At 39.4% G+C, this 142,903-nt stretch overlaps 1 protein-coding gene across 3 annotated transcripts; it reads left to right on the top strand.

Annotated features, from left to right (window-relative positions):
- The first annotated feature begins 21,497 nt into the window (after positions 1-21,497).
- LOC130911312 (zinc finger protein OZF-like) lies at positions 21,498-97,666 on the top strand. Of its 3 annotated transcripts, none has more exons than XM_057829189.1 (3): positions 21,498-21,820; positions 43,790-44,182; positions 94,440-97,666. In XM_057829189.1, exons 1-3 carry the CDS (start codon positions 21,721-21,723, stop codon positions 95,561-95,563), a joined length of 1,617 nt encoding a protein of 538 aa, XP_057685172.1. In that variant the 5' UTR covers positions 21,498-21,720; the 3' UTR covers positions 95,564-97,666. The 3 variants fall into 3 exon arrangements, with proteins under 3 accessions (XP_057685172.1, XP_057685173.1, XP_057685175.1); XM_057829190.1 differs by having other exon boundaries at positions 21,498-22,551; XM_057829192.1 differs by lacking the exon at positions 21,498-21,820 and adding an exon at positions 22,571-23,329.
- The last annotated feature ends 45,237 nt before the right edge of the window (positions 97,667-142,903 follow it).

Genomic DNA, 142,903 nt, shown 5'->3' with positions numbered 1-142,903 from the left:
ATAGTAAGACATTTTCATTATTTTTTAAATTTGTGGACAACTGGGAACGTTATTTTCCTACATTTTGCTTACAAGAAGTCTCACTACTCACAGCATTTTCCTCATTTAAATATTTTTTTCTTATTTTTCTGAAGGTGTTCATGTGAGTACTGTGCAGTGATGCCCAACGTGGACAAGGGTGTTTGCTGTGGTGAACAGGAGAAAGAGAAGATGGAGGGGCTGGGGTCCAGTGTATCACCCAGCACCCTAGATTTCAGCCCGTCTGCTTGAACACAGACGTTCTTCAGACAGCCTACTATGCCTACAGGCAAAACTATGAGGACCAGTCAGGAAACAAGTATGTGTCATAAATAAATATATACATATATTAGGCCTGAACGATATTGTAAAAAACTATTGCTGCGATTTTTTGGGGGTTGGGATATTATATTGCGATATTAAAAAAATATATATATATAAATATATTTTTTAAAAGAAATTTTCACTAGATGAAAAATAGCTGTTTGAAAAGACTTTGGATGACTCACAATGACCAGTGTACAGTGATCCCTCGTTTTTCGCGGTTAATGGAGACCAGAAACCGCCGCGATAAGTGAAAAACCGTGAAGTTGCGCACCGCGCCTCCCAAATTGTTATTTTTTTGTGTGTGTGCTCAATGTATTTATTCAGATTTAGCATTGGAAAGAGACACATATAAGGCATGTTTTTTTCTCACTTTTTCCCCAAAGTATGATTTTTAAATATATATATTTATATTTATAAATATACAGTGGGGAGAACAAGTATTTGATACACTGCCAATTAATTAATTGTAATTAATTGCAATAAATCGCAATTCAAACCATCTCTAAAATATGCCATATTTATATGTAAATTATTGTTTGAATGGAAAGACACACGACGGATACATACATACAACATACCGTACATCAGTACTGTATTTGTTTATTGTAACAATAAATCCACAAATGGCATTATTAACATTCTTTCTGTTAAAGTGATCCACGGATAGAAAGACTTGTAGTTCTTAAACGATAAATGTTATAGTTACAAGTTATAGTAATTTTATATTAAAACCCTTCATGTTTTCGTTTTAATAAAATTTGTAAAATTTTCAATCAAAAGTAGAGTTAATATAATAATAAGAAGAATAAAAATAACAATAATAAAAATAGAGTGAAAAGTTTTACGTGTATTTTGCATAGCTATTTTGATATGGAATGCCAGTTCATTTTGCATTGTTGTTTAACTGTGTGTCAGAATAGGGCCTCATTACTATAGACTGAAGTGCTTTTCTTTCTGTGAACATTTTTTTTTTTTTTTGAGAGATAGGAATATTATTTTTGTTGTGCTTTCACTAAACGATACTTATGTTTGTTGTGAAGGAGTTGCCGAAGCTTATGCCAATAAACGGCGCGGTCCAAAGAACGCATGTGTCCACTCGCCTTTACTGTATAACATATACAGTGGGGAGAACAAGTATTTGATACACTGGCAGTGTATCAAATACTTGTTCTCCCCACTGTATCTGTACATATCTTACCCAAAATACAACAAGAGACACATAATTGCCACTAAAAGAAAGAAAACTTACCGAAATATGTGTGGAGCACAAATAGCAATTTGCATTGCATTGTGAATACAGCATAAACGTCTCACAACTACTAATTCTCCCACGTTTAGAAGAAATAACATGAGTATGGAACGGCGCTGCCCCCAAGCGGCCGGTGGCATTCTCTTCACTCTTAATGTCTATAAACGGCCTCATTGTAATCTGTTTGAGGCAATATGCCAGCGGGTCATTCATTGCATGCGTTAATTGCGTCAAATATTTTAACGTGATTAATTTAAAAAATTAATTAACGCCCGTTAATGCGATAATTTTGACAGCCCTTATATATATTAATAAATGTTTTTAAGCACTTCAAATGTAATAATTATGATCAGTTTTAAACAAATCATCATCATCACCAAATCATTTTTGAAGAAGAATAAAGTACTGTAGTAGAAAAATGCTTGGCTTTATTAAATACTTCTGTTTATCTACCTTAGCTGTGACTCTTGGTGGACATGTAGAAATGACAAACTCCTCATGATCACTGCTGGCATTTATTTTATATGTCTCAAACGTCTCCACACACACACATTCATTCCAGCACGGCTTCCTTGCAGAAACTGTTGAAAAAGTTAAACGATGATTGACAGCTGCTGAGCTGTGATGTCCGCTTCTTTGGCAAGACCAAAGATAGCAGCATCGTTAACTTTAATAAGCAAGTGCTGCAGTGACTGTGAGGTTCAAAGAGCGTGTGAGGCTCTGCGCAGAGCAGAAAGCAGGGCGTATGTGGATTAAAAAAAAAAAAAACTATCATACGTCCTTGCGATGGGACTATCGCGCACGCACATTTCCTTCTTTTTAAGTATCGTTGTACTGTGCATATTTACAATATAGGCTTTTTATTCTATTTCCACGGCGTGCAACGTGCACATGTTCACCAGTTACACGTGCATGTGGAAAAAAAACGGATAGAATTCCATGTGTTATTTACTTGCTCGGCACACAAATTTTATCCATCTCCCCACAAATTCCCAAAACGTGATGAGACATAATTTATTGCTTGAAATAAGGTACCATAACCACTGGGCTCTGAGGTCAACAACACGAATTATTTGATAGTAAAGCGCGGACAATTCAGCAAATAATTACCGCAGCAACAAATGTGTGATTTTTTTTTGTTTATAATTAAAGCTAATTTATTGGGAGTGCACTGAAATGGGTTTACAGTATTTGACAATATATAAAACACTATGCTTACTTACTTGCACTGCAGCCTTTCTCGTCCGCTTTTCAATGGCAGCGGACTTTCTTTTCAGAGAGTTGTCACCACTTAGTCCACTGGCACTGGCTCAATGTTGAGGACAGTGGAAAATCGTTGGTACAGCTGTGTGAAGTAGGGTTCTGGTGTGCTGCACTGCAAGTCCCATCTCAACTTTCCGCAGAAGAACAGGGTCGAAACAGTCTTCAGTGAAGTGATCCGAACACAACACCCAGGATTCGGATGGTGACCATTTGTCCCTAGTTCGTTGTACTTGTTTTACCCATTCTTCCAGACGAACGGGATCTTTTGGGAACCGAAAAACGCTCACACCACTCCCCGGGACGTTGGAACAAAACCTGCAACGCATCGTCTCGGCATGGTGTGAAAAATAAACGAAAAAGTCCACCAAATCAGATGAATCTGCAGTCCTTCTCAATACAACGGCACGGCTGGATAGCGAAGATGACTTACTCTGGTGACGTCACATCCGCCTTCTTCCTCGATCCAAGACCGGAGCCAGAAGTCTTGCATTTTCGTAGCGCGGGATTCAAAAAATTGAATAAATGTATCGATAGCTTTTGCACACATCCAAGTGGTCCATTTCATTCAGGAGCATAAAATACCGCGTTTAATATGAAATAAACATGCTTTTTGGTGTCACAGGCACTTTAATGGTCTTTTAAAGTAAGAAGGAGGATTTTAAATTTAATTCTAAACTCGACTGGAAGCCAGTGAAGGGCCTGGAGTACAGGGGTGATGTGCTCTCTTCTATTACTTCCTGTTAAGAGTCTTGCTGCTACGTTTTGGACTAGCTGAAGACCTTTTAGAGAACTTTTAGGACTAGCTGAAGACCTTTTAGAGAACTTTCAGAACAAGCTGCAAGTAGGGAGTTACAGTAATCCAATCTAGATGTAACGAACGCGTGAATTAATTTTTCTGCATCGTTTTTATATGAAATATTTCTAATTTTGGCTATATTGTGCAGGTGGAAAAAGGCCGTTCTGCAGGTTTAAACGATAAGTCTGGGTCAAATAGAACTCCTAGGTTTTTAACTGTGGTGCTGGCGGCTACACTTACGTTGTCCAGAGTGACTATCTGGCCAGTTAAAGAGTCTCTCACACTTTTTGGGCCTATTATAAGGACTTCTGTCTTTTCAGGGTTAAGTAGAAGATAGTGCTCATCCAGGTATTTATATCTCGGACGCAGGTGCTTAGTTTATCCACTTGCCTGATCTGCTCAGGTTTAATTGATAAATAAAGCTGTGTGTCGTCAGCGTAACAATGGAAGTTAATGCTATGTTTTCTGATGATATTACCCAGAGGAAGCAAATACAGCGTAAACAGGATGGGCCCGAGGAGCGACCCTTGCGGCACACCATAACTAACTCTAGAGTACGGTGATGATTGCTCGTTTACATTGAAAAACTGGTACCCATTAGATAAATATGATTTAAACCAGCAGAGGGCTGCTCCTCTAATGCCTACGTCACATTCTAGTCTCTGCAATAAGATAATATGGTCGATTGTGTCAAAGGCTACACTCAGGTCCAACAGAACAAGGATCGAGACTAATCCATCGTCAGCAGCTAGTAACAAGTCATTAGTTACTTTGACTAATGCAGTTTCAGTGCTATGATGAGCTCGAAAGCCAGACTGGAAATGTTCAAATAAACTATTGTCCTGTATGTGCTGACAGAGTTGTTTAACTACCACTCTTTCAAGGACTTCGGAGAGAAAGGGTAGATTAGAGATAGGTCTATAATTGGCCAAGATGTTAGGATCTAGAGTAGGTTTTTTCAAGAGCGGTTTAATAACTGCATATTTAAAGGACTAAGGCACGTGGCCAGTAATTAATGAGTTATTTATTATATTTAGGATAATATCAATAGTTAGAGGCAGGGTCTCTTTAAAAAGTTTGGTTGGGATCGGGTCTAGGAGGCACGTTGATGGTTTGGAAGACGTTATAATTGCAATTACATCGGTTTGGTCTACAGTGGTAAAGTTATTTAATATTATAGAGGGGTTTATAGGAGATTCTGAATTTTTTCAGCCTGCACTTTATCAGACCTAGTAGTTGGAAGTAATTCATTTATTTTATTTCTAATAGTTGAGATTTTATTATTAAAAATTTTTAGGAAGTCATCACAGCTAAGGGTGGTTGGGATATAAGGTTCTATTGTGCTGTGACTGTTTGTGACAGTAAAGTGTACGTGCATGTAAAGTGTAATTTATGTCCCGGGGCAAAGCTTTTGTCGAAATCTGTGGTAAGCAATTCAAATCTGTTTATTTTTGTTGCACTTCAAATGTAGGATAAATCTGTTGCTAGTGAGGTGCAATAAATATTACAAGGTTCTATAACACAACTACCTGTCTGTTCTTCTCTATTCAACTGACTCGAATACTGCTCAGAAAATTTCAAATTCTTTGACATACAGCAACATCTTTTTAAAGTAACAGAAATAATTACTGTCCCTGGTAACTAGTTACTTTTACTGTAGAGTAATTCAGTTACTAACTCAGTTACATTTTGGAAGAAGTGGTGAGTAACTATAACTAATTACTTTTTTAAAGGAACGTGCCCAACTCTGGTTACTTTGACTAATGCAATTTTAGTACTATGATGAGCTCGAAAGCCAGACTGGAAATGTTCAAATAAACTATTGTCCTGTAGGTGCTGACATAGTTGTTTAATTACCACTCTTTCAAGGACTTTGGAGAGTAAGGGTAGATTAGAGATAGGTCTGTAAATGGCTAAGATATCAGGATCTAGAGTAGGTTTTGCAAGAGAGGTTTAATAACCGCATATTTAAAGGACTGTGGCACGTGGCCAGTAACTAATGAAGTATTTGTTATATTTAGCATAATATCAATAGTTAGAGGCAGAGTGTCTTTAAAAAGTTTGGTTGGAATTGGGTCTAGGAGGCATGTTGATGTTTTAGACGACATAGTGATTGAGGTTACATCGATTTGGTCTACAGTGGTGAAGTTATTTAGTATTAAAGAGTGGTTTATAGGGAATTCTGAATTTTCAGTCTGCACTTTATCAGATCTAATAGTTGGAAGTAATTCATTTATTTTATTTCTAATAGTTGAGATTTTATTATTAAAAATTTTTAGGAAGTCATCACAGCTAAGGGTGGTTGGGATAAAAGGTTCTATTGAGCTGTGACTATCAGCCTTGCTACAGTGCTGAACAGAAACCTAGGATTATTCTTGTTTTCATCTATTAAGGATGAGTAATATCTGGTTTTAGTCGTACGCAAGGCCTCTCTATGGGTCACTAAACTGTTTTTCCAGGCAGAGAGAGTGTGCTCTGTGTTGGAACGGCGCCAAAGTCTTTCTAATTTACGTGCCGATTGTTTAAGAGAACGTGTTTCAGCATTATACCAGGGAGAAGCTTGTCTCTGCTTGACAAACTTTAATTTGAGGGGAGCGACTGCATCAAGAGCAGTTCGCAGTGTAAACATGACACTATCAACAAACTCATTATTAACAGCAAGGCCAGACATTTTTCCTTCATAATCAGACGACATGGAGGCAAATTGTCAAGTTCAAAATTAGATCCTTAGGTTGACATTGTAAAATTACCCAAAAATAAGGAGAGAAGACACTCAGTTTTCTTGGCCAAGGAGGTCAAACATGTGACTCATGAGCCACCAAGATTGATCTAAAGGACAAAAAACCTCCTTGGTATTTTATTTAGGGGTTTTCCCTAAACAAGATGGATGTCGTCCTGAGGGAAGGGAAAAGCAAGCTGGCGACACCCATGTGGTTTTTGATTGGATATGTGTGTGCATGTAGGTGGAATTAAGTGATACACGTGTGTGTAGCAAGAGCTTATGTAAACAGTACACTTTTAGTTATGCAACGTTAAACAATCAGCAAAATAGTCCAAACACTTCCAGTTATGCACCGCTGTGGCCCTGGAAGATGTCCTCGGATGGCCTCGAAGGGCTAGGCGAAAGTCCAAACCCCAGGTGCTGAGGATGCCTGGAAGGTCTAGTTACGCAACGACGCGGCCATGAAGCCACCCCGACCCTCTTCTACACTTTGTAACATTTAAGCATTATACTACAATCTGGTATAGCAAGCAATAATCATTTACTGGTTATATACGTAAGAAAAATAGGACAATATGTATTATTTATGGTATATATGAGCACAAGCAAATCTAGAAGTAAGAAGCTAATGGCAATATGTATTATTTATGGTATATATGAGCATAAGCAAATATTCAATCAACCAATCAAGCAAACATTTAATAAATCAAACCCCGATAATTATCTCAACACAAATATTGACTGAATTAATTGTTTATACTCTGAGACAGAGCGATCACATAATGTCCTTTTCATCTGAGCTTTAGTCACTAGTGAAGGGTTATCTTGAAATATAAAATGAAAGGTAATTAAAAATTAGATATTAATATAAAATATTAAATTTGGACCTCACAGCACCACTACTTAATTCGCTTATGTTATGTAACATGTTTTTGTATTTGAAGTATATTTTTTGTTCAATTTTCACACAACTTTCTGTAGGCAACAAAACTTTTGTCTTGCCAAAATTTGACCTTTATGTCTTTATTAAATGATAAATCTTTTTTCAGTGAAACAAATATATTTTTGTACATTCAACATCATTTGGAAGGGTTTTAGCTTTCATATGAGCCATTTCTGAAACCAACTGAATAATTAAAAGTCAGGTTAACAGCAAATGTTTCTACAAAATGGATAAGCGACAAGACTTTTGTCAGGGACTGTAGTGATGAAGAGACTAGTCAACTAGATATTAGAATTAGAAAAGAGAAATAAAGTAAACACAAGTGGTAGGTAGAGTGAGAAGCAGGGGATAGGACTCAGTGGCTGTACTTCCCCTGGCATTATAGCTTCTAGTGCAGTTTAGACTGAACTGTGAGTCCAGTCTGTTTTCAACTAGCCCGACCATAAGTTTTGTCAAATAGGAACGTTTGTCGTCTAATCTTAAATGTACAGACTGTGTCGGCCTCTTTTATATTAGCTGGAAGCTGATTCCACAAGACAGGAGCTTGGTAACTAAAGGCTCTAGCTCCTACTGTACTTTTAGAGACCCTGGGAAATACCAGCAGGGCTGCATTCAGAGAACGAAGTGTTCTGTTGGGGCGGTATGGAACCAGAGCATCTGTGAGATAAGATGGCCCCAAACCATTAATGGTCTTAAATGTAACCAGGAGGATTTTAAATTTCAAAAGCCGTAGCAGTTCATACAAAACGTTTTACAGCACAATCCAGCACTAACGAGGCAGAATCACATGACACCACTGGGGTTCCATTCCGCCGCAGATGGGGGGCTGGGTGAACTCTGGATGACCTAAAAACAATGTTTAATAACTGCAAAACGATGGTGGCACAAACGAAACTTTTTGCAGCACAAACAAGCACAATCCTAGCACAAACGATTGACATAATTTAAATATAAATTTGCGTCTGATGGGGGGCCAACTTCACGGAGGTGGAATAGAGGGTTATACTGAGCTGTGACTGTTTGTCAGCCTTGCTACAGTGCTGAACAGAAACCTAGGATTATTCTTGTTTTCTCTATTATGGATGAGTAATATTTGGTTTTAGTCGAATGCAAGGCCTGTTTATAGGTCACTAAACTGTTTTTCCAGGCAAACAACGTGTGCTCTGTGCTGGAACGGCACCAAAGTCTTTCTAATTTACGTGCTGATTGTTTATGAGAACGTGTTTCAGTATTATACCAAGGAGAACCCCGTCTCGACTTGACAGACTTTAATTTGAACATAGAATATGCATGCAAATGAATATTGGACTATTGCTGTGTTTTCCGGTCAGCTTCCTCGACTTGTACAAGTCTGTTCCTCGCCATCTCCTTTCTGCCGGTCCGCCACTCTAAGGCCTTGTACGTCCTTGCTTCGGAAGTCAAATCCATGGAGACGTTCGCACCAAAACAGTTGAAGAGGGACCCCAGGAACTCCAGCAGGTGTTCTTGTGCTTCCTGAACATCAGGGAGTCCCACAGGATCTCCAGGATGTCAGCCCTGTGTGTCCCTGTGTTCCTCCTTGCCCGTGCCCATGATGAGCCCGACGCTCTGCTTCTCGATCGAAGAGCGCGCCAGGACCTTCTGGGCCAACTTGTAGCCGGCCTGAACACTTTTAGTTCTCCCACCTGGCCAGCACCTTCTGGCTCAAGAATTGGGCCGTCCTCATCCTCTCAGGCTCCTGAAAATTACTGTATGTTTGTTTTAGAAAGATACATGTTTTGATTCATCTTTTTTATTAAGTGAATAATGCTGGCCACTTACCCCAGCCCCAGGACACCTGGGCAGCACCATACAGCCGTTGTTGTAGAAGCTGCTCTAGATGTTCTTCCAAAGCTGCACGGGGTCAAAGTAGATGAATATCTGCTTGTTGCCGTCGGTGTCGGGGTTGGTGTAGGACCATGGTGTTTTACTGACAATTATTAGATTGAAATATTACATAAAATAAAACACGTAAAAGCTGATTGTTTTTAAATAGGGACGCAGAAATTTCTAAAATAAAATCTAGAGATACAAAATCCAACATGGCTGCCGTAGCAAAACAAAGAGGTTTTTATGTTGAAATTCTTGTGAATAAATGCTTAAATCCCTGAATTCTTTATAGATATGGACACAAAACAGTCTCGATTCTTGGTTAAAAGCAAAAGAAACCATGCAGGTAGCACGTATTTTACGTAAATATGGCGAAAGTGCGGCCTGGTCTTTAAGTCGCCTCCATGTGTAAACAAAGAAGAAAATTATTGCGAATAAATGCTTCAATCACTGAATTCTTTCTAGATATGGACGTAAAACAGTCTTGATTCATGGTTTAAAGCAGTGGTCTCCAAACTATTCCACATAGGGCCGCAGTGGGTGCAGGATTTCACTCCAACAAAACAAGACCACACCTTTTCACCAATCTGGTGTTTTATAAGTGTAATCAGTTGATTGCAGTCAGGTGCTGCTTATTTTAGTACAAACCACATTAGTTAAAAGGTCTGTGCTTGATCGGTATGAACAAAAACCAGGACCCACAGCAGCCCTCGAGGACCGGTTTGGAGACTCCTGGTTTAAAGCAAAAGAAACGGTGCTTAAATCCCTGGATTCTTCAATTCAATTTAACTATATTCTATATGTATAGCCCAATGTCACAACAAGGTTGTCTCAAAGGGCTTTGCAGAGGCAATATGATACACAGTCAGAAACAGTAGATGAATTAGATAAAGTTCAAGTCCTGGGCATCCCCCATCCTTAGACCCTCCATGTCGGCAAGGAAAAACTCCAAAAACCCTTTGGGAAAAATGAGAAACCTTGGGGAGATTCACAGTCAGACGAGATCCACTCCCAGGACGGACAGGCTATCGATCAGGGGTGGGCAAACTATTCCACAAAGGGCCGCAGTGGGTGCGGGTTTTTGTTGCAACCCATTAAGAGGACACATTTTCACCAATCTGCTGTTTTACAAGTGCAATCAGTCGATTGCAGTCAGGTGCTTCTCATTTCTGCTGAAACCTCAGTGGTTATACTATCTGTGCCGGGTCAGTTGGAACAAAGACCAGGACCCACTGCGGCCCTCGAGGACCGGTTTGCCCACCCCTGCTATAGATGCACCAGGACTGAAGATGGGTATTAGTAGCAGGAGGTCCAGTTTGTAGAGATGCAATGGAATGAAGAAACAAGAGGAGGTCCATCTAGCCGGATGAGACGGGGCTGGGCAACGAGGACGTCCATCCAGCCAGGGGTCAGGATAGTCAGGAGGCTGCGGCTGAAAAATAGCCCCTCCTGAGAGGGAAGGGTGGAAGGAGGACACCTGGTGACTAGTGATGAAGAGACTAGTCAAATAGATATTAGAATTAGAAAAAAGCAATAAAGTAAGACAAGTGGTAGGTAGTGTTCGTGGGGTGATGTTGTCGGGCTAGTTCGTGGTAAGGACAAACTGTAACCACTATGAACTAGGAATAAAGGTGATTAGAATCCACTGCTGATTTAGAATTGCTTTAATTTGCCTTATATTGTCAAAAAATATTCCTTGATGTACAAAAATGAGTCATTCTAACTCCACCAGGCACGAAGTATATAATCAGTTTGAAAATAATACACGAAAAAAAGGAATAAATTCAATGATTATCGTACATTTCAAATTAATCAGAAAAAGCAGTCAAATGCACACATTAACTAAAAATCATGCAATGACTGAATTCGCTGACAATAAGTGGACGAATGAGGTCATCTAGCGGCCATAAATTGAACTACCGTCTAATGACATCACAGTCTTCAATACTAATTTCCCCCCATACTAGTTTACAATACTAATTTAACACAATCGTAATTTAACACAGGAAAAACTCACAGACACTCGAAGGCGAAGGACGCATTTTCCTGAGCTCCGTTATCTGTCTCTGATAACTCACGTGCCAGCTGGAAGGGAAACCTCCCAAATATTCCTAATCCAGCGAAAAGAGGAGACAAGACTGAAGACATGGAAGATTTAAAATCTTCTATGCAAAAATTAGAGCAAATTTTGAAGCAGAATCAATACATCTTGAAGGAATTCCAATTGCTGCGGGCTAAAAACAAGCAACTGAAGAAGACGATGAAAGAGAGAGATAATCGTATCAAAAAACTGGAAGCTTTGGCAGAGGATCTGGTTCAAAGTGGTTGTGCAAACGATCTCCTCATCACCGGTATCAAAGTGAGAACATGCGCATATTCGCAAGTTCTTCAGAATGACCATGAACCAAACTACGCAACAGTGGAAAAACAGGTGAGTGGCAAGTTACAAGAATGAATGAATGAATGAAATATTTATTGTCATCATCATTGGTATCATTGACAATCATTGACAATTACAAAATGTGATATGATTTGCCCGAAGGAACCGAAGAAGAAGACAATGGCAGACGGGAGGAAGCATATGCTTATCAGTTTCCCGTCCCCCATACAACTAAAGATGCACACTCAGACATGGTACATCAGTGACGTGCGGTGAGGTTCATGGTTGGTGAGGCACTGAGTCCTTTAGTGTCAGATTTCCAAATATATAAACCAAAAGGGTATCTTATTCAATTGGCTACTGGTTATTTCTTATCTCATCAGTATTCTTCACAAAACACACACACACAGTACATATTATCAATACGTAAAAGTAAGAAAATATCATGCATTTGCTCTACACCCTCAATGTGTTGGCCGTCGCAATTCTATAATTCATGCAACATAAATGAGAGAAAAGAGTGGTGTACAAAACCACAGAATTCAATTCTGACCTTTAGTGAAATATTCAGTTGTTTTTAAAACTTGGGTTAGGTTAATTCTGATGCTTTAATCAATTTATTACAGATTGATAAACAAAAAGTGTGAAAAGAAAAAGAATATTTTATTTAAGGCCAAAATTTAGTTTTTAAATATTCTATTGTATTTTTCTTAGTCTAAGCTCTTTTTTTTTTTTTTTTTTTTTTAATAAGATTGAAATGAAAACTGTTTGTGGTCTTGCACCTGTCCTTCACCACAAAAACAGGCATTACTTTGGAAGGGCATAGGTTTGGTCTCAACATTCGTAGGGACGATATAACAGCATAACCTGCATGTAGGTACACTTTTTGCTGGGGACGGGACATTAATAAGACCAAACAGATTGGATGAAGGGGGCAAAGGGCCACATTTCTCATGTATATGAACCTAATTAATTAATAGGCAAAATGATCAATGCAAAATAAATCCTTATCAACTGATAATAACTTTTACGTGCATTGGTTCAGATGATACACTGTTCGATTCAAACCTTTGTTTTCAAAAAGTACTAAAGAAACATTTTGAAAACTTCCTGAATAAATGTCTGTTTTTTATTAGCAAACATAAACATAATGAAAATAATTCACTTAATAATGGTAGGGTCAATTCTATCCTTACAACATATGGAACTATTGAAAGATCTAAATTCTCTATATAAATAATATATATAAAAAAGGTAAGGTTGCTTAAAAGTTGGTGGGGACAATTTTAGCATCCTGAAAAGTTGGTAGTGTTATGTCCCTACCGTCCCTAAGCAAACCTACGCCCTTTTTGTAAAAGTCCTCCTTATTTTCCTTTACTTTAAAAAATCTCTCCGCCTCAATGGAGAGGATTGCTTCAATTAGATCGTTCTGTGTTCTATTTGACAAGCCAGAAAACACAGTGGATGTGTCCAAATGTCTAGCTAACCTTTCATCTTTCTCAGCAAAACCATGTAATCGTTCTACATATATGCCACGTTTAGAAGAGCTTACACGCTCATCGTTACCACGAAATGTTAACTCCTGTTTAGCTAGGATACAGGTTGCATTTATGAGGGCTTTCAAACTCTTTCGGTTTTCGTTTACCTTAGCATTGTGGCTGCTACCGTTGAGCTTCCGCTGTTCGTCAAAGCCAAATCGATGCTTGAGCTTCCAAAAGTTTTTAAAGCAATCAGGCTTTGAATGTGAGTGGTCGAGCTCTCATGTTTGCTGAGGCTTCGTGGTAGTTTTTTAATGTCACAATATCTCGTGTTAGTCCAGACATTGGCACAAGTTGAGAAGAAAAGGCAGGGAAAGCAGCAAAGGCGATTTTTCGAAGGACAGCCACATAGCCAGTCTTTTCGGGTGTACCAGTCCGTTTGAAAAGCGCGAGTTATCTTCTGTCCCGCAGTTTGAAGCAAACCTTTTAGCTCCGGTGTGGTGTTAATCGCGTCCACTTTTGACGGAAAGTCCAGTTTCACGTACGCCCTCTTTCAGTGCGGCAGAGTACTATCTGCCGCAACCTGTGCCTTTTCACTGTGGTTTTATTTCCCATCAGCAAAACTAAATATGTCGCTAACAAACATTAAACTTTAAGGGTTAAAGACATTAGCCAGACGGTGGAAAATCAGGTCAAATAAACGTATCTGGAAACATTATAATGGCGACATGCAGATGTACGGCAACCAACACGCTCCAATTCCATGTATCAAAACAGTTTGTCATGGATTGCGCATTCAGAGGTGAGGCTTTACTCGTTGCTGCTGCACCTCTCGTTTCATTTCTTTATTTGAACAGGAAATTGGCAAACTCAGCGATTTTGACTATAAAAAATGTTTGAAATGAGTCATACATAAAGAGCAATGGACAATTATTAATATAAATTTGATGCTATAATTATTTTTTTGTCATGATGACAGGTGAGGCTCTGCCTCACCTGCCTCCCCTCACCGCACGTCACTGTGGTACATACATCAGATGGCCACAAACTGTACAATAACACAATCAACAATCTGGGTTTACAATAACTCAGCGTCCAGTCAAGCAGCTCGATTAATTCCAGGGTGTACAAGGTTATGGCTTTGTCATGTCCCTGACATTTTAGCATCTGTTTGCTGTGGGAACATTTTGTTGTGGCTATGTGTGTGGCAAAAGTGATTATGTGTTATCACAGCTCGTGTGAGTAGAGACTCAAAATGCTTTACTTATAAGTCTCTTAAAAGGATACATTCCTGAGGTGTACATGGTGGCAACAATTGGCGCACACAAAGATCACTGTAACAGTTTCATCAGATATGAATGTATGAGGAAAATCAAACAACATGTTGTACATATTTTATCCCAAGATTAATGTCTCCACAACAAAAAACATGGTTATTATTCGTTTTATACAGCATCTTTTCCATATACTCAGTAAGCTGGACATTTGAATCAGGAGCTCGGTAGACACATCAGTGTTTATGTTTTTACAATTGGGGATAAGGAGCTCAATTGTAATACATTCCAGGAGATTGTCAATCATAATTGCAACACCCCCTCCCCCTTAGATGCCAGATTCATTTCTGCCATGTTATATCTGTGCAAATTAAAGTCAGAGCCTTTGTTATCTTTAGTAGATAATCCTTAATGTGTTCAAAATTCTTGTAGAGACTCCTGCCGTTCACATGTTTCAGCTTACCGTCCACAACCACGAGTTGTTATACTGTGTAGTATTTACAGTTATCCAACTATTGTAGAAGTTGTGGTCCAGAAGTGTGGTTTCAGTTGTCATCATTAATTTTCAAGTGAGGTCAGCTGGTCAAGACTCCTAATAGCTTTAATCTTCATATCTTGCATCTTGACAAGGATCCTGCAATTCGATACCCAGGTGTTGGCTATTTTCCCAGCTTTCTTGAGTTGACGTGCTTTTCTTACAATTTCGGCATTTCGGCAAGTCAAGTTGTCATTCAAAAAAAATCTTCGACCCTTTCAGGTGGCGGCGCTGGTTAAGCAGGTCAGTCTTGGTCTTGTGGTCTGCCAGCTTCATGAGCACCGTCGCCGGTCCTCTTCCCCCAGATGGGAGGAGAAAGCAGCGACGGATGTCCTGCGGTTCCATGTTTATTATTCCATACTCTTTCAGCATAGCAATTGTATGGAGGATTTTATTTCATCCAAGTCTCCAGGTTTCAAATTCTTTGGAGGCATACTGGGAGTCGAGCTTGCTGGCCCTGAGCGCTTATCGGTTGAGATAAGTTGCTCTTGGGAGCTCAGAGGAGTGCATCTGTTCACAGTTTGAGCTGAATCAAGAATTGGAATAAGTGGAACAGCAATTCATTCAACAATGCTTTCCGCTAGCTTCACGAGGGAATAAACCGCAAATGATACTTATGAAGCTTTCTGATCGAAAGAACAAGATTGCTCTGCTTAAACAAGGTCATCTCTTGGAAGGATCCAACATCTTCAATGAGAATCTTACGCGCCGCAATGCTGAAATAGCAAGAAAGGCATGTCAACTGAAGAAAGCTGGAAAGATTGAGAGTACATGGACCGCAGATTGCAGAATTTTCGTCAAAACACAAGACCAGAAAACGAAAGTTATCAAGCAAGTCGAAGATCTGGCAGCTCATGACAACTAATCATGACCCAAGTAGCGGACTCTACGCTCTCATCACAACTACAGTTGGAAGACCAATTTGAAGATTGTTCCAATGAACCAAATCACATATTCGATCCTGATGAATACTTTTACGCCAACAGACCGGAGGAGTGCAAATACTACAGTGATGATCAATTTAACAGCTCCTTTAAATTGGACAGTAAGCTTTCATTAATCCATTTCAACGGCAGAAGTCTCTACAACCACTTTGAACACATTAAGAATTATTTACACAAGTTAGGCAACAAGTTCAATGTTATTGCTGTATCGGAAACTTGGATTAAGGATGTCAAAGGCTCTGACTTTAACCTTCAAGGTTATAATATGGCAAAAATGGATAGGACTGATAAGGGCGGTGGGGGTGTAGCTCTGTTTATTGACTAGAATTACGACGCACAGTACTACCCTATTAGACAATATCTTTACTAATGTCATGCTAAATGAGACCCAAAGTGGTATTTTAATTACTGATATTACCAACCACTTACCAATTTTCACTAATGCTCTCTCTGCACTCAAGTAACACAAATCAAACTCAGGCAACCTATGGGAGACTTAGATCAGAGCAAAATATCGCAGAATTAAAAAAGGACTTGTTAACTCAAAGCTGGGACTGTGTCTATCATACAAGTGGTGGAAATGAAGCGTATGGCTGTTTCATAAAAAAACTAGAACAACTATATGATAAACACTGTCCTATGAAGGTAATTCACAGACAACGCAATTCTCAAAATAAACCTTGGATGACCAAGTCTCTTATAAATGCTTGCAGAAAAAAACAAAAAAAACAATTATACAAAAAATTTCATTACCCAAAAGACAAAACAGGCAGAGGTTAGGTACAAAAAATATATTGAAATAAATTAAACTGTATTTTGAGAGCTTGTAAAAAACAGCATTATACAAAAGTATTAGAAGATAACAGAGACTACACTTGCAGATTATGGAAAATCAGGAATGAAATTATAAAAAAACAAAAAGTCTGAACAAGCGTATCCAAATTATTTTTATGCTAATGACTTGAAGATACTAATACAGATGACATTGCAAATAATGTTAATGAATTTTTTGTTACAATCGCTCCTAGGTTAGCAGAGAACATTCCACTGGTACATTACAATAACACACAGCAAAGGGTTCTGCACTCCTTATTTTTGTATCCAGTGAAGGACACTGAGATAAGGCATCTGGTCGGGACATTGGGAAACAAAGCCTCCACAGACGTGCAAGGCATGGACATGAGGCTTATAAAACTTATAATAGATGACATTCTTCAGCCTTTAACATGTATTTTTAATCTTTCTTTTGAAAGTGGAACATTTCCGAATGAAATGAAAATAGCGAAAGTCGTCCCCATATATAAAGGAGGGGACGCACATGTATTTAACAACTATAGGCCTATCTCCATTCTGCCACAATTATCCAAGATCCTCGAAAAACTTTTTCATAACAGGCTTGACAAGTTCATATCAAAGCATAGCTTACTAAATCATAGCCAGTATGGTTTTAGAAAAGACCACTCAACTGCACAAGCGCTGACGGAGTCAATGGAAATTATTACGGATGCGATTGATCACGGACAGTATTCTGTTGGAATTTTTCTTGGATTTGAAAAAAGCATTTGACACGGTATATCGTAATATATTATTTGACAAATTAGAGCGACTGGGAATCAGAGGAATACCTCTAGACTGGATGCGTAGTTATCTATCTAAAATGCATCAATATGTGACAGTTAGTGGAAAAAGGTCGGAAAAACTTGAGGTTACATGTGGAGTACCTCAAGGCTCCGTCTTGGGACCAACATTGTTTATACTATATATAAATGATATATATACAAGGTATCCAGCATATTAAAAATGGTGCTTTTTGCTGACGACACCAATATCTTCTTCTTAGGTAACGACCTAAACAGAATGACCCAACAAGTGAATGAGGAATAAGGCAAGCTACAAGAATGGTTCAATGCCAATAAACTGTCACTAAACCTTAGAAAAACTAAATATATGCTATTTGGCAAAAAAGGACTGAAAGAACATCTAGACATTCAAGTAAACCAGGTGGCTATTGAACGTGTTAGAGAACACAAGGTATTAGGTATAATACTTGATGATTCATTAACATGGAATGCACATATTAGACAACTGAAAAATAAATTAGCTAGGAGCGTCTCCATCCTTTACAGAGCTCAAAATGTACTAGATCACAGGGCCCTCCAAATAATTTATAGTGCACTGTTTTTGCCCTATTTGACTTACTGCGCCGAAATTTGGGGAAACACCTACAAATCTCGATTACACCCTCTGTTTGTCATCCAAAAAAAAAGCAATACGGATTATTCATAAGGCAAAATACACAGCACATACACACGAGTTATTTATCAAATCCAAGTTATTGAAACTGTATGATTTAATACATTTCAAAACGGGACAGATGATATACAAAGCCTCAACTAATAGCCTCCCGTATAACTTGCAAAGTCGTTTCCAGGCAAGGGAATCGAAATACAATTTGAAGGGAGAAAATGTGTTTCGACTTAACTACGCTAGAACAACACTAATATCATTTTCGGTTCCTTACTCTGGTGTAAAGCTGTGGAACAAACTAGATTCTGCCGTGACCAGCTCAGGGTCATTGGCTGTCTTTAAGAGGAGGTATAAACAAACCGTATTAAATAATTATGTTGCTGACTCAAGCTAACTCTTGGACATAATAAGAACTGTACAAATGTTAAATAATGTCTGGGTGGCTACTCAAACCTGGAAGCAAAACCGAGTGTACCCAAAACAGTGGACTCAAAACCAATGCAAACAGAACTCACAAGGACATATCATCTGTTGGCTGTAAATGCACAGACAAATGACTTCAAGCTCTTCAAATTCTATAACGACATGGAATTGGTCGATTGGCCACTATCCTGCCCAAGACAACGCCTGCCCAGAAAACACCTTAAAGTCTGGATATTGTGGAGGATAGCTGGGGTAGATGGCGGCCGCTGTGTCTGGCCACACTCGAAGTGGAACGATATCGAGGATGTTTCCTTTTGGTGTGCTGCTGGCAGCTACTCCTGATTGTGCCAGGTGGGACAGTGATCGCTGGGACGGTCCTTATGAAGGACCTAGCGACGCCAGTCCCCCAGGCCATGAGTCCACAACCGAAATGGCGATGCAACCTACTACGAAGCTGCGCATCCTTGAGATAAATGTTCGTCGGGAGTCAGAATGAAAACTGCGACGAGGATTAAGTCGACAAAAGGAGGGTGGCGGACACGGCCTACCATCGGTCCTCAGCTATTCCCTATCTTCTGGATCGAATCAACTGAATAAACTAACTACTGAATTATGAACTAATCTACTGGATCTAATCAACATAACGAGCACATTGCCACGATCGACAATGGAATATTGGGAAAATGAACAATCAGAGGGGATGATTACTATTAAAAAAAAAAAAAAAAAAAAGAAAAAAAAAACTTGTAATCACTACGAAATCTGAATGTCAAAAATTGATATTCGATATTTTCTGCGTCCTATATTCGTCCCCCCTACTGAGGACGGGTTTCAATAAGCTTCTGCTTCTGCCATCAGCCCTTTTCTTTTCGGGTTGAATTAATTGTAAACACATATAAATGCTGTATGTTTATTTGGATTTGTCATGCCTGAAGGGAAAAATAAATAAATAATCAAATAATCGAAATAACACAGGTCATGCAACATCCACATCTTATATGCATCGCAATGGTATAAAAACATAAACAATGCACATATAAACCACTCCATTGGCACCTGTTAGCAATAGCGACCGTTAACAATCGATGCTAGAATGCTAACGAATTTTGCCAACATCACAAAGAGAACTAAATAGACAAAATACAACTCTATAACAGTTCACCTACTTCTTATCACTTACTGATGTGCTTGGATGCACATCAAGGAACGAGGAAAAAGAAGGATTACACAGATTAAAATTATTGCTCAATGCTCAGTTGCTCACTAGCCAACACAAGCAAAACAGGCATCGTGAGATAGCGACACCCACAGGAAAAACACGGGAGAGCAATTTAAGAAAATAAAATACACCTTAATCCAATAATAATAGGAAGAGGGCTGAGCCTTTATTACAGGTAGAGTGAGAAAAAGGGGATAGGACTCAGTGGCTGTTCTTCCCCCGCATTATAGCTTTTAGTGCAGCTTAGACTCAACTGTGAGTCTAGTACGATTTCAACTAGCCTGACCATATGCTTTGTCAATTAGGAACGTTTTTAGTCTAATCTTATATGTACAGACTGTGTCGGCTTCTTTAATACTAGCTGGAAGCTGATTCCATAAGACAGGAGCTTGGTAGCTAAAGGCTCTAGCGCCTACTGTACTTTTAGAGACCCTGGGAACTACCTGTAGACCTGCATTCTGAGAACAGAGTGTTCTGCTGGGGCGGTATGGAACCAGAGCATTGGTGAGATAAGATGGCCCCAAACTATTAATGGTCTTAAATGTAAGAAGGCGGATATTAAATTTAATTCTAAACTCAACTGGAAGCCAGTGAAGGGCCTGGAGCACAGGGGTGATATGCTCTCTTCTATTAGTTCCTGTTAAAAGTCTTGCTGCTGTGTTCTGGACTAGCTGAAGACCTTTTAGAGAACTTTTAGGACAAGTTGCAAATAAGGAGTTACAGTAATCCAATCTAGATGTAACGAACGCATGAATTAATTTTTCTGCATCGTTTTTAGACAAAATATTTCTAATTTTGGCTATGTTGCGCAGGTGAAAAAAGGCTGTTCTGCAGGTTTGTTTAATATGAGCTTTAAATGGTAAGTCTGGGTCAAATAGAACTCCTAGGTTTTTAACTGTGGTGCTGGAGGCTACACTTACATTGTCCAGAGTGACTATCTGGGCAGTTGAAGAGTCTCTCACACTTTTCGGGCCTATTATAAGGACTTCTGTCTTTTCAGGGTTAAGTAGAAGATAATTAGTGCTCATCCAGGTATTTATATCTGGGACACAGGTGCTTAGTTTATCCACTTGCCTGATCTGCTCAGGTTTATTGATAAATACAGTTGCGTGTCGTCAGCGTAACAATGAAAGTTAATGCTATGTTTATATGTTTATATATATATATATATATTATATATATATAATATATATATATATATATATATAATATAATATATATATATTTGTATATATTCTTTATAAATATGGGCGTGAAACAGTCTCGATTCTTGGTTAAAAGCAAAACAAACGGGCAGTTTTTGTCTAAGAATGAAGCTAGTGCGTTAGCTTTGTTATGATAAAGGCGCTGCCGCAATGGCGTTTTCCGTTCAAAATTCTTGTGAATAAATGCTTAAATCACTAAATTCTTTATAGATATGGACGTAAAACAGTCTCGATTCTTGGTTAAAAGCAAAAACCGGGCAGTTATTTTACGTAAATTTGTTGAAGAATGACGCCAATGCCTCCCATAGATTTTTTTCACGACGTTTCAAAAACAATCCTAGTTGTTAGTATGCAGTCCAAATTTCGTACATTTTGAATGTAATTTCACCTGAGTGTTCACCCCCCCGCACATGCCTGATATGTGCATAAATATGAGTACTTGTATATATGTATACATTTATACACATATATTGTTTTAACAAAGCAAAAGAAATTATTCCACGGGGATTAAATTGCACTTCTTTCTAATCAGGCACGTGCGCCAGCACCTTTCAGGTTTGATCAGGCACATTTACGATAGCACATGAATTCTCAGCCAATCACATAGCATGAATAGTAGTGTGACACGAAGGCCCCCCGAACTGGCATGAACACCCAAACAGTTTTGGTAGCTACACCGTCACTGTTTTCTTTTCGCCTGTCCTATTTCTCCATCATTTCCCTCGCTTCACTGAGCCGACCCCTCGACGTGTTGAGCACTGTTCAAATATTCAAGTCGTCTTGGCGCTCGTTGAAGCTTTGTGGTTTACTTTAGCCTTGTCTAGCTTAGCCTAGCAGCTAACGAGAACAATGCGTCGGGTATGGAAAATGGACGCGAGAACGACAGCAGCGGCAGAAAAGTTCCCTGAAAAACTTTGTGGCGTAAAAGTTGTTCTTCACAGACTAGAAGGTTGGTTCACGTTTGACGCTTCTTATCACGGGATTTCGGACCGATGGCAGCCATCTTGGATTCTATTCTGGAAATTTGCAAAAACGGCTCAATATTCTTGCTATCAAAGTAGAATCAAAACCCATATCGGTGCAAGGTGACATAACAAACTATTGAAAGAGATATCATTTGACCTATTCTGCCCATTTTAAGAAACTGACGTCACCATTGTTGACTAATATATACGGATTAAAAGGTGACGTCACGAACATTTTGCTTTTTTTTGCGGGCACCCTATTAGGCTCGAGCGTTTACGTCACAGCAGCACGGGATCGTGCGAGATTTGCGACAACGCAGCCATTGCGGGAGCACGTCTGCATCACGGGACATTAAAACTTAACGGCAAATATAATTCAACTACGAGTGCCAAAGATGGAAAAATGTAGGGAAAACTTGCCAGTTCGATACAGAGACACACTTGTTACCACGGCGAAGGACAGATATGTGAGCAATTTTAAGGATGTGAACAATGTTGACCCTCACGAGCAAGCCGAACACAAATGGAATAAAGATGTCGACAAGCTTCCACCACTACGCGAAATGGACATCATGCTGTATTTAGTGTTTGGTGTATGTTACTACACTCATCAGCAATTCCGAAACTACAAAGCTACGAACAGTTTTGCTGCGGATGGGTGCAGGATCTTCACATTACGACCATAGCAAACGGCAACACCATCTTTCTAGCAAAGGTAGGCAATGTCTAGGGGTGTAACGTACACAAAAATCTCGGTTCGGTACGTACCTCGGTTTTGAGGTCACGGTTCGGTTCATTTGCGGTACAGTAAGAAAACAAAATGCAAAATTTAAATGTGCTAGTTGTTTATAACACACTTGTGCTTTCAACAATAGGAACATTAGCCTATACAAAGCTAGAATTCTGCTCAAAAAGTAGCGGGTATTTAAAGATAATAATCCAACAACAATTTGCCTTTCAGACCCCGCGTATTGGTCAGCTTTGTTTCTGAAAGAAAGAAGAAAAAAAAAGTCCTGTGCTAAAAAGAAAAGCAATCCCAATGACAAAGATTTTAACATGTATTTTACAAATGAAATGCCTCAATGAATCATTTTTTTTTTCTTATGAACGGTTTTCAAAAGCTTTATTGGTGGATTTTCTCAAAGTGCCACACAGAAATTAATAAATTGTGTAAGCAGGATCTTATTATTTAATTACAGGTGTTTTTGCTCATTTCAATTAATTTTATTTAAATGGGCTATGATTTATTTTATTATGTGTTTATATTTTACAAATGTGATGTAGTATTCATTGATATATTTCATTTTATGTTGTATAACTTTAGTTCCTATGTGAATATTAGTTCCTACATGTTTTGTTGTGGTGGGAGGGTTTTGTATTGCCCACAGGGCCGTGTTGGTTATTATTATAGCAGAGAAGACAGCAGTAAATCAACAAAGACAAGTCAACTGTGCCCCCATCTACCACTCAAGAGATCTGATGGACTCAAAAAAGTGAGTTACGATTGCATATTAGTTTGAAAATCGACCGGATCCACCGTGTTTTTACACGAGTGACTTCCGGTCTGCCCGATGCTAGCTAGTAGTATGTACTGACGCAGGAGGGCCGCGTCTCGTGTCAAATAATAAACTGCGGTTATTTTCTTGTGCGCTGCGTTGAGCGGCTTCTGACACGCGGCCGCACTGCGACTGGTGTGCATTGGCTGATTGACTTCAACGGCCGCGTTTCACTGCGTTCTCGCGGCGGCCACGTTGTCGCGCCGTTGACGTTTCTTATACTGTCCTACTGTGTTGGTCCTCATTATAGTAGAGAAGATGGAGTAAATATAATCTACACAAAGAAACTGTAACCTGATCTACTCACAGCCTCGAAAAGTAAGGCTTACATTACGTTAGGAACTCGTTCGGTACGCCTCTGTTCCGAACCGACGACCCCGAACCGAAACTGTTCAATACAAATACATGTACCGTTACACCCTTAGTGTTTACATTAGTCTGTGACCACGGATGTACAAATTTTTTGTTGCAGAAAATGTAGCCTGTGTACAAATTCTTTGCCACTCTCTCACATCAAAATATTACAGCTTTTTCATTTAGCAACGACAGGAATTATGTCTTATGAAGACAATGCACATGTATGCATGCTAGTTGTTTAGCTGTAGCTATAGCTAACAACAGGCCGACTTAGGGCGTAAAGTTACCGAAATTTGCGTAAACAAACGAAATTAACTTACCGGAGTGGAAGTGCATAGAGCAAACTCAGTGTGTAACTGGAGAATCAAACGTTATGCCCTTCCTTCTGATCGAGGCCACCCATGCCATTCTTCGACGTTTGGTAAGTTCAGATATGACCTTTCCCTCGCCTTTTCTCCATGTAAGGATCCGGAAGAAACTCAATGGTGTTCCGTCGAGCTGTACATTCTCCTTTCTATTCGATCAGTTGTTGCAATTCTTTACCGCACGATAATTTCCAACCATTTTTAAAGAGCGACCTGTGTTGAAATGCCTTAATGTTTATGTTTCTCGCTTCCACAATGGCGATAGCGGCGGAAACCTCGCGAGTGCCACGTCACACGCTCAAGCCTAATTGCAAAAACGTCGGATCGATAGCGCAGTGAAACGTGTAAAACATGTTTTGCACATTGACCGACATTTTCCGCACATGTATGGATGAGTTCGGTAAAAATAATCTGTTGATGTATGATTCCAAAATGCCTTCAAGAGGTCTTCATTTTAACACTGATGGTGGGGTCGCCCGCCAGGAGATTTTACAACCCGGAAGTAAACCGGAACTTTAGCAATGTAAACAATGACTCGGTTTTTTGCTTTGAGCAATTTTGATACTGCTGTTGAAATGGCTGTTTTTGATGGCGAATCATGCAATTTCATTTAGTAAACATTTTAAGCATATTTTTGAAGTGTCTGGACTATAGTTACAAAGAAGGTTTTTCCCTTTTTTCTTCTGTATCTTTGATGTTTTTCCTTTACAGGATTATTTTCACACATCCTAATTCAGTTCTACTAACATTTATTTTTGTTTGGACACCATCTCCCACTCTAAGTCAAAATGACTTTCCATTCCATTCCACTCCCATTGTTTTCCCCCTAAATTTTTTCACCACCTTTAAGTTGGTCATGAGGAAAGTGAATTGATTGTTGATTTTAGACTCTGCTCATCCCCGAGTCACAACAGTACCTTACCCACGCATTTTTTATACGCCACATATTTTGCAGTGGCACTGTCGTGTTTTACTCTCAAGAAGTTTTCTAAGAACATGGACCTTCTTCCTAAAAGCGTCTCCAGTCTAACCAATGGGTCATTATTTCCAGGTTTCATATGTAGTTTTCTCTCCTGGTTTTCACCTCCACCGTTCACCATGTTGAGTCCACGCAAATATAGTAGCCGGAAGTCAAAGAATTGGAAACTTGGGATTTTGGAATGTGTAGTTCATGTGACGTGCCAACACAAGTTGAGATGTGTTGGCCCATGAAAATAAAACTAAAAAAATGGACGCTTTGATCCTCTAGGTTTTTTAACACCGGCATACGTAGGTTAACATGGGAATTTTGTTATATTCCTGTTGCTGTCACCTGGCACTACAACCAATCAGCAACTGATTTATTGAACGACAAGTACCTTGCGAGCACAGTGGCCAACTTGGAAATTTACATCCCCACGCCACGCTTTGTCAACATGAAGGAGCATACAGTGATCCCTCGCTACTTCGAATTCCGATGAGCTGACCCGAGGCGATCGCAGTCTCACTTTCCCTCCCTTTCTCTCCCTTATTGAAGTTAACGATGATTGACAAACAGTGAAGCTTTGATCTTGCCAGAGACGCTGGTAAGCCAATGCTTCAAAGTGCCGCATGTGTCAACATCGTTTAACTTGTTAAACAGTTGCCGTGGCAACTTATTGTGTGTAATTGAGCAGCTTGAGTGGATTTCAGTGGACTCACTCAATGAAGCATTGAATAAAGACAAGCATTTTTTAACTTTTATTAAATGGATTGGGCGTCTACATTTTTTCTTGTTTAAAAATAATTCAGTGGGACAGTAACATGTTTAAAAAATAATTATTACATTTGAAGTGCTTAAAATCAATTTATTAAAATGAGGGATGTCCCAATCCAGGTTTTTGCACTTCTGATCCGATACCGATATTGTTTTGCACTTCCGATCTGATACTGGCCGATACTGATACCGGCTTATCTGAGCATGTATTAAAGTTATTTAGCCTCCTTACTTTGTTGTCAGACTCATGTTGAAAAGGGTTTTAGTACTCTTGATAACAACTAGCCAGCTGAATTAGGTGAGTTTGAATAACACACAACAGTTGGTAACAAGAAACGGACCGGTTTATTCAGTGACAAACACAAAACATTATAAATAACAAACAGAAATGGCATAGTCAGTCAGTAAAACGTGCAAATAATATTGTAAACTGTCTTAACTGCAAAACACACAAACAACCTCAGTGGATAATCCCACAAACCCCCCAAGCTATTAGATGCTTTTAATGTTTCGTGCATTAATTGCAATAATTTTATAAAAAGCCTCTCAGGTTTAAATAAACGACTATTTCGGTATCAAGTTAACATTTTAAAACAGTAAATAAAATACTCAAGTCCTCATTCTGTATCAGCAGCTTTAAACTACATTCAATTCAAGTCAAGATTTTGCCGATTTAGGAGTATTTTAGATAAAAAGTTAATTAGGTTCGCTTGGAAGGTTCACAACAGCCTACTAGGGAAGTCTCCTGCTTCAAGATGGCGGCTGTTTACTAACACATCTAGTTTTCCATACTTCAATGTAGAGCTGAAACGAATACTCGAGCAACTCGAGTAACTCGAGTTTAAAAACTGATCCGAGTAATTTTATTCACCTCGAGTATTCGTTTATTTTGACAGCTCTAAGCATCACGTTTTGCTCGGACTACTTTTAATGCGGGACAACGCGCTGATGTCACGTGCGTAGAGGAAGAAGCAAAAAAAAAAAAACTTACTGCAGCAGACAGCCGCTACAAACGACTCCGACGTTGCAAAATACTAGCCTGCACATGCTACGTTAGTTGCAGTTAGCTCTGATGTGTCTCATAGAGATCACATGTATGTTGAACTAGATGCACAATGACAGACTAGGCCGCGTCTGGGCAGCGTTAGCAAACAGCCGCCATCTTAAAGCAGTAGAGCGCTAAGCGCTAACAAAGAGCGCTAAGCGCTAATATATAAGATTAACGTTACTGTCACTACTAGCTCACGTAACGTTAGCCCTGCGGAGGGCTAGGTTTCTATTAATTAAGACCACTTTCGATGCGTGGCTAACGTGTCTTACATACAGGCTTTAACATAACATAGCGTTGTGGAGTGATGAGGGTGTCAAATAAAAACTCAATAATGCTAACTATCAATTTTAGCTCAGTAGTCATTGCTGGATAAAACACCAAGTAGCACTAGTCCCTAATGTGCTCCAATACAGCCTGTATCATACATTTATTTTGAACACTGCAAAAATTCAAAATCCTATCAGGACTTACAGTTTAGACTAACTTAAAACTTTACTAGAACTTAAAAATGGCTTGACACAAATAAAAATTCAATTGAAAAACGTGGGAAAAAATCGTAACTTTTAAGCAATGTGTGTTATCAAGCGTAAAGGCATTTTTAGGTGTGTGTATGTATATATATATATATATATATATATATATATATATATATATATATATATATATATATATAGTGAATTAGTCTTTTTTTTAATTCTAGTTACATCTGAGATGCAATTGTTGGCTGTTTTCAACAATACACATAAAAAATAAAGACATTGATTGACTGAAAATGATAAAATGTCTTGTTTTCTCATGTATATCTATAATTGCTCTTCACCTAAAAATATGTTTTATCCGATTACTCGATTAATCGATAGAATTTTCAGTCGATTACTCGATTACTAAAATATTCGATAGCTGCAGCCCTACTTCAATGTTTTCCATACTTCAAAGTTGCTAACGCTGTCGAGTATGTCATTTTGCATCTGCGTCAGATAACACCGGGGCTGCCATGAATTGCTCTATAACTTGCACGACTAATTGAAAACAATGAGAATCGGTCTAAAAAATACGGACAATATGGCGGCCGGATACAGCGACATGTCATTTTGTGACGTAGGTGAGTAGGGTCTATACATATGTTATAGGCCTGAACGATATTGGAAAAAACTAGTGCTGCGATTTTTTTTGGTTTGCGATATATTGCGATATTATATTGCGGTATTAAAAAAAAATGTATATATATTTTTTTCAAGAAATTTTCACAAGATGACTTAAATAGCTGTTTGGAAAGACTTTAGATGACTCACCATCACCACAGTGTACAGTCATCCCTTGTTTTTCGCGGTTAATGGGGACAAGAACCCGCCGCGATAAGTGAAAAACTGCACTTTTCCCCCCAAAGTGATTTAAAAAATGTATATAAATAAATGGTTTTTAAGCACTTCAAATGTCATAATTATGATAAATTTTAAACATAGCTGTCCAACCAAATCATTTTTGAACAAGAATAAAGTACTGTAGCAGATAAATGCTTGGCTTTATTAAATGCTTCTGTTTATCTACTTTAGCTGTGACCGTTGAAGTGACATGTAGAAATTTCAAACTCCTCATGATCACTTCTGGCATTTAAATGTCTCCAACGTCCCCACAGTACACACATTCATTCCAGCGCGGCTTCCTTGCAACTGTTTAACAAGTTAAACGATGATTGACAGATGCCCTTGAGAAGTCTGCTTCTTTGGCCAGATCAAAGCCATCGTTGTGCCGCAGTGACTGAGAGGATCAAAAGGCTGGGAGAGGGAGGGTAGGAGGCTGTGCGCAGACCAGAAAATGAGGCGTATGTGGATCAAAAAAAAGAAAAACTATCGCACGTGCTTGCGATGGGACTATCGCGCACACGCACATCACGATGGCGATGTTTAAACGATATATCATTCAGGCTTAATATGATATCTATTATCTACAGTAAAACGATGTTGACGTAGTTTGTAGCGGCTGTCAGCAGGAGTCAGGTATTCTTGTGTTTTTTATCCAGCCGGATGAGTTGAGCTAAAGCCGTGAGTCGAGCATTGGCATTACCCGGGTCTATGACAAGCATGATGTTTACTCTCGGGATGCAATGCGGTCCGTTTCTCATTGCGTCCCGAAGACCGCGCTGTGTATTAGTTCCGCTTTACTTGACATATTTCAATAATCGGAATTTGGATGTTTGTGAATCGTTCTCGAATCTTCCACGGCCGAATCGCTCAAGGATGTAATGACAGCTGGGCATGTTGTACCGTGGTTCTAAGTCTTTACTCACGAGAGATAATGGCTCGTCATTCAGAATGAATTCTTCGGCAATAACTCATGTTCAGGGTACCCGCGCGTTATTAAAAGTATTAAAAAAACATTGAATTTAGTTTTCCATTATTAAAGGTATTAAAAGTATTAAATTAGCTGTCGTAAGTCTGGAATTTTTTCACCGTGGTTTTGATTTTGAAGAACATCTCTGTGCAACCTAAATTATACCCGTGACGAAGTTTTTTTTTTGTTTTTTTTTTTGTCCATAACGAAGATGACTCGTAGAATTTTTACGATGCACTGCACTACAAATCACAATGCACCTCGTGCGTGCGCGCTGTTAGCATCATTAGCGTCAACATCACAACAGCAGGCAATCGCACAGTACTGTGTGCTAACGTAAGGAACTGCTCAGATGCCTTAGTTGTTATGTTTGACGAAGCCTCAACAAGACAACCAAGTCCAAACAGTTGGACCAGAATGTGAGGTATTGGATCGGCGACCAAGTCGCATTCAGATACTTTGGGTCGCAGTTTATGGGTCATGCGAAGGCAGTGGACCTGCTTAAAAGGGAAGTTCCGAATTTTTGACATCAGGCTTATTCTTCGAGTTAGGGGGGGTTAAATAGTCAGTGGAGTTGATTGAGAAAAATTCCGTATCGTTTGTTAGTCTTTTATTATTTTCAGGGCTCCACAGTGATTATGCTAATGCAAGTCATTATGGCCAGTTAGCATGCTAATAAAAACCGATATTCACAGATCTAACATAGTCAAATAAATTAAAAACGCAGCCCAATGTTCAAGAAACCCCTGCAGCCAAAACAATGTCTCACCAAACTGCCGTAATTCATTTAATTCTGCGGGACTATTTTTTTCTATGCGTAATGGCACCACAATAGAGGGGAGTGCTGTGGCCACTCGTATTCACCTTGGTCTGCTATGCAGCGCGTTCATGGAAGGACGTCAAAATGGTGAAATGTGCTTTTAGAAGTTGTGGAAACATACAGAAGAAATGGACAAAGGAAAGTTTCCACCGCCTGACTATGAAGAACGAGGAACGATATAAAATGTGGTTACTCTGCTGGATATGACATACACACACACACCGGTGGAAAAGTACTGCTTTGGAGTATTTGCAGCGCCCATTTTCATCGGTATCCTCTCCTGTTACCCAATTGCTGTGCCTTCGAGTGTCCAAACGTCTTCAAGAGCTTCCGATAAACAGGTAAAAAAAAAATTATATATATATGAAAATATATCACATATATGTGCTTGCACACCTCGATATTGCAGCTCGCGTTAGTGAGGCTTGTAACAAACGCCATGCATATTTATGGTTCGCGTTTTTAAATTGGAAACAATGGTCAATGTTCTGTCCAATATCTCACGAAGTGCATTTTTCCTTCGTGCTATTATTTTAACAGCCGTTTGACAGGAAGGAAGTACTGTGGCTGCCATTTTTGTAGTATTTTAGTCAGTCCGTCGTTTGGTGAGAGCTGGTTGTGTTGTTTGTACCTTCGAAGGGATCGTCTTTTCACTCCGATTCATTTTTGGATGCGACAGTGCAGCACAATAAAGCACCTGGAGCCCGACTCCCGTATTCATTTTGAATGGAGTTTGGCTGACTGTACACTTGTGTTCACTCACTCACTCACACACACACACACACACACACACACACACACACACACACACACACACACACACACACACACACACACACACACACACACACACACACACACACACACACACACACACACACACAAAGGGGAACAGTACAGTCAATTTCCAGATCACCATCCCGAATGCAGTAAATCCTTCCACTTTGGATTTGGTTTACGAATCGTTCGTAGGTTATGTGCACACTCCCACACACAGACACGTACTCTGACTCTTCCTCATTGGGACTAGTAGTCGGTAGTATGTAAATACCGGTAATCAATATGTCAATCATACAATTTTTTTTTTACCTTTACTATTCGCCCCAGACACCTCAGCCAATCAGTTATTGAAGGGTTATTTATAATAAACTGAACTGGGGGATATTGGAATACTTTATCACTTTCATGAAAAATTGAGAAGAAACCTTTTGAGCGTACAGAGTGATAACTTGGTTTTCTATGTCCTTAGATAAGTGACACCTACCTAGCTTGTAATAAATAAAGGAATAAACCAAGAAGTAATCTCCGATTTGGTCTTTGGGAAAGCGTTGAACAGCGCTCCTAAATACGATTTAAAAAAATAATTCTAAAACTTTTTTGCTGAACATGACATTCCGCGAAATTTTTTTTTTTAGATATTAGGGTTTACCTTATTCCGTGGTGCGGTTGTGTCTACAACACAGGCATATTATCATGACACATCTAACAAACTACTTTTTACTGTGATCTTTAGGTGACCTGGAGATGCTTTATGTACACCCAGAAGAGGCTCCACTTGGTTTTCAACTCCATGAAGGCAAGGGCACCAGCAAGCGAGGAATGCTGATGGTAGGCTTTATCAACTTTTTTTCCCCATTAACAATTGCAGTCTACCCTTCTGGTAGGCTTTATCAACTTTTTTTCCCCATTAACAATTGCAGTCTACCCTTCTTATGTGTACATAAACCAATCAAATTTACTCTATTAGGGACTTCGAGATACAGCTTGGAGTTTCCAACGCAAACAAAAAAGATGGGTTGCCCGGAGGAGTTACGAGCCAACAACGCAGACATTCTGACAGAATTTGGTGGCGCATGTCCTGGAAAGACTGCAGGGTTCATCAGTGAAGTTTGCTGATCCAGACTTTTATTTCAAGCCTCCAACTACAATTCCCCAGGCATCAAAAGGCCTGATAAAGAAAGTCATTTTACATGTCAGTAGATTTAAAAAATAATTAGGCTGACATTTTCCTTTTTTCTTTTTAATGGATATTTTTGAATGTACTATAATAAAAAAAAAACGCACATATTGTCTTATTTGTGAAATGTGAAGGTTTAAAAGATCAAAAGTTTCTGGGTATGTAGGAGTTGTACTTAGAATAATTGCAAAGCATCTTCAGTTTCCCTAAAACCATTGTAGTTCCCAATGACAGAAGTGCACTTGTCACGGATGCAGGAGACGACACATGATGGAAGAACACGTCGCTGGCCTCTTCCCAGATGTTTGCCTTTCAAAAAATAAAGCATGCAGGAATCCACTTACCTCATTGATAGCTGCCTGTTTTTTTCCAGTTGGTCTTGTCTACGAAGAAAAAAGTTTCAAGAACACCTTTGTTGAGAAGTGGGAAAAAGTCTTGGTGTTCACTTGCAACCATTTATTGAGTCCTGAAAACAGTTCAGCCCCAATTCTTCCCTGCATTTTGGGGGCGGGAAGTCGCTTCGTTGCCACAAAAAAGACAACAAAAAAAGCGGTGAAAAGACCAATGTGATATCCCTCTGCGCAGCCAGCTTGTTCTCTTCTCTGCAAGGCAACTGAATTACTAATGTTGCTGTTCTTACTGCAGTTATTGACATACAATGGTAAGTTTTAATAACTTTATCCTGAAAACATAGCCAACACTATTGATTGCATGCGTCATCTGTGATTCTCCTACGTGCATATGTTGTTTTCATGAGCATGCTAATTGGCCATATTGACTTGCATTAGCATAGCCACTCCGGAGCCCTGAAGAATAATAGAAGACTAACAAACGATACGGAATATTTTGAAATCAACTCCACTGACTATTTAACCACCCCCCTAACTCGAAGAATAAGCCTGATGTCAAAAAATCTGAACTTCCCCTTTAACATTTCAAAGTAAGTTGCCAATTTCTCCAATTAAAATGTGTTAGATGCAATAATGTATTTCTGCACGGTTTGCCTTTCGAATTAATGTGAATTTCGTAGTTTTAATTTAAAAGTTAGCCATGTTCAATGGGGTATTGGCAGGTGCACTAGCTTTAGCATGGATAAACCGGAGTCGTAGATCCACCATCACCCTCAGATACACAACACGGTTGACACTATTATTGGGACGAGTGCGGGGTAACGTTGATCTGAATAACATGGCATGGTGATAGGCAAATTATAATGTAGGTAATAGTAAAACACCTCCTGGTATATTTAAATGTTTTTCTTGATTGAATAAGAGTATGGATTTTCTCTATCTGATTAAAAGAAATATCTTCAATAGCTAACAAAGGATTAACGTGATTTGTATACTTGTAATGTGATTAGAAAAAAGCAATTACCAAGGGAAATGGTCATGTGTAGCTTTTTTATTTTGTGGTAATTAATGGTAAACTACTGTCATTTAGTGGCTGTTTTTTAAAACTTTCACTGCCAATTGCTGGATTTTCCCAAGCACTTTGCAGTTAAGGTGACCAACTTGACAATCACCAACCTACCACCTTGACTAGGTCCTCTTAAAAGGGAAACCTGTTGTATTGCAAATGTAATTTCTGAAGTTGCTTTACAAAAATAGTGTAAAATCCATTTTATCCTGGGGGGAAAAAAATCTGAAAGACCTTATATTTAAATGTTTCAATTGTATCTTCAGTAAATGTGCATTCTTTTGTCAAACACACTTAGTAATTGAGGTTAAATTTGATGTTCAGTGCTTTATTTTTTTTAATATGATTCAATATTACTGAAGATGGGTTTATCGAGGATGTCCGTAATATCTGTTGGGATGAAGTGTTGATTAGTAAGAATCCAGATGTTGCAGTTGAAGTTTTCAACAAGCTGTTCTTAGAGGTGAGTGATAAACACGCCCCGATAAAAAAGCGTACAGTGAGCAAAGTAAGAGCTGGTTGGATAGATACCGAACTCAAGGACTGCATGGCACAAAGAGATGAGGCTAAAAGAGTGGCAAATGTTTCTCATTATGAAACAGATTGGCAGATATATCGGAAACTTAGAAACTATGTTACTAAATTAAATAAAAAGAAAAAGAAGGTGTACTATAACAATTTGATTATAAATGGAAAACATGACAACAAAAAATTATGGAGCATTCTGAATAGTATGCTGGGAAGGAACGTTAAATCCACTCCATCATTTATGGAATTAGGGGGTCAGTTTATCACAAAGCCAATGGTTATAGCCAATCACTTAAACAATTATTTTTGTAATAAAATTGGTAGGTTAAGAGAGGACATGGGAGAAACTAATAACTCAAAAGCAGAGCTTCTCATAAGGAATTGTATTATGGAAGGGAAAACTTGCAACTTTGAATTTGTTAATGTTACTATTAGCCAGGTAGAAAAATTATTATTGGAATGTAAAGAAAAGCCATCAGGTGTAGATAATATTGATCCAAAATTGTTGAAACTTGCTGCAAGCCTCATTGCAGTTCCCATTACTCACATTCTAAACCTGACTTTTAATAAGGGAGTTTATCCAAATGCTTGGAAAACAGCTAAAATTGTGCCATTACAAAAAAGTGCAGCCTTACCTTTCTGTGGTCCTAATAGTAGACCGGTCAGTCTGTTGCCTGCTCTGAGTAAAATTATGGAAAGGATTGTCTTTGACCAAACTCAAGAATATTTCTCAGATAATAATCTAAATACAGATTTCCAACATGCGTACAGAGCAGGGCATTCAACCGCTACAGCGTTGGCACAGATGACAAATGATTGGCTAACGGCATTAGATAACAGAAGGCTGGCAGGAGCGGTACTGCTGGATTTTAGCTCAGCTTTTGATCTTATTGATCACAACCTCCTGTTAAAAAAAATGCAATGTTATGGCTTTGGTCAAGCAGCACTACTCTGGCTTAAGAGTTATCTTGAAAACAGGAGGCAAGCTGTCTTTTTTAATGGGAGCTTATCGGACTGGAAAAATGTTCACTGTGGTATACCACAGGGAAGCTGCCTGGGACCACTCCTGTTCTCTATATATACTAATGACCTGCCATTGGTGTTAAAAAAAGCAAAAATAGCCATGTACGCAGATGACTCAACAATTTATTCATCACAAACTACAGTCGAAGAAATTCAAAATGTTTTGATGGAAGAGTTAAAATATGTTTCTGATTGGGTTATGACTAACAAACTAGTACTAAATGTGGACAAGACAAAAAGTATTGTCTTTGGAACCAAACATAGTCTTTTAACTGAACCCAAACTACATCTAGTTGTCAAAAACACTAGTGTTGAGCAGGTACAGGTGACTAAACTTCTTGGTGTGGAGATTGACAATAAACTATCTTGGTCAGAACATATTTGTAAAGTACTTCGCAGAATGGGTCAAAGTCTTTCAATGGTAAGAAGATGTTCCCAGATGCTGCCTCTTAATATGAGAGCAGATGTGACAAAGACACTTGTGTTGTCACACTTAGATTACTGCTCTGATATTTGGTCATGTGCCGCTATAACTCATATAACAACTTTACAAACTGTCCAAAATAGAGCAGCTCGGTGTGTGCTTCGTTGTTCACTCAGAACTAACGTAAACTGGATGCACAACACATTGTCCTGGTTAAAAGTTAAAGACAGATTTACGGCTTCATTGCTTACTTTTACGAGAAATATAGTTACGACTAAAATTCCAAAGGTACTTTTCCAAAAATTATATCGAAGTTCTGATGAACATCAACATGAGACCCGTCATGCCATGGGGGGTAGATTCATTTTGCCTCATGTCAAAACAAACCATGGAAAAAGTTCAGTCATGTATAGAGCGATGTTGGGCTGGAACACTGTGCCAATTGAAATTATTTCTGCAGACAGTAAAAATCAGTTTAAGTTGCTTCTGAAGAGACATTTAATTAGTAATGAATTCTGAAACGAAATAACTAACCGCCATGAGCCAGATAACGTCAATGAACGTCAGGAAAACAAAGACTGGGTCTTTTCTGTACATGTACATGCATGTAGTATATAGATATGTATAGAGATATATGTAATGTGTATGTCTGTACTATATGTGCATTTATATGTAGGGGTGTGTGTGTGAGTGTATGGATAGGGAGGGAGGGGAGGGGGTGGGTGTGGGATTTTTTATTGTTATTTTTTCCGTATGCATTTTGGTTGGTGAGGCAAGCACTGGTGTAAATGTTTGAACGGAGCAGGCTGAATTGACTCCAGGAAGAGTAGATGTACCTGTTACAACTAATGGAGATCAAAATAAATACAAATACAAATACAAATATTATCTAAATAATGGGTGCGAGAAAAGTATTAATTTTCAGTTGAAATGGCATTAAAAAAGGTCTTAAAAGTCTTGAATTTAGATTTATCAATCCTGGGGGGACCCTGTTGTTATTCCCTGGGCTTTGGGACTGTCAAGTGCCAGTTTGTAACGCATAGCAAAAGTTTCTGCCAGTGTTAGTTGCGTAGGACCTTTCTTTTTGTCTTCGGTTTTCTTAACATACTGCTCATATTGTTTGTGGTGGTATTTCGCTAAATGCTTGATTAGGTTGGTTGTATTAAAACTTCTTGCAGCTTTACCACCACGCTTGACTTTATTGTGGCATATGTTGCACTCTGCCTCTTCGTCTTTGTCGTCCTTTAAGGTGAAATGATCCCACACAGCTGACATTTTTACCGATAGTCTCTCGGTAAATTCTGAGACGGTAATGTAGTGTGTTGAAGGTGTGCCATAAAATGCGGACCGGATTTTAGGGAAACCGAAGCAAAAACTGGAATGGATTATGTAAATCGGTGCGCTGGAAAACCGGGACCGGACTATTAAAAAAAAAAAACAGGATCGGAAGTCTGGATTGGAATTTTTCCGTGTCCGCCGATCCGATACCGGTATATTTTTTTGCCCATATCGGCGTCCGATCCGATCCAAATATCGGATCGGGACATCTCTAATTAAATATATTTCCACATAAGTTTTTTTAAAAATTATACTTACCGGGGAAAAAAGTGAAAAAAACTAAGTATCTCTTTCTAATGATAAATCTGAATAAATACATTGATTCAATTCAATTTAATTTTATTTGTATAGGCCTATATCACAACAAGATTGTCTCAGAGGGTTTTACAGAGTCAATTTGTTACACAGTCAGATATAGTAGATGAATGAGATAAGTTCATGTCGTGGGCATCCCCCATCCTTAGACCCTCCATGGCGGCAAGGAAAAACTCCTAAAACCCAGTGGGAAAAGAGAAACGTTGGGGAGAACCACAGTCAGGAGAGATCCACTCCCAGGACGGACAGGCTATAGATGCACTGGGCTGGGCGACATGGCCTTAAGTACGTATCACAATAAATTGAGCAGATTTACCTCGATAACGATAAATGACGATAAATTCGCCTAAGCAGACTGTTATATAATTTGAAAATTTAAATCAATGCATGGAATACAAATTAACTTTCTCATTAAATTTATTTAACCAGCTTTCAATTTAACAATTGCACTTGCAGTCTAAACATTAAGTATAAAAAAAATCTTGTAAACAATAAGAATTCTAGTGTGATTATTTATGACAGCTTGTATGACTTGAAAAATGTACAACCTTATAAAAATCAATATGACGACTGCGCAAACATGTCATTCTAACACAAATGACTTGCAGCTTTAACATTACACTTCAGACAACTTATTGGTAATGTCTGCTGTGACATAATTATTCAACACAAGTGTTTACGTCAAGGTTTCAGTTTTTTTTTTTTCCCGAAACATTTTTTAATACATGCACCCCCCACACAGACACAACCAGATTAAAGCTGTATTGCTCTGATGCCAATGAAACATTTAAGGTTTTATGATGACAGAATAAAGCAAACATATACAGAAAAATAGCTGTGGTCATTAAACTGTCATATATAGGCTTCACTGTTGGATTATACTTTATGCTGAGTACTTTCCCATCATGAAAGCTTTCAGAGAAATCACACAGAGATGCCAAATAAAGCGACATGATGATTGCTACATGAAGTCCGTGCCCAGTCCACTCATTAATTTTAGCCGTTTCGACAAGGTTAGAGGCGCTGTCCGACTCTTTCACGTTCATTTGTAGCCGTTGTTAGCCGCTAGCGTTGGCCTGTGGCTTGGCTACCAGAAGAAAGGACTGAAAGCATCCTCTCCTGATATCGTGAGAACCAGGGAGGACAGCGGGTGAAAGCCCGTCTGGAACCAGCCAAGAGTTTACTTAATGTCGGGTGAAAGTTTGGCGAAACTAACTTAAGCCCGACTCCATCCTGTTAACTTGTAGCGTTAGCCGCTATTGTTAGCCTACCAGGCTTCTGTTTGTTTGGCTTCCTGAAAACCACGTGACTCCATACGTAAGCACACTGTCTGCTTTCTTAAAGGGGAGTGAACATAGCCGAACAACACAGCGTCAAAGCGGGATAGAAAGACTATATTTTCTTGTTTTATTCAATTACCGAATTTACCGACATGGTCAAAATTACGTCGGTCATCGTGAAGAATTTCGGTGACGGTAAATTTTCGGTTTACCGCCCTGCTCTAAGATGCACCACCACTGATGATGGGTATTAGCAGAAGGAGTTCCAGTTTGTTGAGATGCATTGGGGTGAGGGAACATGAGGGGGTCCATCTAGCCAGATTGGGGGGGGGGGGGGGGCAACGAGGACGTCCACCCAGCCGGGGGTCAGGATAGTCAGGCGGCTGATCATACGGGGAAAAAAAAAAAAAAAATTGGGGGGGGGGGGCGCGACTTTGCTGTTTTTCACTTATTGTGGAGGGTTCCGGTCCCCATTAAGCACTAAAAACGAGGGATCACTGTATCATTTTAGCAGTGTGTGACCAGCACATACTTTATGATACCTCTCGGTTGGGCTGTACAATACAGTGGTTCCCCTACATACGAAGTTAATTCGTTCCATGACCTTGTTTGTTAGTCGTATGTCGAGCATGATTTTCCCATAGGAATACATTGTAATTCCATTAAAGCAGAAATGTGAAGTCATTTCATAACATGCCAAATAGGGTCACAATTAAAGTAATTAAAAACATTGTTCAACAAATAAAGCATGAAAAAATAATTTATATGTTGTATATTTGACAAAATAATTGCGTTTCCGAAGTTCGAGCCTGAAAGGGGACGAACCCGGAAGTGATACGTCACACCGGGAACAGTGATGGCAGCTCCATGCATATGGCCGCCATACAAAGCCCTTCAAACAATGATTCAAACAGCGATATAAGCGATAAATCGAGCGCAAGGGAGGAGATCTAAGTTTTTGAAGAGTTAGAGGAAGAAGAGAAGCTTGGAATTTTATGTTGGACCTAACATGTATTAGCCAGACGCTAATCAGGATGCAAACAATGTGCCTAGACTACCTGACATGTAATGGATACAAGACTCATTGGGATTACAAGATTGGTAAGATATAGGCTGTTATTATTTTCATGATTTGAAGATGCAGGCATTTGCACATAATTTTATGTTTTTGTCTATCTGATGACATTGTTAAAAAAATAATAATCAGACTTCATGTTTATTTTGGCAGATCCAGCAGCTCTCGTGCATTTAAAATAATAATATAAAAACGTTGCAGGGAAAGAAGGAGATGAGTCGTTGATGGCTTTCTCCACTTTATTGTGGCAACAATAAGAAAACAAAATAATAGCGGACTGCCGCCACATTCGACCGTGAAGTTTTGCTTCTCGCTGATCTCCTCCTCGCCTCCTACTATTCCAGCGTCTCTTAAATGGATCGTGCATAGTGTCTTGTTATGAGCTTTTTGTTTACAAATGTATCTAACACACGACGTGCTGACAACTTTGTTTCTTGATTAACACATGGAGCTAACAGTACGAACACAGCTCGGGGCTCTCGGCAGGAAGTGGCGTCTAATGGCGTGAGGAAATGTAGTTTTTTCTTTTTGCTCTATTTGAGCAATATTTCAAGATTGCCTACACGGCCAAGAATCGGCGCAAACTGCCCGTATGTGTGTACGACATGCACGGACGGTGCGTGCATGCTATCAATCCATGTGAACTTTGAATATAAGCCAAAACGGGGATTGTTTATGTCTGTTATTTGTGTCCTCTTTTTGGAAATCAAAATATGATCTCACTGGAATGACTGATGACAGCCAGCTTGTGTTGTCATTTGTTTTAATGCTTCTGCGCATGCGGGTCTTTTTGCTCAGCGCGTGTCGGACTGCGAATTAGTGCGCATGCCTAAAACTTAGGCAGTCTGAACGGGCACGCCAAAAAAACAGATATGACAAAAAATTGGATTTGTGCATTAAGACATGCAGTATGAACCTAGCCTAAGTTGTTTATGTGGCTCCACTTGTCGGATGTCATACGATTGATTGGGTGTGACTTTTAGCAACGACCAGTTTACACTACTTGACACCCTGTTGTGCCAGCCCACAATTTGGGTTTGTTGTCAAGTTGGTCTCCAACAACATTAATATGTCTTGAATTTAACCGTCCATGAACATAGATGAACCCAGTCAATATTTTCATTTTCACTCATTTTACTATATTACCGATAAATACAATGCTTTAGCAACTTTTGCATAGCCGCCAACAATTAGGCTTAAGTGTGGGGAAGTTTGTCTACCACAAATAAATTCATGATTTTTTAATAAAATCGGCAAAGTCGTACTTGCCCAGGTGCCAGCTGATTAAAATTTATTTGTACTGTGTCAAATGTAAGGGGTGAAATGCCCCCATTTAGGAGCAGTCTGGAGGCCTGCATACGCAGGTAAATGAGATTGCCGGTGCGAGGATTAGCGATCAAGTAGCATAGAACAGGATGTCGACCTATCAATACTTAAAGATGTTTTTCATGGTACTGGGTTCCCCACCTCGCATTGCTGGAATTGTGTACGTCCCACCCCGCCTAATCACGTTTCCTATCGACTTACCATCCCGTCTCTTTCTCCTCGGTTACCAGCCCCCCACATTGTGTCCTCGGGTAAATATAACTAGACAACGATAGCACCACTATGTTCCCAGGTAACAAAGCAGTTTATCCATGTATTTTTTTGTTTTTGTCTTTTCTTCTTCTGTCTGCTTTCTTTCTTTCACTCCTCCCAAAACCACCTCCTGTTTGCTATTTTGTCTACAAATAATACAGTTGGCTTCACCTCTGATGGAGGCACACTGGATCTAACAACAGACATGACTCAAGAACACATCGTAAATATTATTGATTCAGCAACTTAACCTGAGTGTAGCAGTGAACTCTCACTTTTGCTTTAATCACTGGTGTGAGCGCAGCCTCACAAACAAGGACCCAAACAGGACTGCTCATAGCAGCCGTCAAAAATTGATCATAAAATTCGTTGGCTACTAATTTATTAATCGATTCGTTGTTGCAGCCTTGCAACACAAACGGGGGATTTTCATGGTACTGGGTTCCCCACCTTTGTCGTAATGCCAGAATTGCGTACACCCTGCATTTCCTATTGACTTACTGTTCTTTCTTTTTCTCCTCGGTTACCAGGCCCTGCGCATGGGGTTAATAGGTAAATATAAATAGGCAACGAGCGCACCACTACGTTCACAGGTAGCATAGCTGTTAATCATGTTTTTGTTCCTGGGTTACCAGGCCCTCCGCATGGGGTTAATAGGTAAATATAAATAGGCAACGAGAGCACCACTACGTTCACAGGTAGCATAGCTGTTAATCATGTTTTTGTTGTTGTTGTTTACTTTCCTCTTCTGAGTGCTTTCCCGTCCCTGTAAACCCCCTGCTGTTCACTGTTTTCTCCGAATCAATGAAACATAATGAAGAACCACATTGGGAGTGCAGTGGTACCTCGACATACGATCGCTTCGACACACAATGTTTTTGACATCCGACGTAAAATTTGCCTCGCCATTTGTTTCTACATCCGACGACATGCTCTAAATACGACGATCTATGACAGCACCGCAGTCTCTTTGTTTGCCCGCTAGACGGACGCAAGGCATATTTTCTAGTGAGAGAAATCAACATTGGTTCCAAACATGTTAGTGCAGGTGGTGAAAAAAAGGAAAAAAGTGATGCTTACCATTGACATTAAGATGGATATGAAGGATTTGATAGAAAAATATCAGCGTGGAGTGCGCATCAGTGATATGGCTCAACACAGCCGTAGACGGTCTATGATCTCGGCGGTCCCCCTCCGTTCGTCAGTCTTTATAAGTTAAGGTGGCAATTATTATTGTGGTAACATCGCCAAAGAAATCGCCAGCTTTGTCAGGTTTCTAATCATTTGTTCCATCAACTTGTGCAACACAACAGGCTTCTGTCCCCCGCTGCAAATAAACAAAACGAAAGTAAAAAGGCTTCGTCAAGTCATCCACGTGGTGCGTTCAGGTAGATCAAAAAGCATCAGCCACATTAGAACCCGTTTTTTTTATTATTATTATTATTATTAGAGGTGTGCAAAATTTCCGATTCTTAGATTATTCGCGATTCGGCCGTGGAAGATTCGAGAACGATTCACAAACATCCAAATTCTGATTATTGAAATATGCCAAGTAAAGCGGAAGTACAACACACTCAGCGCGCCGCGCGGTCAATGAGCAACGGAGCGAGAGTAGCTAAACATCATGCTTCTCATTACCCGGCCCCTCGGGTAATGCCAATGCTCAACTCATGCCACGAGATAAAAAAAACCACAACAACATACCTGAAGCTGCTACAAAAGTACGTCATCCACATAATGTTACGGTAGATATCATTTATATAAGACTAGATGCAACACGGTAGCGGTAGCGTTTGCAGCACATCTACAAAAAGCTAGATGCAGACGTAGTAAACGGCCGCCATCTTAAAGCAGTACACTTCTCTGCAAGGCTGTTGTAGCGAACCTTCCAAGCAAACCTAATTAACTTTTTATCTAAAATACTCCTAAATCGGTAAAATATTGACTTGAATCTATCTTTAAAATAGTTTTAAAACTTTCACATGTCGAAAGTTGACAAAAGGGAAATTATGGATTAACGTTCACGGTTGATTCACAACATTAATCGAATGTAGTTTAAAGCTGCTGATACAGAATGGGGACTGGAGTTTTTTATTTACTGTTATTTTTGTATATTTGTTTACTGCTATATGTTAACTTGATACTGAAATAGTAGTTTGGTTTAGCCTGAGAGTATTTTTGAACAATTTTGGAACAAATGTACAAAATATTTAAAAAAAAAAAAAAAAAGGGGGGGGGGGGGTGCATCAATAATCGTTTTAGAATCGAATCGGACCATCTGAATCGTAATCGTAATCGAATTGTTAGGTGCCCAAAGATTCCCAGCTCTAATTATTATTATTATTACTATTATTATTATTCCAATTTTTATTAATAATTTATTTGTTTTGCTCCTTGTAATTGATATTTGCAAAACTAACATCAGTATTTAGGGCTGTGGAACGAATTAATTCAATTATAATGTATTCTTATGGGAAAATCCTGCTCGACATACAACCATTTCGACTTACAAAAAAGGTCGTGGAACGAATTAACTTGGTATGTAGAGGTATCACTGTATATCAAACCCATTCCGATTCTCCGCGTCAAACCAGCTGATAGGTCAAATTAAATACTGTTTATGTTTGTGTCTGTCTTGTTAAAATGTGATGTAATTCAATTTAAATTGCATTGTGTTGTACTGGATGACAACAAGACAGGAATAAATACAAAATCGTCACGGAGGAATATTTTTGTAGCAGTAAATATTTTGGGGACTGAATATGGCAAATGAAGAAATATGATTTGGCTCATGTGTATTGCAGATTTCAGTCCTGAATGCCAGGAGTCTGCTCGCATGGAAGAAGAGGAGGAGGAAGAGTCGCCACGCTTCAAGAAGGTGGAGGAAGAATTCGTCCACATTAAAGAGGAGCAGGAAGAGTATTTCATTAGAGTTGAGAACCCCCACATTGAGAAGCAACAGCAACCTCATCCCTTCAAAAATGAGGAAGAGAACCCTCCGTATGTTAAAGAGGAGGTGGTGGACATGCTCAGCTGGACTGGTGAGCTATTGAAGTGTGAAGATGGATATCCAAGCGAGGGCAGCAAAGGGGCAGAGCCGCCAAGTGGCAGTAGCAGTTCAACAGATGGATCCCTAGCAGACAACCTCATCGCTAAACCATCAGATAGAGTCGACGCCACATCACACTTGCTGTTCTGTGAGTATCAAGTTACTCGTATTGAGGGGGGTGTGGGGCTCTGTCTGACGCGGTGTATGCAGAAAGCTGGAACTATTATTTGGTGGCATTGGTTCAATCCTTTTAGTCTTTTCTGTGATAATGTGTCCAATCCTTGTTGTTGGACCATATGACTGACTAATTTTGACATTGGCACATAAGCACAAGTTTAAAGTGCATATGACACCTGAAAGCTAGTGATGCACGATAATGCATTTTTCAACCGATACCGATAACCGATAATTTCCTCCTCATTCCAACCGATAACCGATAATGTCAAGCCGATAATTCTATGAAAAGATTTATGTAAAATTTTAAAGTATACACAAAAGAAAATATTACTGTGCCAAAATATAATTTATTGCTCTTTTTTTCAACATAAAGTATGAACAAGTCGTCAATTCAAACATCTAAATAATGACAGATTGTCTGACATTGTGTAATGGTAAACCTTTGGCAACAATTACAGAGTAAATACCTAAGTTACACAAAAATGCGTTTAAAAGTAAGCCATTCCTAACATATATAACATTAATCCGCTGCAAAACACACCTCCTTAAAACTAGTCAGTTTTAAGTGTAAATCTATTGCAATAAGTGAAATGATCTACGATCGCTTCAAGTGTATTTCTCTCAGATTTCTTGGAAGAAAAATAGCTAGCTGAAAATAATCTTAACAGCCTTGTTTTAAGCAATACATTATTATACTTAATCCTAAAAAAAAAAACTTGAAGAAGGAAAGATTTTGAATAATATTTGTGGCTACAGAATATTGATTTAAGAATTTGATTATCTACTGTGACTGTAATTGAGCAAAGAAATACGTTAAATAATTTGAAAAGTGATTGCTAATGTTATATGCTTTGTTGCACACTGTGAAAATGATTACCTCAAAAGAGCGAGATGTCATGTACCCATTCTGCAGCGCTTTGTTTACATTTGCGGCTTTCACGACATTTGCGTTACAGCAGCTAAACTGCTACACGGCAGTACTATTTGGACGGAGTTGGAGCTCGCATCCGCGTGCGTGTTGTTTTGTGCCTGAGTTTTATTAAGCTGAAAATAAAGGCAGCGTTACAAAGTCATCTGACCGCTCGTCATTTCACATTCTGAATGCATTATTGACTGGCTGACTTCGTTTTCTCCATGTTTAAATGATCTTATAACCACTATGCCGTCATGATAAGCTTGCTTACCGGACATCACTTTTTCATGAAGAATGGTGGTCGTATAAACTGCATTATTTCTTTTATCCAGGGCTTTGGTTCTCGGGTCATTAAGGTAAAAAAAAAAAAAAAAACACGTGTCTTGTCTCGGCGGCGGCGGCAGCTACATTCGTACCGGATAATCCGCCTGCCCTGGCCGGTTCGCCGCGGCGTATTCGGGTCCTGGCTCTGCTCGCACGCCGTGGGGCAATGCTCGAGAAACCGGGGTGTTCGCCGGAGGTCCAGAGGCCGGGGAACCGGGCTCGGCCCGCCCCGCCTATGGCGAGGTGGCGGCGGCCTGCCGGACTGGCCAGAGCGGCGGGCTCCGTCGGAAGACGGCTACTTGCCGACTATCGGTCTCCAGTAGTGCCGGTGTTTAGCCTTAGATGCGAATTTACCACCCGCCTTGGGCTGCATTCCCAAACAGCCCGACTCTGTATCGTCACAAGCCCTGTAGTTTAACTTAGTGTTTACAATAGCTTTAGCATTCCTGCTAGCAGCAGCCTCGTATTTGTTCCAAAATTCTTTATGATGCATTTTTAAATGGCTGCTGGGTTAGTGGTTTTGAATGAGGACGCGTTCTTTCTGCCTCGTGGAACTTATACGGTACATGTTTCGCAGATGGCGAGAGCGTCGTTTTTTTAGTAACAGCCGCCATAATATTCAACTACTTCTTGTCTTGTAACTCCGCCTCCTCAACCCCTCCTCCCTCAGTGGCTTCAGAGAGGGGAGGGGTTGAGGAGGCGGTGTGCTGAATTCTTTGGTTGCGCACATTTGGAGGCAAAATCAAGTATATAATTATCGGATTGCATTATCGGTTGAATTTTTTTATTATCTGGATTATCTGTGTGACGTCATAATTGCCATTATCGGCCGATAATTATCGGTGACCGATATTATCGTGTATCTTTACTGAAAGCATGTTTATTTCATATTCCACACGGTATTTTATGCTACTGAATGAAATGGACTGCTTGGATGTGTGTGGAAGTGATGGATATATTTAACTTTTTGAATCCCACTCAATGAAAATGAGTGACTTCCGGCCACAGTCTACAGCAGGGGTGCCCAATCCCGGTCCTCGAGAGCCCCTATCCAGCTTGTTTTCCGTGTCTCCCTCCTTTAACACACCTGAATCAAATGATCAGCTCATCAGCAAGCTCTGCAGCAGCCTGATAACGATCCTGATTAGTTGATTCAGGTGTGTTAGAGGAGGGAGACATGAAAAATAAGCTGGATAGGGGCTCTCGAGGACCAGGATTGGGCACCCCTGATTTACAGTACCTGACAAAAGTCTTGTCGCGTCATACACACTGAAGTGTCCCTCTAATATATTTTTAATCAATATTTTTTTACAAGAAATGGATAATTTTAATCCCAACAGGTTTTGGAATAACATTTCGGTGCCAAACAAAACTGTTGAAAAGTGTTCTGATGTTTACAGCTTTGTAAAGCCCATTGCGTCAATTTTTGCAAAGACATAAGTCTTGTCGCCTTGTCAAATGATGCACACAATCCCAGATTAGAGTTTCACCTGTTACCAATAATGGATCAATTAACTCTCAGGTGTGTATAAAAAGAACCCCAGTGCACTAGACCAGGGGTCTCCAACCCAGTCCTCAAGGCCCACTGTGGGTCCTGGTTTTTGTTCCAGCTGATCCAGCAGAGACAGTTGAACCAATGAGGCTTCTGCTAAAACAAGCCACACCTGACTGCAATCAACTGATTGTGTTGAAAGTGTTGTCACCTTGTATTGTAGGAATGAAATCCTGCACCCTCAGTGGGCCTTTGTGGAATAGGTTGGGGACCCCTGCACTAGACTGCCACATCAACCGCAACCTGACCTCTGACAAGATGCCGTAAGGCCGAAAGACACAGAGTCCACCACGCTACGCTCAGAACGTTCCGAACGACGCAACAAATACGTTTGCATTGTAGTCAATACGAGGTGGTGCACATGATCCGCTCAGCTCCGATCCAGATGCGCCTGAGTCCGCCTCTCCGATCCGTCAAAACTAAAACACGTACGAGGTCTATTTTCTGGTCCGTCAACCTGCGGCCGTATCAAGCCCTGCTGTTTAACACGCACCAAACAGGAAATAGAACGGCAGCAATATCCGGTCTTTCAAAGTAAATAATGTTAATAAAAGTATTATGCATCTAATTTTAACCATATTTTATTGAAATTTGCACAAAGCAAAATGTATACAGGTCATTTGCATGGGAAGAATGGTGCTCGTGTATCTCCAAACAATATATTTTAAAATGACTAAAGGAAAAGACATTCTTCCTAATACTAATGTAGCGTCACTATGAAGTGCTGCATTGGTCGTCAGCGCGACTATCTTATTGGTGTTTTTGATGCGGCACCGCGAACAGAGCGCGGAGAAAAATAAACAGTAAAAAGTGAGCTAGACTTCTGTGCTGATTTACAGAAACTTCAGCTGGCAGTTCTTGGAAGTGCAATATTTGTGTATATGCACGCGTTAGATGTAAGATCTTAAGCCCGAACCTGACCCGACTCGAATTTCAGGAAGGGTCTGGCCTAAAATGTCAATTATGACGTTTGGGTCGGGCCGACGGGGGAGTCTGCGGGTTATTTTGTGCTTTTGTGTGTGTTGAACTTAATTTAACTGCAGCTAAACTGTACTTTTGGCCTTTGAGCATTTTTGGCGTGTTTTTTCCCCCGCTGAAAATATTGTCACAATAATAATTTTTGTGTTGATCTGATCATGTAGCCTCTCCCATTTTGCGATTGCGCGTCTAGAGTCCGCGGGTGTACGGACCGCATGAGAGTCTTATGCTGTCGGCATTGGGCATGGCAGGGGATCTCTATCGCATTTGTTACGTCATTCGGAACGGAGCTGACCGTAGCGCGGCGGACTCTGTGTGTTTCGGAGGGTAAGATTCCTCCTGAGACCAAAGTGTTAATTAGTGTTCTTACCAAATGCGCTACTGACCTCCAGTGGCCAGTTTTATTGCTTTAAAATGGGTTTTGAGCTTTGTGCATTGGATCTTAGATACATCGGAACCTATAGATGCCTCTTGTCAAAAAAAAACGCAAAAGACATATAAATGCGTTTTTGGGACACTGAAACAATTAAAAATAGGCCTGCAAGCAGGACTGAACGGGCCCTCGCAATCTAGCGCAACTCGGACGTCACGCAACTCGGACTGTGTGCAGGTCAGGGTGGTGGCAGATGCTCCTCTCTAATCATCTCATTAGAACATAACATGCTCGAAAGTCGCCTATTTACATTCCCACACCCAAGAGATAAAAACCCCTATTGGAGAGAGTACTACAAAAAAGGAGCCACTACTGAGCTGTGCAGCCAAGCCCTTATTCAAAACCAAAATTAATCTTCTAACTGGGCCAATTCGACGAAGTGTGCCAAATATTGTGGCTATATAAGCTGCCTGAGTCTTTGAAAAAAAATATTTCCTTTAAATGGCGAATAAAGGGTCGTCACGGCAACATACAGAGACACGTGGACATGGGCCGTAAATAAGTATTACAATAGGTCTTCAAATTACAATGACCAACCTGAAAAGAACTGGACATGTATTGGAAAAACGAGTGACTTTCTATTGCCACTAGTTGGCGCTGTAGGGTTGATGCAAATGATCTCTACAAGGCCCTTCAGGGTATGACTCTCAACAAGCACGGGAAGTTTGGCGCAGATATGTTGTATATCTGCCGAGTTATGACTGTTCAAAGTTTTTGGAGAGAAAAATTGTTGACAGTCATTTTCACTTTCCTGTTTGGACCCCTCCGCTTCAACGAAACTTCAATATTTTTCATCAGGCACCTGAAGACAGGTCTTAAGGCTTCCCTTATGCAGGTTTGAGGTAGATTGATTTTTTCCCTTTAGAGGAGGAGTGTGTCCCGTAAAAAAGGGCATTTCCTGTTCCCACTAGGAGGCGCCAGGCACAAATGGTAAATTTCCAATCCAGTCCTGCTCAGGCTGGTATACCTCACACACCTGCCAGATTTAAAATAGATTGAACGTTGTATGAGGGAGTTATCAGTCATTTTCCGAATTTGGTGTTTTGGCGAAAAAATGGCCGACTTTGGCACCCCGCCCAGGTCAGGCCCGTGAATGAAAACACACCATTTTGATAACTTAAGATTTCATATGCCTCATGAACAGTCTCGCCAATTTTGAGAATGATCAAACTAATTCCCTAGGTGCCAAGGTGTAAAATGTGCACACTGTAAATCGATAAAAATTTCACATTCAATCCAAAATACCCGATTTCCTGTTGGGTTTGGAATACGCATGCAAGAGACTTTTTGGAGCAGTTTTGTACAAGGTATCGACTCTCCGAATTTCATCCCTCTACGTTGAAAAAACCTAAATGGAGAGGCCTTTTTAAAAATTTCAAGGGGGCGCCACTGAGCCATTTTGTTACATGTTTTCGTAACGTTGCAAGATTATTGAACGTTATGCAAAGCCACATGTATGTCCAAATTTTTGTGAGTTTTCGTGCATGTTCAAGCCTCCAAATGTAAACTCCTACTGTGAACCGATAAAAATTTCACATTCGATCCAAAATACCCGATTTCCTGTTGGATTTGGAATACGGGTGCAAGAGACTTTTTGGAGCAGTTTTGCACAAGGTATCGACTCCCCAAATTTCATCACTCTATGTTAAAAAAACCTAATAGGAAACGCCTTTTTGAAAAATTCAAGGGGGCGCCACTGAGCCATTTTGTTACATTTTTTCGTAACATTGCAAGATTATCGAACGTTATCCAAAGCCGCATGTATGTGCAAATTTTTACGAGTTTTTGTGCATATTCAAGCCTCCAAATGTAAACTCCTACTGTGAACCCATGAAAATTTCACATTCGATCCAAAATACCCGATTTCCTGTTGGATTTGGAATACGGGTGCAAGAGACTTTTTGGAGCAGTTTTGCATAAGGTATCTACTCCCCAAACTTCCTTGCTCTATGTTGAAAAAACCCAATAGGAAAGGCCTTTTTTAAAACTTCTTTCTGTCGCCACTAGTTGGCACTGTAGAGTTGATGCAAATGACCCCTACAAGAACCTTCAGGGTATGACTCTCAACAAACACGGGAAGTTTGGCGCAGATATGTTGTATATCTGCCGAGTTATGACTGTTCAAAGTTTTTTGCGTGACAAATTGTTGACGTTCATTTTCACTTTCCTGTTTTGACCCCTCCGCCTCAACGAAACCTCAATATTTTTCATCAGGCACCTGAACACAGGTCTTAAGGCTCCCCTGATGCAGGTTTGAGGTCAACAGATTTTTTTCCCTTGGAGGAGGAACCTGTCTCGTTAAAAAAGGCATTTCCTGTTCTCACTAGGGGGCGCTAGACCTAATGGGTAATATTTCAATGCACTCGTGTTAAGGGTGGGATACCACACATACATGCCAAATATGAAAAAGATTGAACGTTGTGTCAAGGAACTATAAGTCATTTACTGAATTTGTCATTTTGCCGAAAAAATGGTCGACTTTGGCACCACGCCCAGGTCAGACCCGTGAATGAAAACGCACCATTTTCAAAACTTAAGATTTCATATGTCTCCTGAACAGTCTCACCAATTTTGAAGATGATCCAACTAACTCCCTCGGCGAAAAGGTCTCAAATGTGCACCCTGTAAATCGATAAAAATTTCATATTTGATCCAAAATAACCAATTTCCTGTTTGGTTTGGTATATGCGTGTAAATGCTTTTTTGGAGCGGTTTTGGACAAGGTATAGACCCCCCAAATTTCATTGCTCTACGCCGACAGACCCTAATGTTATAGGCCAATTTTAAAATTTCAAGGGGGCGCCACTGAGCCATTTTGTTATATTTTTTTGCAACGTTGCAAAATTATCGAAATTTACAATTTTCCGGACGTATGTGCAAATTTTGGTGACTTTTCGTGCATGTTCAGGCCTCCAAATTGGCCGTTTTCATTTGCCCTGAAAAAAAAAAAAATAAATAAAAAAAATAAAAATAATCCTTTGCAAAACAATAGGGCCTTCGCACGCTTAGTGCTCGGGCCCTAAATAGAACGTATTCATACGTTTTTGGGAGCAAGTGAGTTAAATGATGAATCTTTTTTTCAGTGAAACAATTATATTTTTGTACATTCAGCATCATTTGGGGGGATCTTAGCTTTCATCTGAGCCATTTCTGAAACCAATTGAACAATTAAAAGTCAGGTTATTAGGGCCCGAGCACTAAGCGTGCGAAGGCCCTATTGTTTTGCAAAGGATTATTATTTTTAGGGCCCGAGCACTAAGCGTGCGAAGGCCCTATTGTTTTGCAAAGGATTGTTAGGGCCCGCGCACTAGGCGTGCGAAGGCCCTATTGTTTTGCAAAGGATTATTATTATTTATTTATTTTTTTTCAGGGCAAATGAAAACGGCCAATTTGGAGGCCTGAACATGCGCGAAAAGTCACCAAAATTTGCACATACGTGCGGAAAATTGTAAATTTCGATAATTTAACAACGTTGCAAAAAAATTTAACAAAATGGCTCAGTGGCGCCCCCTTGAAATTTTAAAATTGGCCTATAACATTAGGGTTTGTCAGCGTAGAGCAATGAAATTTGGGGAGTCTATACCTTGTCTAAAACCGCTTCAAAAAAGCATTGGCACCCATATTCCAAACCCAACAGGAAATTGGTTATTTTGGATCGAATATGAAATTTTTATCGATTTACAGGGTGCACATTTGAGACCTTTTCGCCGAGGGAGTTAGTTGGATCGTCTTCAAAATTGGTGAGACTGTTCAGGAGACATATGAGATCTTAAGTTTCTAAAATGGTGTGTTTTCATTCACGGGTCTGACCTGGGCGTGGTGCCAAAGTCGGCCTTTTTTTCGGAAAAACACCGAATTCAGTAAATGGCTAATAATTCCTTGACACAACTTTCAATCTTTTTCATATCTGCCATGTATATGCGGTATCCCAGCCTGAACACGACTGCATTGAAATATTACCCATTAGGCCTAGCGCCCCCTAGTGAGAACAGGAAATGCCTTTTTTTACGAGACAGGTTCCTCCTCCAAGGGAAAAAAATCTGTTGACCTCAAACCTGCATCAGGGGAGCCTTAAGACCTGTGTTCAGGTGCCTGATGAAAAATATTGAGGTTTCGTTGAAGCGGAGGGGTCCAAACATGAAAGTGAAAATGATCGTCAACAATTTGTCTCGCAAAATACTTTGAACAGTCATAACTCAGCAGATATACAACATATCTGCGCCAAACTTCCCATGCTTGTTGAGAGTCATACCCTGAAGGGTCCTGTAGGGGTCATTTGCATCAACTCTACAGTGCCAACTAGTGGCGACAGAAAGGAGTTTTAAAAAAGGCCTTTCCTATTGGGTTTTTTCAACGTAGAGCAATGAAATTTGGGGAGTAGATACCTTATGCCTAACTGCTCAAAAAAGCTTCTTGCACCCATATTCCAAATCCAACAGAAAATCAGGTATTTTGGATCGAATGTGAAATTTCTGTCCATTTCTAGTACAGTTTACATTTGGAGGCCTGGACATGCAGGAAAACTCACCAAATTTTGCACATACATGCGGCTTTGTGTGGATTTCGATAATCTTGCAACGTTACAAAAAAATGTAACAAAATGGCTCAGTGGCGCCCCCTTGAATTTTTCAAAAAGGCGTTTCCTATTAGGTTTTTTTAACGTAGAGCAATGAAATTTGGGGAGTCGATACCTTGTGCAAAACTGCTCCAAAAAGTCTCTTGCACCCATATTCCAAACCCAACAGGAAATCGGGTATTTTGGATCGAATGTGAAATTTTTATCAATTAACAGGGTGCACATTTGAGACCTTGTCACAGAGGGAATCAGTTGGATCATCTTCAAAATTGGTTAGACAATTCAGGAGACATATGAAATCTAAACTTTTAAAATGGTGCGTTTTCATTCATGGGTCTGACCTGGGCGTGGTGCCAAAGTCGGCCATTTTTTCGGCAAAATGACAAATTCAGTAAAGGACTAATAGCTCCTTGAAACAACGTTCAATCTTTTTCACATCTGGCATGTATATGCGGCATCCCACCCTTGACACGAGTGCATTGAAATATTACTCATTAGGCCTAGCGCCCCCTAGTGGGAACAGGAAATGCCTTTTTTACGAAACAGGCTCCTCCTCCAAGGAAAAAAAATCTATTCACCTCAAACCTGCATCAGGGGAGCCTTAAGACATGTGTTCAGGTGCCTGATGAAAAATACAGAGGTTTGGTTGAAGCAAAAGGGTCCAACAGGAGAAGTAAAAATGACTGAAGCCATTTTGTCTCACCACAAGTTTTGAACAGTCATAACTTCTACAACATATCTGCGCCAAACATATCGTGCTTGTTGAGTCATAGTCTGAAGGGTCCTGTAGGGGTCATTTGCATCAACCCTACAGCGCCAACTAGTGGCAATAGAAAGTCACTCATTTTTTAAAATATATGTCCAGTTCTTTTCAGGTTGGTCATTGTTTCAAGACCTTTTAAAATACTTATTTTACGGCCCATGTCCACATGTCTCTGTCTGTTGCTGTGATGACCCTTTATTCGCTCCTTTTTTGTAGTCCTCTGTCCAATAGGGGTTTTTATCTCTTAGGTGTGTGAATGTAAAGAGGCAACTTTCGCGCATGTTAGGTTCTAATGAGATGATTAGAGAGGACGATCTGCCACCACCCTGACCTGCATACTGTCCGAGTTGCGCTAGATTGCGAGGGCCCGTTCAGTCCTGCTTGCAGGTCTAGTTATTAGGGCCCGAGCACTAAGCGTGCGAAGGCCCTATTGTTTTGCAAAGGATTATTATTAGGGCCCGAGCACTAGACGTGCGAAGGCCCTATTGTTTTGCAAAGGATTATTATTATTATTATTATTATTAGGGCCCGAGCACTAAGCGTGCGAAGGCCCTATTGTTTTGCAAAGGATTATTATTATTATTATTAGGGCCCGAGCACTAGGCGTGCGAAGGCCCTATTGTAATGCAAAGGATTATTATTATTATTATTATTATTATTAGGGCCCGAGCACTAGGCGTGCGAAGGCCCTATTGTAATGCAAAGGATTATTAGGGCCCGAGCACTAGGCGTGCGAAGGCCCTATTGTAATGCAAAGGATTATTATTATTATTATTATTATTATTCTTCTTTCTTCATGGCAAATGAAAATGGCCAATTTGGAGGCCTGAACATGCACGAAAAGTCACCAAAATTTGCACATACGTGCAGATTCGCGTAAAATTTGATAATCTAGCGTCGTTTTGAAAAAATTTCAAAAAATGGCTCAGTGGCGCCCCCTTGACCCTTAAAATTTTCAAAAAGGCCTTTCCTCTCAGGTTTTCAACGTAGAGCGATGAAATTTGGGGAGTAGATACCTTATGCCTAACTGTTCAAAAAAGCCTCTTGCACCCATATTCCAAATCTGACAGGAAATCGGATATTTTGGATCAAATGTGAAATTTTTTCGGTTCACAGTTGGAGTTTACGTTTGGAGGCCTGAACATGCACGAAAACTCACCAAAATTTGCACATACATGCAACTTTGCGTAAATTTTGATAATCTACAAAAAAATTTAACAAAATCGCTCAGTGGCGCCCCCTTGAAATTTTCAAAAAGGCCTGTCCTATTAGGTTTTTTCAACGTAGAATGATGAAATTTGGTGAGTCGATACATTGTGTAAAACTGCTCCAAAAAGTCTCTTGCACCAATATTCCAAACCCAACAGGAAGCCGGAAATTTTGGATCAAATGTGAAATTTTATCGATTTACATTTGAGACCTTGTCGCTGAAGAAAATAGTTGGATCGTCTTCAAAATTGGTCAGACTATTCAGGAGACATATGAGATCTTAAGTTTTCAAAATGGTGAGTTTTCACTCAAGGGTCTGACCTGGGCGTGGTCCCAAAGTCGGCCATTTTTGGGCAAAATACCAAATTCAGAATATGATTAAAAACTCGGTGATACAACGTTCAATCTTTTTCATTTCTAGCATGTATATGAGATATCCCAGCCTGAACACGACTGCATTGAAATATTACCCATTAGGCCTGGCGCCCCCTAGTGGAAACAGGAAATGGCCTTCTTTACGAGACAGGCTCCTCCTCCAAGGGAAAAAAATCTATTGACCTCAAACCTGTTTCAGGGGAGCCTCAAGACATGTGTTCAGGTCCCTGATGAAAAATATTGAGGTTTCGTTGAAGCGGAGAGGTCCAAACTGGAAGTGAAAATGACCGTCAACAATTTGTCTCGCCAAAAACTTTGAACAGTCATAACTCGGCAGATATGCAACATATCTGCGCCAAACTTTCCGTGTTTGTTGAGAGTCATACCCTGAAGGTTCTTGTAGGGGTCATTTGCATCAACTCTACAGTGCCAACTAGTGGCGACAGAAAGAAGTTTTAAAAAAGGCCTTTCCTATTGGGTTTTTTCAACATAGAGCAAGGAAATTTGGGGAGTAGATACCTTATGCAAAACTGCTCCAAAAAGTCTCTTGCACCCATATTCCAAATCCAACAGGAAATCGGGTATTTTGGATCGAATGTGAAATTTTCATGGGTTCACAGTAAGAGTTTACATTTGGAGGCTTGAATATGCATAAAAACTCACCAAAATTTGCACATACATGCGGCTTTGGATAACGTTCGATAATCTTGCAATGTTACAAAAAAATGTAACAAAATGGCTCACTGGCGCCCCCTTGAAATTTTCAAAAAGGCCTCTCCATTTAGGTTTTTTCAACGTAGAGGGATGAAATTCGGAGAGTCAATACCTTGTACAAAACTGCTCCAAAAAGTCTCTTGCATGCATATTCCAAACCCAACAGGAAATCGGGTATTTTTGATTGAATGTGAAATTTTTATCGATTTACAGTGTGCACATTTTACACCTTGGCACCTAGGGAATTAGTTTGATCATTCTCAAAATTGGCGAGCCTGTTCATGAGGCATATGAAATCTTAATTTATCAAAATGGTGTGTTTTCATTCACGGGCCTGACCTGGGCGGGGTGCCAAAGTCGGCCATTTTTTCGCCAAAACACCGAATTCGGAAAATGACTGATAACTCCCTCATACAACGTTCAATCTATTTTAAATCTGGCATGTGTGTGAGGTATACTAGCCTGAGCAGGACTGGATTGAAAATTTACCATTTGTGCCTGGCGCCTCCTAGTGGGAACAGGAAATGCCCTTTTTTACGGGACACACTCCTCCTCTAAAGGGAAAAAATCAATCTACCTCAAACCTGCAAAAGGGAAGCCTTAAGACCTGTCTTCAGGTGCCTGATGAAAAATATTGAAGTTTCGTTGAAGCGGAGGGGTCCAAACAGGAAAGTGAAAATGACTGTCAACAATTTTTCTCTCCAAAAACTTTGAACAGTCATAACTCGGCAGATATACAACATATCTGCGCCAAACTTCCCGTGCTTGTTGAGAGTCATACCCTGAAGGGCGTTGTAGGGGTCATTTGCATCAACCCTACAGCGCCAACTAGTGGCAATAGAAAGTCACTCGTTTTTCCAATACATGTCCAGTTCTTTTCAGGTTGGTCATTGTAGTTTCAAGACCTATTAAAATACTTATTTACGGCCCATGTCCACGTGTCTCTGTCTGTTGCCGTGACGACCCTTTGTTCGCCATTTAAAGGAAATATTTTTTTTCAGAGACTCAGGCAGCTTATAGAGCCACAATAGTTGGCACACTTGGTCGAATTGGCCCAGTTAGAAGATTAATTTTAGTTTTGAATAAGGGCTTGGCTGCACAGCTCAGTAGTGGCTCCTTTTTTGTAGTACTCTCTCCAATAGGGGTTTTTATCTCTTGGGTGTGGGAATGTAAATAGGCGACTTTCGAGCATGTTAGGTTCTAATGAGATGATTAGAGAGGAGGATCTGCCACCGCCCTGACCTGCACACAGTCCGAGTTGCGTGACGTCCGAGTTGCGCTAGATCGCGAGGGCCCGTTCAGTCCTGCTTGCAGGCCTAGTTATTATTATTATTATTATTATTATTATTCTTTCTTCATGGCAAATGAAAATGGCCAATTTGGAGGCCTGAACATGCACGAAAAGTCACCAAAATTTGCACATACGTGCAGATTCGCGTAAATTTCGATAATCTTGCGTCGTTTTGAAAAAATGTCAAAAAATGGCTCAGTGGCGCCCCCTTGACCCTTAAAATTTTCAAAAAGGCCTCTCCTCTCAGGTTTTCAACGTAGAGCAATGAAATTTGGGGAGTAGATACCTTATACCTAACTGTTCAAAAAAGCCTCTTGCACCCATATTCCAAATCCAACAGGAAATCGGTTATTTTGGATCGAATCTGAAATTTTTTCGGTTCACAGTTGGAGTTCACATTTGGAGGCTTGAACATGCACGAAAACTCACCAAAATGTGCACATATGTTCAACTTTGCGTAAATTTTGATAATCTACAAAAAAATTTAACAAAATGGCTCAGTGGCGCCCCCTTGAAATTTTCAAAAAGGCCTTTCCTATTTGGTTTTTTCAACGTAGAACGATGAAATTTGGTGAGTCGATACATTGTGCAAAACTGCTCCAAAAAGTCTCTTGCACCCATATTCCAAACCCAACAGGAAGCCGGAAATTTTGGATCAAATGTGAAATTTTATCGATTTACATTTGAGACCTTGTCGCTGAAGAAAATAGTTGGATCGTCTTCAAAATTGGTCAGACTATTCAGGAGACATATGAGATCTTAAGTTTTCAAAATGGTGAGTTTTCACTCAAGGGTCTGACCTGGGCGTGGTCCCAAAGTCGGCCATTTTTGGGCAAAATACCAAATTCAGAAAATGATTAAAAACTCCGTGATACAACGTTCAATCTTTTTCATTTCTAGCATGTATATGAGATATCCCAGCCTGAACACGACTGCATTGAAATATTACCCATTAGGCCTGGCGCCCCCTAGTGGGAACAGGAAATGGCCTTCTTTACGAGACAGGCTCCTCCTCCAAGGGAAAAAAATCTATTGACCTCAAACCTGTTTCAGGGGAGCCTCAAGACATGTGTTCAGGTCCCTGATGAAAAATATTGAGGTTTCGTTGAAGCGGAGAGGTCCAAACTGGAAGTGAAAATGACCGTCAACAATTTGTCTCGCTAAAAATTTTGAACAGTCATAACTCGGCAGATATGCAACATATCTGCGCCAAACTTTCCGTGTTTGTTGAGAGTCATACCCTGAAGGTTCTTGTAGGGGTCATTTGCATCAACTCTACAGTGCCAACTAGTGGCGACAGAAAGAAGTTTTAAAAAAGGCCTTTCCTATTGGGTTTTTTCAACATAGAGCGAGGAAATTTGGGGAGTAGATACCTTATGCAAAACTGCTCCAAAAAGTCTCTTGCACCCGTATTCCAAATCCAACAGGAAATCGGGTATTTTGGATCGAATGTGAAATTTTCATGGGTTCACAGTAAGAGTTTACATTTGGAGGCTTGAATATGCATAAAAACTCACCAAAATTTGCACATACATGCGGCTTTGGATAACGTTCGATAATCTTGCAACGTTACGAAAACATGTAACAAAATGGCTCAGTGGCGCCCCCTTGAAATTTTCAAAAAGGCCTCTCCATTTAGGTTTTTTCAACGTAGAGTGATGAAATTTGGAGAGTCGATACTTTGTGCAAAACTGCTCCAAAAAGTCTCTTGCACACACATTCCAAATCCTACAGGAAATCGGGTATTTTGGATTGAATGTGAACTTTTTATCGATTTACAGTGTGCACATTTTACACCTTGGCACCTAGGGAATTAGTTTGATCATTCTCAAAATTGGCGAGACTGTTCATGAGGCATATGAAATCTTAAGTTATAAAAATGGTGTGTTTTCATTCACGGGCCTGACCTGGGCGGGGCGCCAAATTCTTCCATTTTTTCGCCAAAACACCAAATTCGGAAAATGACTGATAACTCCCTCATACAACGTTCAATCTATTTTAAATCTGGCATGTGTGTGAGGTATACCAGCCTGAGCAGGACTGGATTGAAAATTTACCATTTGTGCCTGGCGCCTCCTAGTGGGAACAGGAAATGCCCTTTTTTACGGGACACACTCCTCCTCTAAAGGGAAAAAATCAATCTACCTCAAACCTGCATAAGGGAAACCTTAAGACCTGTCTTCAGGTGCCTGATGAAAAATATTGAAGTTTCGTTGAAGCGGAGGGGTCCAAACAGGAAAGTGAAAATGACTGTCAACAATTTTTCTCTCCAAAAACTTTGAACAGTCATAACTCGGCAGATATACAAGATATCTGCGCCAAACTTCCCGTGCTTGTTGAGAGTCATACCCTGAAGGAACTTGTAGGGGTCATTTGCATCAACCCTACAGCGCCAACTAGTGGCGATAGAAAGTCACTCGTTTTTCCAAAACATGTCCAGTTCTTTTCATGTTGGTCATTGTAGTTTCAAGACCTATTAAAATACTTTTTTACGGCCCATGTCCACGTGTCTCTGTCTGTTGCCGTGACGACCCTTTGTTGGCCATTTAAAGGAAATATTTTTTTTCAGAGACTCAGGCAGCTTATAGAGCCACAATATTTGGCACACTTTGTCGAATTGGCCAAGTTAGAAGATTAATTTTGGTTTTGAATAAGGGCTTGGCTGCACAGCTCAGTAGTGGCTCCTTTTTTGTAGTACTCTCTCCAATAGGGGTTTTTATCTCTTGGGTGTGGGAATGTAAATAGGCGACTTTCGAGCATGTTAGGTTCTAATGAGATGATTAGAGAGGAGGATCTGCCACCACCCTGACCTGCACACAGTCCGAGTTGCGTGACGTCCGAGTTGCGCTAGATTGCGAGGGCCCGTTCAGTCCTGCTTGCAGGCCTAGTTATTAGGGCCCGAGCACTAGGCGTGCGAAGGCCCTATTGTAATGCAAAGGATTATTATTATTATTATTATTATTATTATTCTTCTTTCTTCATGGCAAATGAAAATGGCCAATTTGGAGGCCTGAACATGCACGAAAAGTCACCAAAATTTGCACATACGTGCAGATTCGCGTAAATTTCGATAATCTTGCGTCGTTTTGAAAAAATGTCAAAAAATGGCTCAGTGGCGCCCCCTTGACCCTTAAAATTTTCAAAAAGGCCTCTCCTCTCAGGTTTTCAACGTAGAGCAATGAAATTTGGGGAGTAGATACCTTATGCCTAACTGCTCAAAAAAGCCTCTTGCACCCATATTCCAAATCCAACAGGAAATCGGTTATTTTGGATCGAATCTGAAATTTTTTCGGTTCACAGTTGGAGTTCACATTTGGAGGCCTGAACATGCACGAAAACTCACCAAAATGTGCACATATGTTCAACTTTGCGTAAATTTTGATAATCTTTGAAAAAAATTAACAAAAAGGCTCAGTGGCGCCCCCTTGAAATTTTCAAAAAGGCCTGTCCTATTAGGTTTTTTCAATGTAGAATGATGAAATTTGGTGAGTCGATACATTGTGTAAAACTGCTCCAAAAAGTCTCTTGCACCTATATTCCAAATCCAACAGGAAGTCGGAAATTTTGGATCAAATGCGAAATTTTATTGATTTACATTTGAGACCTTGTCGCTGAAGAAAATAGTTGGATCGTCTTCAAAATTGGTCAGACTATTCAGGAGACATATGAGATCTTAAGTTTTCAAAATGGTGAGTTTTCATCCAAGGGTCTGGCCTGGGCGTAGTCCCAAAGTTGGCCATTTTTAGGCAAAATACCAAATTCAGAAAATGATTAAAAACTCCGTGATACAACGTTCAATCTTTTTCATTTCTAGCATGTATATGAGATATCCCAGCCTGAACACGACTGCATTGAAATATTACTCATTAGGCCTGGCGCCCCCTAGTGGGAACAGGAAATGGCATTCTTTACGAGAGAGGATCCTCCTCCAAGGGAAAAAAATCTATTGACCTCAAACCTGTTTCAGGGGAGCCTCAAGACATGTGTTCAGGTGCCTGATGAAAAATATTTAGGTTTCGTTGAAGCGGAGAGGTCCAAACTGGAAGTGAAAATGACCGTCAACAATTTGTCTCGCCAAAAACTTTGAACAGTCATAACTCGGCAGATATGCAACATATCTGCGCCAAACTTTCCGTGTTTGTTGAGAGTCATACCCTGAAGGTTCTTGTAGGGGTCATTTGCATCAACTCTACAGTGCCAACTAGTGGCGACAGAAAGAAGTTTTAAAAAAGGCCTTTCCTATTGGGTTTTTTCAACATAGAGCGAGGAAATTTGGGGAGTAGATACCTTATGCAAAACTGCTCCAAAAAGTCTCTTGCACCCATATTCCAAATCCAACAGGAAATCGGGTATTTTGGATCAAATGTGAAATTTTTATCGGTTCACAGTAGGAGTTTACATTTGGAGGCTTGAACATGCACGAAAACTCACAAAAATTTCGACATACATGCGGCTTTGCATAACGTTCAATAATCTTGCAACGTTACGAAAACATGTAACAAAATGGCTCACTGGCGCCCCCTTGAAATTTTCAAAAAGGCCTCTCCATTTAGGTTTTTCTAACATAGAGTGATGAAATTTGGAGAGTCAAAACTTTGTGCAAAACTGCTCCAAAAAGTCTCTTGCACACACATTCCAAATCCTACAGGAAATCGGGTATTTTGGATTGAATGTGAACTTTTTATCGATTTACAGTGTGCACATTTTACACCTTGGCACCTAGGGAATTAGTTTGATCATTCTCAAAATTGGTGAGACTGTTCATGAGGCATATGAAATCTTAAGTTATAAAAATGGTGTGTTTTCATTCACGGGCCTGACCTGGGCGGGCGGCCAAAGTCGGCCATTTTTTCGCCAAAACACCGAATTCGGAAAATGACTGATAACTCCCTCATACAACCTTCAATCTATTTTAAATCTGCCATGTGTGTGAGGTATACCAGCCTGAGCAGGACTGGATTGAAAATTTACCATTTGTGCCTGGCGCCTCCTAGTGGGAACAGGAAATGCCCTTTTTTACGGGACACACTCCTCCTCTAAAGGGAAAAAATCAATCTACCTCAAACCTGCATAAGGGAAACCTTAAGACCTGTCTTCAGGTGCCTGATGAAAAATATTGAAGTTTCGTTGAAGCGGAGGGGTCCAAACAGGAAAGTGAAAATGACTGTCAACAATTTTTCTCTCCAAAAACTTTGAACAGTCATAACTCGGCAGATATACAAGATATCTGCGCCAAACTTCCCGTGCTTGTTGAGAGTCATACCCTGAAGGGCCTTGTAGGGGTCATTTGCATCAACCCTACAGCGCCAACTAGTGGCGATAGAAAGTCACTCGTTTTTCCAAAACATGTCCAGTTCTTTTCATGTTGGTCATTGTAGTTTCAAGACCTATTAAAATACTTTTTTACGGCCCATGTCCACGTGTCTCTGTCTGTTGCCGTGACGACCCTTTGTTCGCCATTTAAAGGAAATATTTTTTTTCAGAGACTCAGGGAGCTTATAGAGCCACAATAGTTGGCACACTTGGTCGAATTGGCCCAGTTAGAAGATTAATTTTGGTTTTGAATAAGGGCTTGGCTGCACAGCTCAGTAGTGGCTCCTTTTTTGTAGTACTCTCTCCAATAGGGGTTTTTATCTCTTGGGTGTGGGAATGTAAATAGGCGACATTCGAGCATGTTAGGTTCTAATGAGATGATTAGAGAGGAGGATCTGCCACCACCCTGACCTGCACACAGTCCGAGTTGCGTGACGTCCGAGTTGCGCTAGATTGCGAGGGCCCGTTCAGTCCTGCTTGCAGGCCTAGTTATTATTATTCTTTCTTCATGGCAAATGAAAATGGCCAATTTGGAGGCCTGAACATGCACGAAAAGTCACCAAAATTTGCACATACGTGCAGATTCGCGTAAAATTTGATAATCTTGCGTCGTTTTGAAAAAATTTTTAAAAATGGCTCAGTGGCGCCCCCTTGACCCTTAAAATTTTCAAAAAGGCCTCTCCTCTCAGGTTTTCAACGTAGAGCGATGAAATTTGGGGAGTAGATACCTTATGCCTAACTGTTCAAAAAAGCCTCTTGCACCCATATTCCAAATCCGACAGGAAATCGGATATTTTGGATCAAATGTGAAATTTTTTCGGTTCACAGTTGGAGTTTACGTTTGGAGGCCTGAACATGCACGAAAACTCACCAAAATTTGCACATACACGCAACTTTGCGTAAATTTTGATAATCTACAAAAAAATTTAACAAAATCGCTCAGTGGCGCCCCCTTGAAATTTTCAAAAAGGCCTTTCCTATTAGGTTTTTTCAACGTAGAATGATGAAATTTGGTGAGTCGATACATTGCGTAAAACTGCTCCAAAAAGTCTCTTGCACCTATATTCCAAATCCAACAGGAAGTCGGAAATTTTGGATCAAATGCGAAATTTTATCGATTTACATTTGAGACCTTGTCGCTGAAGAAAATAGTTGGATCGTCTTCAAAATTGGTCAGACTATACAGGAGACATATGAGATCTTAAGTTTTCAAAATGGTGAGTTTTCATCCAAGGGTCTGGCCTGGGCGTAGTCCCAAAGTTGGCCATTTTTGGGCAAAACACCAAATTCAGAAAATGATTAAAAACTCCGTGATACAACGTTCAATCTTTTTCATTTCTAGCAAGTATATGAGATATCCCAGCCTGAACACGACTGCATTTAAATTTTACCCATTAGGCTTGGCGCCCCCTAGTGGGAACAGGAAATGGCCTTATTTACGAGACAGGCTCCTCCTCCAAGGGAAAAAAATCTATTGACCTCAAACCTGTTTCAGGGGAGCCTCAAGACATGTGTTCAGGTGCCTAATGAAAAATATTGAGGTTTTGTAGAAGCGGAGAGGTACAAACTGGAAGTGAAAATGACCGTCAACAATTTGTCTCGCCAAAAACTTTGAACAGTCATAACTCGGCAGATATACAACATATCTGCGCCAAACTTCCCGTGTTTGTTGAGAGTCATACCCTGAAGGTTCGTGTAGGGGTCATTTGCATCAACTCTACAGTGCCAACTAGTGGCGACAGAAAGAAGTTTTAAAAAAGGCCTTTCCTATTGGGTTTTTCCAACATAGAGTGAGGAAATTTGGGGAGTTGATACCTTGTGCAAAACTGCTCCAAAAAGTCTCTTGCACCCATTTTCCAAATCCAACAGGAAATCGGGTATTTTGGATCAAATGTGAAATTTTTATCGGTTAACAGTAGGAGTTTACATTTGGAGGCTTGAACATGCACGAAAACTCACAAAAATTTCGACATACATGCGGCTTTGCATAACGTTCAATAATCTTGCAACGTTACGAAAAAATGTAACAAAATGGCTCAGTGGCGCCCCCTTGAAATTTTCAAAAAGGCCTCTCCATTTAGGTTTTTTCAACGTAGATGGATGAAATTCGGAGAGTCAATACCTTGTACAAAACTGCTCCAAAAAGTCTCTTGCATGCGTATTCCAAACCCAACAGGAAATCGGGTATTTTGGATTGAATGTGAATTTTTTATCGATTTACAGTGTGCACATTTTACACCTTGGCACCTAGGGAATTAGTTTGATCATTCTCAAAATTGGCGAGACTGTTCATGAGGCATATGAAATCTTAAGTTATCAAAATGGTGTGTTTTCATTCACGGGCCTGACCTGGGCGGGGTGCCAAAGTCGGCCATTTTTTCGCCAAAACACCGAATTCGGAAAATGACTGATAACTCCCTCATACAACGTTCAATCTATTTTAAATCTGCCATGTGTGTGAGGTATACCAGCCTGAGCACGACTGGATTGAAAATTTACCATTTGTGCCTGGCGCCTCCTAGTGGGAACAGGAAATGCCCTTTTTTACGGTGACACACTCCTCCTCCAAGGGAAAAAATTAATCGACCTCAAACCTGCATAAGGGAAGCCTTAAGACCTGTCTTCAGGTGCCTGATGAAAAATATTGAAGTTTCGTTGAAGCGGAGGGGTCCAAACAGGAAAGTGAAAATGACTGTCAATAATTTTTCTCTCCAAAAATTTTGAACAGTCATAACTCGGCAGATATACAACATATCTGCGGCAAACTTCCCGTGCTTGTTGAGAGTCATACCCTGAAGGGCCTTGTAGGGGTCATTTGCATCAAACCTACAGCGCCAACTAGTGGCAATAGAAAGTCACTCGTTTTTCCAATACATGTTCAGTTCTTTTCAGGTTGGTCATTGTAGTTTCAAGACCTATTAAAATACTTATTTACGGCCCATGTCCACGTGTCTCTGTCTGTTGCCGTGACGACCCTTTGTTCGCCATTTAAAGGAAATATTTTTTTTCAGAGACTCAGGCAGCTTATAGAGCCACAGTATTTGGCACACTTGGTCGAATTGGCCGAGTTAGAAGATTAATTTTGGGTTTTGAATAAGGGCTTGGCTGCACAGCTCAGTAGTGGCTCCTTTTTTGTAGTACTCTCTCCAATAGGGGTTTTTATCTCTTTGGTGTGGGAATGTAAATAGGCGACTTTCGAGCATGTTAGGTTCTAATGAGATGATTAGAGAGGAGGATCTGCCACCACCCTGACCTGCACACAGTCCGAGTTGCGTGACGTCCGAGTTGCGCTAGATTGCGAGGGCCCGTTCAGTCCTGCTTGCAGGCCTAGTTATTATTATTATTATTATTCTTCTTTTTTCAGGGCAAATGAAAATGGCCAATTTGGAGGCCTGAACATGCACGAAAAGTCACCAAAATTTGCACATACGTGCGGCTTTGCGTAAAATTCGATAATCTTGCGTCGTTTTGAAAAAATGTCAAAAAATGGCTCAGTGGCGCCCCCTTGACCCTTAAAATTTTCAAAAAGGCCTCTCCTCTCAGGTTTTCAACGTAGAGCAATGAAATTTGGGGAGTAGATACCTTATGCCTAACTGTTCAAAAAAGCCTCTTGCACCCATATTCCAAATCCAACAGGAAATCGGATATTTTGGATCAAATGTGAAATTTTTATCGGTTCACAGTTGGAGTTTACATTTGGAGGCCTGAACATGCACGAAAACTCACCAAAATTTGCACATACATGCAACTTTGCGTAAATTTTGATAATCTACAAAAAAATTTAACAAAATGGCTCAGTGGCGCCCCCTTGAAATTTTCAAAAAGGCCTTTCCTATTTGGTTTTTTCAACGTAGAACGATAAAATTTGGCGAGTCGATACATTGTGCAAAACTGCTCCAAAAAGTCTCTTGCACCCATATTCCAAACCCAACAGGAAGCCGGAAATTTTGGATCAAATGTGAAATTTTATCGATTTACATTTGAGACCTTGTCGCTGAAGAAAATAGTTGGATCGTCTTCAAAATTGGTCAGACTATTCAGGAGACATATGAGATCTTAAGTTTTCAAAATGGTGTGTTTTCATTCAAGGGTCTGGCCTGGGCGTGGTCCCAAAGTCGGCCATTTTTAGGCAAAATACCAAATTCAGAAAATGATTAAAAACTCCGTGATACAACGTTCAATCTTTTTCATTTCTAGCATGTATATGACATATCCCAGCCTGAACACGACTGCATTGAAATATTACCCATTAGGCCTGGCGCCCCCTAGTGGGAACAGGAAATGGCCTTCTTTACGAGACAGGCTCCTCCTCCAAGGGAAAAAAATCTATTGACCTCAAACCTGTTTCAGGGGAGCCTCAAGACATGTGTTCAGGTCCCTGATGAAAAATATTGAGGTTTCGTTGAAGCGGAGAGGTCCAAACTGGAAGTGAAAATGACCGTCAACAATTGGTCTCGCCCAAAATTTTGAACAGTCATAACTCGGCAGATATGCAACATATCTGCGCCAAACTTTCCGTGTTTGTTGAGAGTCATACCCTGAAGGTTCTTGTAGGGGTCATTTGCATCAACTCTACAGTGCCAACTAGTGGCGACAGAAAGAAGTTTTAAAAAAGGCCTTTCCTATTGGGTTTTTTCAACATAGAGCAAGGAAATTTGGGGAGTAGATACCTTATGCAAAACTGCTCCAAAAAGTCTCTTGCACCCATATTCCAAATCCAACAGGAAATCGGGTATTTTGGATCGAATGTGAAAATTTCATGGGTTCACAGTAAGAGTTAACATTTGGAGGCTTGAATATGCATAAAAACTCACCAAAATTTGCACATACATGCGGCTTTGGATAACGTTCGATAATCTTGCAACGTTACGAAACAATTTAACAAAATGGCTCAGTGGCGCCCCCTTGAAATTTTCAAAAAGGCCTCTCCATTTAGGTTTTTCTAACATAGAGTGATGAAATTTGGAGAGTCAAAACTTTGTGCAAAACTGCTCCAAAAAGTCTCTTGCACACATATTCCAAATCCTACAGGAAATCGGGTATTTTGGATTGAATGTGAACTTTTTATCGGTTTACAGTGTACACATTTTACACCTTGGCACCTAGGGAATTAGTTTGATCATTCTCAAAATTGGTGAGACTGTTCATGAGGCATATGAAATCTTAAGTTATAAAAATGGTGTGTTTTCATTCACGGGCCTGACCTGGGCGGGGCGCCAAATTCTTCCATTTTTTCGCCAAAACACCGAATTCGGAAAATGACTGATAACTCCCTCATACAACGTTCAATCTATTTTAAATCTGGCATGTGTGTGAGGTATACCAGCCTGAGCAGGACTGGATTGAAAATTTACCATTTGTGCCTGGCGCCTCCTAGTGGGAACAGGAAATGCCCTTTTTTACGGGACACACTCCTCCTATAAAGGAAAAAATCAATCTACCTCAAACCTGCATAAGGGAAACCTTAAGACCTGTCTTCAGGTGCCTGATGAAAAATATTGAAGTTTCGTTGAAGCGGAGGGGTCCAAACAGGAAAGTGAAAATGACTGTCAACAATTTTTCTCTCCAAAAACTTTGAACAGTCATAACTCGGCAGATATACAAGATATCTGCGCCAAACTTCCCGTGCTTGTTGAGAGTCATACCCTGAAGGGCCTTGTAGGGGTCATTTGCATCAACCCTACAGCGCCAACTAGTGGCGATAGAAAGTCACTCGTTTTTCCAAAACATGTCCAGTTCTTTTCATGTTGGTCATTGTAGTTTCAAGACCTATTAAAATACTTTTTTACGGCCCATGTCCACGTGTCTCTGTCTGTTGCCGTGACGACCCTTTGTTCGCCATTTAAAGGAAATATTTTTTTTCAGAGACTCAGGGAGCTTATAGAGCCACAATAGTTGGCACACTTGGTCGAATTGGCCCAGTTAGAAGATTAATTTTGGTTTTGAATAAGGGCTTGGCTGCACAGCTCAGAAGTGGCTCCTTTTTTGTAGTACTCTCTCCAATAGAGGTTTTTATCTCTTGGGTGTGGGAATGTAAATAGGCGACTTTCGAGCATGTTAGGTTCTAATGAGATGATTAGAGAGGAGGATCTGCCACCACCCTGACCTGCACATAGTCCGAGTTGCGCTAGATTGCGAGGGCCCGTTCAGTCCTGCTTGCAGGCCTAGTTATTATTATTTTTTATTATTATTATTTTTTTTTAAGGGCAAATGAAAACGGCCAATTTGGAGGCTTGAACATGCACGAAAAGTCACCAAAATTTGCACATATGTCCGGAAAATTGTAAATTTCGATAATTTAGCAACGTTGCAAAAAAATATAACAAAATGGCTCAGTGGCGCCCCCTTGAAATTTTAAAATTGGCCTATAACATTAGGGTCTGTCAGCGTAGAGCAATGAAATTTGGGGGGTCTATACCTTGTCCAAAACCGCTCAAAAAAAGCATTTACACGCATATTCCAAACCCAACAGGAAATCGGTTATTTTGGATCAAATATGAAATTTTTATCGATTTACAGGGTGCACATTTGAGACCTTTTCGCCGAGGGAGTTAGTTGGATCATCTTCAAAATTGGTGAGACTGTTCAGGAGACATATGAAATCTTAAGTTTTGAAAATGGTGCGTTTTCATTCACGGGTCTGACCTGGGCGTGGTGCCAAAGTCGACCATTTTTTCGGCAAAATGAAAAATTCAGTAAAGGACTAATAGCTCCTTGACACAACGTTCAATCTTTTTCATATTTGGCATGTATGTGTGGTATCCCACCCTTAACACGAGTGCATTGAAATATTACCCATTAGGTCTAGCGCCCCCTAGTGAGAACAGGAAATGCCTTTTTTTACGAGACAGGTTCCTCCTCCAAGGGAAAAAAATCTGTTGACCTCAAACCTGCATCAGGGGAGCCTTAAGACCTGTGTTCAGGTGCCTGATGAAAAATATTGAGGTTTCGTTGAGGCGGAGGGGTCCAAACAGGAAAGTGAAAATGAACGTCAACAATTTGTCACGCAAAAAACTTTGAACAGTCATAACTCGGCAGATATACAACATATCTGCGCCAAACTTCCCGTGTTTGTTGAGAGTCATACCCTGAAGGTTCTTGTAGGGGTCATTTGCATCAACTCTACAGTGCCAACTAGTGGCGACAGAAAGAAGTTTTAAAAAAGGCCTTTCCTATTGGGTTTTTTCAACATAGAGCAAGGAAATTTGGGGAGTAGATACCTTATGCAAAACTGCTCCAAAAAGTCTCTTGCACACGTATTCCAAATCCAACAGGAAATCGGGTATTTTGGATCGAATGTGAAATTTTCATGGGTTCACAGCAGTTTACATTTGGAGGCTTGAATTTGCGCAAAAACTCGTAAAAATTTGCACATACATGCGGCTTTGGATAACGTTCGATAATCTTGCAATGTTACGAAAAAATGTAACAAAATGCCTCAGTGGCGCCCCCTTGAATTTTTCAAAAAGGAGTTTCCTATTAGGTTTTTTTAACATAGAGTGATGAAATTTGGGGAGTCGATACCTTGTGCAAAACTGCTCCAAAAAGTCTCTTGCACCCGTATTCCAAATCCAACAGGAAATCGGGTATTTTGGATCGAATGTGAAATTTTTATCGGTTCACAGTAGGAGTTTACATTTGGAGGCTTGAACATGCACGAAAACTCACAAAAATTTGGACATACATGTGGCTTTGCATAACGTCCAATAATCTTGCAACGTTACGAAAACATGTAACAAAATGGCTCAGTGGCGCCCCTTTGAAATTTTCAAAAAGGCCTCTCCATTTAGGTTTTTTCAACGTAGAGGGATGAAATTCGGAGAGTCGATACCTTGTACAAAACTGCTCCAAAAAGTCTCTTGCATGCGTATTCCAAACCCAACAGGAAATCGGGTATTTTGGATTGAATGTGAAATTTTTATCGATTTACAGTGTGCACATTTTACACCTTGGCACCTAGGGAATTAGTTTGATCATTCTCAAAATTGGCGAGACTGTTCATGAGGCATATGAAATCTTAAGTTATCAAAATGGTGTGTTTTCATTCACGGGCCTGACCTGGGCGGGGTGCCAAAGTCGGCCATTTTTTCGTCAAAACACCGAATTCGGAAAATGACTGATAACTCCCTCATACAACGTTCAATCTATTTAAAATCTGGCATGTGTGTGAGGTATACCAGCCTGAGCAGGACTGGATTGAAAATTAACCATTTGTGCCTGGCGCCTCCTAGTGGGAACAGGAAATGCCCTTTTTTACGGTACACACTCCTCCTCTAAAGGGAAAAAATCAATCTACCTCAAAGCTGCATAAGGGAAGCCTTAAGACCTGTCTTCAGGTGCCTGATGAAAAATATTGAAGTTTCGTTGAAGCGGAGGGGTCCAAACAGGAAAGTGAAAATGACTGTCAACAATTTTTCTCTCCAAAAACTTTGAACAGTCATAACTCGGCAGATATACAACATATCTGCGCCAAACTTCCCGTGTTTGTTGAGAGTCATACCCTGAAGGGCCTTGTAGGGGTCATTTGCATCAACCCTACAGCGCCAACTAGTGGCAATAGAAAGTCACTCGTTTTTCCAATACATGTCCAGTTCTTTTCAGGTTGGTCATTGTAGTTTCAAGACCTATTAAAATACTTATTTACGGCCCATGTCCACGTGTCTCTGTCTGTTGCCGTGACGACCCTTTATTCGCCATTTAAAGGAAATACTTTTTTTCAGAGACTCAGGCAGCTTATAGAGCCACAATATTTGGCACACTTGGTCGAATTGGCCCAGTTAGAATATTAATTTTGGTTTTGAATAAGGGCTTGGCTGCACAGCTCAGTAGTACCTCCTTTTTTGTAGTACTCTCTCCAATAGGTTTTTTTTTTATCTGTTAGGTGTGTGAATGTAAAGAGGCGACTTTCGAGCTTGTTAGGTTCTAATGAGATGATTAGAGAGGAGGATCTGCCACCACCCTGACCTGCACACAGTCCGAGTTGCGCTAGATTGCGAGGGCCCGTTCAGTCCTGCTTGCAGGCCTAGTTAGGGCCCGAGCACTAGACGTGCGAAGGCCCTATTGTTTTGCAAAGGATTATTATTAGGGCCCGAGCACTAGGCGTGCGAAGGCCCTATTGTAATGCAAAGGATTATTATTATTATTATTATTATTATTATTATTAGGGCCCGAGCACTAGACGTGCGAAGGCCCTATTGTTTTGCAAAGGATTATTTTTATTATTATTATTATTATTTTTTTTTTTCAGGGCAAATGAAAACGGCCAATTTGGAGGCCTGAACATGCACGAAAAGTCACCAAAATTTGCACATACGTCCGGAAAATTGTAAATTTCGATAATTTTGCAACGTTGCAAAAAAATATAACAAAATGGCTCAGTGGCGCCCCCTTGAAATTTTAAAATTGGCCTATAACATTAGGGTATGTCATTGTAGAGCAATGAAATTTGGGGGGTCTATACCTTGTCCAAAACCGCTCCAAAAAAGCATTTACACGCATATTCCAAACCCAACAGGAAATCGGTTATTTTGGATCAAATATGAAATTTTTATCGATTCACAGGGTGCACATTTGAGACCTTTTCGCCGAGGGAGTTAGTTGGATCATCTTCAAAATTGGTGAGACTGTTCAGGAGACATATGAAATCTTAAGTTTTGAAAATGGTGCGTTTTCATTCACGGGTCTGACCTGGGCGTGGTGCCAAAGTCGACCATTTTTTCGGCAAAATGACAAATTCAGTAAATGACTAATAGTTCCTTGACACAACGTTCAATCTTTTTCATATTTGGCATGTATGTGTGGTATCCCACCCTTAACACGAGTGCATTGAAATATTACCCATTAGGTCTAGCGCCCCCTAGTGAGAACAGGAAATGCCTTTTTTTACGAGACAGGTTCCTCCTCCAAGGGAAAAAAATCTGTTGACCTCAAACCTGCATCAGGGGAGCCTTTAGACCTGTGTTCAGGTGCCTGATGAAAAATATTGAGGTTTCGTTGAGGCGGAGGGGTCCAAACAGGAAAGTGAAAATGAACGTCAACAATTTGTCACGCAAAAAACTTTGAACAGTCATAACTCTGCAGATATACAACATATCTGCGCCAAACTTCCCGTGTTTGTTGAGAGTCATACCCTGAAGGTTCTTGTAGGGGTCATTTGCATCAACTCTACAGTGCCAACTAGTGGCGACAGAAAGAAGTTTTAAAAAAGGCCTTTCCTATTGGGTTTTTTCAACATAGAGCAAGGAAATTTGGGGAGTAGATACCTTATGCAAAACTGCTCCAAAAAGTCTCTTGCACCCGTATTCCAAATCCAACAGGAAATCGGGTATTTTGGATCGAATGTGAAATTTTTATCGGTTCACAGTAGGAGTTTACATTTGGAGGCTTCAACATGCACGAAAACTCACAAAAATTTGGACATACATGCAGCTTTGCATAACGTTCAATAATCTTGCAACGTTACGAAAGCATGTAACAAAATGGCTCAGTGGCGCCCCCTTGAATTTTTCAAAAAGGCCTCTCCATTTAGGTTTTTTCAACGTAGAGGGATGAAATTCGGAGAGTCGATACCTTGCACAAAACTGCTCCAAAAAGTCTCTTGCATGCGTATTCCAAACCCAACAGGAAATCGGGTATTTTGGATTGAATGTGAAATTTTTATCGATTTACAGTGTGCATATTTTACACCTTGGCACCTAGGGAATTAGTTTGATCATTCTCAAAATTGGCGAGACTGTTCATGAGGCATATGAAATCTTAAGTTATCAAAATGGTGTGTTTTCATTCACGGGCCTGACCTAGGCGGGGTGCCAAAGTCGGCCATTTTTTCGCCAAAACACCGAATTCGGAAAATTACTGATAACTCCATCATACAACGTTCAATCTATTTTAAATCTGGCATGTGTGTGAGGTATACCAGCCTGAGCAGGACTGGATTGAAAATTTACCATTTGTGCCTGGCGCCTCCTAGTGGGAACAGGAAATGCCCTTTTTTACGGGACACACTCCTCCTCTAAAGGGAAAAAATCAATCTACCTCAAACATGCTTAAGGGAAGCCTCAAGACCTGTCTTCAGGTGCCTGATGAAAAATATTGAAGTTTCGTTGAAGCGGAGGGGTCCAAACAGGAAAGTGAAAATGACTGTCAACAATTTTTCTCTCCAAAAACTTTGAACAGTCATAACACGGCAGATATACAACATATCTGCGCCAAACTTCCCGTGCTTGTTGAGAGTCATACCCTGAAGGGCCTTGTAGGTGTCATTTGCATCAACCCTACAGCGCCAACTAGTGGCAATAGAAAGTCACTCGTTTTTCCAATACATGTCCAGTTCTCTTCAGGTTGGTCATTGTAGTTTCAAGACCTATTAAAATACGTATTTACGGCCCATGTCCACGTGTCTCTGTCTGTTGCCGTGACGACCCTTTGTTCGCCATTTAAAGGAAATATTTTTTTTCAGAGACTCAGGCAGTTTATAGAGCCACAATATTTGGCACGCTTGGTCGAATTGGCCCAGTTAGAAGATTAATTTTGGTTTTGAATAAGGGCTTGGCTGCACAGCTCAGTAGTGGCTCCTTTTTTGTAGTACTCTCTCCAATAGGGGTTTTTATCTCTTGGGTGTGTGAATGTAAATAGGCGACTTTCGAGCATGTTAGGTTCTAATGAGATGATTAGAGAGGAGGATCTGCCACCACCCTGACCTGCACACAGTCCGAGTTGCGTGACGTCCGAGTTGCGCTAGATTGCGAGGGCCCGTTCAGTCCTGCTTGCAGGCCTAGTTATTCTTCTTTTTTCATGGCAAATGAAAATGGCCAATTTGGAGGCCTGAACATGCACGAAAAGTCACCAAAATTTGCACATACGTGCAGATTCGCGTAAATTTCGATAATCTTGCGTCGTTTTGAAAAAATGTCAAAAAATGGCTCAGTGGCGCCCCCTTGACCCTTAAAATTTTCAAAAAGGCATCTCCTCTCAGGTTTTCAACGTAGAGCAATGAAATTTGGGGAGTAGATACCTTATGCCTAACTGTTCAAAAAAGCCTCTTGCACCCATATTCCAAATTCGACAGGAAATCGGGTATTTTGGATCGAATGTGAAATTTTTTCGGTTCACAGTTGGAGTTTACGTTTGGAGGCTTGAACATGCACGAAAACTCACCAAAATTTGCACATACATTCAACTTTGCGTAAATTTTGATAATCTACAAAAAAATTTAACAAAATGGCTCAGTGGCGCCCCCTTGAAATTTTCAAAAAGGCCTCTCCTGTTAGGTTTTTTCAACGTAGAACGATGAAATTTGGTGAGTCGATACATTGTGTAAAACTGCTCCAAAAAGTCTCTTGCACCTATATTCCAAACCCAACAGGAAGCCGGAAATTTTGGATCAAATGTGAAATTTTATCGATTTACATTTGAGACCTTGTCGCTGAAGAAAATAGTTGGATCGTCTTCAAAATTGGTCAGATTATTCAGGAGACATATGAGATCTTAAGTTTTCAAAATGGTGAGTTTTCATCCAAGGGTCTGGCCTGGGCGTGGTCCCAAAGTCGGCCATTTTTAGGCAAAATACCAAATTCAGAAAATGATTAAAAACTCCGTGATCCAACGTTCAATCTTTTTCATTTCTAGCATGTTTATGAGATATCCCAGCCTGAACACGACTGCATTGAAATATTACCCATTAGGCCTGGCGCCCCTAGTGGAAACAGGAAATGGCCTTCTTTACGAGACAGGCTCCTCCTCCAAGGGAAAAAAATCTATTGACCTCAAACCTGTTTCAGGGGAGCCTCAAGACATGTGTTCAGGTGCCTGATGAAAAATATTGAGGTTTCGTTGAAGCGGAGAGGTCCAAACTGGAAGTGAAAATGACCGTCAACAATTTGTCTCGCCAAAAACTTTGAACAATAGTAACTCGGCAGATATGCAACATATCTGCGCCAAACTTTCCGTGTTTGTTGAGAGTCATACCCTGAAGGTTCTTGTAGGGGTCATTTGCATCAACTCTACAGTGCCAACTAGTGGCGACAGAAAGAAGTTTTAAAAAAGGCCTTTCCTATTGGGTTTTTTCAACATAGAGCAAGGAAATTTGGGGAGTAGATACCTTATGCAAAACTGCTCCAAAAAGTCTCTTGCACCCATATTCCAAATCCAACAGGAAATCGGGTATTTTGGATCGAATGTGAAATTTTCATGGGTTCACAGTAAGAGTTAACATTTGGAGGCTTGAATATGCATAAAAACTCACCAAAATTTGCACATACATGCGGCTTTGCATAACGTTCGATAATCTTGCAACGTTACGAAAACATGTAACAAAATGGCTCAGTGGCGCCCCCTTGAAATTTTCAAAAAGGCCTCTCCATTTAGGTTTTTTCAACGTAGAGGGATGAAATTCGGAGAGTCGATACCTTGTACAAAACTGCTCCAAAAAGTCTCTTGCATGCGTATTCCAAACCCAACAGGAAATCGGGTATTTTGGATTGAATGTGAAATTTTTATCGATTTACAGTGTGCACATTTTACACCTTGGCACCTAGGGAATTAGTTTGATCATTCTCAAAATTGGCGAGACTGTTCATGAGGCATATGAAATCTTAAGTTATCAAAATGGTGTGTTTTCATTCACGGGCCTGACCTGGGCGGGGTGCCAAAGTCGGCCATTTTTTCGCCAAAACACCGAATTCGGAAAATGACGGATAACTCCCTCATACAACGTTCAATCTATTTTAAATCTGGCATGTGTGTGAGGTATACCAGCCTGAGCAGGACTGGATTGAAAATTTACCATTTGTGCCTGGCGCCTCCTAGTGGGAACAGGAAATGTCCTTTTTTACGGGACACACTCCTCCTCTAAAGGGAAAAAATCAATCTACCTCAAAGCTGCATAAGGGAAGCCTTAAGACCTGTCTTCAGGTGCCTGATGAAAAATATTGAAGTTTCGTTGAAGCGGAGGGGTCCAAACAGGAAAGTGAAAATGACTGTCAACAATTTTTCTCTCCAAAAACTTTGAACAGTCATAACTCGGCAGATATAGAACATATCTGCGCCAAACTTCCCGTGCTTGTTGAGAGTCATACCCTGATGGGCCTTGTAGGGGTCATTTGCATCAACTCTACAGCGCCAACTAGTGGCAATAGAAAGTCACTCGTTTTTCCAATACATGTCCAGTTCTTTTCAGGTTGGTCATTGTAGTTTCAAGACCTATTAAAATACTTATTTACGGCACATGTCCACGTGTCTCTATCTGTTGCCGTGACGACCCTTTGTTCGCCATTTAAAGGAAATATTTTTTTTCAGAGACTCAGGCAGCTTATAGAGCCACAATATTTGGCACACTTGGTCGAATTGGCCCAGTTAGAAGATTAATTTGGTTTTGAATAAGGGCTTGGCTGCACAGCTTAGTAGTTGCTCCTTTTTTGTAGTACTCTCTCCAAGAGGGTTTTTTATCTCTTGGGTGTGGTAATGTAAATAGGCGACTTTCGTGCATGTTAGGTTCTAATGAAATGATTAGAGAGGAGGATCTGCCACCACCCTGACCTGCACACAGTCCGAGTTGCGTGACGTCCGAGTTGCGCTAGATTGCGAGGGCCCGTTCAGTCCTGCTTGCAGGCCTAGTTAGGGCCCGAGCACTAGACGTGCGAAGGCCCTATTGTTTTGCAAAGGATTATTATTATTATTATTATTATTATTATTATTATTATTATTATTATTCTTTTTTCAGGGCAAATGAAAATGGCCAATTTGGAGGCCTGAACATGCACGAAAAGTCACCAAAATTTGCACATACGTGCCGCTTCGCGTAAATTTCGATAATCTTGTGTCGTTTTGAAAAAATGTCAAAAAATGGCTCAGTGGCGCCCCCTTTACCCTTAAAATTTTCAAAAAGGCCTCTCCTCTCAGGTTTTCAACGTAGAGCAATGAAATTTGGGGAGTAGATACCTTATGCCTAACTGTTCAAAAAAGCCTCTTGCACCCATATTCCAAATCCAACAGGAAATCGGATATTTTGGATCAAATGTGAAATTTTTATCGGTTCACAGTTGGGGTTTACATTTGGAGGCCTGAACATGCACGAAAACTCACCAAAATTTGCACATACATGCAACTTTGCGTAAATTTTGATAATCTACAAAAAAATTTAACAAAATCGCTCAGTGGCGCCCCCTTGAAATTTTCAAAAAGGCCTTTCCTATTAGGTTTTTTCAACGTAGAACGATGAAATTTGGCGAGTCGATACATTGTGCAAACCTGCTCCAAAAAGTCTCTTGCACCCATATTCCAAATCCAACAGGAAGTCGGAAATTTTGGATCAAATGTGAAATTTTATCGATTTACATTTGAGACCTTGTCGCTGAAGAAAATAGTTGGATCGTCTTCAAAATTGGTCAGAGTATTCAGGAGACATATGAGATCTTAAGTTTTCAAAATGGTGTGTTTTCACTCAAGGGTCGGGCCTGGGCGTGGTCCCAAAGTCGACCATTTTTGGGCAAAATACCAAATTCAGAAAATGATTAAAAACTCCGTGATACAACGTTCAATCTTTTTCATTTCTAGCATGTATATGAGATATCCCAGCCTGAACACGACTGCATTGAAATATTACCCATTAGGCCTGGCGCCCCCTAGTGGGAACAGGAAATGGCCTTCTTTACGAGACAGGCTCCTCCTCCAAGGGAAAAAAATCTATTGACCTCAAACCTGTTTCAGGGGAGCCTCAAGACATGTGTTCAGGTCCCTGATAAAAAATATTGAGGTTTCGTTGAAGCGGAGAGGTCCAAACTGGAAGTGAAAATGACCGTCAACAATTTGTCTCGCCAAAAATTTTGAACAGTCATAACTCGGCAGATATGCAACATATCTGCACCAAACTTTCCGTGTTTGTTGAGAGTCATACCCTGAAGGTTCTTGTAGGGGTCATTTGCATCAACTCTACAGTGCCAACTAGTGGCGAAAGAAAGAAGTTTTAAAAAAGGCCTTTCCTATTGGGTTTTTTCAACATAGAGCAAGGAAATTTGGGGAGTAGATACCTTATGCAAAACTGCTCCAAAAAGTCTCTTGCACCCATATTCCAAATCCAACAGGAAATTGGGTATTTTGGATCGAATGTGAAATTTTCATGGGTTCACAGTAAGAGTTTACATTTGGAGGCTTGAATATGCATAAAAACTCACCAAAATTTGCACATACATGCGGCTTTGGATAACGTTCGATAATCTTGCAACGTTACGAAAAAATTTAACAAAATGGCTCAGTGGCGCCCCCTTGAAATTTTCAAAAAGGCCTCTCCATTTAGGTTTTTCTAACATAGAGTGATGAAATTTGGAGAGTCAAAACTTTGTGCAAAACTGCTCCAAAAAGTCTCTTGCACACACATTCCAAATCCTACAGGAAATCGGGTATTTTGGATTGAATGTGAACTTTTTATCGATTTACAGTGTGCACATTTTACACCTTGGCACCTAGGGAATTAGTTTGATCATTCTCAAAATTGGTGAGACTGTTCATGAGGCATATGAAATCTTAAGTTATAAAAATGGTGTGTTTTCATTCACGGGCCTGACCTGGGCGGGGCGCCAAATTCTTCCATTTTTTCGCCAAAACACCGAATTCGGAAAATGACTGATAACTCCCTCATACAACCTTCAATCTATTTTAAATCTGGCATGTGTGTGAGGTATAACAGCCTGAGCAGGACTGGATTGAAAATTTACCATTTGTGCCTGGCGCCTCCTAGTGGGAACAGGAAATGCCCTTTTTTACGGGACACACTCCTCCTCTAAAGGGAAAAAATCAATCTACCTCAAACCTGTATAAGGGAAACCTTAAGACCTGTCTTCAGGTGCCTGATGAAAAATATTGAAGTTTCGTTGAAGCGGAGGGGTCCAAACAGGAAAGTGAAAATGACTGTCAACAATTTTTCTCTCCAAAAACTTTGAACAGTCATAACTCGGCAGATATACAAGATATCTGCGCCAAACTTCCCGTGCTTGTTGAGAGTCATACCCTGAAGGGCCTTGTAGGGGTCATTTGCATCAACCCTACAGCGCCAACTAGTGGCGATAGAAAGTCACTCGTTTTTCCAAAACATGTCCAGTTCTTTTCATGTTGGTCATTGTAGTTTCAAGACCTATTAAAATACTTATTTACGGCCAATGTCCACGTGTCTTTGTCTGTTGCCGTGACGACCCTTTGTTCGCCATTTAAAGGAAATCTTTTTTTTCAGAGACTCAGGCAGCTTATAGAGCCACAATATTTGGCACACTTGGTCGAATTGGCCCAGTTAGAAGATTAATTTTGGTTTTGAATAAGGGCTTGGCTGCACAGCTCAGTAGTGGCTCCTTTTTTGTAGTACTCTCTCCAATAGGAGTTTTTATCTCTTGGGTGTGGGAATGTAAATAGGCGATTTTCGAGCATGTTAGGTTCTAATGAGATGATTAGAGAGGAGGATCTGCCACCACCCTGACCTGCACACAGTCCGAGTTGCGTGACGTCCGAGTTGCGCTAGATTGCGAGGGCCCGTTCAGTCCTGCTTGCAGGCCTAGTTATTATTATTATTCTTCTTTTTTCATGGCAAATGAAAATGGCCAATTTGGAGGCCTGAACATGCACGAAAAGTCACCAAAATTTGCACATACGTGCAGATTCGCGTAAAATTTGATAATCTTGCGTCGTTTTGAAAAAATTTCAAAAAATGGCTCAGTGGCGCCCCCTTGACCCTTAAAATTTTCAAAAAGGCCTCTCCTCTCAGGTTTTCAACGTAGAGCGATGAAATTTGGGGAGTAGATACCTTATGCCTAACTGTTCAAAAAAGCCTCTTGCACCCATATTCCAAATCCGACAGGAAATCGGATATTTTGGATCAAATGTGAAATTTTTTCGGTTCACAGTTGGAGTTTACGTTTGGAGGCCTGAACATGCACGAAAACTCACCAAAATTTGCACATACATGCAACTTTGCGTAAATTTTGATAATCTACAAAAAAATTTAACAAAATCGCTCAGTGGCGCCCCCTTGAAATTTTCAAAAAGGCCTTTCCTATTAGGTTTTTTCAACGTAGAACGATGAAATTTGGTGAGTCGATACATTCCGTAAAACTGCTCCAAAAAGTCTCTTGCACCTATATTCCAAATCCAACAGGAAGTCGGAAATTTTGGATCAAATGTGAAATTTCATCGATTTACATTTGAGACCTTGTCGCTGAAGAAAATAGTTGGATCGTCTTCAAAATTGGTCAGACTATACAGGAGACATATGAGATCTTAAGTTTTCAAAATGGTGAGTTTTCATCCAAGGGTCTGGCCTGGGCGTAGTCCCAAAGTTGGCCATTTTTGGGCAAAACACCAAATTCAGAAAATGATGAAAAACTCCGTGATACAACGTTCAATCTTTTTCATTTCTAGCAAGTATATGAGATATCCCAGCCTGAACACGACTGCATTGAAATTTTACCCATTAGGCTTGGCGCCCCCTAGTGGGAACAGGAAATGGCCTTCTTTACGAGACAGGCTCCTCCTCCAAGGGAAAAAAATCTATTGACCTTAAACCTGTTTCAGGGGAGCCTCAAGACATGTGTTCAGGTGCCTAATGAAAAATATTGAGGTTTTGTAGAAGCGGAGAGGTCCAAACTGGAAGTGAAAATGACAGTCAACAATTTGTCTCGCCAAAAACTTTGAACAGTCATAACTCGGCAGATATACAACATATCTGCGCCAAACTTCCCGTGTTTGTTGAGAGTCATACCCTGAAGGTTCGTGTAGGGGTCATTTGCATCAACTCTACAGTGCCAACTAGTGGCGACAGAAAGAAGTTTTAAAAAAGGCCTTTCCTATTGGGTTTTTCCAACATAGAGTGAGGAAATTTGGGGAGTTGATACCTTATGCAAAACTGCTCCAAAAAGTCTCTTGCACCCATTTTCCAAATCCAACAGGAAATCGGGTATTTTGGATCAAATGTGAAATTTTTATCGGTTAACAGTAGGAGTTTACATTTGGAGGCTTGAACATGCACGAAAACTCACAAAAATTTCGACATACATGCGGCTTTGCATAACGTTCAATAATCTTGCAACGTTACGAAAAAATGTAACAAAATGGCTCAGTGGCGCCCCCTTGAAATTTTCAAAAAGGCCTCTCCATTTAGGTTTTTTCAACGTAGATGGATGAAATTCGGAGAGTCAATACCTTGTACAAAACTGCTCCAAAAAGTCTCTTGCATGCGTATTCCAAACCCAACAGGAAATCGGGTATTTTGGATTGAATGTGAATTTTTTATCGATTTACAGTGTGCACATTTTACACCTTGGCACCTAGGGAATTAGTTTGATCATTCTCAAAATTGGCGAGACTGTTCATGAGGCATATGAAATCTTAAGTTATCAAAATGGTGTGTTTTCATTCACGGGCCTGACCTGGGCGGGGTGCCAAAGTCGGCCATTTTTTCGCCAAAACACCGAATTCGGAAAATGACTGATAACTCCCTCATACAACGTTCAATCTATTTTAAATCTGCCATGTGTGTGAGGTATACCAGCCTGAGCAGGACTGGATTGAAAATTTACCATTTGTGCCTGGCGCCTCCTAGTGGGAACAGGAAATGCCCTTTTTTACGGGACACACTCCTCCTCTAAAGGAAAAAAATCAATCGACCTCAAACCTGCACAAGGGAAGCCTTAAGACCTGTCTTCAGGTGCCTGATGAAAAATATTGAAGTTTCGTTGAAGCGGAGGGGTCCAAACAGGAAAGTGAAAATGACTGTCAACAATTTTTCTCTCCAAAAACTTTGAACAGTCATAACTCGGCAGATATACAAGATATCTGCGCCAAACTTCCCGTGCTTGTTGAGAGTCATACCCTGAAGGGCCTTGTAGGGGTCATTTGCATCAACCCTACAGCGCCAACTAGTGGCGATAGAAAGTAACTCGTTTTTCCAAAACATGTCCAGTTCTTTTCATGTTGGTCATTGTAGTTTCAAGACCTATTAAAATACTTTTTTACGGCCCATGTCCACGTGTCTCTGTCTGTTGCCGTGATGACCCTTTGTTCGCCATTTAAAGGAAATATTTTTTTTCAGAGACTCAGGGAGCTTATAGAGCCACAATAGTTGGCACACTTGGTCGAATTGGCCCAGTTAGAAGATTAATTTTGGTTTTGAATAAGGGCTTGGCTGCACAGCTCAGTAGTGGCTCCTTTTTTGTAGTACTCTCTCCAATAGGGGTTTTTATCTCTTGGGTGTGGGAATGTAAATAGGCGACTTTCGAGCATGTTAGGTTCTAATGAGATGATTAGAGAGGAGGATCTGCCACCACCCTGACCTGCACACAGTCCGAGTTGCGTGACGTCCGAGTTGCGCTAGATTGCGAGGGCCCGTTCAGTCCTGCTTGCAGGCCTAGTTATTATTATTATTATTATTATTCTTTTTTCAGGGCAAATGAAAATGGCCAATTTGGAGGCCTGAACATGCACGAAAAGTCACCAAAATTTGCACATACGTGCGGCTTTGCGTAAATTTCGATAATCTTGTGTCGTTTTGAAAAAATGTCAAAAAATGGCTCAGTGGCGCCCCCTTGACCCTTAAAATTTTCAAAAAGGCCTCTCCTCTCAGGTTTTCAACGTAGAGCAATGAAATTTGGGGAGTAGATACCTTATGCCTAACTGTTCAAAAAAGCCTCTTGCACCCATATTCCAAATCCAACAGGAAATCGGATATTTTGGATCAAATGTGAAATTTTTATCGGTTCACAGTTGGAGTTTACATTTGGAGGCCTGAACATGCACGAAAACTCACCAAAATTTGCACATACATGCAACTTTGCGTAAATTTTGATAATCTACAAAAAAATTTAACAAAATGGCTCAGTGGCGCCCCCTTGAAATTTTCAAAAAGGCCTTTCCTATTAGGTTTTTTCAACGTAGAACGATGAAATTTGGCGAGTCGATACATTGTGCAAAACTGCTCCAAAAAGTCTCTTGCACCCATATTCCAAACCCAACAGGAAGCCGGAAATTTTGGATCAAATGTGAAATTTTATCGATTTACATTTGAGACCTTGTCGCTGAAGAAAATAGTTGGATCGTCTTCAAAATGGGTCAGACTATTCAGGAGACATATGAGATCTTAAGTTTTCAAAATGGTGAGTTTTCACTCAAGGGTCTGACCTGGGCGTGGTCCCAAAGTCGGCCATTTTTGGGCAAAATACCAAATTCAGAAAATGATTAAAAACTCCGTGATACAACGTTCAATCTTTTTCATTTCTAGCATGTATATGAGATATCCCAGCCTGAACACGACTGCATTGAAATATTACCCATTAGGCCTGGCGCCCCCTAGTGGGAACAGGAAATGGCCTTCTTTACGAGACAGGCTCCTCCTCCAAGGGAAAAAAATCTATTGACCTCAAACCTGTTTCAGGGGAGCCTCAAGACATGTGTTCAGGTCCCTGATGAAAAATATTGAGGTTTCGTTGAAGCGGAGAGGTCCAAACTGGAAGTAAAAATGACCGTCAACAATTTGTCTCGCCAAAAATTTTGAACAGTCATAACTCGGCAGATATGCAACATATCTGCGCCAAACTTTCCGTGTTTGTTGAGAGTCATACCCTGAAGGTTCTTGTAGGGGTCATTTGCATCAACTCTACAGTGCCAACTAGTGGCGACAGAAAGAAGTTTTAAAAAAGGCCTTTCCTATTGGGTTTTTTCAACATAGAGCAAGGAAATTTGGGGAGTAGATACCTTATGCAAAACTGCTCCAAAAAGTCTCTTGCACCCATATTCCAAATCCAACAGGAAATCAGGTATTTTGGATCGAATGTGAAATTTTCATGGGTTCACAGTAAGAGTTTACATTTGGAGGCTTGAATATGCATAAAAACTCACCAAAATTTGCACATACATGCGGCTTTGGATAACGTTCGATAATCTTGCAACGTTACGAAACAATTTAACAAAATGGCTCAGTGGCGCCCCCTTGAAATTTTCAAAAAGGCCTCTCCATTTAGGTTTTTCTAACATAGAGTGATGAAATTTGGAGAGTCAAAACTTTGTGCAAAACTGCTCCAAAAAGTCTCTTGCACACACATTCGAAATCTTACAGGAAATCGGGTATTTTGGATTGAATGTGAACTTTTTATCGATTTACAGTGTGCACATTTTACACCTTGGCACCTAGGGAATTAGTTTGATCATTCTCAAAATTGGTGAGACTGTTCATGAGGCATATGAAATCTTAAGTTATAAAAATGGTGTGTTTTCATTCACGGGCCTGACCTGGGCGGGGCGCCAAATTCTTCCATTTTTTCGCCAAAACACCGAATTCGGAAAATGACTGATAACTCCCTCATACAACGTTCAATCTATTTCAAATCTGGCATGTGTGTGAGGTATACCAGCCTGAGCAGGACTGGATTGAAAATTTACCATTTGTGCCTGGCGCCTTCTAGTGGGAACAGGAAATGCCCTTTTTTACGGGACACACTCCTCCTCTAAAGGGAAAAAATCAATCTACCTCAAACCTGCATAAGGGAAACCTTAAGACCTGTCTTCAGGTGCCTGATGAAAAATATTGAAGTTTCGTTGAAGCGGAGGGGTCCAAACAGGAAAGTGAAAATGACTGTCAACAATTTTTCTCTCCAAAAACTTTGAACAGTCATAACTCGGCAGATATACAAGATATCTGCGCCAAACTTCCCGCGCTTGTTGAGAGTCATACCCTGAAGGGCCTTGTAGGGGTCATTTGCATCAACCCTACAGCGCCAACTAGTGGCGATAGAAAGTCACTCGTTTTTCCAAAACATGTCCAGTTCTTTTCATGTTGGTCATTGTAGTTTCAAGACCTATTAAAATACTTTTTTACGGCCCATGTCCATGTGTCTCTGTCTGTTGCTGTGACGACCCTTTGTTCGACATTTAAAGGAAATATTTTTTTTCAGAGACTCAGGGAGCTTATAGAGCCACAATAGTTGGCACACTTGGTCGAATTGGCCCAGTTAGAAGATTAATTTTGGTTTTGAATAAGGGCTTGGCTGCACAGCTCAGTAGTGGCTCCTTTTCTGTAGTACTCTCTCCAATAGGGGTTTTTATCTCTTGGGTGTGGGAATGTAAATAGGCGACTTTCGAGCATGTTAGGTTCTAATGAGATGATTAGAGAGGAGGATCTGCCACCACCCTGACCTGCACACAGTCCGAGTTGCGTGACGTCCGAGTTGCGCTAGATTGCGAGGGCCCGTTCAGTCCTGCTTGCAGGCCTAGTTTATTATTGTTATTTATATGTTTTTTGTACTTTAATAAAGAATTTAAGTGTTCCAAAATGTTTTTGTGAATTAATAAGCGTCACCAAAAATGTAATCGCTAGATTGGTTTAAAAAAAGAAAAAAAGGGGGAAAAACATGATTAGAATAGTCGACTTATCTGGAGAGAAATAGTCGTTTCGGATATCCTGATAGTTTTGTGGGATTTTTCGTGTTCGAAAGGCGAGGAAGAGACTTGGAAGAGCCGCTCAGTTCAGGTTAGCATGTAGTGTAGCTCTCACACCTACTGTTTTGTCTACGCTACACATTACAAGTTATGCACCAAAATGCATTTATTTAGTACGACAGGGCTAAATTACTGCCGACTTTTTGCACCCCCCGAACGGTATTTTTTGCCACCGGAGTTAGTCCGGCTCTTGTCATTTCCCTGCCCCGGCTTCGGAGTCAGAGGAAAGAGCTTAAACTAAACAGGAGGCGTAAGAGTGACATGCTAACCCGAACCGAACGGCTCTTCCAAGTCTTTTCCTCGCCTTTTGAAAACGAAAAATCACACAAAACTCCCCGACTCGTGTTATACACGGCGGCGGGGTTGATTGTCTTCACCAATCGGCCAGCCCCCTGCGGCGAGCAAGTTTCGGCTCGTCGTTCTGCATCGGCCCCGGCAGGCAGGCAGTACTCTTTGCTGGAACATAGAGGGGGAATGAACGCCGAAAATGGCGCATTCTCGGTGGACAAACCAGCCGACGTCGGAGCGAGTGGCTGTCCAAGCCGAGTATAGCACAAAGAGGACCGAGGGGGGATAGAAGTCTGGACACAATCAAGAACCGGAGATGAGAGCGGGGGCCTCTCCGAGCCCAAGCCGAGGATAGTGCTCTCTTGGCAGGCACACAAAGGGGGTAGAGAGTGGTGGAAGTCTGTATACAATCGAGAACCGCAAAGGAGAGTACGTGGCTGCCCGAGCACGGAGGCTAATGGGCCGGCGACCATGGTGTGCGACAAGTCGTTGGCCGAGTGGTCTTCTCGGTTGACAGGGAGCATTGTCACCCACAAAATTCAAGCCACCTCCTTATTAAGACGTTTGCCATGATCCCAGTATTTGACATCACATAAAACATGAAGCTTACTCAATCATCTGTCCAATGGTTTCTTGATTGTCGGACTTGTTTTGCCCATTCTTCAGCATCTTTTGGAAATCCAAAAAGCCTTACACCTCTCTCTGTTGTAGGAACAACATCCTGCAGTACATTGGGTCGGTGTGATGTGAAAAATAAACAAATAAGCCGCAAAATCGGCTGAATCAGCAATCCTTCTACATACGATAGAAATGGCCGTATTGTGAGATGATTAGTCCATTGGCGTCACATTAGTTTTCTTCCTCAATCCGAGTCTGTGGCCGCAAGTTTCTCATTTTCATAGCGCGGGATTAAAAAAATTGAATAAATATATCGATCGCTTCGAAGCGGACCATTTCATTCAGGAGCATAAAATACTAATATGAATAATGATGTGAAATAAACATGCTTTTTTTCTGTCACATGCACTTTAAAGACTCATTTCTCGTCATCTGCGCTTTGCCACATTGTTGTACAGTGGGGAGAACAAGTATTTGATACACTGCCAATTTTGCTGGTTTTCCCACTTGCAAAGCATGTAGAGGTCCGTAATTTGTATCATAAGTTCTCTTCAACTGTGAGGGACGGAATCTAATACAAAAAAACAGAAAATCACAATGTATGATTTTTAAATAATAAATTTGCATTTAATTGCATGAAATAAGTATTTGATACATCACAAAAATCGAACTGAATATTTGGTACAGAAACCTTTGTTTGCTATTACAGATACCAAACATTTCCTGTAGTCCTTGACAAGGTTTGCACGCACTGCAGCAGGGATTTTGGCCCACTCCTCCATGCAGATCTTCTCCAGAGCCTTCAGGTTTCAGGGCTGCTGCCGGGCAACACGTACTTTCAGCTCCCTCCATAGATTTTCTATCGGGTTCAGATCTGGTGACTGGCTAGGCCACTCAGAGACCTTAAGATGCTTCTTACGGAGCCACTCTTTAGTTGCCTTGGCTGTGTGCTTTGGGTCGTTGTCATGCTGAAAGACCCAGCCACGACCCATCTTCAGGGCTCTAACTGAAGGAAGGAGGTTGTCAGCCAAGATCAGGCGATACATAGCCCCATCCATCCTCCCCTCAATACGGTGCAGTCGTCCTGTACCCTTGGCAGAGAAGCAGCTCCAAAAAATGATGTTTCCTCCTCCATGTTTCACAGTTGGGATGGTGTTCTTGGGGTTGTACTCATCCTTCTTTTTCCTCCAAACACGACGAGCCGAGTTTAGACCAAAAAGTTCAATTTTGGTCTCATCCGACCACACGACCTTCTCCCATTGCTCCTCTGGATCATCCAGATGGTCAGTGGCAAACTTCAGCCGTGTCTGGACATGCACTGGCTTCAGCAGCGGGACCTTGCATGCGCTGTAGGATTTTAATCCATGACGGCGTCATGTGTTTCCAATGGTTTTCTTCGAGACTGTGGTTCCAGCTCTCTTCAGGTCATTGACCAGGTCCTGCCGTGTAGTTCTTGGCTGATCCCTCACCTTCCTCATGATCAGTGATGCCCCACGAGGTGAGATCTTGCATGGAGCCCCAGAACGAGGCAGATTGACCGTCAACTTGAACTTCTTCCATTTTCTAATAATCACTCCAACAGTTGTTACCTTCTCACCAAGCTGCTTGCTTATTTTCCTGTAGCCCATCCCAGCCTTGTGCAGGTCTATTATTTTATCCCTGATGTCCTTACACAGCTCTTTGGTCTTGGCCATTGTGGAGAGGTTGGAGTTTGTTTGTTTGAGCATGTGAACTGGTGTCTTTTATACAGGTAACAAGTTCAAACAGGTGCAGTTACTTCCGGTAATGAGTGGAGAACAGGAGGGGTTCTTAAAAAAGAACTAAGAGCCGAAATATTTACTAGTTGGTAATGTATCAAATACTTATTTCATGCAGTTAAATACAAATTTATTATTTAAAAATTATACAATGTTATTTTCTGGATTTTTGTATTAGATTCCGTCCCTCACAGTTGAAGAGAATTTATGATACAAATTACAGACCTCTACATGTCTTGCAAGTGGGAAAACCAGCAAAATCGGCAGTGTATCAAATACTTGTATAATTATATTATTATTATTATATTATTAAAAACTTTTTTAAATTAAATTTGTTAGGATCATGGAAGCTCCCACTTGGGAAAATATATACATATATCCTGTATATACAGTGCCTTGCAAAAGTATTCAACCTTTCGCCACATTTCAGGCTTCAAACATAAAGGTATGAAATTTAATTTTTTTGTCAAGAATCAACAACAAGTGGGACACAATCGTGAAGTGGAACAACATTTATTGGATAATTTAAACTTTTTTAACAAATAAAAAACTGAAAAGTGGGGCGTGCAATATTATTCGGCCCCTTTACTTTCAGTGCAGCAAACTCACTCCAGAAGTTCAGTGAGGATCTCTGAATGATCCAATGTTGTCCTAAATGACCGATGATGATAAATAGAATCCACCTGTGTGTAATCAAGTCTCCGTATAAATACACCTTCTCTGTGATAGTCTCAGGGTTCTGTTTAAAGTGCAGAGAGCATTATGAAAACCAAGGAACACACCAGGCAGGTCCGAGATACTGTTGTGGAGAAGTTTAAAGCCGGATTTGGATACAAAAAGATTTCCCAAGCTTTAAACATCTCAAGGAGCACTGTGCAAGCCATCATATTGAAATGGAAGGAGCATCAGACCACTGCAAATCTACCAAGACCCGGCCGTCCTTCCAAACTTTCTTCTCAAACAAGGAGAAAACTGATCAGAGATGCAGCCAAGAGGCCCATGATCACTCTGGATGAACTGCAGAGATCTACAGCTGAGGTGGGAGAGTCTGTCCATAGGACAACAATCAGTCGTACACTGCACAAATCTGGCCTTTATGGAAGAGTGGCAAGAAGAAAGCCATTTCTCAAAGATATCCATAAAAAGTCTCGTTTAAAGTTTGCCACAAGCCACCTGGGAGACACACCAAACATGTGGAAGAAGGTGCTCTGGTCAGATGAAACCAAAATTGAACTTTTTGGCCACAATGCAAAACGATATGTTTGGCGTAAAAGCAACACAGCTCATCACCCTGAACACACCATCCCCACTGTCAAACATGGTGGTGGCAGCATCATGGTTTGGGCCTGCTTTTCTTCAGCAGGGACAGGGAAGATGGTTAAAATTGATGGGAAGATGGATGCAGCCAAATACAGGAACATTCTGGAAGAAAACCTGTTGGTATCTGCACAAGACCTGAGACTGGGACGGAGATTTATCTTCCAACAGTACAGTGATCCAAAACATAAAGCCAAATCTACAATGGAATGGTTAAAAAATAAACGTATCCAGGTGTTAGAATGGCCAAGTCAAAGTCCAGACCTGAATCCAATCGAGAATCTGTGGAAAGAGCTGAAGACTGCTGTTCACAAACACTCTCCATCCAACCTCACTGAGCTCGAGCTGTTTTGCAAGGAAGAATGGGCAAGAATGTCAAAATTGATAGAAACATACCCCAAGCGACTTGCAGCTGTAATTGGAGCAAAAGGTGGCGCTACAAAGTATTAACGCAAGGGGGCCGAATAATATTGCACGCCCCACTTTTCAGTTTTTTATTTGTTAAAAAAGTTTAAATTATCCAATAAATTTTGTTCCACTTCACGATTGTTGATTCTTGACAAAAAATTAAAATTTTATATCTTTGTTTGAAGCCTGAAATGTGGCGAAAGGTTGCAAGGTTCAAAGGGGCCGAATACTTTCGCAAGGCACTGTACATAATATAGTAAAAATATATATATGGAAACAGCACTGGCCTGCTTACTGTAATCCATGACTGCCCTAATGTTAGTTACTTTATATTATAAACTATTATTGTGTACATGGATGTAGTATACTATAAAATTAATACAAAATTATCTAATTTTTGTTACTGTGAGTATGTGTGCCTTTCATTCAAAATAATTGTGGTAATATTTCAGTGTGCCCTTTATCTATTTTCAGGTTAAAACAAAAGTTGAACAGTTTTTCCCCTCCCCCCAAAATGCGGAATGTACACCAGAAAAAGCATCTGAACTCACAGAAAGTATTCTGAAAATGGTTGTCCGGGACATTGCAATTCATTTTAACATTTAACAATGACAATAACAACGCAGTGTTTCCCCTAGGATTTTTTGAAGCTGCGATGGTGGGCTGCATCGGAGTCGGGCTGCCCATGTCGTGCCACGGCAAAATTGTGTCATATCATGACTTTATTTTTTCACATTTTGTTTCCCAAAAAGAACCATAACAAAGATCTATTTGAAATATTTCGTGAGCCAGGCTAATGTCGTATATCTCAGCTATGGTTCATGTACGTAAAATGCGTAGCTGATTACAGTTACATTACCCTACGTAATAATACGACTGTTTTACCTCGTAGCAATAGTATGACTTACATTTCATAGTCTTTCTTTTTCTTTTTCTTTGGCCCTAATATGTACTACATTAACACAACAATGATAGTACTTCTGTTAATGGACCAGTGGCGTAGGTTTGCATAGGGACGTTAGGGACATATCACTAGGAACTTTTCAGGATGCTCAAATTGCCCCCACCAATTTTTAAGCAACATTTTTGTATTATATAAAGAGCTCAGCTATAGAGGTCATTTAGATTGTCTTCACATGTTTTGTAAGAATAGAATTGACCCTACCATTATTAAGTCAATTACTTTCCGATGTTCAGACTTACACTGACACCATTTTTTTCCCCTCAAACGCACGTTTGATTGGTAGTTGACTAAATTCCCTTGTTTTCAATCTACTACAAATAAGTGAAATTATCTGCCAGTGCTTCAAGTAAATTTTACTCAGATTTCTTGAAATAAGATTATTTTCAGATAGCTATTTTTTAAACACACTTCTTTTAAGCAAAAAAAAAAAAAAATTTTTTTTCGTCAGTAATATTCTTAATTCAGCAAGTGATATTGTTCAAAACATTATTTGAAAGCATTTTCCCCCTTGATTTTGGTGAAAAATGGCCAACCTTTATATGTATGGGTTTAATAAGAACAAATGGTAATATTTACCTAAAGTAAATTGAATAATCTGACCCATTAATCTGTTAACTAGTCATTAACACTCAAAACAAGATGGAGAAAATTATTCGATAGATTTCAGAAAAATCATCGCATTAAAACGTTCTAAATTTGCAGTGTGATAGTTGGTACATCAATACAGATTTATTTTTGCATTCATCATTTAGCCTATCAATTAATTAGGTTCAAATTGGTGGTGAGAAATGTAGCTCTGACCCCCGTTCACGCAATCGGTTGGGTCTTATTACGGTAATGTCCGTCCCCAGCAAAAAGTGTACATGCAGGTTATGCTGTTATATCGTTCGTACCAATATTGAGACCAAACCTACACCCTTTAATGGATCCATTTCAAGGAGTAGTGGGAAATTCTAATGGCCGTGTAAAGAGATCTACTAGTTTCGGTGAGAAGGTAAATATTTTTTTGTTGTTTTTCGTGAACTACATTTCCACACAAACGCACATTGAGGTACCAATTAGCTCAGCAAGGAGAAGTATAAGAGTCATTTTTCGAGTGTCCCCAAGCTCGCGAAACGTTGATAAAAAGAGCGCACTTATCAAGGTTTCGTCAGCCGTGATTGCGTATATCCGTCCGCCGAAACAGCCTGGTAGCAGATATAATGCTAAGTACGCCGGCCCCTCTGCTATTGAACGCGTTGTTGATATTAGCGCGGTGGCGCTCTCCCCTCCGCCTCTCGGCGCAATTTCATTCAAACGTGCCGTTCCGTCCAAGACGGCCGTCCACTGCTTACTTTTGCCGAAAAGTCCGATCCAAAATATTTTAATGCCCCGGATGGGCGGAAGAAGGAGAGGAGTCTGTATTGGCTTACCCACTTTGTTGTGGCGACAATAATAAAGAATAACAATAACAAAATAACAGCGGGCTTCCGTGACATTCGACTGCTATCTCGCTTCCCTCTACGTCACAGCTCTTCCTCCGACCGTCTCTTAAGGGGGCCTTGCAGAGTTACGGACATTACAATATACAATGAATAGGTTGCCGCTGAAACCTTCACACTAGGCTGCCGCTAGTTTGACACGGCCTAAATTTTTTTTTTTTTTTTTTTTAAACATCTCTTTTGCACGGCGTGGCGGCTTTTATTTTGGTGTGGCGGTGCGCCACAATAATTGATATGTAGCAGAAACCCTGCAATATAGACAATTACATACCACAAAAAGGGTAAGAATTGTTTTGACTCATGTTAAAAAGGTGAAGTTACAGTGTTTCCGTTTACATTTTTTTGCACTAGTTAATGCCAGCAGCATTTGAACTCATTGTTTGTAATTTATTATTGATATTTATGTTATTTATTTATATGTTAAGAAAGAATTTAGGTGTTCCAAAATGTTTTTATGTGAATTAATAAGCTTTAACAAAAAATTCAATATTAAAGTAGTTGAACAAAAAAAAAAAAAACATTATTAGAGTAGTCGACTAATCGTAAAACTAGTCAGCTGACTAATGTAGAGGAAATTAGTCGTTTGGGACAGCCCTAATTATTGCAGGTATTATTATTAATATTACTAATATTATTATTCCGATTTTTATTCATAATGTATTTGTTTTCCGCTTTGTAATTGCGATTTGTAACAGCAGTATTTATTAAGGATGTAGTGTAGGTTTTTGGGCTGTGGAACGAATTAATGGAATTATAACACATTATATGAGAAAATCCTGCTTGACATACGACCATTTCGACTTGCAAACAAGGTCTGGAACAAATTGACTTCGTATGTAGATGTACCACTGTACTTCCAAATCGCGGACATGTTGGCTGTGAGCCAGGCGTGTTTGCAAGACGGCATCAGCCAGCGTGGTGCTTCTCGCCGTGTTTTGATGACACCATCACAAGAGAACTAAGGTTCGACACACTATTCAGTGGTAAACATGCGGTCCTCAAAACATTTAAATGGAAAATGCATTTTTAGCCATTTTTGGCTGATAATTTTCGGTGCTGAATTTTTGGTGACAATTCTATTTGAAACAATGTCTCTTGCGTGTCAAAATGAAATGTCACATTTTTTCACACTTTTATTTCTTGAATACTTTTTAAAACCCTTTGATGCGCGTATATTTGTCAGTCTCGTTCGTCATTAAATCAGCAGTTTTCAGTGTCCACCTTTCTCTGACTCACGGGTCACGGGTGTAAACAATGCTCTTGCTGCAAATAAATGGCTACTCCTTCCACCTGAAGGATGAGGGCATGTCAATTCACGATGACTACCAGCCAATCGGCGCGTTGTTGTCATGGGACTGACTGCCCATATTGCATCTCATACGTGCAGGCACATACACTTTCTCGCTCTCTCGGCCATTCTAAACTCACGACCTGCTAGCTGGATAGACAGTCCATAAAAAGTATCTTTTGTTTTCTTTTGTCTTGCAGGTTTCAGAAAATATCTTGGCACTGAGCGGCAGGAGCCAGAATCTTCTGGCGTCAAAGAGGATGTTGAGCTCTCCCAAATCAAACAGGAGGCCCCTTCACAGCGAGAGAGAGAAGAACTACTTCCTTTCATAAAAGAGGAGGAAGAGCTGCCATCCCTTAAAGGGGAGGAAGATATCACTCGGTCGACTGGTGAGCCCGTCAGCAGACGGGGGGTGCCTCCAAGCGGCAGCAGCAGCAGCTCAACAGAAGGATTGCGAGCGGACGGTTTAATCGCTCCACTATCAGATAGCGAAGATGCCATGTCACACTCGCCTGACAGTGATGATGATGATGATGATGATGAAGGTCATAAGAAAGCTCACAGAGATAACAAACTCTGCAAATGCTCCTTTGCTAACAACTATACTTGTCGTAGGCATATGGGGACCCAGACTGGTGAGAAACATTTGTCCTGTTCATTTTGTGGTCAAACGTTCACTCTAAGGGATCACTTAAAAACACACGCAAGAACCCACACTGGAGAAAAACCTTTTTCCTGCTTAGTATGTAGCCAAATGTTTGCACGGAAAGATGACCTGACACGTCACACAAGGACCCACACTGGAGACAAACCGTTTTCCTGCTCAGTTTGCTGTCAGGCGTTCACTCTAAGGCATCATTTAAAAACACACGCAAGAACCCACACTGGAGAAAAACCTTTTTCCTGCTCAGTTTGTGGCCAAAAATTTGCACGTAGAGACGACTTGACACGTCACACAAGAACCCACACTGGAGACAAACCGTTTTCCTGCTCAGTTTGTGGTCAAAGATTCGCTCAGAAGGAACACTTAACACAACACACGAGAACCCACAGTGGAGAAAAACCTTTTGCCTGCTCAGTTTGTTGCCAAAGATTCCCACAGAAGGCATGCTTAAATCGTCACACAAGAACCCACACTGGAGAAAAACCTTTTCCCTGCACAGTTTGTGGCCGAAGATTCTCTATAAAGGCCAACTTGAAAATGCACAGCATCACCCACACTGGGGAAAAACCTTTTTACTGCTCAGTTTGTGACCGAGGGTTCACTCGGAAGGATCGGTTTGAGAGACACGTGTGTGTTGGTGTGAGAACCAGTAACCAATAACTGTTTTGACTGTCATCCATGCTGGCTTCATTAGACTGCATGCAGGATGATTGTACTCTGTAGACCTTCCTCAAATCCTGTTGAGGATAAGCACTTTTGATGCCTTACATCTCCTTTGTCCAAACCTTGTATTGATACGCAACCACACTATTCTCAAAAGTTTTGGCTCACCTGATTAACTCTCAGGTTAATTGGCATGATTTATATAATACATTATAATTTATATTTGAAACAGTAGACTCCAAAGTACAAAAATACAAAATAATTCATGAATAATTAATTAGATAAATATGGAAAATTACAATGTTCAATATTGCAAAAAAATATTAATAAAATAATTGGCTCACAAATTGTTTTTTTCGGGGGAGGATTATGTATTATTTAAAAAATTAATACTATTACTACTTCTGTGCAGTGCGCATCTTTAATAACTCGTGATTGACTGACATATTCAAGCAAAGTGAATATGAAAATGAAATAGTAAATCATAGTAAAGATGAAATGGTATATATGGCCAAAGAAATGACCTCAACTGGTGCGCAACCCTTAGAGTCTTTCACACCTTTCAGAAAAGGGCAAAAAAATACGGGCCACTAAAAAAGTATACAAAAAATATATTACTAATTGAAAGACGAATTTTCTGACATCTGCCAAATTCTTGAATTTGACCCTAGCACAATAGATGTTACACCAGTTTCTAATATTGGGAAGAAAATGTTGCACTGGCACTCTCTTGAGAGCTCCATATGCAGTTCTCTTCCACGTCTGCATTTGGCCACTATGAAAGTTTTGTAAATGCAAAAAGCACTGTTGTCTTTTTTTTTTCTTGACAATTTTTTTGGGAGAGGACTGCATCAATATTGAGATTCAAAAGGAAAGACATATTCATCGCAGCAGAAATACTCATCTTTAAAAATATGTATCACTGTTCTGACATGTAATAGTGGAGAAAAAGGTTAATAAAACCAAGTACAGGGTTCCCGCGGGTCTTTAAAAAGTCTTAAATTTAATAGAAAATTTTATTAGGTATTAAATTTCCAGATGATGCGTTTAATGCCAGTGAAATCACGGTAGTATATCGTACAACTCTGAATGGTGTGTATTTGATTTATTAATGGTTGTGCACTAAATACCAGAGTTTAGGAATAATATGTGAAACAGTACGTTGTCCGTAACCTCAGCGTACGTCAGCGACTTGAGTTGTCGCCCAATGCTATTGTTATCCGCGGTTGTAGAGGTGAAGTTTAAATTTATGGATGGAAGATGGTTTATTTAAGAGGTGGTTAGCCCCTGGTGAAAATAACAACAGTGCCGGGTACAAAGTCTTGAAAAAAAAGACTTTTTCATTAGGGGCAGTGGGGGTCAAACCCTTTGAGTCGCACGAGAGGAGAAAAACACCTGCGATCTGTAGCAACAGTTCTGTGTTTACTGTGAAATAAAATTATTATTTTTTTCTTCACCAGAAATTGTTGCAACATGTTTTGGTCTTAAATGATATTTTTTAAGGTCTTAAAAATGTCACTTTAAAATGGTGCAAGAACCCTGCAAGAAGTGGCCGCCCAACAAGGAGCAGACATTTTCCATTACTATTACAAGTACTAGTACAAAGAATTGGAGGCACCGAGGCTTTCTGAAACAATGAACCACTTTTGACACGGTTACGCTAAATAGATTCACTGCTTTAAGGCATTTGACACACTGCAATAGAGCTCCATCTGCTGGATAAACCTGTTGTAAAAGCTTCATTCATGAGCCTCAGGCCCTCAGCATTACCTACAGTGGGTAGAACAAGTATTTGATACACTGCCAATGGGAAAACCCATTGGCAGTATATAAAATACTTGTTCTCCCCACTGTATATATGAAATACAAATGTCACTGGATGCCGTCCATCGTCTTGAACCATTGGATTGTGTCGTTCTTTTTAAGTCTGATTTGCACAATTAAAGTTGACCTTGTAAGTCTGTGTCACTGTTTTTGTCAATATGTGTTCAGTATTTTTAATATCTGACAATGCTACGGTCTTGTAAGTAGCTCGTCCTAGATGTAATCCACTATGTATTTTTCATAAGTATTACAGCACAGTCCTTGTGAACAAGTAAATTATTATAAGATGGAAATAACTGAGCCAAATGATCAAAACTTCCAATTTTGTCTAAAATAATTGGGGGCTTTCATGGGCTGCAGAAAGGTTTGTCAATTATTTTTATTTTTAAAAAAAAAAAAGTATACTTACAGTGCTTAGCTTCAATCTCCTCCAACTTTGGAGAAGACCCGCTCACATAGTACTGATGAGGAGCAGAAGTATTCGCTCCCCTTGTGATTTTGCAAGTTGACCCACTTAGAAAATAGGTAGAGGTCTGACATTTCAATCAGAGATGGATTTCCACGAGGGGGACAACCTACAAAAAAAAAAAAAAAGTATCATTTTTCAATAATTTATTTGTAATTTACTGGCGTTCATAAGTATTTGTACCCCTGAGAAAATCAGTGCTAATATTTAGCGCAGAAGCCTTTGTTTGCAATTACAGAGGTCAGACGTTCTGCAGTTCTTCACAGGTTTTCACATATGGAAACAAGGATTTTGTCCCATTCCTCCACAAAATAGTTTCTAGATCTGTCATGTTTCAGGGATGTTGTTGTGAATCACAAAGTTTCAGCTCCACCCAAAGATTTTCTATTGGATTGAGGTCTGGAGACTGGCTAGGCCACTCCAGAACCTTTTTACGTTTAACAGATCCACTCCTGTCAGCTTGGCTGTGGGCTTCAGATCATTGTCATGTTGGAAGATCCAGCCACGACTCATCTTCAAGTCTCTGAGGGAAGGAGGTTGTGGCTCAAAATCATCTGACCATGCATTTCACCATTCATCCTCTGCTTTATACAGCCCCAAAGCATGAAGTTTTCACACCCGCACTTCCCAGTGGGGATGGTGTTCTTGGGATTGTACTCATCCTTCTTTTTCCTCCACACATGACTTTCTTCCATGACCGCTCTGCATCATTCGGATGGTCCCTGGCAAACTTCAGGCGGGCCTTCACATCAAGGACGTAGGTTTGGTCTCAATGTTGGTAGGGACGATATAACAGCACATCCAGCATGTACACTTTTTGCTGAGGACAGGACATTAATAAGACCAAACAGACTGGGTGAACGCAATCAGGGCTCCATTTCTCAAGAACCTAATTAATTGATAGGCTAAATGATTAATGCAAAAATAAATCTGTATTGACTTATACTAACTTTTATTCTGCAAGTTTACAGTATAATGTAATCTGATCATTTTTCTAAATTCTAGTCAAGTAACTTTCTTCATCTTGAGTTTTAAAAGCCAGTTAACAGATTAATGTTTCAGATTCTTCCGCTTGCTTTTAGGAAATATTACCATTTGTTCATACTAAGCCCAAAAATCTAAAAGTCGGCCATTTTTCACCTAAATCAAGAAAAAAATGCTTTCAAATAATGTTTTGAACAATATCTATTCTTGAATTAAGAACATTTCTTACATTTATTTTCAAGATTAAATATAGAAGCTTTTTGCTCAAAATAAGTCTGTTAAGCTTATTTTCAGCTGGCTATTTTTCTTATTTCAAGAATTCTGAGAAAAATTTACTTGAAGCACTGGCAAACAATTTTACTTATTTCTAGTAGATTTACACAGATTCAAACCTTTGTTTTTAAAAACTACATAAACATTTGAAAACTTCCAGAATAAATGTCTGGATTTTAAAAGCACATTTAAATTGGGATGCAAAAAAAGTAAACATTTGTCTTAAAACCAGTCAAAATTGTCTGCCTAAATAAAAATTAGAGATAAGAAAAAAGAAAAAAAAAAACTTTTTAGTCAGGGAATAACAAAAATAAAAATGGAGCCTTCCTTCAGGAAAAACACTACTGTGTTTGTCCACAAGCACAGCCAAACTCCACATTTTTTACTATAACACAGTGGTGGGTGGGGTGGGGTGGGGGGTGGGTGGTTATCAGCCAAGCAAGCGTGCATTTGAGGAAAAAAACATGGACTGGCTTATTCAGTTAGTGAAAAATGGGTAAATGTAAGTCTGAAAATATTGAAAATAATTCACTTAATAATGGTAGGGTCAATTCTATTGTTACAACATATGGGAAGACAATCAAAATGACCTATATAACTGAACACATTATATAATGCAAATAGGGTTGCTTAAAAGTTGCCGGGGACAATTTGAGCATCCTGAAAAGTTGGTAGTGTTTTGTCCCTACCGTCCCTATGCAAACCCTTGCTTCACATTTACTGGCTTCAACAGGGGAACCTTCTGAACAATGCATGATTTTAAACCATTGCACTATAGTGTTCTACTGACAATGGCCTTTGAACCTGTGCATCCAGCTCTCTTTAGGTAATTGACCAGCTCCTGCCTTCAGTTCTAGGGTGAGACTTCAATTTTCTCATGATGAGTGATGCCGCACGAGGAGAGATTTTAAATGGATCCCCAGTCCGAAGTAGATTATCAGTCATGTTTAGCATTTTCCATTTTCTAACAATTGCTTCAACTGTTGCTTTATTCTCACCCAGCTGCTTTCCAATTGTCCCATAGACTTTTCCAGCTTTGTGGAGCTCAACCGTTTTTTTCTCTGGTGTCTTTCGAAAGCTCTTTGGTCTTGCCCATCCAGCAGTTGGCTTATGACTGACTGGGGTGCACAGGTGACAGTTATGAGCTCAAACAGGCGGTTGCTGGGTGGTTTTATACTCATGGGGTGGACTTTTTTTTAAAGGTAGACTGACAACTCTTTGAGTGTCATAATTATTGCTGATACTCAGGGGTACAAATTACAGTAAATTACAAATAAATTATTTTTAAGACAAATCATACAATGTGGGTTCCACTTTTTTTTTTTAATGGTGTCTCTATAATTCCATTTCCCAAAACGTTATCGATATGCTCCTGCCAAGAGGTGTCACTGTTAAGAAATAGTTACAAAAATGTTCTACTAGAATAGTGTCTCTTTTAACTCAATGGCTGCCACTGATGTCGCTGGATCCCCAATTAATTTAGACATTCGTTCATTTGAAACCAGAACATTCGCAGCCAGTCTTTCTGATTTTCTGGGCATTTACAGGTCACTTTCTGGTGAGTTTTTTTGTCACCGCCTATTAATCTGGTGAGTTCCCCGGGTCTATAACTTGTAACCAATAACCCAAAATCAACAGGAAGCGACGCATAAATGACACAAAGTCAACAGGAAGTGACCCATCAATAACCCAAAATCAACAGGAAGAGACCCAGAAATGCAGCGGCGTGCACATATAGACGCCAGGTGGTGCCCAGGCACTGGCCCCTGCCGAGCAAGGGCCCTTATCAAGGCTATTAAGTCATAATCATTATTATGTTAGTAATGCATGTGCTCTCCCAAGCGCCGCAGCCAGAATAGCTGTGAGGAGTTGTTGTTGAGAGTCCCTTGGCAAGACGTTCAGTAAAGTTGTTAAACCATAAAGGTGTCGCGTGGATCACACGGTCTCGATATAACGTCTTTTTTGGTGACGAGGATCAACAGAGGTAGAAGTTTTGGACTTTGTAAACGGAATTAATAATATATTTGGAAATTTAAGTATGGGACCTTTCGTGCTAGCGCAATGGTGAATGGTGTTATACTTATATAGCGCTTTTCCACCTTTCAAGGCGCTCAAAGCACTTTACACTATCTCGCCATCCACCTACTGGTGACGCAGCACCAGGAGCAACGTGGGGTTCATTGTCTTGCTCAAGGACACTTAGGCGTGTTCATCAGGGCGGAAATTGAACCCACAACCTCTAGGTTGGGGGGACAACTACTCTACCACTGAGCCACACCACCTCAATGCTCAAAATGAGTTTTGACTTCCAAACAGCACTTCAGATTTGTAATTTAAATTTGATGATATTTCAAAAACAGCTGCACAGAAGTGGACCGAAGTTCAACGTATGTTGAATTGTGTAATATTCTAGTAATTACATTTGGAAATTTGGGTCTGGGACATTTGGATTGAGCGCAATACCCAACATGACTTTTGAAGGGCATTTTGACTTCCCCACCATGAGATAAGCACACTTGCCCAGAGTAATGTCATTTTGATGATATCTTCCGAACTGCTGCGCAGAAGTGAACCAAACTTCACTAAATGTTGAATTGTGTCATATTCTAGTAATTACATTTGGAAATTTGGGTCAGGGACATTTGGTTTGTGCAAAATCCTCAAAATGAGTTTGAAAATACATACTGACCTCCCCAGCGTGAGAAAAGGGCACTTTGGAAAAGAAAGGTAAATTTGATATTATCTCCAAAACCACTGTGCAGAAGTGAAATTTGGGTGTGGGAAATTTGGTTTGTTCGCAATCCTCAAAATGACTTTTCAGGCCATTTTGACCTTCCCAGCGTGAGACCAGCGCACTTGTGCAGAGTAATGTAATTTTAACGATATCTCCCATATTGCTGCGCAAAACTGAACCAAACTTCACTAAATGTTGAATTGTGTAATATTCTAGTAAATAGATGTGGAAATTTGGGTGTGGGACTTTTGGTTTGTGCGCAATCCTCAAAATGAGCTCCGAAAGCCTTGATCACCTCCTCAACTTTGGAAAAGAAAGGTAAATTTGATATCTCCAAAACCACTGTGCAGAAGTGAACCAAAGTTCACCAAATGCTGAATTGTGTCATATTCTAGTAATTACATTTGGAAATTTGGGTCTAGGACATTTGGTTTGTGCGCAATCCTCAAAATTAGTTTTGAAGGCCATAGTGACCTTCCCAGCGTGAGATCAGCGCACTTGTGCAGAGTAATGTCATTTTGAAGATATTTCCCATACCGCTGCGCAGAAGTGAACCAAACTTCACTAAATGTTGAATTATGTCATATTTTAGTAATTACATTTGGAAATTAAATTTGGGTCTGGGATATTTGGTTTGTGCGCAATCCTCAAAATGAGTTTTGAAATCCATACTGACCTCACCAGCGTGAGATAAGCGCACTTTGGAAAAGAAGGTTAAATTTGATAATACAGTGATACCTCAGCTCACGAACATAATTGGTTCCCAGAAAGTGTGTGTAAGGCGAAAAGTTCGTCTTCCGAACATTTATTTCCCATAAGAAACCATTAAAATGAGAATAATCTGTTCCCAGGTCCCCATAAAACATAATTTTCTACTAAATAAGCCTTAAAACTACACAAAAATATACCTTATTTTATGTATAATAAATGTGCTATTGTATTATAATTAAAGAAATAAACTATAATAAAGTCGTTTTATTTACCTTTGTGATGGTAGTTGATGGCTTGATGGAATGGAGTGGGAGGAGGAGGGAGGGAGGGAGTTACTGTTTGGAAGGAGAGTGTTACCGGCAAAGTGCGCAGTTAGCGTAGACTCCAGTGCTGTGCCCCCCACATGCTTTTGGTTGTTAATAAAAGTGCCCACAAAAAGCCATCCGACGCCTCTGGGTGTTTGTATGCACGCCACCACCTTTCTGGAGAGGAAATCGGGCGAACCGAAGACAACCGACGACAACGAGCCAACGTGACTCGCCGGTCCACTTCTCACTACGGTGGGAAGCTGAAAGCACCGCCAATTACCAGTCGAGGGCGAATTGGTAACACGAGTCACCTTCCATAAGGACTGTAGGTAACTCTTTTTCGGTCCCATAATAGCAAAAGTACACTCAATATGGTCCAAAATGTCTATCAAACACAAACCACGTCCGCACTCAACGAAAGTGAGGGGACGAACTGGGACGCCGTGAGCGTGCGTCAGCTTCTCGTGGCGCTTTTCGACCACGTGAATTGGTTCGTCCGCCGAAAACTAGTTCGTCAGCAGAGACTATATGCTCGCGAATTTAATGTTCTTGAGGCAAAAAGTTCGTGAGCTTAAGCGTTCGTGAGCTGAGGTATCACTGTATCTCCAAAACCGCTGTGCAGAAGTGAACCAAAGTTCACCAAATTCCCAAATGTAATTACTAGAATATGACACAATTCAACATCATCAAAATTATTTTTTTCTTCCAAAGTACACTAATTTCACGCTCAAAAGGTGAGATTGGCTTTTTAAAACTCATTTTGAGGATTGCGCACAAACCAAATGTTCTAGAAGCAAATTTCCAAATGTAATTAATAGAATATGACACAATTCAATATTTAGTGAAGTTTAGTTCACTTCTACGCAGCGGTTTGGGAGATATCATCAAAATTATTTTTTTCTTCCAAAGTACACTGATATCCTGCTCAAAAAGTTGAGAATGGCTTTTTTGAACTCATTTTGAGGATTGTTAACAAACCAAATGTCCTAGAACCAATTCTCCAAATGTAATTAATAGAATATGATACAATTCATCATTGGGTCAAGTTTGGTTCACTTCTGCGCAGCGGTTTGGGAGTTCTCATCAATATTAGATTTCTCTGCCAAAGTGATTAGGTTTCGCGCTCAAAAGGTGAGAATGGATATTTTGAACTCATTTTGAGGATAGCACACAAACCAAATGTCCTAGAACCAAATTTCTAAATGTAATTAGTAGAATATGACACAATTCACAATTGGGTGAAGTTTGGTTCACTTCTGCGCAGCGGTTTGGGAGTTCTCATCAATATTAGATTTCTCTGCCAAAGTGATTAGATCTCGCGCTTGAAAGGTGAGAATGGATTTTTTAAACTCATTTTGAGGATTGCACACAAACCACATGTCCTAGAACCAAATTTCCAAATGTAATTACTATATGACACAATTCACCATTGGGTGAAGTTTGGTTCACTTCTGCGCAGCGGTTTGGGAGTTATCATCAATATTAGATTTCTCTGCCAAAATTATTAGATCTCACGCTCCAAAAGTGAGAATGGAATTTTTGAACTCATTTTGAGGATTGCACACAAACCACATGTCCTAGAACCATATTTCCAAATGTAATTACTATATGACACAATTCACCATTGGATGAAGTTTGGTTCACTTCTGCGCAGTGGTTTGGGAGTTATCATCAATATTAGATTTCTCTGCCATAGTGATTAGATCTCGTGCTCAAAAGGTGAGAATTGCTTTTTTGAAATAATTTTGAGGATTGCGCACAAACCAAATGTCCTAGGACAAAAATTCCAAATGTGATTAATAGAGTATGACACAATTCACCATTGGGTGAAGTTTGGTTCACTTCTGCGCAGCGGTTTGGGAGTTATCATCAATATTAGATTTCTATGCCAAAGTTATTAGATCTCGCGCTCAAAAGGTGAGAATGGATTTTTTGAACTCATTTTGAGCATTGCACAATTACACATCAATATTACATTTCTCGGCCGAAGTGCGTAGATCTCAGGCTCAAAAGGTGACTTCGGCCGTTTGAACAAATTTTGAAGATTGCGCACAAACCAAATGTCCTAGAACAAAATTTCCAAATGTAATGAATAGAATGTGACACAATACACCATTGGGTGAAGCTTGGTTCACTTCTGCGCAGCAGTTTGGGAATTATCATCAATATTACATTTCTCGGATAAAGTGAATAGATTTCACTTTCAAAAGGTGAGAATGGCTTTTTTGAACTCAGTTTGAGGAATGCGCTCAAACCAAATGTCCTAGAACCAAATTTCCAAATGTAACTACTAGAATATGACACAATACACTTTTGGGTGAGGTTTGGTCCACTTCTGTGCAGCAGTTTGGGAGTTATCAACAATATTACATTTCTCGGCCGAAGTGATTAGATCTCACTTTCAAAAGGTGAGAATGGCTTTTTTGAACTCAGTTTGAGGATTGAGCTCAAACAAAATGTCCTAGAACCAAATTTCCAAATGTAACTACTAAAATGTGACACAATAAACTATTGGGTGAGGTATGGTTAAATTCTGCGCAGCGATTTGGGAGTTATCATCAATATTATATTTCTCGGCCGAAGTGAATAGATCTCATTTTCAAAAGGTGAGAATGGCTTTTTTTTTAACTCAGTTTGAGAATTGCGTTCAAACCAAATGTCCTAGAACCAAATTTCCAAATGTAACTACTAGAATGTGACACAATACACTATTGGGTGAAGTTTGGTTCACTTCTGCGCAGCGGTTTGGGAGTTATCATCAATATTACATTTCTCGTCCGAAGTGAATAGATCTCACTTTCAAAAGGTGAGAATGGCTTTTTTTAACTCAGTTTGAGAATTGCGTTCAAACCAAATGTCCTAGAACCAAATTTCCAAATGTAACTACTAGAATGTGACACAATACACTATTGGGTGAAGTTTGGTTCACTTCTGCGCAGCGGTTTGGGAGTTATCATCATTATTAGATTTCTCAGCCGAAGTGCATTGATCTCAGGCTCAAAAGGTGACATTGGCCGTTTGAACTCATTTTGAGGATTGCGCAAAAATCAAATGTCCTAGAACCAAATGTCCAAATATAAAGACTAGAATGTGACACAATACACTATTGGGTGAAGTTTGGTTCAGTTCTGCGCAGATTTGAGAGTTATCATCAAAATTACATTTCTCCGCCGAAGTGAATAGATCTCAGTGTCAAAAGGCGTAAATGGCTTTTTTGAACTCAGTTTGAGAATTGCGTTCAAACCAAATGTCCTAGAACCAAATTTCCAAATGTAACTACTAGAATGTGACACAATACACTATTGGGTGAAGTTTGGTTCACTTCTGCGCAGCGGTTTGGGAGTTATCATCAATATTACATTTCTCGTCCGAAGTGAATAGATCTCACTTTCAAAAGGTGAGAATGGCTTTTTTGAACTCAGCTTGAGTATTGAGCTCAAACAAAATGTCCTAGAACCAAATTTCCAAATGTAACTACTAAAATGTGACACAATACACTTTTGGGTGAGGTTTGGTTCATTTCTGCGCAGCGATTTGGGAGTTATCATCAATATTACATTTCTCGGCCGAAGTCAATAGATCTCACTTTCAAAAGGTGAGAATGGCTTTTTTGAACTCAGTTTTAGGATTGCGCTCAAACCAAATGTCCGAGAACCAATTTTCCAAATGTCACTACTAGAATGTAACACAATACACTATTGGGTGAAGTTTGGTTCAATTCTGCGCAGCTGTTTGGGAGTTATCATCAATATTACATTTCTCGGCCGAAGTGAATAGATCTCATTTTCAAAAGGTGAGAATGGCTTTTCTGAACTAAGTTTGAGGATTGCGCTCAAACCAAATGTCCTAGAAACAAATTTCCAAATGTAACTACTAGATTGTGATACAATACAATATTGGGTGAAGTTTGGTTGACTTCTGCGCAGCGGTTTGGGAGTTAACATCAAAATGACATTTCTCAGCCGAATCGCGTAGATCTCACTGTCAAAAGGCTTAAATGGCTTTTTTTTTAACTAAGTTTGAGGATTGCGCTCAAACCAAATGTCCTAGAATCAAATTTCCAAATGTAACTACTAGATTGTGATACAATACACTATTGGATGATGTTTGGTTGACTTCTGCGCAGCGGTTTGGGAGTTAACATCAAAATTACATTTCTCAGCCGAATCGCGTAGATCTCACTGTCAAAAGGCTTAAATGGCTTTTTTTTAACTAAGTTTGAGGATTGCGCTCAAACCAAATGTCCTAGAATCAAATTTCCAAATGTAACTACTAGATTGTGATACAATACACCATTGGGTGAAGTTTGGTTGACTTCTGCGCAGCGGTTTGGGAGTTAACATCAAAATTACATTTCTCGGCCGAATTGAGTAGATCTCACTGTCAAAACACATGAATGGATTTTTGAACTAAGTTTGAGGATTGCGCTCAAACCAAATGTCCTAGAAACAAATTTCCAAATGTAACTACTAGATTGTGGTACAATACACTATTGGATGAAGTTTGGTTGACTTCTGCGCAGCGGTTTGGGAGTTAACACCAAAATTACATTTCTCAGCCGAATCGCGTAGATCTCACTGTCAAAAGGCTTAAATGACTTTTTAAAATAAGTTTGATTATAGCGCTCAAACCAAATGTCCTAGAACCAAATTTGCAAATGTAACTACTAGATTGTGATACAATACACTATTGGGTGAAGTTTGGTTGACTTCTGCGCAGCGGTTTGTGAGTTAACATCAAAATTACATTTATCGGCCGAATCGCGTAGATCTCATTGTCAAAAGGCTTAAATGGCTTTTTTTTAAACTAAGTTCGATTATAGCGCTCAAACCAAATGTCCTGGAACCACATTTCCAAATGTAACTACTAGATTGTGATACAATACACTATTGGGTGAAGTTTGGTTGACTTCTGCGCAGCGGTTTGGGAGTTAACATCAAAATTACATTTCTCAGCCGAATCGCGTAGATCTCACTGTCAAAAGGCTTAAATGGCTTTTTTTTAACTACGTTTGAGGATTGCGCTCAAACCAAATGTCCTAGAATCAAATTTCCAAATGTAACTATTAGATTGTGATACAATACACTATTGGGTGAAGTTTGGTTGACATCTGCGCAGCGGTTTGGGAGTTAACATCAAATTACATTTCTCGGCCGAATTGAGTAGATCTCACTGTCAAAACGCTTAAATGGATTTTTGAACTAAGTTTGAGGATTGCGCTCAAACAAAATGTCCTAGAACCAAATTTCCAAATGTAACTACTAGATTGTGATACAATACACTATTGGGTGATGTTTGGTTGACTTCTGCGCAGCAGTTTGGGAGTTAACATCAAAATGACATTTCTCAGCCGAATCGCGTAGATCTCACTGTCAAAAGGCTTAAATGGCTTTTTTTTAACTAAGTTTGAGGATTGCGCTCAAATCAAATGCCCTAGAATCAAATTTCCAAATGTAACTACTAGATTGTGATACAATACACTATTGGGGTAAGTTTGGTTGACTTCTGCGCAGCGGTTTGGGAGTTAACATCAAAATTACATTTCTCGGCCGAATCGCGTAGATCTCACTGTCAAAAGGCTTAAATGGCTTTTTAAAACTAAGTTCGATTATAGCGCTCAAACCAAATGTCCTAGAATCAAATTTCCAAATGTAACTACTAGATTGTGATACAATACACTATTGGGTGAAGTTTGGTTGACTTCTGTGCAGCGGTTTGGGAGTTAACATCAAAATTACATTTCTCGGCCGAATGTAACTAATTCCAAATGTAACTACTAGATTGTGATATAATACACTATTGGGTGATGTTTGGTTGACTTCTGCGCAGCGGTTTGGGAGTTGACATCAAAATTACATTTCTCAGCCGAATAACGTAGATCTCACTGTCAAAAGGCTTAAATGGCTTTTTTTAACTATGTTTGAGGATTGCGCTCAAACCAAATGTCCTAGAATCAAATTTCCAAATGTAACTACTAGATTGTGATACAATACACTATTGGGTGAAGTTTGGTTGACTTCTGCGCAGCGGTTTGGGAGTTAACATCAAAATTACATTTCTCGGCCGAATCGGGTAGATCTCACTGTAAAAAGGCTTAAATGGCTTTTTTTAACTAAGTTCGATTATAGCGCTCAAACCAAATGTCCTAGAATCAAATTTCCAAATGTAAGTACTCGATTGTGATACAATACACTATTGGGTGAAGTTTGGTTGATTCTGCGCAGCGGTTTGGGAGTTAACATCAAAATAATATTTCTCAGCCGAATCGCGTAGATCTCACTGTCAAAAGGCTTAAATGGCTTTTTTTAACTAAGTTTGAGGATTGCGCTCAAATCAAATGTCCTAGAATCAAATTTCCAAATGTAACTACTAGATTGTGATACAATACACTATTGGGTGAAGTTTGGTTTACTTCTGCGCAGCGGTTTGGGAGTTAACATCAAAATTACATTTCTCGGCCGAATCGCGTAGATCTCACTGTCAAAAGGCTTAAATGGCTTTTTTTAACTAAGTTTGAGGATTGCGCTCAAACCAAATGTCCTAGAACCAAATTTCCAAATGTAACTACTAGATTGTGATACAATACACTATTGGGTGAAGTTTGGTTGACTTCTGCGCAGCGGTTTGGGAGTTAACATCAAAATTACATTTCTCGGCCGAATCGCGTAGATCTCACTGTCAAAAGGCTTAAATTGATTTTTTTAACTAAGTTCGATTATAGCGCTCAAACCAAATGTCCTAGAATCAAATTTCCAAATGTAATTACTAGATTGTGATACAATACACTATTGGGGGAAGTTTGGTTGATTCTGCGCAGCGGTTTGGGAGTTAACATCAAAATGACATTTCTCAGCCGAATCGCGTAGATCTCACTGTCAAAAGGCTTAAATGGCTTTTTTTTAACTAAGTTTGAGGATTGCGCTCAAACCAAATGTCCTAGAATCAAATTTCCAAATGTAACTACTAGATTGTGATACAATACACCATTGGGTGAAGTTTGGTTGACTTCTGCGCAGCGGTTTGGGAGTTAACATCAAAATTACATTTCTCGGCCATATCGCATAGATCTCACTGTGAAAAGGCTTAAATGGCTTTTTTGACCTAAGTTTGAGGATTGCGCTCAAATCAAATGTCCTAGAACCAAATTTCCACATGTAACTACTAGATTGTGATACAACACACTAATGGGTGAAGTTTGGTTGACTTCTGCGCAGCGGTTTGGGAGTTAACATCAAAATTACATTTCTCGGCCGAATTGAGTAGATCTCACTGTCAAAACACATGAATGGATTTTTGAACTAAGTTTGAGGATTGCGCTCAAACCAAATGTCCTAGAAACAAATTTCCAAATGTAACTACTAGATTGTGGTACAATACACTATTGGGTGAAGTTTGGTTGACTTCTGCGCAGCGGTTTGGGAGTTAACACCAAAATTACATTTCTCAGCCGAATCGCGTAGATCTCACTGTCAAAAGGCTTAAATGACTTTTTTAAATAAGTTTGATTATAGCGCTCAAACCAAATGTCCTAGAACCAAATTTGCAAATGTAACTACTAGATTGTGATACAATACACTATTGGGTGAAGTTTGGTTGACTTCTGCGCAGCGGTTTGTGAGTTAACATCAAAATTACATTTATCGGCCGAATCGCGTAGATCTCATTGTCAAAAGGCTTAAATGGCTTTTTTTTAAACTAAGTTCGATTATAGCGCTCAAACCAAATGTCCTAGAACCAAATTTCCAAATGTAACTACTAGAATGTGACACAATACACTATTGGGTGAAGTTTGGTTCAATTCTGCGCAGCTGTTTGGGAGTTATCATCAATGTTACATTTCTCGGCCGAAGTGAATAGATCTCATTTTCAAAAGGTGAGAATGGCTTTTCTGAACTAAGTTTGAGGATTGCGCTCAAACCAAATGTCCTAGAAACAAATTTCCAAATGTAACTACTAGATTGTGATACAATACAATATTGGGTGAAGTTTGGTTGACTTCTGCGCAGCGGTTTGGGAGTTAACATCAAAATGACATTTCTCAGCCGAATCGCGTAGATCTCACTGTCAAAAGGCTTAAATGGCTTTTTTTTTAACTAAGTTTGAGGATTGCGCTCAAACCAAATGTCCTAGAATCAAATTTCCAAATGTAACTACTAGATTGTGATACAATACACTATTGGATGATGTTTGGTTGACTTCTGCGCAGCGGTTTGGGAGTTAACATCAAAATTACATTTCTCGGCCGATTCGCGTAGATCTCACTGTCAAAAGGCTTAAATGGCTTTTTTTTAACTACGTTTGAGGATTGCGCTCAAATCAAATGTCCTAGAATCAAATTTCCAAATGTAACTACTAGATTGTGATACAATACACTATTGGGTGAAGTTTGGTTTACTTCTGCGCAGCGGTTTGGGAGTTAACATCAAAATTACATTTCTCGGCCGAATCGCGTAGATCTCACTGTCAAAAGGCTTAAATGGCTTTTTTTAACTAAGTTTGAGGATTGCGCTCAAACCAAATGTCCTAGAACCAAATTTCCAAATGTAACTACTAGATTGTGATACAATACACTATTGGGTGAAGTTTGGTTGACTTCTGCGCAGCGGTTTGGGAGTTAACATCAAAATTACATTTCTCGGCCGAATCGCGTAAATCTCACTGTCAAAAGGCTTAAATTGATTTTTTTAACTAAGTTCGATTATAGCGCTCAAACCAAATGTCCTAGAATCAAATTTCCAAATGTAATTACTAGATTGTGATACAATACACTATTGGGGGAAGTTTGGTTGATTCTGCGCAGCGGTTTGGGAGTTAACATCAAAATGACATTTCTCAGCCGAATCGCGTAGATCTCACTGTCAAAAGGCTTAAATGGCTTTTTTTTAACTAAGTTTGAGGATTGCGCTCAAACCAAATGTCCTAGAATCAAATTTCCAAATGTAACTACTAGATTGTGATACAATACACCATTGGGTGAAGTTTGGTTGACTTCTGCGCAGCGGTTTGGGAGTTAACATCAAAATTACATTTCTCGGCCATATCGCATAGATCTCACTGTGAAAAGGCTTAAATGGCTTTTTTGACCTAAGTTTGAGGATTGCGCTCAAATCAAATGTCCTAGAACCAAATTTCCACATGTAACTACTAGATTGTGATACAATACACTAATGGGTGAAGTTTGGTTGACTTCTGCGCAGCGGTTTGGGAGTTAACATCAAAATTACATTTCTCGGCCGAATTGAGTAGATCTCACTGTCGAAACACATGAATGGATTTTTGAACTAAGTTTGAGGATTGCGCTCAAACCAAATGTCCTAGAAACAAATTTCCAAATGTAACTACTAGATTGTGGTACAATACACTATTGGGTGAAGTTTGGTTGACTTCTGCGCAGCGGTTTGGGAGTTAACACCAAAATTACATTTCTCAGCCGAATCGCGTAGATCTCACTGTCAAAAGGCTTAAATGACTTTTTTAAATAAGTTTGATTATAGCGCTCAAACCAAATGTCCTAGAACCAAATTTGCAAATGTAACTACTAGATTGTGATACAATACACTATTGGGTGAAGTTTGGTTGACTTCTGCGCAGCGGTTTGTGAGTTAACATCAAAATTACATTTATCGGCCGAATCGCGTAGATCTCATTGTCAAAAGGCTTAAATGGCTTTTTTTTAAACTAAGTTCGATTATAGCGCTCAAACCAAATGTCCTAGAACCAAATTTCCAAATGTAACTACTAGAATGTGACACAATACACTATTGGGTGAAGTTTGGTTCAATTCTGCGCAGCTGTTTGGGAGTTATCATCAATGTTACATTTCTCGGCCGAAGTGAATAGATCTCATTTTCAAAAGGTGAGAATGGCTTTTCTGAACTAAGTTTGAGGATTGCGCTCAAACCAAATGTCCTAGAAACAAATTTCCAAATGTAACTACTAGATTGTGATACAATACAATATTGGGTGAAGTTTGGTTGACTTCTGCGCAGCGGTTTGGGAGTTAACATCAAAATGACATTTCTCAGCCGAATCGCGTAGATCTCACTGTCAAAAGGCTTAAATGGCTTTTTTTTAACTAAGTTTGAGGATTGCGCTCAAACCAAATGTCCTAGAATCAAATTTCCAAATGTAACTACTAGATTGTGATACAATACACTATTGGATGATGTTTGGTTGACTTCTGCGCAGCGGTTTGGGAGTTAACATCAAAATTACATTTCTCGGCCGAATTGAGTAGATCTCACTGTCAAAACGCTTAAATGGATTTTTGAACTAAGTTTGAGGATTGCGCTCAAACAAAATGTCCTAGAACCAAATTTCCAAATGTAACTACTAGATTGTGATAAAATACACTATTGGGTGATGTTTGGTTGACTTCTGCGCAGCGGTTTGGGAGTTAACATCAAAATGACATTTCTTAGCCGAATCGCGTAGATCTCACTGTCAAAAGGCTTAAATGGCTTTTTTTTAACTAAGTTTGAGGATTGCGCTCAAATCAAATGCCCTAGAATCAAATTTCCAAATGTAACTACTAGATTGTGATACAATACACTATTGGGTGAAGTTTGGTTGACTTCTGCGCAGCGGTTTGGGAGTTAACATCAAAATTACATTTCTCGGCCGAATCGCGTAGATCTCACTGTCAAAAGGCTTAAATGGTTTTTTAAAACTAAGTTCGATTATAGCGCTCAAACCAAATGTCCTAGAACCAAATTTCCACATGTAACTACTAGATTGTGATACAATACACTAATGGGTGAAGTTTGGTTGACTTCTGCGCAGCGGTTTGGGAGTGAACATCAAAATTACATTTCTCGGCCATATCGCATAGATCTCACTGTGAAAAGGCTTAAATGACTTTTTTTAATTAAGTTTGCAGATTGCGCTCAAACCAAATGTCCTAGAACTAAATTTCTAAATGTAACTACTAGATTGTGATAAAATACACTATTGGGTGAAGTTTGGTTGACTTCTGCGCAGCGGTTTGGGAGTTAACATCAAAATTACATTTCTCGGCCATATCGCATAGATCTCACTGTGAAAAGGCTTAAATGACTTTTTTAATTAAGTTTGATGATTGCGCTCAAACCAAATGTCCTAGAACCAAATTTCCACATGTAACTACTAGATTGTGATACAATACACTAATGGGTGAAGTTTGGTTGACTTCTGCGCAGCGGTTTGGGAGTGAACATCAAAATTACATTTCTCGGCCATATCGCATAGATCTCACTGTGAAAAGGCTTAAATGACTTTTTTTTAATTAAGTTTGCAGATTGCGCTCAAACCAAATGTCCTAGAACTAAATTTCCAAATGTAACTACTAGATTGTGATAAAATACACTATTGGGTGAAGTTTGGTTGACTTCTGCGCAGCGGTTTGGGAGTTAACATCAAAATTACATTTCTCGGCCATATCGCGTAGATCTCACTGTGAAAAGGCTTAAATGGCTTTTTTGACCTAAGTTTGAGGATTGCGCTCAAACCAAATGTCCTAGAACCAAATTTCCACATGTAACTACTAGATTGTGATACAATACACTATTGGGTGAAGTTTGGTTTACTTCTGCGCAGCGGTTTGGGAGTTAACATCAAAATTACATTTCTCGGCCATATCGCATAGATCTCACTGTGAAAAGGCTTAAATGGCTTTTTTGACCTAAGTTTGAGGATTGCGCTCAAATCAAATGTCCTAGAACCAAATTTCCACATGTAACTACTAGATTGTGATACAATACACTAATGGGTGAAGTTTGGTTGACTTCTGCGCAGCGGTTTGGGAGTGAACATCAAAATTACATTTCTCGGCCATATCGCATAGATCTCACTGTGAAAAGGCTTAAATGACTTTTTTTAATTAAGTTTGCAGATTGTGCTCAAAACAAATGTCCTAGAACCAAATTTCCAAATGTAACTACTAGATTGTTATACAATACACTATTGGGTGAAGTTTGGTTGACTTCTGCGCAGCGGTTTGGGAGTTAACATCAAAATTACATTTCTCGGCCATATCGCGTAGATCTCACTGTGAAAAGGCTTAAATGACTTTTTTGACCTAAGTTTGAGGATTGCGCTCAAACCAAATGTCCTAGAACCAAATTTCCAAATGTAACTACTAGATTGTTATACTATACACTACTGGGTGAAGTTTGGTTGACTTCTGCACAGCGGTTTGGGAGTTAACATCAAAATTACATTTCTAGGCCATATCGCGTAGATCTCACTGTGAAATGGCTTAAATGACTTTTTTTTAACAAAGTTTGAGGATTGCGCTCAAACCAAATGTCCTGGAACCAAATTTCAAAATGTAACTACTAGATTGTGATACAATACACTATTGGGTGAAGTTTGGTTGACTTCTGCGCAGCGGTTTGGGAGTTAACATCAAAATTACATTTCTCGGCCATATCGCGTAGATCTCACTGTGAAAAGGCTTAAATGACTTTTTTTTAACTAAGTTTGAGGATTGCGCTCAAACCAAATGTCCTAGAACCAAATTTCCAAATGTAACTACTAGATTGTTATACTATACACTATTGGGTGAAGTTTGGTTGACTTCTGCGCAGCGGTTTGGGAGTTAACATCAAAATTACATTTCTAGGCCATATCGCGTAGATCTCACTGTGAAAAGGCTTAAATGACTTTTTTTTAACAAAGTTTGAGGATTGCGCTCAAACCAAATGTCCTGGAACCAAATTTCAAAATGTAACTACTAGATTGTGATACAATACACTATTGGGTGAAGTTTGGTTGAATTCTGCGCAGCGGTTTGGGAGTTAACATCATAATTACATTTCTCGGCCATATCGCGTAGATCTCACTGTGAAAAGGCTTAAATGACTTTTTTTAACTAAGTTTGAGGATTGCGCTCAAACCAAATGTCCTAGAACCAAATTTCCAAATGTAACTACTAGATTGTGATACAATACACTATTGGGTGAAGTTTGGTTGACTTCTACGCAGCGGTTTGGGAGTTAACATCAAAATTACATTTCTCGGCCATATCGCATAGATCTCACTGTGGAAAGGCTTAAATGACTTTTTTAATTAAGTTTGATGATTGCGCTCAAACCAAATGTCCTAGAACGAAATTTCTAAATGTAACTACTAGATTGTGATACAATACACTATTGGGTGAAGTTTGGTTGACTTCTGCGCAGCGGTTTGGGAGTTAATATCAAAATTACATTTCTCGGCCATATCGCGTAGATCTCACTGTGAAAAGGCTTAAATGGCTTTTTTGACCTAAGTTTGAGGATTGCGCTCAAATCAAATGTCCTAGAACCAAATTTCCACATGTAACTACTAGATTGTGATACAATACACTATTGGGTGAAGTTTGGTTGACTTCTGCGCAATGGTTTGGGAGTTAACATCAAAATTACATTTCTCGGCCATATCGCATAGATCTCACTGTGAAATGGCTTAAATGGCTTTTTTGACCTAAGTTTGAGGATTGCGCTCAAATCAAATGTCCTAGAACCAAATTTCTACATGTAACTACTAGATTGTGATACAATACACTATTGGGTGAAGTTTGGTTGACTTCTGCGCAGCGGTTTGGGAGTTAACATCAAAATTACACTTCTCGGCCATATCGCGTAGATCTCACTGTGAAAAGGCTTAAATGACTTTTTTAAATTAAGTTTGATGATTGCGCTCAAACCAAATGTCCTAGAACTAAATTTCCAAATGTAACTACTAGATTTTGATAAAATACACTATTGGGTGAAGTTGTGTTGACTTCTGCGAAGCGGTTTGGGAGTTAACATCAAAATTACATTTCTCAGCCACATCGCATAGATCTCACTGTGAAAAGGCTTAAATGACTTTTTTTAACTAAGTTTGAAGATTGCGCTCAAACCAAATGTCCTAGAACTAAATTTCCAAATGTAACTACTAGATTGTGATAAAATACACTATTGGGTGAAGTTTGGTTGACTTCTGCGCAGCGGTTTGGGAGTTAACATCAAAATTACATTTCTCGGCCATATCGCATAGATCTCACTGTGAAAAGGCTTAAATGACTTTTTTAATTAAGTTTGATGATTGCGCTCAAACCAAATGTCCTAGAACGAAAATTTCCAAATGTAACTACTAGATTGTGATAAAATACACTATTGGGTGAAGTTTGGTTGACTTCTGCGCAGCGGTTTGGGAGTTAACATCAAAATTACATTTCTCGGCCATATCGCATAGATCTCACTGTGAAAAGGCTTAAATGACTTTTTTAATTAAGTTTGATGATTGCGCTCAAACCAAATGTCCTAGAACGAAATTTCCAAATGTAACTACTAGATTGTGATACAATACACTATTGGGTGAAGTTTGGTTGACTTCTGCGCAGCGGTTTGGGAGTTAACATCAAAATTACATTTCTCGGCCATATCGCGTAGATCTCACTGTGAAAAGGCTTAAATGGCTTTTTTGACCTAAGTTTGAGGATTGCGCTCAAATCAAATGTCCTAGAACCAAATTTCCACATGTAACTACTAGATTGTGATACAATACACTATTGGGTGAAGTTTGGTTGACTTCTGCGCAGCGGTTTGGGAGTTAACATCAAAATTACATTTCTCAGCCATATCGCATAGATCTCACTGTGAAAAGGCTTAAATGGCTTTTTTGACCTAAGTTTGAGGATTGCGCTCAAATCAAATGTCCTAGAACCAAATTTCTACATGTAACTACTAGATTGTGATACAATACACTATTGGGTGAAGTTTGGTTGACTTCTGCGCAGCGGTTTGGGAGTTAACATCAAAATTACATTTCTCGGCCATATCGCGTAGATCTCACTGTGAAAAGGCTTAAATGACTTTTTTAATTAAGTTTGATGATTGCGCTCAAACCAAATGTCCTAGAACTAAATTTCCAAATGGAACTACTAGATTGTGATAAAATACACTATTGGGTGAAGTTTGGTTGACTTCTGCGCAGCGGTTTGGGAGTTAACATCAAAATTACATTTCTCGGCCATATCGCATAAATCTCACTGTGAAAAGGCTTAAATGGCTTTTTTGACCTAAGTTTGAGGATTGCGCTCAAATCAAATGTCCTAGAACCAAATTTCCACATGTAACTACTAGATTGTGATACAATACACTAATGGGTGAAGTTTGGTTGACTTCTGCGCAGCGGTTTGGGAGTGAACATCAAAATTACATTTCTCGGCCATATCGCATAGATCTCACTGTGAAAAGGCGTAAATGACTTTTTTAATTAAGTTTGATGATTGCGCTCAAACCAAATGTCCTAGAACCAAATTTCCAAATGTAACTACTAGATTGTGATACAATACACTATTGGGTGAAGTTTGGTTGACTTCTGCGCAGCGGTTTGGGAGTTAACATCAAAATTACATTTCTCGGCCATATCGCATAGATCTCACTGTGAAAAGGCTTAAATGACTTTTTTAATTAAGTTTGATGATTGCGCTCAAACCAAATGTCCTAGAACCAAATTTCCAAATGTAACTACTAGATTGTGATACAATACACTATTGGGTGAAGTTTGGTTGACTTCTGCGCAGCGGTTTGGGAGTTAACATCAAAATTACATTTCTCGGCCATATCGCATAGATCTCACTGTGAAAAGGATTAAATGGCTTTTTTGACCTAAGTTTGAGGATTGCGCTCAAATCAAATGTCCTAGAACCAAATTTCCACATGTAACTACTAGATTGTGATACAATACACTATTGGGTGAAGTTTGGTTGACTTCTGCGCAGCGGTTTGGGAGTTAACATCAAAATTACATTTCTCGGCCATATCGCATAGAACTCACTGTGAAAAGGCTTAAATGGCTTTTTTGACCTAAGTTTGAGGATTGCGCTCAAATCAAATGTCCTAGAACCAAATTTCCACATGTAACTACTAGATTGTGATACAATACACTATTGGGTGAAGTTTGGTTGACTTCTGCGCAGCGGTTTGGGAGTTAACATCAAAATTACATTTCTCGGCCATATCGCGTAGATCTCACTGTGAAAAGGCTTAAATTACTTTTTTTAATTAAGTTTGAAGATTGCGCTCAAACCAAATGTTCTAGAAGTAAATTTCCAAATGTAACTACTAGATTGTGATAAAATACACTATTGGGTGAAGTTTGGTTGACTTCTGCGCAGCGGTTTGGGAGTTAACATCAAAATTACATTTCTCGGCCATATCGCGTAGACCTCACTGTGAAAAGGCTTAAATGACTTTTTTAATTAAGTTTGATGATTGCGCTCATACCAAATGTCCTAGAACCAAATTTCCAAATGTAACTACTAGATTGTGATACAATACACTATTGGGTGAAGTTTGGTTGACTTCTGCGCAGCGGTTTGGGAGTTAACATCAAAATTACATTTCTCAGCCATATCGCATAGATCTCACTGTGAAAAGGCTTAAATGGCTTTTTTGACCTAAGTTTGAGGATTGCGCTCAAATCAAATGTCCTAGAACCAAATTTCCACATGTAACTACTAGATTGTGATACAATACACTATTGGGTGAAGTTTGGTTGACTTCTACGCAGCGGTTTGGGAGTTAACATCAAAATTACATTTCTCGGCCATATCGCATAGATCTCACTGTGGAAAGGCTTAAATGACTTTTTTAATTAAGTTTGATGATTGCGCTCAAACCAAATGTCCTAGAACGAAATTTCTAAATGTAACTACTAGATTGTGATACAATACACTATTGGGTGTAGTTTGGTTGACTTCTGCGCAGCGGTTTGGGAGTTAATATAAAAATTACATTTCTCGGCCATATCGCGTAGATCTCACTGTGAAAAGGCTTAAATGGCTTTTTTGACCTAAGTTTGAGGATTGCGCTCAAATCAAATGTCCTAGAACCAAATTTCCACATGTAACTACTAGATTGTGATACAATACACTATTGGGTGAAGTTTGGTTGACTTCTGCGCAATGGTTTGGGAGTTAACATCAAAATTACATTTCTCGGCCATATCGCATAGATCTCACTGTGAAATGGCTTAAATGGCTTTTTTGACCTAAGTTTGAGGATTGCGCTCAAATCAAATGTCCTAGAACCAAATTTCTACATGTAACTACTAGATTGTGATACAATACACTATTGGGTGAAGTTTGGTTGACTTCTGCGCAGCGGTTTGGGAGTTAACATCAAAATTACACTTCTCGGCCATATCGCGTAGATCTCACTGTGAAAAGGCTTAAATGACTTTTTTAATTAAGTTTGATGATTGCGCTCAAACCAAATGTCCTAGAACTAAATTTCCAAATGTAACTACTAGATTTTGATAAAATACACTATTGGGTGAAGTTTGGTTGACTTCTGCGCAGCGGTTTGGGAGTTAACATCAAAATTACATTTCTCAGCCACATCGCATAGATCTCACTGTGAAAAGGCTTAAATGACTTTTTTTAACTAAGTTTGAAGATTGCGCTCAAACCAAATGTCCTAGAACTAAATTTCCAAATGTAACTACTAGATTGTGATAAAATACACTATTGGGTGAAGTTTGGTTGACTTCTGCGCAGCGGTTTGGGAGTTAACATCAAAATTACATTTCTCGGCCATATCGCATAGATCTCACTGTGAAAAGGCTTAAATGACTTTTTTAATTAAGTTTGATGATTGCGCTCAAACCAAATGTCCTAGAACGAAAATGTCCAAATGTAACTACTAGATTGTGATAAAATACACTATTGGGTGAAGTTTGGTTGACTTCTGCGCAGCGGTTTGGGAGTTAACATCAAAATTACATTTCTCGGCCATATCGCATAGATCTCACTGTGAAAAGGCTTAAATGACTTTTTTAATTAAGTTTGATGATTGCGCTCAAACCAAATGTCCTAGAACGAAATTTCCAAATGTAACTACTAGATTGTGATACAATACACTATTGGGTGAAGTTTGGTTGACTTCTGCGCAGCGGTTTGGGAGTGAACATCAAAATTACATTTCTCGGCCATATCGCGTAGATCTCACTGTGAAAAGGCTTAAATGGCTTTTTTGACCTAAGTTTGAGGATTGCGCTCAAATCAAATGTCCTAGAACCAAATTTCCACATGTAACTACTAGATTGTGATACAATACACTATTGGGTGAAGTTTGGTTGACTTCTGCGCAGCGGTTTGGGAGTTAACATCAAAATTACATTTCTCAGCCATATCGCATAGATCTCACTGTGAAAAGGCTTAAATGGCTTTTTTGACCTAAGTTTGAGGATTGCGCTCAAATCAAATGTCCTAGAACCAAATTTCTACATGTAACTACTAGATTGTGATACAATACACTATTGGGTGAAGTTTGGTTGACTTCTGCGCAGCGGTTTGGGAGTTAACATCAAAATTACATTTCTCGGCCATATCGCGTAGATCTCACTGTGAAAAGGCTTAAATGACTTTTTTAATTAAGTTTGATGATTGCGCTCAAACCAAATGTCCTAGAACTAAATTTCCAAATGGAACTACTAGATTGTGATAAAATACACTATTGGGTGAAGTTTGGTTGACTTCTGCGCAGCGGTTTGGGAGTTAACATCAAAATTACATTTCTCGGCCATATCGCATAGATCTCACTGTGAAAAGGCTTAAATGGCTTTTTTGACCTAAGTTTGAGGATTGCGCTCAAATCAAATGTCCTAGAACCAAATTTCCACATGTAACTACTAGATTGTGATACAATACACTAATGGGTGAAGTTTGGTTGACTTCTGCGCAGCGGTTTGGGAGTGAACATCAAAATTACATTTCTCGGCCATATCGCATAGATCTCACTGTGAAAAGGCTTAAATGACTTTTTTTAATTACGTTTGAAGATTGCGCTCAAACCAAATGTCCTAGAACTAAATTTCTAAATGTAACTACTAGATTGTGATAAAATACACTATTGGGTGAAGTTTGGTTGACTTCTGCGCAGCGGTTTGGGAGTTAACATCAAAATTACATTTTTCGGCCATATCGCGTAGATCTCACTGTGAAAAGGCTTAAATGACTTTTTTTTAACTAAGTTTGAGGATTGCGCTCAAATCCAATATCCTAGAACAAAATTTCCACATGTAACTACTAGATTGTGATACAATACACTATTGGGTGAAGTTTGGTTGACTTCTGCGCAGCGGTTTGGGAGTTAACATCAAAATTACATTTCTCGGCCATATCGCATAGATCTCACTGTGAAAAGGCTTAAATGGCTTTTTTGACCTAAGTTTGAGGATTGCGCTCAAATCAAATGTCTTAGAACCAAATTTCTACATGTAACTGCTAGATTGTGATACAATACACTATTGGGTGAAGTTTGGTTGACTTCTGCGCAGCGGTTTGGGAGTTAACATCAAAATTACATTTCTCGGCCATATCGCGTAGATCTCACTGTGAAAAGGCTTAAATGACTTTTTTAATTTAGTTTGATGATTGCGCTCAAACCAAATGTCCTAGAACTAAATTTCCAAATGTAACTACTAGATTGTGATAAAATACACTATTGGGTGAAGTTTGGTTGACTTCTGCGCAGCGGTTTGGGAGTTAACATCAAATTTACATTTCTCAGCCATATCGCGTAGATCTCACTGTGAAAAGGCTTAAATGGCTTTTTTGACCTAAGTTTGAGGATTGCGCTCAAATCAAATGTCCTAGAACCAAATTTCCACATGTAACTACTAGATTGTGATACAATACACAATTGGGTGAAGTTTGGTTTACTTCTGCGCAGCGGTTTGGGAGTTAACATCAAAATTACATTTCTCGGCCATATCGCGTAGATCTCACTGTGAAAAGGCTTAAATGGCTTTTTTGACCTAAGTTTGAGGATTGCGCTCAAATCAAATGTCCTAGAACCAAATTTCCACATGTAACTACTAGATTGTGATACAATACACTATTGGGTGAAGTTTGGTTTACTTCTGCGCAGCGGTTTGGGAGTTAACATCAAAATTACATTTCTCGGCCATATCGCGTAGATCTCACTGTGAAAAGGCTTAAATGACTTTTTTAATTAAGTTTGATGATTGCGCTCAAACCAAATGTCCTAGAACCAAATTTCCAAATGTAACTACTAGATTGTGATACAATACACTATTGGGTGAAGTTTGGTTGACTTCTGCGCAGCGGTTTGGGAGTTAACATCAAAATTACATTTCTCGGCCATATCGCATAGATCTCACTGTGAAAAGGCTTAAATGACTTTTTTAATTAAGTTTGATGATTGCGCTCAAACCAAATGTCCTAGAACCAAATTTCCAAATGTAACTACTAGATTGTGATACAATACACTATTGGGTGAAGTTTGGTTGACTTCTGCGCAGCGGTTTGGGAGTTAACATCAAAATTACATTTCTCGGCCATATCGCATAGATCTCACTGTGAAAAGGATTAAATGGCTTTTTTGACCTAAGTTTGAGGATTGCGCTCAAATCAAATGTCCTAGAACCAAATTTCCACATGTAACTACTAGATTGTGATACAATACACTATTGGGTGAAGTTTGGTTGACTTCTGCGCAGCGGTTTGGGAGTGAACATCAAAATTACATTTCTCGGCCATATCGCATAGATCTCACTGTGAAAAGGCTTAAATGGCTTTTTTGACCTAGGTTTGAGGATTGCGCTCAAATCAAATGTCCTAGAACCAAATTTCCACATGTAACTACTAGATTGTGATACAATACACTATTGGGTGAAGTTTGGTTGACTTCTGCGCAGCGGTTTGGGAGTTAACATCAAAATTACATTTCTCGGCCATATCGCGTATATCTCACTGTGAAAAGGCTTAAATTACTTTTTTTAATTAAGTTTGAAGATTGCGCTCAAACCAAATGTCCTAGAACTAAATTTCCAAATGTAACTACTAGATTGTGATAAAATACACTATTGGGTGAAGTTTGGTTGACTTCTGCGCAGCGGTTTGGGAGTGAACATCAAAATTACATTTCTCGGCCATATCGCATAGATCTCACTGTGAAAAGGCTTAAATGACTTTTTTTAATTAAGTTTGCAGATTGCGCTCAAACCAAATGTCCTAGAACTAAATTTCCAAATGTAACTACTAGATTGTGATAAAATACACTATTGGGTGAAGTTTGGTTGACTTCTGCGCAGCGGTTTGGGAGTTAACATCAAAATTACATTTCTCGGCCATATCGCATAGATCTCACTGTGAAAAGGCTTAAATGACTTTTTTAATTAAGTTTGATGATTGCGCTCAAACCAAATGTCCTAGAACAAAATTTTCAAATGTAACTACTAGATTGTGATACAATACACTATTGGGTGAAGTTTGGTTGACTTCTGCGCAGCGGTTTGGGAGTTAACATCAAAATTACATTTCTCGGCCATATCGCGTAGATCTCACTGTGAAAAGGCTTAAATGGCTTTTTTGACCTAAGTTTGATGATTGCGCTCAAACCAAATGTCCTAGAACCAAATTTCCAAATGTAACTACTAGATTGTTATACAATACACTATTGGGTGAAGTTTGGTTTACTTCTGCGCAGCGGTTTGGGAGTTAACATCAAAATTACATTTCTCGGCCATATCGCGTAGATCTCACTGTGAAAAGGCTTAAATGACTTTTTTAATTAAGTTTGATGATTGCGCTCAAACCAAATGTCCTAGAACTAAATTTCCAAATGTAACTACTAGATTGTGATAAAATACACTATTGGGTGAAGTTTGGTTGACTTCTGCGCAGCGGTTTGGGAGTTAACATCAAATTTACATTTCTCAGCCATATCGCGTAGATCTCACTGTGAAAAGGCTTAAATGGCTTTTTTTACCTAAGTTTGAGGATTGCGCTCAAATCAAATGTCCTAGAACCAAATTTCCACATGTAACTACTAGATTGTGATACAATACACAATTGGGTGAAGTTTGGTTTACTTCTGCGCAGCGGTTTGGGATTAACATCAAAATTACATTTCTCGGCCATATCGCATAGATCTCACTGTGAAAAGGCTTAAATGGCTTTTTTGACCTAAGTTTGAGGATTGCGCTCAAATCAAATGTCCTAGAACCAAATTTCCACATGTAACTACTAGATTGTGATACAATACACTAATGGGTGAAGTTTGGTTGACTTCTGCGCAGCGGTTTGGGAGTGAACATCAAAATTACATTTCTCGGCCATATCGCATAGATCTCACTGTGAAAAGGCTTAAATGACTTTTTTTAATTAAGTTTGCAGATTGCGCTCAAACCAAATGTCCTAGAACTAAATTTCTAAATGTAACTACTAGATTGTGATAAAATACACTATTGGGTGAAGTTTGGTTGACTTCTGCGCAGCGGTTTGGGAGTTAACATCAAAATTACATTTCTCGGCCATATCGCATAGATCTCACTGTGAAAAGGCTTAAATGACTTTTTTAATTAAGTTTGATGATTGCGCTCAAACCAAATGTCCTAGAACGAAATTTTCAAATGTAACTACTAGATTGTGATACAATACACTATTGGATGAAGTTTGGTTGACTTCTGCGCAGCGGTTTGGGAGTTAACATCAAAATTACATTTCTCGGCCATATCGCCTAGATCTCACTGTGAAAAGGCTTAAATGGCTTTTTTGACCTAAGTTTGAGGATTGCGCTCAAATCAAATGTCCTAGAACCAAATTTCCACATGTAACTACTAGATTGTGATACAATACACTATTGGGTGAAGTTTGGTTGACTTCTGCGCAGCGGTTTGGGAGTTAACATCAAAATTACATTTCTCGGCCATATCGCATAGATCTCACTGTGAAAAGGCTTAAATGGCTTTTTTGACCTATGTTTGAGGATTGCGCTCAAATCAAATGTCCTAGAACCAAATTTCCACATGTAACTACTAGATTGTGATACAATACACTAATGGGTGAAGTTTGGTTGACTTCTGCGCAGCGGTTTGGGAGTGAACATCAAAATTACATTTCTCGGCCATATCGCATAGATCTCACTGTGAAAAGGCTTAAATGACTTTTTTTAATTAAGTTTGCAGATTGCGCTCAAACCAAATGTCCTAGAACTAAATTTCTAAATGTAACTACTAGATTGTGATAAAATACACTATTGGGTGAAGTTTGGTTGACTTCTGCGCAGCGGTTTGGGAGTTAACATCAAAATTACATTTCTCGGCCATATCGCATAGATCTCACTGTGAAAAGGCTTAAATGACTTTTTTAATTAAGTTTGATGATTGCGCTCGAACCAAATGTCCTAGAACGAAATTTTTAAATGTAACTACTAGATTGTGATACAATACACTATTGGATGAAGTTTGGTTTACTTCTGCGCAGCGGTTTGGGAGTTAACATCAAAATTACATTTCTCGGCCATATCGCATAGATCTCACTGTGAAAAGGCTTAAATGGCTTTTTTGACCTAAGTTTGAGGATTGCGCTCAAATCAAATGTCCTAGAACCAAATTTCTACATGTAACTGCTAGATTGTGATACAATACACTATTGGGTGAAGTTTGGTTGACTTCTGCGCAGCGGTTTGGGAGTTAACATCAAAATTACATTTCTCGGCCATATCGCGTAGATCTCACTGTGAAAAGGCTTAAATGACTTTTTTAATTTAGTTTGATGATTGCGCTCAAACCAAATGTCCTAGAACTAAATTTCCAAATGTAACTACTAGATTGTGATAAAATACACTATTGGGTGAAGTTTGGTTGACTTCTGCGCAGCGGTTTGGGAGTTAACATCAAATTTACATTTCTCAGCCATATCGCGTAGATCTCACTGTGAAAAGGCTTAAATGGCTTTTTTGACCTAAGTTTGAGGATTGCGCTCAAATCAAATGTCCTAGAACCAAATTTCCACATGTAACTACTAGATTGTGATACAATACACAATTGGGTGAAGTTTGGTTTACTTCTGCGCAGCGGTTTGGGAGTTAACATCAAAATTACATTTCTCGGCCATATCGCGTAGATCTCACTGTGAAAAGGCTTAAATGGCTTTTTTGACCTAAGTTTGAGGATTGCGCTCAAATCAAATGTCCTAGAACCAAATTTCCACATGTAACTACTAGATTGTGATACAATACACTATTGGGTTAAGTTTGGTTTACTTCTGCACAGCGGTTTGGGAGTTAACATCAAAATTACATTTCTCGGCCATATCGCGTAGATCTCACTGTGAAAAGGCTTAAATGACTTTTTTAATTAAGTTTGATGATTGCGCTCAAACCAAATGTCCTAGAACCAAATTTCCAAATGTAACTACTAGATTGTGATACAATACACTATTGGGTGAAGTTTGGTTGACTTCTGCGCAGCGGTTTGGGAGTTAACATCAAAATTACATTTCTCGGCCATATCGCATAGATCTCACTGTGAAAAGGCTTAAATGACTTTTTTAATTAAGTTTGATGATTGCGCTCAAACCAAATGTCCTAGAACCAAATTTCCAAATGTAACTACTAGATTGTGATACAATACACTATTGGGTGAAGTTTGGTTGACTTCTGCGCAGCGGTTTGGGAGTTAACATCAAAATTACATTTCTCGGCCATATCGCATAGATCTCACTGTGAAAAGGATTAAATGGCTTTTTTGACCTAAGTTTGAGGATTGCGCTCAAATCAAATGTCCTAGAACCAAATTTCCACATGTAACTACTAGATTGTGATACAATACACTATTGGGTGAAGTTTGGTTGACTTCTGCGCAGCGGTTTGGGAGTTAACATCAAAATTACATTTCTCGGCCATATCGCATAGATCTCACTGTGAAAAGGCTTAAATGGCTTTTTTGACCTAGGTTTGAGGATTGCGCTCAAATCAAATGTCCTAGAACCAAATTTCCACATGTAACTACTAGATTGTGATACAATACAATATTGTGTGAAGTTTGGTTGACTTCTGCGCAGCGGTTTGGGAGTTAACATCAAAATTACATTTCTCGGCCATATCGCGTAGATCTCACTGTGAAAAGGCTTAAATTACTTTTTTTAATTAAGTTTGAAGATTGCGCTCAAACCAAATGTCCTAGAACTAAATTTCCAAATGTAACTACTAGATTGTGATAAAATACACTATTGGGTGAAGTTTGGTTGACTTCTGCGCAGCGGTTTGGGAGTGAACATCAAAATTACATTTCTCGGCCATATCGCATAGATCTCACTGTGAAAAGGCTTAAATGACTTTTTTTAATTAAGTTTGCAGATTGCGCTCAAACCAAATGTCCTAGAACTAAATTTCCAAATGTAACTACTAGATTGTGATAAAATACACTATTGGGTGAAGTTTGGTTGACTTCTGCGCAGCGGTTTGGGAGTTAACATCAAAATTACATTTCTCGGCCATATCGCATAGATCTCACTGTGAAAAGGCTTAAATGACTTTTTTAATTAAGTTTGATGATTGCGCTCAAACCAAATGTCCTAGAACAAAATTTTCAAATGTAACTACTAGATTGTGATACAATACACTATTGGGTGAAGTTTGGTTGACTTCTGCGCAGCGGTTTGGGAGTTAACATAAAAATTACATTTCTCGGCCATATCGCGTAGATCTCACTGTGAAAAGGCTTAAATGGCTTTTTTGACCTAAGTTTGAGGATTGCGCTCAAATCAAATGTCTTAGAACCAAATTTCTACATGTAACTGCTAGATTGTGATACAATACACTATTGGGTGAAGTTTGGTTGACTTCTGCGCAGCGGTTTGGGAGTTAACATCAAAATTACATTTCTCGGCCATATCGCGTAGATCTCACTGTGAAAAGGCTTAAATGACTTTTTTAATTTAGTTTGATGATTGCGCTCAAACCAAATGTCCTAGAACTAAATTTCCAAATGTAACTACTAGATTGTGATAAAATACACTATTGGGTGAAGTTTGGTTGACTTCTGCGCAGCGGTTTGGGAGTTAACATCAAATTTACATTTCTCAGCCATATCGCGTAGATCTCACTGTGAAAAGGCTTAAATGGCTTTTTTTACCTAAGTTTGAGGATTGCGCTCAAATCAAATGTCCTAGAACCAAATTTCCACATGTAACTACTAGATTGTGATACAATACACAATTGGGTGAAGTTTGGTTTACTTCTGCGCAGCGGTTTGGGAGTTAACATCAAAATTACATTTCTCGGCCATATCGCGTAGATCTCACTGTGAAAAGGCTTAAATGGCTTTTTTGACCTAAGTTTGAGGATTGCGCTCAAATCAAATGTCCTAGAACCAAATTTCCACATGTAACTACTAGATTGTGATACAATACACTATTGGGTGAAGTTTGGTTGACTTCTGCGCAGCGGTTTGGGAGTTAACATCAAAATTACATTTCTCGGCCATATCGCGTAGATCTCACTGTGAAAAGGCTTAAATGACTTTTTTAATTAAGTTTGATGATTGCGCTCAAACCAAATGTCCTAGAACCAAATTTCCAAATGTAACTACTAGATTGTGATACAATACACTATTGGGTGAAGTTTGGTTGACTTCTGCGCAGCGGTTTGGGAGTTAACATCAAAATTACATTTCTCGGCCATATCGCATAGATCTCACTGTGAAAAGGCTTAAATGACTTTTTTAATTAAGTTTGATGATTGCGCTCAAACCAAATGTCCTAGAACCAAATTTCCAAATGTAACTACTAGATTGTGATACAATACACTATTGGGTGAAGTTTGGTTGACTTCTGCGCAGCGGTTTGGGAGTTAACATCAAAATTACATTTCTCGGCCATATCGCATAGATCTCACTGTGAAAAGGATTAAATGGCTTTTTTGACCTAAGTTTGAGGATTGCGCTCAAATCAAATGTCCTAGAACCAAATTTCCACATGTAACTACTAGATTGTGATACAATACACTATTGGGTGAAGTTTGGTTGACTTCTGCGCAGCGGTTTGGGAGTTAACATCAAAATTACATTTCTCGGCCATATCGCATAGATCTCACTGTGAAAAGGCTTAAATGGCTTTTTTGACCTAGGTTTGAGGATTGCGCTCAAATCAAATGTCCTAGAACCAAATTTCCACATGTAACTACTAGATTGTGATACAATACAATATTGTGTGAAGTTTGGTTGACTTCTGCGCAGCGGTTTGGGAGTTAACATCAAAATTACATTTCTCGGCCATATCGCGTAGATCTCACTGTGAAAAGGCTTAAATTACTTTTTTTAATTAAGTTTGAAGATTGCGCTCAAACCAAATGTCCTAGAACTAAATTTCCAAATGTAACTACTAGATTGTGATAAAATACACTATTGGGTGAAGTTTGGTTGACTTCTGCGCAGCGGTTTGGGAGTGAACATCAAAATTACATTTCTCGGCCATATCGCATAGATCTCACTGTGAAAAGGCTTAAATGACTTTTTTTAATTAAGTTTGCAGATTGCGCTCAAACCAAATGTCCTAGAACTAAATTTCCAAATGTAACTACTAGATTGTGATAAAATACACTATTGGGTGAAGTTTGGTTGACTTCTGCGCAGCGGTTTGGGAGTTAACATCAAAATTACATTTCTCGGCCATATCGCATAGATCTCACTGTGAAAAGGCTTAAATGACTTTTTTAATTAAGTTTGATGATTGCGCTCAAACCAAATGTCCTAGAACAAAATTTTCAAATGTAACTACTAGATTGTGATACAATACACTATTGGGTGAAGTTTGGTTGACTTCTGCGCAGCGGTTTGGGAGTTAACATAAAAATTACATTTCTCGGCCATATCGCGTAGATCTCACTGTGAAAAGGCTTAAATGGCTTTTTTGACCTAAGTTTGAGGATTGCGCTCAAATCAAATGTCTTAGAACCAAATTTCTACATGTAACTGCTAGATTGTGATACAATACACTATTGGGTGAAGTTTGGTTGACTTCTGCGCAGCGGTTTGGGAGTTAACATCAAAATTACATTTCTCGGCCATATCGCGTAGATCTCACTGTGAAAAGGCTTAAATGACTTTTTAAATTAAGTTTGATGATTGCGCTCAAACCAAATGTCCTAGAACTAAATTTCCAAATGTAACTACTAGATTGTGATAAAATACACTATTGGGTGAAGTTTGGTTGACTTCTGCGCAGCGGTTTGGGAGTTAACATCAAATTTACATTTCTCAGCCATATCGCGTAGATCTCACTGTGAAAAGGCTTAAATGGCTTTTTTTACCTAAGTTTGAGGATTGCGCTCAAATCAAATGTCCTAGAACCAAATTTCCACATGTAACTACTAGATTGTGATACAATACACAATTGGGTGAAGTTTGGTTTACTTCTGCGCAGCGGTTTGGGAGTTAACATCAAAATTACATTTCTCGGCCATATCGCGTAGATCTCACTGTGAAAAGGCTTAAATGGCTTTTTTGACCTAAGTTTGAGGATTGCGCTCAAATCAAATGTCCTAGAACCAAATTTCCACATGTAACTACTAGATTGTGATACAATACACTATTGGGTGAAGTTTGGTTTACTTCTGCGCAGCGGTTTGGGAGTTAACATCAAAATTACATTTCTCGGCCATATCGCGTAGATCTCACTGTGAAAAGGCTTAAATGACTTTTTTAATTAAGTTTGATGATTGCGCTCAAACCAAATGTCCTAGAACCAAATTTCCAAATGTAACTACTAGATTGTGATAAAATACACTATTGGGTGAAGTTTGGTTGACTTCTGCGCAGCGGTTTGGGAGTTAACATCAAAATTACATTTCTCGGCCATATCGCATAGATATCACTGTGAAAAGGCTTAAATGACTTTTTTAATTAAGTTTGATGATTGCGCTCAAACCAAATGTCCTAGAACCAAATTTCCAAATGTAAGTACTAGATTGTGATACAATACACTATTGGGTGAAGTTTGGTTGACTTCTGCGCAGCGGTTTGGGAGTTAACATCAAAATTACATTTCTCGGCCATATCGCATAGATCTCACTGTGAAAAGGATTAAATGGCTTTTTTGACCTAAGTTTGAGGATTGCGCTCAAATCAAATGTCCTAGAACCAAATTTCCACATGTAACTACTAGATTGTGATACAATACACTATTGGGTGAAGTTTGGTTGACTTCTGCGCAGCGGTTTGGGAGTTAACATCAAAATTACATTTCTCGGCCATATCGCATAGATCTCACTGTGAAAAGGCTTAAATGGCTTTTTTGACCTAGGTTTGAGGATTGCGCTCAAATCAAATGTCCTAGAACCAAATTTCCACATGTAACTACTAGATTGTGATACAATACACTATTGGGTGAAGTTTGGTTGACTTCTGCGCAGCGGTTTGGGAGTTAACATCAAAATTACATTTCTCGGCCATATCGCGTAGATCTCACTGTGAAAAGGCTTAAATTACTTTTTTTAATTAAGTTTGATGATTGCGCTCAAACCAAATGTCCTAGAACTAAATTTCCAAATGTAACTACTAGATTGTGATAAAATACACTATTGGGTGAAGTTTGGTTGACTTCTGCGCAGCGGTTTGGGAGTGAACATCAAAATTACATTTCTCGGCCATATCGCATAGATCTCACTGTGAAAAGGCTTAAATGACTTTTTTTAATTAAGTTTGCAGATTGCGCTCAAACCAAATGTCCTAGAACTAAATTTCCACATGTAACTACTAGATTGTGATACAATACACTATTGGGTGAAGTTTGGTTGACTTCTGCGCAGCGGTTTGGGAGTTAACGTCAAAATTACATTTCTCGGCCATATCGCGTAGATCTCACTGTGAAAAGGCTTAAATGGCTTTTTTGACCTAAGTTTGAGGATTGCGCTCAAACCAAATGTCCTAGAACCAAATTTCCAAATGTAACTACTAGATTGTTATACAATACACTATTGGGTGAAGTTTGGTTTACTTCTGCGCAGCGGTTTGGGAGTTAACATCAAAATTACATTTCTCGGCCATATCGCGTAGATCTCACTGTGAAAAGGCTTAAATGACTTTTTTAATTAAGTTTGATGATTGCGCTCAAACCAAATGTCCTAGAACTAAATTTCCAAATGTAACTACTAGATTGTGATAAAATACACTATTGGGTGAAGTTTGGTTGACTTCTGCGCAGCGGTTTGGGAGTTAACATCAAATTTACATTTCTCAGCCATATCGCGTAGATCTCACTGTGAAAAGGCTTAAATGGCTTTTTTGACCTAAGTTTGAGGATTGCGCTCAAATCAAATGTCCTAGAACCAAATTTCCACATGTAACTACTAGATTGTGATACAATACACAATTGGGTGAAGTTTGGTTTACTTCTGCGCAGCGGTTTGGGAGTTAACATCAAAATTACATTTCTCGGCCATATCGCATAGATCTCACTGTGAAAAGGCTTAAATGGCTTTTTTGACCTAAGTTTGAGGATTGCGCTCAAATCAAATGTCCTAGAACCAAATTTCCACATGTAACTACTAGATTGTGATACAATACACTAATGGGTGAAGTTTGGTTGACTTCTGCGCAGCGGTTTGGGAGTGAACATCAAAATTACATTTCTCGGCCATATCGCATAGATCTCACTGTGAAAAGGCTTAAATGACTTTTTTAAATTAAGTTTGCAGATTGCGCTCAAACCAAATGTCCTAGAACTAAATTTCTAAATGTAACTACTAGATTGTGATAAAATACACTATTGGGTGAAGTTTGGTTGACTTCTGCGCAGCGGTTTGGGAGTTAACATCAAAATTACATTTCTCGGCCATATCGCATAGATCTCACTGTGAAAAGGCTTAAATGACTTTTTTAATTAAGTTTGATGATTGCGCTCAAACCAAATGTCCTAGAACGAAATTTTCAAATGTAACTACTAGATTGTGATACAATACACTATTGGATGAAGTTTGGTTGACTTCTGCGCAGCGGTTTGGGAGTTAACATCAAAATTACATTTCTCGGCCATATCGCCTAGATCTCACTGTGAAAAGGCTTAAATGGCTTTTTTGACCTAAGTTTGAGGATTGCGCTCAAATCAAATGTCCTAGAACCAAATTTCCACATGTAACTACTAGATTGTGATACAATACACTATTGGGTGAAGTTTGGTTGACTTCTGCGCAGCGGTTTGGGAGTTAACATCAAAATTACATTTCTCGGCCATATCGCATAGATCTCACTGTGAAAAGGCTTAAATGGCTTTTTTGACCTAAGTTTGAGGATTGCGCTCAAATCAAATGTCCTAGAACCAAATTTCCACATGTAACTACTAGATTGTGATACAATACACTAATGGGTGAAGTTTGGTTGACTTCTGCGCAGCGGTTTGGGAGTGAACATCAAAATTACATTTCTCGGCCATATCGCATAGATCTCACTGTGAAAAGGCTTAAATGACTTTTTTTAATTAAGTTTGCAGATTGCGCTCAAACCAAATGTCCTAGAACTAAATTTCTAAATGTAACTACTAGATTGTGATAAAATACACTATTGGGTGAAGTTTGGTTGACTTCTGCGCAGCGGTTTGGGAGTTAACATCAAAATTACATTTCTCGGCCATATCGCATAGATCTCACTGTGAAAAGGCTTAAATGACTTTTTTAATTAAGTTTGATGATTGCGCTCAAACCAAATGTCCTAGAACGAAATTTTTAAATGTAACTACTAGATTGTGATACAATACACTATTGGATGAAGTTGGGTTGACTTCTGCGCAGCGGTTTGGGAGTTAACATCAAAATTACATTTCTCGGCCATATCGCATAGATCTCACTGTGAAAAGGCTTAAATGACTTTTTTAATTAAGTTTGATGATTGCGCTCAAACCAAATGTCCTAGAACAAAATTTTCAAATGTAACTACTAGATTGTGATACAATACACTATTGGGTGAAGTTTGGTTGACTTCTGCGCAGCGGTTTGGGAGTTAACATCAAAATTACATTTCTCGGCCATATCGCGTAGATCTCACTGTGAAAAGGCTTAAATGGCTTTTTTGACCTAAGTTTGAGGATTGCGCTCAAGCCAAATGTCCTAGAACCAAATTTCCAAATGTAACTACTAGATTGTTATACAATACACTATTGGGTGAAGTTTGGTTGACTTCTGCGCAGCGGTTTGGGAGTTAACATCAAAATTACATTTCTCGGCCATATCGCGTAGATCTCACTGTGAAAAGGCTTAAATGACTTTTTTTTAACTAAGTTTGAGGATTGCGCTCAAACCAAATGTCCTAGAACCAAATTTCCAAAGGTAACTACTAGATTGTTATACTATTCACTATTGGGTGAAGTTTGGTTGACTTCTGCGCAGCGGTTTGGGAGTTAACATCAAAATTACATTTCTAGGCCATATCGCGTAGATCTCACTGTGAAAAGGCTTAAATGACTTTTTTTTAACAAAGTTTGAGGATTGCGCTCAAACCAAATGTCCTGGAACCAAATTTCAAAATGTAACTACTAGATTGTGATACAATACACTATTGGGTGAAGTTTGGTTGACTTCTGCGCAGCGGTTTGGGAGTTAACATCAAAATTACATTTCTCGGCCATATCGCGTAGATCTCACTGTGAAAAGGCTTAAATGGCTTTTTTGACCTATGTTTGAGGATTGCGCTCAAATCAAATGTCCTAGAACCAAATTTCCACTTGTAACTACTAGATTGTGATACAATACACTATTGGGTGAAGTTTGGTTGACTTCTGCGCAGCGGTTTGGGAGTTAACATCAAAATTACATTTCTCGGCCATATCGCGTAGATCTCACTGTGAAAAGGCTTAAATGACTTTTTTAATTAAGTTTGATGATTGCGCTCAAACCAAATGTCCTAAAACTAAATTTCCAAATGTAACTACTAGATTGTGATAAAATACACTATTGGGTGAAGTTTGGTTGATTTCTGCGCAGCGGTTTGGGAGTTAACATCAAAATTACATTTCTCAGCCATATCGCATAGATCTCACTGTGAAAAGGCTTAAATGACTTTTTTTAATTAAGTTTGAAGATTGCGCTCAAACCAAATGTCCTAGAACTAAATTTCCAAATGTAACTACTAGATTGTGATAAAATACACTATTGGGTGAAGTTTGGTTGACTTCTGCGCAGCGGTTTGGGAGTTAACATCAAAATTACATTTCTCGGCCATATCGCATAGATCTCACTGTGAAAAGGCTTAAATGACTTTTTTAATTAAGTTTGAGGATTGCGCTCAAATCAAATGTCCTAGAACCAAATTTCCACATGTAACTACTAGATTGTGATACAATACACTATTGGGTGAAGTTTGGTTGACTTCTGCGCAGCGGTTTGGGAGTTAACATTAAAATTACATTTCTCAGCCATATCGTGTAGATCTCACTGTGAAAAGGCTTAAATGACTTTTTTTAACTAAGTTTGAAAATTGCGCTCAAACCAAATGTCCTAGAACCAAATTTCCAAATGTAACTACTACATTGTTATACAATACACTATTGGGTGAAGTTTTGTTGACTTCTGCGCAGCGGTTTGGGAGTTAACATCAAAATTACATTTCTCGGCCATATCGCGTTGATCTCACTGTGAAAAGGCTTAAATGACTTTTTTTTAACTAAGTTTGAGGATTGCGCTCAAACCAAATGTCCTAGAACCAAATTTCCAAATGTAACTACTAGATTGTGATACAATACACTATTGGGTGAAGTTTGGTTGACTTCTGCGCAGCGGTTTGGGAGTTAACATCAAAATTACATTTCTAGGCCATATCGCGTAGATGTCACTGTGAAAAGGCTTAAATGACTTTTTTTTAACTAAGTTTGAGGATTGCGCTCAAATCCAATATCCTAGAACAAAATTTCCACATGTAACTACTAGATTGTGATACAATACACTATTGGGTGAAGTTTGGTTGACTTCTGCGCAGCGGTTTGGGAGTTAACATCAAAATTACATTTCTCGGCCATATCGCATAGATCTCACTGTGAAAAGGCTTAAATGGCTTTTTTGACCTAAGTTTGAGGATTGCGCTCAAATCAAATGTCTTAGAACCAAATTTCTACATGTAACTACTAGATTGTGATACAATACACTATTGGGTGAAGTTTGGTTGACTTCTGCGCAGCGGTTTGGGAGTTAACATCAAAATTACATTTCTCGGCCATATCGCGTAGATCTCACTGTGAAAAGGCTTAAATGACTTTTTTAATTAAGTTTGATGATTGCGCTCAAACCAAATGTCCTAGAACTAAATTTCCAAATGTAACTACTAGATTGTGATAAAATACACTATTGGGTGAAGTTTGGTTGACTTCTGCGCAGCGGTTTGGGAGTTAACATCAAATTTACATTTCTCAGCCATATCGCGTAGATCTCACTGTGAAAAGGCTTAAATGGCTTTTTTGACCTAAGTTTGAGGATTGCGCTCAAATCAAACGTCCTAGAACCAAATTTCCACATGTAACTACTAGATTGTGATACAATACACAATTGGGTGAAGTTTGGTTTACTTCTGCGCAGCGGTTTGGGAGTTAACATCAAAATTACATTTCTCGGCCATATCGCATAGATCTCACTGTGAAAAGGCTTAAATGGCTTTTTTGACCTAAGTTTGAGGATTGCGCTCAAATCAAATGTCCTAGAACCAAATTTCCACATGTAACTACTAGATTGTGATACAATACACTATTGAGTGAAGTTTGGTTGACTTCTGCGCAGCGGTTTGGGAGTGAACATCAAAATTACATTTCTCGGCCATATCGCATAGATCTCACTGTGAAAAGGCTTAAATGACTTTTTAAATTAAGTTTGCAGATTGCGCTCAAACCAAATGTCCTAGAACTAAATTTCTAAATGTAACTACTAGATTGTGATACAATACACTATTGGGTGAAGTTTGGTTGACTTCTGCGCAGCGGTTTGGGAGTTAACATCAAAATTACATTTCTCAGCCATATCGCATAGATCTCACTGTGAAAAGGCTTAAATGGCTTTTTTGACCTAAGTTTGAGGATTGCGCTCAAATCAAATGTCCTAGAACCAAATTTCCACATGTAACTACTAGATTGTGATACAATACACTATTGGGTGAAGTTTGGTTGACTTCTGCGCAGCGGTTTGGGAGTTAACATCAAAATTACATTTCTCGGCCATATCGCGTAGATCTCACTGTGAAAAGGCTTAAATGACTTTTTTAATTAAGTTTGATGATTGCGCTCAAACCAAATGTCCTAGAACTAAATTTCCAAATGTAACTACTAGATTGTGATAAAATACACTATTGGGTGAAGTTTGGTTGACTTCTGCGCAGCGGTTTGGGAGTTAACATCAAAATTACATTTCTCAGCCATATCGCATAGATCTCACTGTGAAAAGGCTTAAATGACTTTTTTTAATTAAGTTTGAAGATTGCGCTCAAACCAAATGTCCTAGAACTAAATTTCCAAATGTAACTACTAGATTGTGATAAAATACACTATTGGGTGAAGTTTGGTTGACTTCTGCGCAGCGGTTTGGGAGTTAACATCAAAATTACATTTCTCGGCCATATCGCATAGATCTCACTGTGAAAAGGCTTAAATGACTTTTTTAATTAAGTTTGATGATTGCGCTCAAACCAAATGTCCTAGAACTAAATTTCCAAATGTAACTACTAGATTGTGATAAAATACACTATTGGGTGAAGTTTGGTTGACTTCTGCGCAGCGGTTTGGGAGTTAACATCAAATTTACATTTCTCAGCCATATCGCGTAGATCTCACTGTGAAAAGGCTTAAATGGCTTTTTTGACCTAAGTTTGAGGATTGCGCTCAAATCAAATGTCCTAGAACCAAATTTCCACATGTAACTACTAGATTGTGATACAATACACAATTGGGTGAAGTTTGGTTTACTTCTGCGCAGCGGTTTGGGAGTTAACATCAAAATTACATTTCTCGGCCATATCGCATAGATCTCACTGTGAAAAGGCTTAAATGGCTTTTTTGACCTAAGTTTGAGGATTGCGCTCAAATCAAATGTCCTAGAACCAAATTTCCACATGTAACTACTAGATTGTGATACAATACACTAATGGGTGAAGTTTGGTTGACTTCTGCGCAGCGGTTTGGGAGTGAACATCAAAATTACATTTCTCGGCCATATCGCATAGATCTCACTGTGAAAAGGCTTAAATGACTTTTTTAAATTAAGTTTGCAGATTGCGCTCAAACCAAATGTCCTAGAACTAAATTTCTAAATGTAACTACTAGATTGTGATAAAATACACTATTGGGTGAAGTTTGGTTGACTTCTGCGCAGCGGTTTGGGAGTTAACATCAAAATTACATTTCTCGGCCATATCGCATAGATCTCACTGTGAAAAGGCTTAAATGACTTTTTTAATTAAGTTTGATGATTGCGCTCAAACCAAATGTCCTAGAACGAAATTTTCAAATGTAACTACTAGATTGTGATACAATACACTATTGGATGAAGTTTGGTTGACTTCTGCGCAGCGGTTTGGGAGTTAACATCAAAATTACATTTCTCGGCCATATCGCCTAGATCTCACTGTGAAAAGGCTTAAATGGCTTTTTTGACCTAAGTTTGAGGATTGCGCTCAAATCAAATGTCCTAGAACCAAATTTCCACATGTAACTACTAGATTGTGATACAATACACTATTGGGTGAAGTTTGGTTGACTTCTGCGCAGCGGTTTGGGAGTTAACATCAAAATTACATTTCTCGGCCATATCGCATAGATCTCACTGTGAAAAGGCTTAAATGGCTTTTTTGACCTAAGTTTGAGGATTGCGCTCAAATCAAATGTCCTAGAACCAAATTTCCACATGTAACTACTAGATTGTGATACAATACACTAATGGGTGAAGTTTGGTTGACTTCTGCGCAGCGGTTTGGGAGTGAACATCAAAATTACATTTCTCGGCCATATCGCATAGATCTCACTGTGAAAAGGCTTAAATGACTTTTTTTAATTAAGTTTGCAGATTGCGCTCAAACCAAATGTCCTAGAACTAAATTTCTAAATGTAACTACTAGATTGTGATAAAATACACTATTGGGTGAAGTTTGGTTGACTTCTGCGCAGCGGTTTGGGAGTTAACATCAAAATTACATTTCTCGGCCATATCGCATAGATCTCACTGTGAAAAGGCTTAAATGACTTTTTTAATTAAGTTTGATGATTGCGCTCAAACCAAATGTCCTAGAACGAAATTTTTAAATGTAACTACTAGATTGTGATACAATACACTATTGGATGAAGTTGGGTTGACTTCTGCGCAGCGGTTTGGGAGTTAACATCAAAATTACATTTCTCGGCCATATCGCATAGATCTCACTGTGAAAAGGCTTAAATGACTTTTTTAATTAAGTTTGATGATTGCGCTCAAACCAAATGTCCTAGAACAAAATTTTCAAATGTAACTACTAGATTGTGATACAATACACTATTGGGTGAAGTTTGGTTGACTTCTGCGCAGCGGTTTGGGAGTTAACATCAAAATTACATTTCTCGGCCATATCGCGTAGATCTCACTGTGAAAAGGCTTAAATGGCTTTTTTGACCTAAGTTTGAGGATTGCGCTCAAGCCAAATGTCCTAGAACCAAATTTCCAAATGTAACTACTAGATTGTTATACAATACACTATTGGGTGAAGTTTGGTTGACTTCTGCGCAGCGGTTTGGGAGTTAACATCAAAATTACATTTCTCGGCCATATCGCGTAGATCTCACTGTGAAAAGGCTTAAATGACTTTTTTTTAACTAAGTTTGAGGATTGCGCTCAAACCAAATGTCCTAGAACCAAATTTCCAAAGGTAACTACTAGATTGTTATACTATTCACTATTGGGTGAAGTTTGGTTGACTTCTGCGCAGCGGTTTGGGAGTTAACATCAAAATTACATTTCTAGGCCATATCGCGTAGATCTCACTGTGAAAAGGCTTAAATGACTTTTTTTTAACAAAGTTTGAGGATTGCGCTCAAACCAAATGTCCTGGAACCAAATTTCAAAATGTAACTACTAGATTGTGATACAATACACTATTGGGTGAAGTTTGGTTGACTTCTGCGCAGCGGTTTGGGAGTTAACATCAAAATTACATTTCTCGGCCATATCGCGTAGATCTCACTGTGAAAAGGCTTAAATGGCTTTTTTGACCTATGTTTGAGGATTGCGCTCAAATCAAATGTCCTAGAACCAAATTTCCACTTGTAACTACTAGATTGTGATACAATACACTATTGGGTGAAGTTTGGTTGACTTCTGCGCAGCGGTTTGGGAGTTAACATCAAAATTACATTTCTCGGCCATATCGCGTAGATCTCACTGTGAAAAGGCTTAAATGACTTTTTTAATTAAGTTTGATGATTGCGCTCAAACCAAATGTCCTAAAACTAAATTTCCAAATGTAACTACTAGATTGTGATAAAATACACTATTGGGTGAAGTTTGGTTGATTTCTGCGCAGCGGTTTGGGAGTTAACATCAAAATTACATTTCTCAGCCATATCGCATAGATCTCACTGTGAAAAGGCTTAAATGACTTTTTTTAATTAAGTTTGAAGATTGCGCTCAAACCAAATGTCCTAGAACTAAATTTCCAAATGTAACTACTAGATTGTGATAAAATACACTATTGGGTGAAGTTTGGTTGACTTCTGCGCAGCGGTTTGGGAGTTAACATCAAAATTACATTTCTCGGCCATATCGCATAGATCTCACTGTGAAAAGGCTTAAATGACTTTTTTAATTAAGTTTGAGGATTGCGCTCAAATCAAATGTCCTAGAACCAAATTTCCACATGTAACTACTAGATTGTGATACAATACACTATTGGGTGAAGTTTGGTTGACTTCTGCGCAGCGGTTTGGGAGTTAACATTAAAATTACATTTCTCGGCCATATCGTGTAGATCTCACTGTGAAAAGGCTTAAATGACTTTTTTTAACTAAGTTTGAAAATTGCGCTCAAACCAAATGTCCTAGAACCAAATTTCCAAATGTAACTACTACATTGTTATACAATACACTATTGGGTGAAGTTTTGTTGACTTCTGCGCAGCGGTTTGGGAGTTAACATCAAAATTACATTTCTCGGCCATATCGCGTTGATCTCACTGTGAAAAGGCTTAAATGACTTTTTTTTAACTAAGTTTGAGGATTGCGCTCAAACCAAATGTCCTAGAACCAAATTTCCAAATGTAACTACTAGATTGTGATACAATACACTATTGGGTGAAGTTTGGTTGACTTCTGCGCAGCGGTTTGGGAGTTAACATCAAAATTACATTTCTAGGCCATATCGCGTAGATGTCACTGTGAAAAGGCTTAAATGACTTTTTTTTAACTAAGTTTGAGGATTGCGCTCAAATCCAATATCCTAGAACAAAATTTCCACATGTAACTACTAGATTGTGATACAATACACTATTGGGTGAAGTTTGGTTGACTTCTGCGCAGCGGTTTGGGAGTTAACATCAAAATTACATTTCTCGGCCATATCGCATAGATCTCACTGTGAAAAGGCTTAAATGGCTTTTTTGACCTAAGTTTGAGGATTGCGCTCAAATCAAATGTCTTAGAACCAAATTTCTACATGTAACTACTAGATTGTGATACAATACACTATTGGGTGAAGTTTGGTTGACTTCTGCGCAGCGGTTTGGGAGTTAACATCAAAATTACATTTCTCGGCCATATCGCGTAGATCTCACTGTGAAAAGGCTTAAATGACTTTTTTAATTAAGTTTGATGATTGCGCTCAAACCAAATGTCCTAGAACTAAATTTCCAAATGTAACTACTAGATTGTGATAAAATACACTATTGGGTGAAGTTTGGTTGACTTCTGCGCAGCGGTTTGGGAGTTAACATCAAATTTACATTTCTCAGCCATATCGCGTAGATCTCACTGTGAAAAGGCTTAAATGGCTTTTTTGACCTAAGTTTGAGGATTGCGCTCAAATCAAACGTCCTAGAACCAAATTTCCACATGTAACTACTAGATTGTGATACAATACACAATTGGGTGAAGTTTGGTTTACTTCTGCGCAGCGGTTTGGGAGTTAACATCAAAATTACATTTCTCGGCCATATCGCATAGATCTCACTGTGAAAAGGCTTAAATGGCTTTTTTGACCTAAGTTTGAGGATTGCGCTCAAATCAAATGTCCTAGAACCAAATTTCCACATGTAACTACTAGATTGTGATACAATACACTATTGAGTGAAGTTTG

Source organism: Corythoichthys intestinalis, unplaced genomic scaffold (genome assembly GCF_030265065.1).
Source record: "Corythoichthys intestinalis isolate RoL2023-P3 unplaced genomic scaffold, ASM3026506v1 HiC_scaffold_26, whole genome shotgun sequence".
In the NCBI taxonomy this organism is placed as follows: Eukaryota; Metazoa; Chordata; class Actinopteri; order Syngnathiformes; family Syngnathidae; genus Corythoichthys; species Corythoichthys intestinalis.
This window is presented reverse-complemented; position numbering and strand designations above follow the sequence as displayed.

Coding starts and splice junctions, on each gene's coding strand:
- LOC130911312 (XM_057829189.1), top strand. CDS start 21,721: ATGCGTCGGGTATGGAAAATGGACGCGAGAACGACAGCAGCGGCAGAA. Junction 21,821..43,789: donor TGTTCTTCACAGACTAGAAG/GTTGGTTCACGT, acceptor TGTGTATTGCAG/ATTTCAGTCCTGAATGCCAG. Junction 44,183..94,439: donor CACATCACACTTGCTGTTCT/GTGAGTATCAAG, acceptor TTTGTCTTGCAG/GTTTCAGAAAATATCTTGGC.